Genomic DNA, 144179 nt, shown 5'->3' with positions numbered 1-144179 from the left:
ACCCCCCAACCATAAAACTATTTCCATTGCTACTTCATAACTGTAATTTTGCTACTGTTCTAAATCATGATGTAAATATCTGATATGCAGGAATGGTGGGAGTTGAAGTCCAAAACACCTGGAAGGAGGGTCCAAGTATGCCCATGCCCGCTCTATGCTATAAGAGTCAATATATGTAGGTTTTTGTTTGTGTGTTTGTCCCACAAAGGCTCCTCCATGGTTGGAGGGATCTGGACCAAACTTGGCACACAGACCCTTCATTTCCCAACTTACAAAATCCACCCCCATTTCAGGGCAAAAGTTACAAAATATATCTCGAGGACCGTATTAACACCCTTAAGGACATTCAGGAACTTGAGCTGTTCTTAGACACCACACACCACACTGTCCTAGACACGCAGCCCATATCGCACCAACATTATGGGGAGGCTCAACAGAACAGCACCTCAGTTGTGGACAACCCTCAGGCTTCGAGAAATGTCACCCTTAGAAGGACACATAGGACCCGGAAGCCTCCTCAGAATACTTCCGCTCAGCTGCAGTTACACAATAGATTCCAAATTCTCACACAACTATCACCTGACCAAGAAACACAAAATATTGGGGAAGACCAGAATGGCTTAGATACTGATCAGTGGCTCATCCTTGATCAGTGTGCAGGGGATAGCCCTGACTGGGACAACACTTCACAACATTCACACTTGCGCAATCGTGCAGGTGTACCATCCCCAACCGTAGACCAGGTGCAACAGGAACACATACAGGAGAACCATAGGCTCTTGGACGAATCTCAATGGATTGTCCTTGACGAATGCACCGGGGATGTCGAGGAGGAGGACAACACTTTTCACCTACACAATTCACACCAACAGGATCACTTTTCTGGAGACCTACACACTACAATGCACAAAAGGGGCCCTGTCATTCCCGAAAGTAAACAGGTCTTGGTAGTAGGCGACTCCCTCCTTAGAGGAACGGAAGCTGTCATTTCCAGACCAGATGGGATGGCTCGAGAAATATGCTGCCTACCGGGGGCAAAAATACACCATATCACTCAGAGGCTCACCAGGCTCCTCAAACCCTATCACCGTCCTCCCCTCATGTTGATTCATGTAGGAACCAATGACACTGCAAGGCATACGTTTCAAAAGATCACAAATGATTTTCGAGCTCTAGGAGCAAAGCTAAAAGAATGTAATGTACAGGTGGTCTTTTCATCCCTCCTCCCTGTTGTAAGACACGGACCCACAAGAGCCAGAAAAATAGTACAGGTCAATGACTGGCTTAGAAAATGGTGTCAGGAGGAACGCTTTGGCTTCCTCGACCATGGCCTGCTTTTCCAGGAGGATGGCCTACTGGCAAGGGATGGGGTGCATCTCACACAAGTAGGAAAACACCTTTTTGCTCACAGACTCGCAAACCTCATTAGACGCACTTTAAACTAGGTCCACCGGGGGAGGGGGACAACAGCCTTGCGAACACTACTTTACCCACAATATCTGGGAATCGCCAGAAGGCTAAACGGAGGGCTGCACAAACACAACAAGGACCAAGTACCCAAAGCACAATAATCCCAATTAAACAGCTCAGGGGAAGATCTCAGGGGCTCACATGTCTTTACACTAATGCACAGAGCATGGGAAATAAACAAGACGAACTCCAACTTTTAGCACAACACCACAAATATGATATCGTAGGGATCACTGAAACCTGGTGGGATGACTCCTATCGCTGGAATGTAGATATCGAGGGGTATAACCTCTTTCACAGAAACCGAACAAAGGGGAGAGGAGGCAGAGTAGCCTTATATGTCAAAAACTCTTATGCTACAGAAGAGATTCAAGACAGCAATCTGGGAAACCAGCTTGAAATCATCTGGATAAGAATCAAGGGAACTGGGACTCAAAAAGATGTCGTTGTAGGTGTCTACTACAGACCCCCAAGCCAGGAGGAAGAACTTGATGAAGTCTTCTGCCAACAGTTGACCAAACATGCACAGAGAAGAGATGTAGTAGTCATGGGCGACTTCAACTATCCCGATATTTGCTGGAAAACAAACTCGGCCAAGAGTACAAGGTCCAACAAATTCCTCGCTTGCCTTGCAGACAATTTCATGGTCCAGAAGGTAGAAGAAGCAACAAGGGGATTGGCTACTCTTGATCTCATCCTAACAAATGCGGAGGACCTGATCGATGCGGTCGAAGTGGTAGGATCCTTAGGGGCAAGTGACCATGTGCTCCTGCAATTTGAGGTACAAAGGAAGGCCGAAACTAAGACAAGTCAAACCCGCATTTTGGACTTTAGGAGAGCTGATTTCCAAAAAATGAAGGAAACGCTGAGCAGCATTCCGTGGACACAGATACTAAAAGACAAGGGAGTTACGGATGGATGGGAATTTCTCAAGAGTGAAATACTCAAGGCGCAATTGCAAACTGTGCCAACAAAGAGAAAAAATAGGACAAGTGCAAAGAAGCCAGAATGGATGTCCAAAGAACTTCTAACTGTGCTAAGACACAAAAGAGACATGCACAAGAAGTGGAAAAAGGGAGAAATCACCAAAGAAGAATTCAAACAAATAGCCAACACCTGTAGGGAAAAGGTCCGCAAGGCTAAAGCAAAAAACGAGCTCAGACTTGCCAGGGACATTAAAAACAATAAAAAGGGCTTCTATTCTTATGTCAGTAGAAAAAGGAAAAACAAGGAGGCGATAGGACCTCTTCGAGGAGAAGATGGGGCAATGCTGACAGGGGATAGGGAAAAGGCAGAACTACTTAATGCCTTCTTTGCCTCGGTCTTCTCACAAAAAGAGAGTCTTCAACCTCAGCAAGATGGAGTGGATGAGGGTTTGGAGGACATCCAACCCCAAATTGGGAAAGAAGTCGTCCAGGAATACCTGGCCGCTCTTAATGAGTTCAAGTCCCCTTTCAGGGCCAGATCAACTACACCCCAGAGTATTGAAGGAACTAGCGGAAGTCATTTCGGAACCATTGGCAACCATCTTTGAGAGTTCTTGGAGAACGGGAGAAGTTCCAGCAGATTGGAGGAGGGCCAATGTGGTCCCAATCTTCAAGAAGGGAAAAAAGGATGACCCAAACAACTACCGTCCGGTCAGCCTCACGTCGATACCGGGCAAGATTCTGGAAAAGATTGTTAAGGAAGCGGTCTGCAAACACTTAGAAACAAATGCAGTCATCGCTAATAGTCAACATGGATTTATCAAAAACAAGTCATGTCAGACTAATCTGATCTCTTTCTTCGATAGAGCTACAAGCTGGGTAGATGCAGGGAATGCCGTGGATGTAGCGTACCTGGATTTCAGTAAGGCCTTCGACAAGGTCCCCCATGACCTTCTGGCAAGGAAACTTGTCCAATGTGGGCTAGGCAAAACTATGGTGAGGTGGATCTGTAATTGGTTAAGTGGACGAACATAGAGAGTGCTCACTAATGCTTCCTCTTCATCTTGGAAAGAAGTGACAAGTGGAGTGCCGCAGGGTTCCGTCCTGGGCCCGGTCCTGTTCAACATCTTTATTAATGACTTAGATGAAGGGCTAGAAGGCATGATCATCAAGTTTGCAGACGACACCAAATTGGGAGGGATAGCCAATAGTCCAGAGGACAGGAGCAGAATTCAAAACGATCTTGACAGATTAGCGAGATGGGCCAAAACTAACAAAATGAAGTTCAACAGGGACAAATGCAAGATACTCCACTTTGGCAGAAAAAACGAAATGCAAAGATACAGAATGGGTGACGCCTGGCTCGAGAGCAGTACGTGTGAAAAAGATCTTGGAGTCCTCGTGGACAACAAGTTAAACATGAGCCAACAATGTGACGTGGCGGCAAAAAAAGCCAATGGGATTTTGGCCTGCATCAATAGGAGCCTAGTGTCTAGATCTAAGGAAGTAATGCTACCCCTCTATTCTGCTTTGGTTAGACCACACCTGGAATATTGTGTCCAATTCTGGGTGCCACAATTCAAGAGAGATATTGACAAGCTGGAATGTGTCCAGAGGAGGGCGACTAAAATGATCAAGGGTCTGGAGAACAAGCCCTATGAGGAGCGGCTTAGGGAACTGGGCATGTTTAGCCTGAAGAAGAGAAGGCTGAGAGGAGATATGATAGCCATGTATAAATATGTGAGAGGAAGCCACAGGGAGGAGGGAGCAAGCTTGTTTTCTGCTTCCTTGGAGACTAGGACGCGGAACAATGGCTTCAAACTACAAGAGAGGAGATTCCATCTGAACATTAGGAAGAACTTCCTGACTGTGAGAGCCGTTCAGCAGTGGAACTCTCTGCCCCGGAGTGTGGTGGAGGCTCCTTCTTTGGAAGCTTTTAAACAGAGGCTGGATGGCCATTTGTCAGGGGTGATTTGAATGCAATATTCCTGCTTCTTGGCAGGGGGTTGGACTGGATGGCCCATGAGGTCTCTTCCAACTCTTTGATTCTATGATTCTATGATCTACAGATAGAATTAGCAACAGGCCTGTAGATATGTATGCAGTGCTTAGGTGCAACCATTAGAGGGCAGTGTTTAGAAAGAAAGGGTTAGATGGCACTCCGCATTAGCTTGTTAGGCATTTTCTAATGGAGTGGTTCTCTACCTTCCTAATGCCTTGACCCCTTTAGACAGTTCCTCATTTTGTGGTGACCCTGAATCATAACATTATTAATTTTGCTACTGTGATAAATCATGATATAAATATCTCATATGCAGGAATGGTGGAAGTTGAAGTGCAAAACACCTGGAGGAAGGGCCCAAGTTTGCCCATGCCCACTCTATACTATAAGAGTCAATGTATGTAGGTTTTTGTTTCTGTTTGTCCCACAAATGCTCCTCCATGGCTGGAGGGATCTGGACCAAACTTGGCACACAGACCCTTCATTCCCCAACTTGGGGATTGATTTTGTCATTTGGGCGTTATAGTTGCTGGGAATTATAGTTCACCTATACATTCAAAGAGCATTCTAAATGCCACCAACAATGGAATTGAACCAATAGAACTCCCGTGACCAATGGAAAATACCGAAAGGGTTTGGTGAGCATTGACCTTGAGTTTTGGAGTTGTAGTTCACCTACATCCATAGAGTACTGTGGACTCAAACCGTGATGGATCAGGACCAAACTTGGGATGAATACTCAATATGCCGAAATGTGAACACTGGTGGAGTTTGTGGGGGGGAAGACCTTGACACTTGGGAGTTGTAGTTGCTGGGATGTATAGTTCACCTACAAAGAGCATTCAATTCCACCAATGATAGAATTGGCCAGACTTCTCCACATGAACAACAGAAAATACTGTGTTTACTGATGGTCTTTGGTGACCCCTCTGACACCCCCTCATGACACCCCCCCCCAGTTGAAAAACACTGCTCTAGGTTGTCCAGAATGACACAACGGTTAAGGTCTTTCAGTTTTTTTTAAAGGAGCAATTATTTATTCACAGGCTCCCCACCTTTGTAGCGATTCCGTCTTGAAGATGGAGGGCTACTATATAGTTTTCCTTGGTGTTTCTTTTTCAATGCTGTTTGGTTGTGAGAGGGTCAGAATGTGGTGGGTATAAATAAATAATTATTATTATTACTAGCCATCCCCTGCCACGCGTTGCTGTGGCCCAGTCTGTTGATCTGGAAAATAAAGTAATGAGAAAATTGGATGTGGAGAGTGTCTGGTTTGCCCACTCAGGAACATGCAACATATAATTGTCCTTCTTTAGGGATCCCTTTCAAATCTATGATACTGCATCTGTCACATCCATATATATGTGTGTCTGTGAATCATATATATCAATCTATATCTATGGCTGGATGGCTCTTTGTCAGGAGGGCTTTGATTATGTTTTCTTGTCCTGGTGAAGCGAGTTGGACTGGATGGCCTTAAGTATTTTCTGTTGGTCATGGGGATTCTCTGTGGGAAGTTTGCCCCATTTCTGTCATTGGTGGGATTCAGAATGCTCTTTTATTATAGGTGAACTATAAATCCCAGTAACTACAACTCCCAAATGTCAAGGTCTATTTTCCCCAAACTCCACCAGTGTTCACATTTGGGAATATTGAGTATTCGTGTAGAGTTTGGTCCTGATCCATCATGGTCAGTGCCCACCAAAACCCTTCCAGTATTTTCTGTTGGTCAGGGGAGTTCTGTGTGCCAAGTTTGGTTCAATTCCATTGTTGATGGAGTTCAGAATGGTCTTTGATTATAGGTGAACTATAAATCCCAGCAACTACAACTCCCAAATGACAAAATCAATTTTTTTTGGAGTGAAGGACATACATTGGGTTGTTAGGGGTCTTGTGTCCAAATTTGGTGTCTATTCGTCCAGTGGTTTTTGAGTTATGTTAATCCCACAAACGAACATTGTATTTTTATTTATATAGATGATGATGATGATGATGATGATGATGATGATGATAATGATTATTATTATATACATATGGCATTGCAGAAATATTCCCTGTTATAATCTGTTTTCCAGCCTTGGTGGACGGTCCATCCCAGATGGCTTCCGAAGTGGCAGATCTCCCCAACAGCCACACTTACTCCTCCGGCGACCTCTGCGCCCTGGAGCTCCAGGAGCCCTCCTTCTTTTCCGCAGACCTCTCTGCCTACACGACCCCCCTCAAAGGAGCCACAAATAGGAGTTGCTCCAGTCTGGACTACGGCATCCCTTGTGGGTTGCGCAGGACTCGTTCCCCGGACAATGAGGCCGGCAGCGGGCAGAGCCCGACGTGTACAGACAGAGCCGGCAGCAAGGAGTGTGGGCGCCGCTCTCGCAGTCGATCTTCGGATTGCTCCGCTGAGAACTTTGGCGCCGCCGAGAGGGACTGCCCCGGCTTGGTCCGCAAGGGCAAGGCCGCCAGCCCGCCCAAGCTGCGCAAGATCTGCTGTGGGGTCTTTGGGCCGACGGCTGTGCCACAGCCTCCCTGTCGCTCTGTGCCCGTCAACACGTTGCCCCGCAGCTGCCCCGAGCGGATGGCCCAGCAGCGCACCCGGAGGGCCCGGCTGTCCAACATCGTCCGATCCACTAGTGACCCTTTATCGTGTGTGTCTGCTGCAGAAAGTGAGGAGCGCTGCAGGCATTTGGGTCTATTGATTTAACTCATTTCTATTTATTCATTTATTTATTTATTTACAGTATCTATATTCCGCCCGTCTCACCCCGAAGGGGATTCAGGGTGGATCACAATGCACATAAACTGGCAAACATTCAATGCCGTTTTTAGACATACAAGACAGACAGACAGACAGAAGTATTTTGGCATTTCCCAAATTCGGTGCCTGGAGGTTGTGCTCAATTCCGGCCACAGGGGGTGCTCTCGCTTCATCCACTATGACCCTGAGTCATTTTGATTGTATTTCCTCCTTGTTCTCTGATCGCCGGCATTTTTATGGTGCTGTAAAATACTTTCCCGCTTTAAGTGGTCCCTAATTTCTCTACTCACAGCTCAGCTGTTTTTGAACTGTTTAGGTGGACAGTAAGCAAGGCATAACTGTTCTGTCACCGCTGGAGCTGAAATTAAATGCTTCTAAGAGAGGATGCAAGGCTTGCGTCCAGCGGGAAGCCCGTGGGCCCAAGAAAGAACCTTTAGAGGAATTTTCCTTATTAAACAGGCTTTAGGAGCCTGTTTAATAAAGACAACAGTCTTTATTAATGAACAAGCAGGAATGGTAAGATTTCTAAATAGTCTATTGGCTCTTGCAGTCTTGTTTACAGGAAACAGGCACTATCTTCAAGAAACTTTGTTTAACAGAAAAAATCCCCTTTAAAACTCCTCCCAGGCTGTTGTGAACTTAAACCTGACTGGTTTGAGTCTGCTACCAGCTGAACTGCGTCTCAGAAACGAACAGACGTACCACCAGGCTTGAAATCACTTAGCTGAAGATGAAGTGCTGTTATTCCCTCCGGAGGTCCTCAGGGCTGTGGGGCTGTTCCCTGGAACCCTTTGGGAATCCGTAGAGGCCTTTAATCTGTTCTCCCCCAGGAAGTCTTAAAAGACGAAGCCTTTGCACAGGAGGAGCGTCTGTATGCATCCTCTGCCTTGGCTTCCCTTGCTGTGACTAACTGAAAAATGGCCCCTTCCCTCCAAAAAGCAAAAAGGGGGCGGGACCAGGGATCCTAACTATAATTGGCAGGTGGCTTACCCTATAAATGCAAATTATAACAGAAAATCCCAAGCATGGGCTTGCACACAAACATTTAAACACAGCGAATAAATCTGGAGCTCTTGGAACAGCTGTTCCAGAACAATAACAGTCGGATGCTCAATCCGACTCGGGCTTCGAACTTGCCACCTTACGTTTATTTATTTATTTCGTATCAAAAGCCTGCATATATTAATATAAAACAGATAAAAATAAGAGCGCAGGCGGCTAAATATCTTTTGACCATGGCGCTGGGATTGAGAGCAGGGCCTCTCCAGCTGATCTTAAATTTCGTGATGGTTTGTAACAGGAGATACATTCGGACAGGTAGAGTGGGCCAGAACCGTTTAGGGTAGTGGTTCTCAACCTGTGGGTCCCCAGGTGTTTGACTCCCAGAAATCCCAGCTAGTTTATCAGCTGTTAGGATTTCTGGGAGTTGAAGGCCAAAACATCTGGGGACCCACAGGTTGAGAACCACTGGTTAAAGGTTACCTGTTTATTTATTTAATATCAAAAGCATTGCGCAGGCAGCTAAATATCTTTTGACCAAAAACAGGCAACAGCAAAGGCATTGTCTGTAGCCTCCAACAATTCTTCCTCTGTACACGAGGCAGGGCGTAGTGGACAAGCATACAGATGCGGAGTTTTCTGTTCTGCTCCACAGTCACACAAGGTATGGGATTCTTTTAGGGAGTGCCATTTTGCCGGGTTGTCTTTTGATCTGCCCACTCAGCTTCTGAGTTTGTTCAGGGACTTCTGAGTTGCCCCTGGAGGAAGACCCTCTCTCATGGCTTAAAATAATAATAATAATAATAATAATAATAATAATAATAATACTTTATTTATACCCAGCTACCGGCCTCCTCCCAGTGGCCTCATGTAACCCACCCCAAGTCCCCTTGGGGAGATGGTGGTGGGGTATAAATAAAGATGGTGATGGTGATGATGATGATGATGATGATTATACTGTTAATCATTATGTGCAGCTGCTAATGTAGGTCAGCTAGTAAATTTGAGCCACACCCAGTGGAGTATAACTACAGCTCCCTCTCTCCCTTCCCCTCCCCTCCACCCCCTTTCGTTTTTAGTTCCTGTCTCTAGTCCTCATGTGGCTGCCTCTACTTGTCAGGACGCCGGGCACCATCTCTTCCCGACTGGGAAGCCGGGGGACCCCCCGAAATCAGGACATTCTCGGAAGCCCAAGGCCTTACAGACCCTCTGCAAGGACCGGCCCCACTCTTTGGTGGACCTCCAGGCCTACAAGGACACCAAGGTCCTGGTAGCCAAGTTCCTGGAGCACTCGAACTGTAACCTTCCCCCGGAGGTGCGTCATGTGGTGAACAGCATCCGCTCGGTCATCAAGTCTGACGAGCGACACATGGAAGAAGCCATCTTCAGTGCCAACGTTATTGATCAGGTGAGCGGGCTTCCAAGGCTTCGTTGGGTGGCGGGGAGATGCCTAGAGAATGGCCTACAGTCAGGAAAGATGCAAGGATGGTGATACAGAGCCTCCAAGTTCTGAGTTTGTCCTTGCTTCTAAGATGCAGTTGGCCCTCTGGATTTGTGGATTTGGTGACACTATGTAACATGATTTTTGTTCCTGGGTTATAAATGTTATTTTCTAATAGGTTCTATCATGGTAAAGGTAAAGGTTTCCCCTGACATTAAGTCTAGTTGTGTCTGACTCCCGGGTTGTGGTGTTCATCTACGAGCCGGCATTGTCTGTAGATACCTCCAAGGTCATGTGGCCAGCATGACTGCATGGAGCACTGTTACCTTCCCTCTGAAGCAGTGCCTATTGATCTACTCACATTTGAATTTTTTCAGACTGCTAGGTTGGCAGAAGCTGGGGCTAACAACAGGAGCTCACCCCGGATTCGAACCTCCAACCTTTTGGTCAGCAAGTTGAGCAGCTCAGCGGTTTAGCCTGCTGCACCACTAGGGGGCCTATCATAAAAACATGAAAAAAAGTTTAATACTATTTGTATATTCCATCTTTCTCTTAAGTTATCTTGTTCTTTTTTGTTACATTTTTTGTTATTGCTTTTATTTTGTCCATATTAATTTTGAATCCCGCAACCTCCTCGTAATTCTTTGTTGTTCTTAACAATTTCTCCAAATTTTTATTGGGCTCTTCAATTGTCCGTATTATATCGTCGGCAAAAGCTCTAAGCGTATAATCCTGGCCTTGTATTCTTGCTCCCTTTATTTCTTTGCCCTTTCTTATTCTGGGTTAAAATGAATCTTAGGGGCGATATGGGGCATCCCTGTCTTGTTCCCTTCTGAATATTGTCTCTGTCTCCTGTCCATTCACTATTAGTTTTGCTTCCTATGTGTCGTATATTGCGCCAATTATGTTTCCAAAATAGTATCCCATGTCCATTTCTTTTATTAAAATTTTGATAAAATTCAAATTCACACATTTTGCTCTAGTTTTTCAATGAATAGTCTCATCATCAAGTCTCAGCCAATTCAACTTAGTTCATGACAGACACAAAAACATGGCCATACAGCCCAGAAAACACACAACAACCCAGTGATTCCTGCCAACAATACAATGTAATAATTAGAAAAAAAATCTGTTCCTGGTTTGAAAGTGTTATTCCTGTTTAATTATGCAGGACTTACTTTGAAAGTAGTTGTTAGACCCCAGAAACTTCGTTCTAGAAGCATTCTCTCCTGATGTTTCACCTGCATCTATGGCAGGCATCCCCAGAGGTTGTGAGGTTTGTTGGAAACTAGGAAAATTGGGTTTATATATAAGCTCCCAAAAGTCCCAGCCAGTTTACCAGCTATTAGGAATTGTGGGAGGTGAAGTCCAAAACATCTGGAGGAACCGAGTTTGAGAAATGCTGTGTCAATGGTTCTCCTCTTTTCAAGACTAACAAGACTTCAGCCTTTAGTAGTCATCAGGGTTCATTTAATCCAGTGGTTCTCAACCTGGGGTCCCCAGATGTTTTTGGCCTTCAACTCTCAGAAATCCTAACAGCTGGTAAACTGGCTGGGATTTCTGGGAGTTGTAGGCCAAAACACCTGGGGACCCACAGGTTGAGAACCACTGAATTGGTCCTCCAACTGTTTTAGGCTTCATCTGTCAAAAGCCCTAGCCAACTTGACCAGCAGTCAAGAGAATTCTTGGAGCTGAAGTCCACAACATCTGAAGACCAAAATATAGGAAACGTTGACCTAATTCCACTTAGCCAATTGTTCTCCTCTTGTCAGGACGAACAATATCTTGGTCTTTGGTGGTCATCAAGGATCATCTAAGACAGGCATGGGCAAACCTCAACTCTCCAGAGGTTTTGGACTTCAACTCCTACCATTCCAATGGGAGTTGAAGTCCAAAACACCTGGAGGGAGGGCCAAAGTTTGCCCATATCTGATCTAAGGCCATATCTGATCTAAGCATATCTGATCTAAGCTCTGATCTAAGTTGGACCACTCCTTGGATAGAAGCCCAAGAGGAGACTGGCTTGGCCATCTATCTTTCCCTGTTGTTTTTCCTCCTCTTCCAGGTGATCACAAGCTCCCAGCAGAGTGTGGATACCTCCCGAAAGCGGCTCCAGGAAGACCTCCACCTCCAGAGCTGTGGGGCACTGAGCTCCCCAGTTGCCTTCTTACGCAGGGCCCACGTCACCCGCACCTTTGAGCGGGGAAGGCCCCACAGCTTCGTCGGAGTTTGTCGGGAGACCGTCCTTTGACCCTAAGTATTACTTCTGAGGACCAGATGCCCATGGAGGAGACCGTGAAGGCCCAGAGCCACATGTGAAAGAAGGTTCAACCACAAAGAGATGGCTGGGATTGGGACAGAGGAGAGATAGAGAAAGGGCAGAAAAGGATCCAGCAACTTACCATCCGTCTCAGCAAGTCCCGGCCTGGATCTTCAGTCCCAAAAACCGCCTTGTCATGAGTGCATCTTCACACAACAACATTGGCAGAAGGAATTGGGAGTTTGAAATGAGAAAACTTTGTAAAGTCTGTGTTTTCCTCCCATGTTGAAGAAGATCCCAGCGTAACCGCTTGGGGTAGACACCACGTGGTTGCTGAGCTCCAACAACGAACGCTACAGTACAACTTAGAAGTTGTATGTTCTTCACCGTACCTCAAAAGTATTTTAACTCAATCTGAACAGTGTTTTAATAAAATAAGGATGCTCATGATCATTTAAAAAAAAATCAAAAGGTATCCCTGGACTGTGCATCTTCCAGGACTGATTTATCAATGGATGGGTCTTCTGTTGAGGCAGAAGAAGTTTGGTTATTATTCTATGTCATATCTGTTATAATTTTTTTTACATTGTCCCAACTCGAGTAAAAACATTTCAAGTTGCTCAGAATATTTTGTTTTATATCCCAATACATTTTGGCCTGTATCAGCGTTTCTCAACGTGGGGGTCGGGACCCTGAGGGGGTCACGAGGGGGTGTCAAAGGGGTCGCCAAAGACCATCGGAAAACAGTATTTTCTGTTGGTCATGAGGGTTCTGTGCAGGAGGTTTGGCCCAATTCTATTGTTGGTGGGGCTCAAAATGGTCTTTGATTGTAGGTGAACTATACATCCCAGCAACTACAACTCCCAGATGTCATCATCATCATCATCATTTAATAACTTATTAATCGCCCTCCATCTGAGAATGCTCTAGGCGATTTACAGCTAAATTACAAAAGATAAAATACATACATACAAAAATTAAAAATGAACAGAGATCGAATGCTCTAGTAAAAAGCCAAGTGTCTTAAGTGTGAGAGTAAAAGGTCCTAAGTCACGCATGGCTCTCATGTAGGGCGGCAAGGAATTCCACAAGGCAGGGGCAGAAATAGAAAAAGCCCATCTGTGTCTGGTCTATTTCAAGGTCTATTTCCCCCAAACTCCACCAGTGTTCACATTTGGACATATTGAGTATTCATGCCAAGTTTGGTCCAGATCCATCATTGTTTGAGTTTACAGCGCTTTCTGGTTTTAGGTGAACTACAACTCCCAAACTCAAGATCAATGCCCACCAAACCCTTCCAGTATCTTATGTTAGTCATGTTCTGTGTGCCAAGACTGGTTCAATTGGTGGAGTTCAGATTGCTCTTTGGTGGTAGGTGAACTATAAATCCCAGCAACTACAACTCCCAAATGACAAAAACAATCCACCCCCAACCCCACCGGTATTCAAATTTGGGTGTATCTGGTATTTATACCAAATTTGGTCCAGTGAATAAAAATACATCGTGCATCTCAGATATTTACATTATAATTCATAACAATCGCCAAATTACAATTATGAAGTAGCAACAAAAATAATGTTATGGTTGGGGGTCAGCTCAACATGAGGAACTGTATTAAGAGCATTAGGAAGTTTGAGAACACTGGCCTGTATATTGTCTTAAGTGCTGGTTTGAATCTTAACTTCCAACATTTCTGGACAAAAGATATTATTCGTCCAGTTTGAGATTTTCTGGAGCAGAAGTGTTTGGATTCAGACCAGTCCCTCTAAGAAGGCCATAACGGTCCATTCAGGCTGAAATCTGTTGAAAGCCTTCAAGAAATGAAACTATGGTGACCTCCAGTGGAAGGTAAGGATCCTAGCTGGCAAATTCTGCGGAATATTGATTTCTAGATTGGAGAATAAAGGGAAAACAGATTCGGAGGAATGGGCTTTAAGAGCCTGGAAGAGGGATCCATCCTGTTCAGCAAGTCACAGAATGCAAATTCACACAAACATAGTTCCATCAGATGACACAATTGTGGAATCTTCCACTCAGTGGTTACAATCCTATGGGGCAGATAACTATTACTAAGATACACAAAGTATTATGTAATTGTTGTTGAAACTTCAAGTATGATGTCATATGACAGGTTTATTACTTGTTGTTTATTTGTTCAGTTGCTTCCGACCCTTCGTGACCTCCTGGATCAACCCAGGCCAGAGCTCCCTGTCGGCCGTCACCATCCCCAGCTCCTTCAAGGTCAATCCAGTCACTTTAAGGCTGCCAGGGCTTTAATTGTGCTTCTTTTTTTACTTAGGTGATGGTTGGAGTTTTTATGAGTCGCCCTAGGGCTGAGAATGGCGGTTAATAAATGCAGGTTAATAAATGCAGGAAATTTATGTAGGTATCTATCTCTGTGTGTAGGTTTTCTGTAAACTGTGTGGCCCAACTGTTGATCTGGTTTGCGGATGACTAGGACATCTAGAAAAGGCAGCCTTCCTTCATTTTCCTTTTCCATGGTGAATTGGATGTTTGGGTGGATGCTGGCAGTCTCTCCTCTGGCTTCCAAACTTTATGGCTTCATGGCTTCACACTTTCCGAACATCCATCTGGGTCCAGCACGCCCCGCTCACAACTCTGCTTACTCCCGGTATCAGTCTTCGTCTGAAGACACTCACCAGCTCTCGGTGTGACAGGCTCCAGTCTCCAGTCCAAAGCACACAGCTTCAATCACAGCCTCCAACTTGGTTAGCAACTCAGCAGATTAGCAGGTCCACTAAATAATGGACTCTGGAGTCTCCAGTAAAAAGCAGGTTTCAGATTTACTTGAGCAGTTCAAAGACAAACATACACCATCAGCGGACAGACGTGAAGAACACAAAACAAAAGAGATAGACACTTAAAACAAACTGCAGATGGAAGGGAGGTTATCTCTGGCACTCCCTAAACTTGCACACAGCAAGAATTCAGGGTCACATTCTCACAGCCTTCTGTGCATCCTGGCAACATAATTCTATTAAAATTCCAATCCTACTACATAAAATTGCATTTAAACATACATCATACATAAAATATACACTGACAATTAAGATGGTCCAGCTACGGAGAAGTACTCACAAGAAAATGGAAATTGAAGGAAATGGCAACAAAAGAAGACTGGGAGAATAAACTATGGGAAGTAATGGACATGGATACACTGACCTACTTAAAATACTCAGGGTGGAAACCTCCGAAACCTACTGGCTGGACATTGTATAAGGAGTATGTGAAAGCTCAACAAAGTTCATGTTGTTCATTTGTTCAGTCGTTTTCAACTCTTTGTGACCTCATGGACCAGCCCACGCCCGAGCTCCCTGTCAGCTGTCACCATCCCCAGCTCCTTCAAGGTCAATCCAGTCCCTTCAAGGATCCCATTCATCCATTTTGCCCTTGGTCGGCCCCTCTTCCTTTTTCCTTCCATTTTCCCTAGTAACAATTCCTTCTCCAAGCTTTCCTTTCTTCTCATGGTGTAGCCAAAGTACTTCATCTTTGCCTCTAATCTCCTTCCCTCCAGTGAACAGCTGGGCTTTGTTTCCTGAAGTATGGACTGGTTGGATCTTCTGGTGGTCCAAGCCACTCTCAGAACTTTCCTCCAACACCACAGTTCAAAAGCATCTCTCTTCCTTCGCTCTGCGTTCCCTATGGTCCAGCTCTCACATCCGTAGGTGACTCTGGGGAATACCATTGCTTTGACTTCTCTTTGTCATGGATAAATGTCCATATTCATGTAGATAAACATAATCGTTCAGTCTGTCTGATGAGTCACTTGTAGAGGTTTGCTCTTAATCCTGGTAGACCTTAAATACATGTTACAGATAATAACAAGTGAAATCAAGTTTGTCATTAAGGCCCTGAGGGAACAGGGTTTGAAATTTAAAAGTCTAGAAAGCTTCCATTTGGAGAAGTAGTGTCTTCATATCTAAATGAGGTCTGGTGTGTGGTTTTTCCAATGCACAGAACCTGAAACTCTGACTTGAATGTGCCTTCTCCCTAAAGTACCTAAAATGTATTTAAGGGTTACCAGGATTAAGAGCATTTGCTCGCAACAGAATCTCCTGCAGCAGAGCCTGTGATAAAGTTAGAAACATAGAATCAAAGAGTTGGAAGAGACCTCATGGGCCATCCAGTCCAACCTCATTCTGCCAAGAAGCAGGAAAATTGCATTCAAAGCACCTCCGACAGATGGCCATCCAGCCTCTGTTTGAAACCTTCCAAAGAAGGAGCCTCCACCACACTCCAGGGCAGAGAGTTCCACTGCTGAACAGCTCTCACAGTCAGGAAGTTCTTCCTCATGTTCAGATGGAATCTCCTCTCTTGTAGTTTGAAGCCATTGTTTCGTGTCCTAGTCTCCAAGGAAGCAGAAAACAAGTTTTTATCATCATCATCATCATCATCATCATCATCATTATAAACATGCCCAGCTCTTTAAGGCTCTCCTCATAGGGCTTGTTCTGCAGACCCTTGATCATTTTAGTCGCCCTCCTCTGGACACATTCCAGCTTGTCAACATCTCCCTTCAATTGTGGTGCCCAGGATTCGACACAATATTCCAGGTGTGGTCTAAAATGTAAGTCATGTGAACATTATTTTTACTATCTTGTATTAGTTATGTATTGAGTTAATATTAACATAACAACAGGGGTGCTATAGCATAGCTATTTTATGTAAGTTATTGTTCTTTTCATACATGCAATTGTAGCACAAGAGACTTGTCTCCTGTTGAAATATTAAGAAGAATTCATTACCCGAAGAAGGCGTTTTCATCACCAACACCGAAACAAGGAACTACACCCGGGATACCTTGTTGTAACCTGGTCACTGACACAACCTCGGATGCCACAAATAGTCCTTCGAAACATCTACAAGTGACTCTTTAAATCAGGGGTCCTCATAGAATCATAGAATCAAAGAGTTGGAAGAGACCTCCTGGGCCATCCAGTCCAACCCCATTCTGCCAAGAAGCAGGAATATTGCATTCAAATCACCCCTGACAGATGGCCATCCAGCCTCTGTTTAAAAGCTTCCAAAGAAGGAGCCTCCACCACACTCCGGGGCAGAGAGTTCCACTGCTGAACGGATCTCACAGTCAGGAAGTTCTTCCTCATGTTCAGATGGAATCTCCTCTCTTGTAGTTTGAAACTTCCTCAATCTAAGGCCCTCCAAGGTCATTTACCCGGCCCTCACTCTGGGTCAACCTAAGGCTGAAATGACTTGAAAGCACACAACAACAATGGCAACAATCCTATCTCATGAGCCAAAAGCAGGCCCACACTTCCCATCCTACATGAATATGGACATTTATCCATGACAAAGAAAAATTCTTCCTCTATATTGTTTTTATAAGTAACAAACCTGTCACATGACATCATATTTGAAGTTTCAACAACAATAACATAATACTTTGTGTACAATCCCATGTGGGTCAACATAAGATTACATTCATTTGCAGAGGTCCACTAAGTTGAGCTGTAGGCCAACCCCAGGAAACTTGGACGCCATGCCAAGGCCACATTTTTCCTCATGGGACATTGCAAAAATGTCCATGTTCCTGTGTCCTAGCCATTCCCAAACTCCAGTCCTCCAGGAGGTATGGACTTCAATTCCCAGAAACCTCAATTGTCCCCACCAATGATGAGGGATTCTGGAAACCAAAGGCCAAAATACCTCCCAAACAAAGGATGCCTTCAGGCAACAGAGGCAAGGCTATCTCTGTAAGAGTGATTCTCAACCTGTGGGTTTCCAGATGTTTTGGCCTACAACTCCCAGAAATCCCAGCCAGTTTACCAGCAGAAAATCCCACAATATCTGCTTTGAACTGAGTCCACACTCAGATAATGTGGGATTTTCTGCCTTGATATTCTGAGATATAGCGTTGTGTGGAAGGGCTCTGGGTTCACACTGCCATATATCCCAGTTCAAAGCAGAATATGTGGGATTTTACTCATCAGCTATGTTACCTTCTACCTTTTATTTTTCAGTGATTGGTTTGGGGGGGGGGGGAATAACCTAGGGCCAGCCCTGGTCAGGACAACTGACATTTCTGGGAATTGAAGTCCATACCTCCTGGAGGACTGGAGTTTGGGAATGGCTGGGAACATGGACATTTTTGCAATGTCTCCACGAAGCAAAATGTGGCCTTGGCGTGGTGTCCAAGTTGAGGTTGAGAACCACTGTGTTATACAGATGCCCTCACCGATTGACTTTGTAGCCTCATGGCTACTATTCATGCCTGCTAACTGCTACATTAACACTTGCTTTAAACAGACAAGGGTTCTTTCTCCCACCCCGGACATTTCAGATATATATACACTGCACTTGCCTCATTTCCAACAGACGTCTGAAGATGCCAGCCACAGATGCAGGTGGAACGTCGCGAGAACATGTCCATACAGCCCAAAAAACTCACAGCAACCCAATGATCTGGGATTCTGGGAGCCAAGGGCCAAAATACCTAAAACAGTAGAGTTTGGGAAGCTCTGCTGTAGCCAAGACATGGCATTATTCCAACAACTGAGACCTCTAGAAGATATCATTGGCTTGGAGGTCACCACCAACAGATGTGGTCCTGGTGATAGCCATGTTGGGGTGCTTTCAGATGCCATTTAGTATGGGTATTTTGGTGGTGGTGGTGGTGTGGGGGTGGAAGCTATGGGGGGAAGAAGCAAATAGAAGTCCCACCATACTCCAAAAAGGACTAGCTCATTTGTAAGGGAATTGTAGGTCTAAATATGACCCTAAGCAGACATTTCATGGTAGTATCTCATGCTTACCTGTTGGATAATGCTTACTGTGGAGACATGATAGCAATACGTGAAAGGATGTCATAAGGAAGAGGGAGAAAGTGTCCTTTCTGCTGCCCTGGAAACTAGAACTGAGTGGAGCCATGGGTTCAAATTACAGGAGATGAGATTCCACCTGACATTAGGAAGAACTTCCTGATCGTAAAAAGAGGTGTTCAGCAGTGAAACTCTCTGTCTTGGAGTTTGGTGGAAGTTCCTTCCTTGGAAGCTTTTAAGGGTCACCAGAGGGGTCACCAAAGACCATTAGACATCACAGTATTTTCTTTTGGTCATGAGGGTTCTGTGTGCCAAATTTGGGCCAATTTTATTCTTGGTGGGGTCCAGAATGCTCTTCGATTACAGGTGAACTATAAATCCCAGCAACTACTACTCCCAAATATCAAGGTCTATTTCCCCCAAATTCCACCAGTGTTCACATTTGGGCATATTGAGTATTAGTGCCAAATTTGGTTCAGACCTATCACTGCTTGAGTCCATGGTGCTCTCTGGATGTGGGTGAACTACAGCTCCAAATCACAAGGTCGATGCCCACCTAACCCTTCCAATATTTTCCGTTGGTCATGGGAGTTCTGAGTGCCAGGTTTGGCTGAATTCCATTATTGGTGGAGTTCAGAATGCTCTTTGATTGTAGGTAAACTATTAATCCCAGCAACTACAACTCCCAAATGACAAAATCAATCTCCCCCAACCCCACCAGTATTCAAATTCGGGTATTTGTGCCAAACTTGGTCCAGGGAATGAATGGAAATACATCCTGCATATCAGATATTTAAATTATGATTCATAATAGAAGCAAAATTGTAGTGAAGAAGTTGCAACGAAAATAATTTTATGGTTAGGGGTCACCACAACATGAGGAACTGTATTAAGGCTGGGAAGGTTGAGAAAGACTCTTTTAAACAAGCTGGATGACCAATAGTAAAGTGCATTTAGAGTCCAATTCTGGGCACCACAATTCAAGAGAGATATTGACAAGCTGGAATGTGTCCAGAGGAGGGTGACTAAAATGATCAAGGGTCTGGAGAACAAGCCCTATGAGGAGCAGCTTAGGGAACTGGGCATGTTTAGCCTGAAGAAGAGGAGGTTGAGAAGAGATATGATAGCCATGTATAAATATGTGAGAGGAAGCCACAGGGAGGAGGGAGCAAACTTGTTTTCTGCTTCCCTGGAGACTAGGACGCAGAACAATGGCTTCAAACTACAAGAGAGGAGATTCCATCTGAACATTAGGAAGAACTTCCTGACTGTGAGAGCCGTTCAGCAGTGGAACTCTCTGCCCCGCAGTGTGGTGGAGGCTCCTTCTTTGGAAGCTTTTAAGCAGAGGCTGGATGGCCATTTGTCAGGGGTGATTTGAATGCAATATTCCTGCTTCTTGGCAGGGGGTTGGACTGGATGGCCCATGAGGTCTCTTCCAACTCTTTGATTCTATGATTCTATGACATATTTCCTTATTCTGGGAAGGCATGCTGGAATTTTTTTGAGGCTCCTCATAAAGACTGCTAGAGTTGGGGCATGCCTGATGACCTTGGGGGGTGAGTTCCAGAGTCGAGGGGCCACCACCGAGAAGGCCCTCTCCCTCGTCCCCACCAATCGCGCCTGCAATGGAGGTGGGAGCGTGAGCAGGGCCTTTTCAGATGATCGAAAGGGTTGTGTGGGTTCGTATACAGAAATGCGGTCATGCAGGTAGGAGTGTCCCAAACTGTTCAGGGCTTTGTAGGTAAGAACCTGCACCTTGAATTGGGACCGGAAAATGAACGGCAGCCAGTGGAGCTCCTTAAACAGGGGGGTTTACAGGAGCACCATATAATTGGTGCTCGGCACCAGTTAACAACCTGGCCACCGCCCGTTGAACCAATTGAAATTTCTGGGCCGTTTTCAAGGGCAGCCCCATGTAGAGTGCATTACAGTAATCCAATCTGGAGGTGACTAAGGCATGGACCACTCTGGCCAGATCCGCCTTCATGAGGTACAGTCGCAGTTGGGCCTCAAGCGTTGAAAAATTACCTAGGGCCACCTCTGCGTCCATCTCAAAGATTTTGTCTCTAATTACCCTCTTATTCAACTGCATTAGGATTGTTGTTGGCCCATCAAAATATTAGTGGAGCAGAGCTGACCAGTGTTGAGCCCAACCTCCTCGCTTATATTGCTCCAAAAAGCATTGTTTTGTTATACTCTCATCCTCCATTTCCAGAAGCCTCTTCCCATATGAAATGTTAAGCTTATGCATTCTGGCCTTAAGTAAGGGAAGATCCAATTCCAGCCTTAAGAAGGCAGATGGTGTTCCAAGGGGAAGAAGGGCTAAGAGGGCTCTTACAAACTTATTCTGGATCCATTCAATCTGCTTTGTGTTGCCCCGTCCCCATATTTCTGCTCCATATAACATCCTCTGCTTATACTCGAGTCATAGAATCATAGAATCAAAGAGTTGGAAGAGACCTCATGGGCCATCCAGTCCAACCCCATTCTGCCAAAAAGCAGGAATATTGCATTCAAAACACCCCTGACAAATGGCCATCCAGCCTCTGTTTAAAAGCTTCCAAAGAAGGAGCCTCCACCACACTCCGGGGCAGAGAGTTCCACTGCTGAACGGCTCTCACAGTCAGGAAGTTCTTCCTCATGTTCAGATGGAATCTCTTCTCTTGTAGTTTGAAGCCATTGCTCCATTGCGTCCTAGTCTCCTGGGAAGCAGAAAACAAGCTTGCTCCCTCCTCCCTGTGGCTTCCTCTCACATATTTATACATGGCTATCATATCCCCTCTCAGCCTTCTCTTCTTCAGGCTAAAAATGCCCAGCTCCTTAAGCCGCTCCTCATAGGGCTTGTTCTCCAGACCCTTGATCATTTTAATCACTCTCCTCTGGACACATTCCAGCTTGTCAATATCTCCCTTGAATTGTGGTGCCCAGAATTGGACACAATATTCCAGATATGGTCTAACCAAAGCGGAATAGAGCATGGGGAGCAGGACTTCCTTAGATCTAGACACTATGCTCCTATTGATGCAGGCCAAAATCCCATTGGCTTTTTTTGCCGCCACATCACATTGTTGGTTCATGTTTAAGTTGTTGTCCACAAGGACTCCAAGATCTTTTTCACACGTACGGCTCTCAAGCCAGGCATCCCCCATTCTGTATCTTTGCATTTCGTTTTTTCTGCCAAAGTGGAGTATCTTGCATTTGTCCCTGTTGAACTTCATTTTGTTAGTTTTGGCCCATCTCTCTAATCTGTCAAGATCACTTTGAATCCTGCTCCTGTCCCCTGGAGTATTGGCTATCCCTCCCAATTTGGTGTCGTCTGCAAACTTGATGATCTTGCCTTCTAGCCCTTCATCTAAGTCATTAATAAAGATGTTGAACAGGACCGGGCCCGGGACGGAACCCTGCGGCACTCCACTTGCCACTTCTTTCCAGGATGAAGAGGAAGCATTGGTGAGCACTCTCTGGGTTCGTCCATTTACCAATATGTTTTCCCAGTTTTTTGTGATAAAATTAGGTGCCTTGGCTTATATTTGAGTATATTGACAAGCTGGAATGTGTCCAGAGGAGAGCAACTAAAATGATAAAAGGTCTGGAGAACAAGCCCTATGAGGAGCGGCTTAAGGAGCTGGGCATGTTTAGCCTGAAGAAGAGAAGGCTGAGAGGAGATATGATAGCCATGTATAAATATGTGAGAGGAAGCCACAGGGAGGAGGGAGCAAGCTTGTTTTCTGCTTCCTTGGAGACTAGGGCGCAATGGAACAATGGTTTCAAACTACAAGAGAGGAGATTCCATCTGAACATGAGGAAGAACTTCCTGACTGTGAGAGCCATTCAGCAGTGGAACTCTCTGCTCCGGAGTGTGGTGGAGGCTCCTTCTTTGGAAGCTTTTAAACAGAGGCTGGATGGCCATCTGTCGGGGGTTATTTGAATGCGATATTCCTGCTTCTTGGCAGGGGGTTGGACTGGATGGCCCATGAGGTCTCTTCCAGCTCTTTGATTCTATGATTCTATATACGGTAAGTATGATTCTACATGCCTTAGACACCCATGATGAGATCACTACCTTTGCACACCATGCTAGAAAGGCCCAAACTCCATGGTGTAAGACCCACCACCAAGCATTTCAGATAAGAGGTACTCAACCTGAAACGGGAGACGGCCTTCGTTGATGCCCTACTCGGTCTCCGCGAAGCACTCTCTGCAAAAGAAACAAGAGCAGCCGGGGTGCTTTATTACTCCAAATTTATTAGTGAGTCTAGATGAAGTCTCTCTCCTAGGGTCACCTGCATGCAACAGAGGTCTACGGCGTTACTCCTTGAAGTACAGTAATCCTAAAGCGTTTTGTTACTGCATGGTAAGGCGTCTGTATAGTCACAGTGTATTGTTTGTTTGCTTGTTTGTTGTTTTGTTTGTTTGTTTCCTTCAAGGCCTTGGCCCAAAGTTGAGGAGGGGAAAAGAAAAAGGAAATCAAGACAGAAAGGTTACATCAGTTGACATTTATCTCATCATGAAACACGATTATTACTAGTACTTGGTTGTATTGTCTCCACAAAGTCTAATACTGTTGACGGCGGGTGACGTCCCCTCCCCGTTTGCAGCCGGTTTTACATTCGGTCCATACACACGCACACAAAAAAAATTGGCTCAGGAAAAGTAAAGTTATTATTAATTAATCGTAGTCATAATAAAACAGAGAGAACGACCCAAAACCGAACGAGATTTCGACACATTTATAAAAAAATTGGTTCTGTAAAGCATGGCTTTCCTGTGGTAGTAAACTCAGGTGATCGATGGAAGGTTTAGGATATCTCGGTCGCTACAAACCTTCGCTCTTCCCCCAAAAGCACCTCATCTAAATAAATAGTCGGCAATTATTTTATTACATTTTTAATTCCACCGCCCGCCTCCCCCTGCAAATCCACGCCCGCCCCACCCTTTGTTCCTGTTTCACACTTAAGTCACGGTCCATTAAAACTCACATTAATTACACTTGTCAATAAGACTACTAATGACGACGGCAGGGTTTCCCCTCGTTCTTTCGTTTAGCGTCAAACACGTTCCCCCGCTTGTTTGTCGGTTCGTCCCTCCCACCCGCTTGGCCCTTAACATTGCATACATTCTTGGTCATTTTCAGGAAAATCTGGTCCCGCAAATCGTGCGGATCAAGGGCCACCGCGATATTCAAAAGCTCTCGCTTCTTTGCAGGCTTCCTCACTCGCACATTTCCCCCATCTGCAGCGGCATTTCGCAGCCCTAAGGAAACAGATTTGCCGAGGATCTTGCCCAAAAGGTGACGTCAGTGGTCCGTAGGAACAGCTTCCTCTTTTGGCAACAATTTTTTTGAAAAACCCAAAGATGGAGAGAACGTGAAAGGAAAAGAGGGAGGAAAAGAAAAGGCAAAGAAGCTGAGATCCACTGAGATGCCAGAATATCCCGGACTCGGTTCAAACCTTTTTCCGTTCCGACGGAGTACAAAATCCCGCTTGAAGGGTTTCAGATCTTCGGCAGAATGGTCCAGTTCTTTTGATATGAGAGACAGAGAGATAAGAGCCTCGCGTTAGATGTACAGCGGCGTCTCTTGCCCAGTGAGCAACCGGAACATGGCGGCCGGCATGGTCTTCATATGGATCTGGTTAGGAGGGAATGGATGGGAATGAATTATTTATTTATTGACTAGCTGTACCCGCCATGCGTTGCTCTGGCCAACCTTCCCTCCCTCTTTCTCTCCTTCCTTCCCTCTTTCCTTCCTTTCTTCTTTTTCTTTTCCTATTTCTCTTCTTTCTTCAATTTCTACCTGTTTCTTTCCTCCCTTTCTTTGTTCTTTGGTTGCATCCTTCCTTCTCTCCTTCCTTCCTTCCCTATCTTTTGTTCCTTTTCTCCTTCCTTCCCTCTCTTTTTCCTTTCACTTTTTTATTTCCTTCTCTACTTCCTTGCTTCTCTAACTTTCTTTCTTTCTTTCCTTCCTTCCTTTCCCTCCCTCCTTCTCTCCTTCCTTCCTTCCCCCTTTCCCCCTTCATTCCTTCTCTCTTTCCCTCCTTCTCTTGTTACTTCTTGACTGTCCCTTCCATTTAGTATTGTATTTATATCTTACATAGAAAGAAGGAAAGGAAGAAGGAAGGAAGGAGGGACAGGAAGGAAGGGAAAAGAAAGGGAGGGAGGGATGGAAGGAAGGGAAGGAAGGAAAAGAAAGAAAGGAGGAACAGGAAAGAAGGAAGGAAGGAAGGAAGGGAGAAGGAAGGAAGAAGGAAGGAAAGAGGGAAAAGAAGGAGGGAGGGAAGGAAATGAAGGGGAAGGAAATAAATAAAGGGAAAGAAGGAGGAAAGGAAGGGAGGGAGGGATGAAAAGAAGGAAAGGAAGAAGGAAGGAGGGACAGGAAGGAAGGGAAGGAGGGAAAGAAGGAAAGGAAGGAGAAGGAAGGAAGAAAAGGAAAGAAAGGGAGGAAGGAAGGAGAGGGAGGAAAGAAGAGAAGGGAGTGAAGGAGAGAAGGAAGGTCCTTCACTCAAGCACCGTCGACCTTCTCCTCCTCCTCCTCCCCTTCTTCCTTGCCTGGGGGCTCCACTGCTGCCGCTGCCACTCATCCGCCCCCTCCTCTTCCAACAGGGAAAGGAGGAGGAGGAGACCGCCCTCCTGACATAGCAGGGAAAGAGAAGGGGCTCCATGCGGCAAGCCTCCACCTCCACCATGGTGCCCACTCTCGCTTGTGTGTGTGTATGTGTGTGTGTAGCCGTGGCTGGCTCCTCATGCTTTAACGGCCGGCTGTTTCCCGTGAGGAGGAGGGGGTGTGGCCATGGGTCTCTTTCCGGGTATGCAGTTTCTCCTTTGTGGACATGCAGTTTAGAAGTCCTTTCCGCTTTTTGTTTTCATTGTTTTTTTAGTGAAGGACATACATTGGGTTGTTAGGGGTATCGTGTCCAAATTTGGTGTCAATTCCCCCAGTGGTTTTTGAGTTCTGTTAATCCCACAAATGAACATTACATTTTTATTTCCTTTCCTCCTTCATTCCCTTTCTCTATTTCCTTCCCTCCCTCCTTTCTTCATCTCCCTTCTTCCTTTCCCTCCTTCCTTCTTCTTTATTTTCTTTCCCTCCTTCCCTCCCTCCCTTTCTTTTTCCTTCCTCCCTGTACCTCCTTACTTACTTCTTCCTTTCCTTCTTTCTATGTAAGATATAAATACAATATTAAATGGGACAGTCAAGAAGTAACGAGAGAAGGAGGGAAAGAGGGAAGGAATGGAGGGAAAGGAAGGAGAGAAGGAGGGAGGGAGGGGAAGGAAGGAAGGAAGGAAGGAAGGAAGGAAGGGAAGGGAAGGTAGAGAAGCAAGGAAGGAGAGAAGGAAATAAAAAAGTGAAAGGAAAAAGAGAGAGAAGGAAGGAGAGAAGAAACAAAAGATAGAGAAGGAAGGAAGGAAGGAAGGAAGGAAGGAAGGAAGGAAGGAAGGAAGGAAGGAAGGAAGGAAAGAAGGAAGGAAGGAAGGAAGGAAGGAAGTGCCATTACCTTCCCGCCGGAGTGGTGCCTATTGATCTACTCACATTTGCATGTTTTCGGACTGCTAGGATGGCTAAGTTGTATTTATAGGTGACTTGAAGAAGCATATATACACAAATGGAGCCAAGACACCCTAAAGTCACCAGGTCCTGTCTGTTCTTGGGAGCTAAGCAGGATCATCCCTTGTTAGGTATTGGGTGGGAGACCACTAATGAATACCAGGCTATATTTCAAAGGAAGGAACCGGAAAAACCACCTCTGAGGATTCCTTGTGGCATTCCTAGGGTCACCACAAGTCAAACAGCTGACTTGAAGGCAAACACACATAACAGGATTTTGGTGGCCAACTTCTGCTGGACTTGGGAAGACTCACCTCTCCGACAGAGTTGGACAAAGCTTGGACGATCTTTTCATGTGCGGTGGCCACGACGCTTTGCCCGTTGATCTCGATGATGCGGTGACCCACACGGACCCCGCCTCGCTCGGCGATCCCCCCTCTCATCAGGCTGCAGATCTGCTCCAAAAGAACAAGAGAGAGAGAGAGTTAGTTCAATGACAGAGATGTGACTTGCCCCCTGTTAGGGACAGACCCATTACACCTGGGTACATCAGTCTCTCCAAATGTGCGTTTCCATGAGCAAGAGAGCCATAATCCAATGCCCAAACCATCAGCTGGAATTGAAATAAAATCAAGTGTGTGTGTGTTAAAGAAAACCTTATCTCATCCAGGTTTTTAACATTTTATCTTATGCATCTGGGCCACCCCTTTGCATCTGATTTTCATTTTGTTATTTTACACCGATTACGATATTTTATTTTGTTATTTTCTGTATTTTGCTGTGATGTAATTTTGCTGTTGTTCTGTGTCTAATACTGTATTGTTTTTGGGCTCATGTTAGCCGTCCCGAGTCCCCTTTGGGGAGATGGGTGGCTTAAGGAGCTGGGCATGTTTAGCCTGAAGAAGAGAAGGCTGAGAGGAGATATGATAGCCGTGTATAAATATGTGAGAGGAAGCCACAGGGAGGGGGGAGCAAGCTTGTTTTCTGCTTCCTTGGAGACTAGGACGCGGAACAATGGCTTCAAACTACAAGAGAGGAGATTCCATCTGAACACGAGTAAGAACTTCCTGACTGTGAGAGCCGTTCAGCAGTGGAACTCTCTGCCCCGGAGTGTGGTGGAGGCTCCTTCTTTGGAAGCCTTTAAGCAGAGGCTGGATGGCCATCTGTCAGGGGTGATTTGAATGCAACATTCCTGCTTCTTGGCAGAATGGGGTTGGACTGGATGGCCCATGAGGTCTCTTCCAACTCTTGGATTCTCATAGGGCTTGTTCTCCAGACCCTTGATCATTTTAGTCGCCCTCCTCTGGACACATTCCAGCTTGTCAATATCTCTCTTCAATTGTGGGGCCCAGAATTGGACACAATATTCCAGGTGTTGTCTAACCAAAGCAGAATAGAGCATGGGGAGCATGACTTCCCTAGATCTAGACACTATGCTCCTCTTGATGCAGGCCAAAATCCCATTGGCTTTTTTTGCCGCCACATCACATTGTTGGCTCATGTTTAACTTCTTGTCCATGAGGACTCCAAGATCTTTTTCACACGTACTGCTCTCGAGCCAGGCATTGTCCCCCATTTTGTATCTTTGCATTTCGTTTTATGATTCTATGATTCTATAAAGTGAAGATGGAGCCGGGTTATAAATAATAATAATAATAATTCTGTTAATGATTATGTGCAGCTGCTAATGTAGGTCAGCTAGTAAATTTGAGCCACATCTGGTGGGATATAACTGTATGTGTTTTAGAATACAGTTCAGCTTTCATAGAATCCTAGAATCAAAGAGTTGGAAGAGACCTGATGGGCCATCCAGTCCAACCCCATTCTGCCAAGAAACAGGAATATTGCATTCAAATCACCCCTGACAGATGGCCATCCAGCCTCTGTTTAAAAGCTTCCACCACACTCTGGGGCAGAGAGTTCCACTGCTGAACAGCTCTCACAGTCAGGAAGTTCTTCCTCATGTTCAGATGGAATCTCCTCTCTTGTAGTTTGAAGCCATTGTTCCGTGTCCTAGTCTCCAAGGAAGCAGAAAACAAGCTTGCTCCCTCCTCCCTGTGAGTTTTGCTCTGAGGAGCTTATGCTCAACCATTTGTGCTGCTCATTTGAAGGAAGATGAAGAAGCCATGTTCTTTGCATTCTGTAGTTCTTACAAGGACTATGTGAGTTTGTTGCAGTGTTTATTTTGTATGCAACACTGCAAGTTTATGTTTTGACTCTGCCGACAAGAGTAAAGTTTTCTGTTCTTTTTCCTCAGTTATTGTGTCTTTTGTATTGGACCAGACTAAATTCCACTTAAGCGTAACAAAAGGTTATCACAAGTTTCTTATCTTGGTGGGAAAATACATGGCCCATGGTGGACTGAAACACCCATCATTTGGGTGTTATGTTCAAACTAGCTGTCCCCTGCCATGCGTTGCTGTGGCCCAGTCTGTGTACATGTGTTTTTGTATGTATATATGTGTATATGAGTGTGTATATTTGTGAATACATGTATGTTGTTGTTCATTCGTTCAGTCGTCTCCGACTCTTCGTGACCTCATGGACCAGCCCACGCCAGAGCTCCCTGTTGGCCGTCACCACCCCCAGCTCCTTCAAGGTCAGTCCAGTCACTTCAAGGATGCCATCCATCCATCTTGCCCTTGGTCGGCCCCTCTTCCTTTTGCCTTCCACTTTCCCCAGCATAATTGTCTTCTCTAGGCTTTCCTGTCTCCTCATGATGTGGCCAAAGTACTTCAACTTTGTCTCTAGTATCTTTCCCTCCAGTGAGCAGTTGGGCTTTATTTCCTGGAGGATGGACTGGTTGGATCTTCTCGCAGTCCAGGGCACTCTCAGCACTTTCCTCCAGCACCACAGCTCAAAAGCATCGATCTTCCTTCGCTCAGCCTTCCCTAAGGTCCAGCTCTCACATCCGTAGGTGACTACAGGGAATACCATGGCTTTGACTAGGCGGATCTTTGTTGCCAGTCTGATGTCTCTACTCTTTACTATTTTATCGAGACTGGACATTGCTCTCCTCCCAAGAAGTAAGCGTCTTCTGATTTCCTGGCCACAGTCTGCGTCTGCAGTCATCTTCCCACCTAGAAATACAAAGTCTGTCACGGCCTCCACGGTTTCTCCCTCTATTTTCCAGTTGTCAATCATTCTTGTTGCCATAATCTTGGTTTTTTTGATGTTTAGCTGCAACCCGGCTTTTGCGCTTTCTTCTTTCACCTTGATTAGAAGGCTCCTCAGCTCCTCCTCGCTTTCGGCCATCAGAGTGGTGTCATCTGCATATCTGAGGTTGTTAATGTTTCTTCCAGCAATTTTCACCCCAGCTTTGCATTCATCCAGCCCCGCACATCGCATGATGTGTTCTGCATACAAGTTAAAAAGGTTGGGTGAGAGTATGCAGCCTTGCCGTACGCCTTTCCCAATCTTGAACCAGTCTGTTGTTCCGTGGTCAGTTCTGACTGTTGCTACTTGGTCCTTGTACAGATTCCTCAGGAGAGAGACAAGGTGGCTTGGGATGCCCATCCCACTAAGAACTTGCCACAATTTATTATGATCCACACAGTCAAAGGCTTTAGAATAGTCAATGAAGCAGAAGTAGATGTTTTTCTGAAACTCCCTGCTTTTCTCCATTATCCAGCGGATATTGGCAATTTGGTCTCTCGTTCCTCTACCTTTTCTAAACCCAGCTTGAACATCTGGCAACTCTCGCTCCATGTATTGCTGGAGTCTTCCTTGCAGGATCTTGAGCATTACCTTACTGGCATGAGAAATAAGGGCCACTGTACGGAAGTTTGAGCAGTCTTTCGCATTTCCCTTTTTTGGTATGGGGATATAAGTTGATTTTTTCCAGTCTGATGGCCATTCTTGTGTTTTCCATATTTGCTGGCAAATGGCATGCATCACCTTGACAGCATCATCTTTTAAGATTTTAAACAGTTCAGCTGGGATCCCGTCGTCTCCTGCTGCCTTGTTGTTAGCAATGCTTCTTAAGGCCCATTCAACCTCACTCCTCAGGATGTCTGGTTCTAATTCATTCACCACACCGTCAAAACTATCCTCAATATTATTATCCTTCCTATACAGATCTTCTGTATAGTCTCGCCACCTTCTCTTGATCTCTTCAGCTTCTGTTAGGTCCCTGCCATCTTTGTTTCTTATCATGCCAATTTTTGCCTGAAATTTACCTCCAATGTTTCTAATTTTCTGGAAGAGGTCTCTTGTCCTTCCTATTCTGTTGTCTTCTTCCACTTCCATGCATTGCTTATTTAAAAATAGTTCCTTATCTCTTCTGGCTAACCTCTGGAATTGCGCATTTAACTGGGCATATCTCCCCTTATCCCTGTTTCCTTTTGCTTTCCTCCTTTCTTGGGCTACTTCCAGTGTCTCAGCAGACAACCATTTTGCCTTCTTGGTTTTCTTTTTCTTTGGGACGTACTTTGTTGCTGCCTCCTGAACAATGTCTCGGACTTCTGTCCATAGTTCTTCTGGGACTCTGTTTACTAAATCTAGTCCTTCAAATCTGTTCTTCACTTCCACTGTATATTCGCTAGGAATGTTAGTGAGATCATATCTAACTGGTCTGTGTATTTCCCCTGATCTCTTTAGTTTTATTCTAAACTGGGCAATAAGAAGTTCGTGATCTGAGCTACAGTCAGCCCCAGGTCTTGTTTTCACCGACTGGATGGATGTCCGCCACCTTTGGCTGCAAAGGATGTAGTCAATCTGATTTCGGTGTTGACCGTCTGGTGAGGTCCATGTATAAAGCCGTCTTTTAGGTTGTTGGAAGAGAGTATTTGTTATACACAGTGAGTTTTCCTGGCAAAATTCTATCAGCCTGCGTCCCGCTTCATTTTGTTCTCCCAGACCATGCTTGCCTGTGATCCCAGTTGTCATTTGACTTCCCACCTTGGCGTTCCAGTCTCCTGTAATGAAAATAATGTCTCTTTTTGGTGTATTATCCAGTAGGTCCTGCAGATCCTCATAGAACTGATCTACTTCTGCTTCTTCAGCAGCTGTGGTTGGGGCGTATATTTGGATCACTGTAATGTTGAAAGGCTTTCCTTGCACTCGGATTGAGATCATTCTGTCATTTTTTGGGTTGTATCCAAGCACCGCTTTAGCGAATTTCTTATTAATTATGAAGGCTACTCCATTTCTTCGATGTTCCTCTTGTCCGCAGTAGTAGATCTGGTGGTCATCTGATGTGAAGTGGCCCATTCCAGTCCATTTCAGTTCGCTGACCCCCAGAATGTCTATCTTTAGTCTTGACATCTCACCAATAACAACATCCAATTTGCCCTGGCTCATAGATCTTACATTCCAGGTTCCTATGGTGTGTTGATCTTTAGAGCATCGGATTCGTCGTTCACCTCCAGTACCGTCGGCCGCTAGCCTTCCTTTCGGCTTTGAGCTAGCTGCGTCATCACATCTGGGGCTAGTTGAACTTATCCTCTGCTCCTCCCCAGTAGCATTTTGGCCATCTTCCGACCTGGGAGTCCCATCTTCCAATGGCATACCGACATATCTCTGGTTGTACTGATCCATTTAGTTTTCTTGGCAAGGATACTGGAGTGGTTTGCCATTGCCTTCCCCAGGGATCACACTTGGTCTGACCTCTCTGCCACAACCGTCCCGTCTTGGGTGGCCCTTCACGGTTTCGCTCATGACATCATTGAGGTGCTCAAGCTCCAGCGCCCCGACAAGGCGGTGATCCTTTGCTGGAGGAATACATGTATATATGTGTATATATGTGGTTTTGCGCATGCGTTGCAATGCACATTTTTGTTTTTTTGGCTTTTTCAGTCCCTTCTGTTACGTTTCTCAGTGTTTTTATGAGTGATGGTCACTCGTTGGCCTGATAGGTGTCTTGTGTCCAAATTTGGTGTCAATTTGTCCAGTGGCTTTTGAGTTATGTTAATCCCACAAACGAACATTACATTTTTATTTATATAGATATAATCACGATTTCCTTTCTGCAACTGTGCTTACATCTAGCAGCCACTAGATGGCAGCAGAGTACAATTAAAGATGGCACTGATACAGAGATATGGCGGAAAACCAATACGAAAATAATCTGGAATCATAGACATATTACGAGCGAAAAATGCAGACATGGATTGGGATGTGGTTGGTAACATGAGTCAGAATGATTTAGCAGAATAGGAGCCCCCAGTGGCACAATGGGTTAAACCTTTGTGCCGGCAGGACTGCTGAGCGAAAGGTTGGCGGTTCAAATCCGGGGAGCGGGGGGAGATCCTGCCTGTCAGCTCCAGCTTCTCATGCACAAACATGAGAGAAGCTTCCCATAGGATGGCAAAACATCTGGGCATCCCGGGCAATGTCCTTGCAGACGGCCAATTCTCTCACGCCAGAAGCGACTTGCAGTTTCTCAAGTTCACTTCACTTTATTTCTTAATTAGTCGCTCTCCACCAAGGTGCTCCGAGCGACTTGCAGTCTTAAATAGCATTTACACAATATAAAAACATTCAACATAAAAACATTCAACAGTAACTATTTGGCAAATTAGATCTGATTACTTAAATGCACAACCAAACAGCAAAGTCTTGAGTGCCTTTACCAAAGGTCGCAGGTCGAAAAAGCTCTATGCCTTGTAGCTTCCAGGTGTACCTCCCTAGGGCCTGGTATATATAGGAGATTTTCCTAGGTGGATCGAGGTGACCACTGATGGGGAAAAGGAATGAGGCGGTCCCTATTGGTAGCCAATGCAGTTGTTGCAGAATTGGTGTGATATGGGATCTTATAGATAATCCCGCTAGCAGCCTGGCCGCTGCATTTTGGACCATCCAAATCTTCTGGGTTGTTGATTTCGTAAGGCCGGCATATAAGGCATTGCAATAGTCCAACCTCGTGGTGACTGTTGCGTGGATTACTGTTGTCAATGCTTCTACCGAAAGGTAGGATGCCAATTTCCTTGCCTGGCGAAGATGAAAAAAGCCAGTGATCTGGGTCTCCATCGTCAGCGATGAGTCCAACACAACCCCAAGGCTTTTAACGGTGGCAGACAGAACCAGAGCTTCCCCATCGAAATCAGGCAGAGACTGGGTTAATTCTGGCGGCTGGCCAGGCCAGAGGATCTCAGTTTTTGCAGGATTCACTTTGAGTCTGCTCGCTCGCAGCCAACTCATCACTGCTTCTAAACGCAGCCTAAAGTTCTCAGGAATCGTGGTTGTTCCAGGTTCAAGACGCAAGAGTAGCTGGGTATCATCTGCATACTGGTAGCACTCTAGGCCAAAGCTCCGCACCAGTCCAGCAAGTGGCCGGACGTAGATGTTAAATAACAGGGGTGAGAGGATAACACCCTGGGGAACTCACTCCACAGCAAAGGCAGGAGCTCTCAGAGCTTTGGCCTCACCACTCCACCCTCTGTCTCCGGTCCCGGAGGAATGAATTGAACCATTTCAGTTGCTTCTGACACAGAAACAAAGTGGTGTGAGTCTTGGATAGGCCTGGGTAACAACGCAAAAATTTGTTTCTAAAATCGATTTGTATTTGGGGGGTTTTTTTGTTTCGATATTTAAAATAATTACAAAATTTTCCTTTTAAAAAGTTCGATATTTACGAAATTTCGTAAATGGTAAAAAATTAACGAATCGATTTCCGAAACAATAACGAATCGATTCGTTAATGGCGGACGCGACCGCGAAATACGCTAAAAAACCTCCAAAAACTTCTGAAGCTTCCCTCTCCCTCTGTTCTTGACTGTTGGTGTGATATTATAATTTTTTTCACTAATTAAACCATAAAACTGGCCCAGACATACGGAAATAATAACGAAACGACCTCAGAACAATAACGAAACGAATACAATAACGAAATACGAAGCATTTACAAAACGTGTTTAAAAATTCGTTTTTTTAAATAATTGCTCCAGAATGGTTCGTTATCGTTTTGTAATTGGAAAAATTAACGAATTATTAACGAATTACGAATTAACGAAACAAAACTGCCCAGGCCTAGTCTTGGATTATGACCCTGGAGACATGAGTTCAATTTGGTCACAAAAACCTAGAAAATCCTGGGATTAGAAATCAGAGAAAACTGCATCTCCCTTGAATTCCAATTCCTTGCAGGGTTGCATACTTACGATTCCGTTCTGGACGCTGAAGCCCAGCTGGTATTTCAAGTCGGGCCGCTTGATGAGGACGGTGGTGACGGGAGGGCAGCTCACAATGTTCAGCTTCACCTGTGTCTGGTTCTTCAAGCCCTAAAGAAGGAGTTGGTTAAACAACAGGCACCACAAAGAAGGCAGAGGTGCTTCCATTGACTAAATCCCTAGTATTATTACTATTACTACTATTATTATATTTATTTATACCCCACTTTATCTGTCCCAAAGGAGACCCAAAGCAGCAGGAAGGAGACTCAAAATACATGAACACTAAAACCCACAATTAAACACTAGGCTTGGTTGATTTAAAAAATGGTTCAAAACTTGTTTCAGATGTAGGGGGCAATGGTGGTTCGATTTGGAATTGAATTCCGAATTTTTCCAGAAAAAAATTAGGAACTTTCCGAAATTTCTGAATCACTTCATTAATGGCAGAGAGAGACCTTTTGGGGCCTTGGAAGCTGATTTCACAAGTTAGGGAAGTATAGGCTTGGAGGTATGGGAATTGTAGTGCCTTTTTAGGCAAACAAAGAAAATAACAAACAGCCAGCCCTGAGAACTTTTGGGGCTTTGTAAGCTGATTTCCCCAGTTAGGTAAGGAGAGGCTTTTAAGTATGGGTTTTGTAGTGTCTTCTTCGGCAATTCACAGCAAACAAAGAAAACAACAAACAGCCCTGCCCTTTTTGCCTTGGAATCTGATTTCACAACTTTGGGAAGGAGAGTTTGTGTTCAAAGAGTGTGGAAGGCAGAGTGCTTGGCTCAACTCCAGAGTCGCAGGAAGTGGAAAGACTCTAAGCCCAACCTCCAAGTTGGAGATATTATTTTGCTAAAGGACAAAACCTTACCTCGTTTCAGGTGGCCTTTGGCCAGAGTTACAGAGACCTTGCCAAGTCCGGACGGATTGGTAAGGAAGGTAAAACTAAGAGTGTGCCAAAATGGCAATGTTTCTGTGTTACACAGACCAATTTGTGATGTTGTATTGTTGTTGAAGGGGTAATTGTTTACTGTCAAATCAGATTTGTCAATTTTTAGTGTAGATTTCTCATCATTAAGAAATCTAGGCCAGGAGTGTTCTGGAACAGCTGTTCCAGGAGCTCCAATTTTATTTCTTTGGATTAAATGTTGGTTTGGAATACCAGGCTTCGGATTTTGCAGCAGGGTGACTTCCTGTTATAATTTGCATTCATAGGACAAGCCACCTGTCAATAACAGTTAGGTTCCCTGGTCCCGCCCCTCTCTGGGTTTTCATGGAGGGAAGGGGCCATTTTTCAGTTAGTCTCAAAAAGGAAATCTATGCAGAGGATGTATACAGACGTTCTCCTGTACAAAGGCTCCGTCCCTTAAGACTTTCCGGGGAGAACAGTTTTAAGAGCCTCTTCAGATTCCCAAAGGGTTCCAGGGAAACCGCTTTACAGCCCTGAGGACTGCCGGAGGGAATAACAGCTTTGCTCATCTCCAGCTAAGTGATTACAGGCCTGTTGGTACGTCTGCTAGGTTCTGAGACGCAGTTCAGCCGGTAGTGAACTCAAGTCAGTCAGGTTTAGGTTCACAGCAGCCTGAGAGGAGCTAAAAAGGGGGGATTTTCCTTTTAACAAAGTTTTTGAAGATAGTGCCTGTTTCCTGTAAACAAGATTGCAAGATCTAATAGACTGTTAAGCCTGTTTGTTCATTAATAAAGAAATGTTATATTTCTCAAGCCTCATAAAGACTGCTTAATAAGGGAGATCCCCCTAAAGGCTTCTTTTCGGAGGCCCTGGCCTCCCACTGGATCCAAGCCATACATCCTCTCTTAAAGGCACTTCATTTCAGGTCCAGCGGTGACAGAACAGAGTGGCTTGAATTGATGGGAGATCTAGTTCATTTTAGGCAATGTGCAACACAAACCAAAAAACACTGAGGCCAGGGAGACCTGCTACAAGGCTGAGGCTTTTTAAAATGTTGGAGTGCTTTGGTTCCTCCGTGTTGCTCCTTCTACCCACGCCAGAAGTGACTTGCAGTTTCCACACACTAACCTTGCAGTTACCACCTGTCCCAAACCCCAACAGCAACAACACACAAGCGGCAAGGCAGGCAGCCAGGCTACAGCCCTTCTCCCAGCCCTTCTTCTCTGCTTGCTTGCCCGCCGTGCTCTTCTTCCAACCTCCCTTCAACACAACCTCCCTTTCCCTTTCTCTTTCCCTTTTCCCTTCTCCCTTCCCTTCCCGGCTCCAAATGAGCCTCTGAGCCATGTGCTCCCCTTTATATAGAGCAATGGCTGCCAGTGCCAAGACCCCTCCCCTCCCCAAAACTTCTCCCCAAGCTGCTTGCCTCCCAGCAGGCTAATAGAGGGCTGAAAATACACCGAATCATTTCCGACTCACTTCCTGAGTCATAACAAAAATGGCGGAAAAAGCTTTGGAAGGGCAAACTCATGTGCCCAAAACAGACAAAAAATGCCTCCCTATGTACAAACATCTCTCTCCTCCGCAACTAACCTACTTCCCTTTAAGTTATATTATCTGCTTTTAATGACACCATTCTAATTCATGTATCTCACAGTTGACAAATGCCCCCATCGTGATTAGGTTCAAAAACTGGGACAGCTGAAAGAGTGGAAAGGCAGAGGATTAATCAAGAAGGTCCCTGCAACATTGGGGCAGAAGTCTAGAATCATAGAATCACAGAATCAAAGAGTTAGAAGAGACCTCCTGGGCCATCCAGTCCAACCCCATTCTGCCAAGAAGCAGGAATGTTGCATTCAAATCACCCCTGATAGATGGCCATTCAGCCTCTGTATAAAAGCTTCCAAAGAAGGAGCCTCCACCACAGTCAGGAAGTTCTTCCTCGTGTTCAGATGGAATCTCCTCTCTTGTAGTTTGAAGCCATTGTTCCATTGCATCCTAGTCTCCAAGGAAGCAGAAAACAAGCTTGCTCCCTCCTCCCTGTGGCTTCCTCTCACATATTTATACATGGCTATCATATCTCCTCTCAGCCTTCTCTTCTTCAAGCTAAACATGCCCAGCTCCTTAAGCCGCTCCTCATAGGGCTTGTTCTCCAGACCCTTGATCATTTTAGTCGCCCTCCTCTGGACACATTCCAGCTTGTCAATATCTCTCTTGAATTGTGGTGCCCAGAATTGGACACAATATTCTCGGTGTGGTCTAACCAGAGCAGAATAGAGCATGAGTAGCATGACTTCCCTAGATCTAGACACTAGGCTCCTATTAATGCAGGTCAAAATCCCATTGGCTTTTTTTTGCCGCCACATCACATTCCTGGCTCATGTTTAACTTGTTGTCCACAAGGACTCCAAGATCTTTTTCACACGTACTGCTCTAGAGCCAGGCATTGTCCCCCATTTTGTATCTTTGCATTTCGTTTTTCCTGCCAAAGTGGAGTATTTTGCATTTGTCCCTGTTGAACTTCATTTTGTTAGTTTCGGCCCATCTCTCTAATCTGTCAAGATCGTTTTGAATCCTGCTCCTGTCCTCCAGCTTTTCTAGAGCTGGAAGGAAATCCCAAAGGTCATCTAGTCCAACTCTTTTCTACCAGACAGGAGGACACAATCCAGCCTCTGCTTCTAAACCTCTGGAGGAGGAGGAGGCTCTACCGCCTTTGCGTCAGGGATACCTTGATGATGCCTTGACACGTTGCCAGTGGGAGCCCCACCAGGCTGGTGCCGTTGATGGACATGATCTGGTCCCCGATGCTCAGCTTCCCCGACCGAGCGGCAGGCCCTCCGTTCATCATGTTGGCCAGGATCACGGTGGGCAGGATGGAGCCCCAGCCAGACTCCACGATCACCACCCCCAGGATCTCCCCCTTGTGCTTCGCCACCTGCAGCTGGAAAGCAAGGAAGGCAGGGATCGGCATCGGTAATAACACTACGCAACACAACTCTTGTTCCTGGGTTAGAAATGTCATTTCCTAATGCAGTGTTTCCCAACCTTCGTAATACTGTGACCTCTTCATACAGTTCCTCATGTTGTGGTGACCCGCCAACAAAAAAATTATTTTCCTTACTACTTCATAACTGTAATTTTGCTACTGTTATGAGTTGTAATGTAAATATCTGACCCGCAGGATGTATTTTCATTCATTTGGCACAAATTTGGCACAAATAGCAGATGCGCTCAAATTTCAATACTGGTTGGGCTAAGGAGGGATTGATTTGTCTTTTGGGAGTTGTAGTTGCTGGGATTTATAGTTCACCTACAACCAAAGACCATTCTGAACTCCACCAATTATGGAATTGTATCAGACTTGGCACACAGAACTCCCATGACCAACAGAAAATACTGGAAGGATTTGGTGGCCATTGACCTTGAATTTGGGAGTTGCAATTCACCTACATCCAGAGAGTACTGTGAACTCAAACAATATTAAATCTGGACCAAATTTGGCACAAAACCCAATATGCCCAAATGTGAAGACTGGTGGAGTTTGGGGAAAATAGACCTTGACATTTGGGAGTTGTAGTTGCTGGGATTTAGTTCACCTACAATCAAAAGAGCATTCTGAACCCCACTAACGATAGAATTAGACCAAACTTCCCACACAGAACCCCCATGACCAACAGAAAAGGTGGAAGGATGGTATCCTTGAAGGGACTGGCTTGACCTTGAAGGAGCTGGGGGTTGCCATGGCTGACAGGGAGCCCTGGCGTGGGATGGTCCGGGAGGTCACCAAGAGTTGGAAACAAATGAACAAATAAACAACAACAATATGATTCCTAAATGCAACCACGGAGCCCCCGGTGGCGCAGTGGGTTAAACCGCTGAGCTGCTGTACTTGCTAACCAAAAGGTCATAGGTTCAGATCCAGGGAGCAGTGTGAGCTCCTGCTGTTAGCCCCAGCTTCTGCCAACCTAGCAGTTCGAAAACATGCAAATGTGAGGAGATCAATAGGTACTGCTCTGGTGGGAAGGTAACGTGCTCCATGCAGTCATGCTGGCCAATGACCTTGTTGGTGTTGGCTCTTCGGCTTAGAAATGGAGATGAGCCCCAACCCCCAGAGTCAGACACAACTGAATGTCAGGAGAAAACCTTTACTATAGAAAACCAGAGGACGGGAAAAAATTGTAGTCAAATTGTGTCTCAATCAAGAGATAAAAGCATGAAAATAATAAATACAAACAATAATTAATATAATAATAATAATAATAATAATAATAATAATAACAATAATAACAATAATAACAATCACACAGACAGAGGCATAACACCATTGCTCAGATGATTCATTGGAACTTGTGCAACAAATACCATCTGCTTGTGACAAAGAACTGGTGGGATCACAAGCCAGAAAAAGTTACAGAGAATGAACACGCCAAACTCCTCTGGGACTTTCATGGAATCATAGAATCAAAGAGTTGGAAGAGACCTCATGGGCCATCCAATCCAACGCCATTCTGCCAAGAAGCAGGAAGATTGCATTCAAATCACCCCTGACAGATGGCCATCCAGCCTCTGTTTAAAAGCTTCCAAAGAAGGAGCCTCCACCACACTCCGGGGCAGAGAGTTCCACTGCTGAACGGCTCTCACAGTCAGGAAGTTCTTCCTCATGTTCAGATGGAATCTCCTCTCTTGTAGTTTGAAGCCATTTCGGATTCAGACAGACAGAGTTCTGGAGCACAACACTCCTGACCTCACAATCGTGTTAAAAAACAAAGTATGGATCATCGACGTCGCAATCCCAGGTGACAGCAGGATTGAAGAGAAACAACAGGAAAAGCTGACACAATATGAGGATTTAAAGATCGAACTGCGAAGACTCTGACACAAACCAGTAAAGGTGGTCCCAGTGGTGATTGGCACACTGGGTGCAGTGCCTAAAGATCTTGGCCTGCACTTAAACACAATCGGCACTGACAAAATTACCATCTGCCAGCTGCAAAAGGCCACCTTACTGGGATCTGCATGCATTATTCGCTGATACATCCTAGACACTTGGGAAGGGTCCGACGTGTCATCCAATACAACAGTTAGCAGAGTGTCTGCTATGGACTCATCTTGTTGTGTTTCAAATAATAATAATGATAATACTAGCAGGACTCCCTCCCAAAATGCAGTGCTCCTTGCAAGGTCACCTTCTCTCCTCCTTGACCTCTCTTTCCCTTGCATTTGCTCTTGCTTCCATTGTTCATTGCACCAATTTGAAAATAACCCTCATTATATCCTTTTGCCGACTGCTCTGGCACCTTGGCATAACAACATTAGCAGCATCGGCGGCGCCTGAACTTGTGCCGCATTGATGTATGCCTGTGTGCTTTGCCTCCCCTCTCCCTGCCTCTGAGTAGATTACCATTTATTTACACTCTCCCTCCATGTTGATTTAAAATCCAATTTCCACCCGACTTGTTGGTTTTCGGCTTCCCTTCCAGTCACCTTGGCTGCATTTCACCTCCAAAACGCCGGGCTCAGTCCAGATAAACATCTCTCCTCTCCTGATCACACCAATGACATTCCCCTTCTCATTTAGCATTTTTCTCCTCCAGGATGACTTTGCAGGATATTTTTAAATATTCAGCAAATGCAACAAAGAAACAACAAGATCTGTACATTTTATACCAACCATGGGACCCAGGCACCTTGCAATATAGACAGAATCAAAACCCAATAATTACATTTTTAAAAAGCACAATTAATTAAGCAATCCCACTAAAAGAGCTTGAAACACAGTGAAATGCAAATTGCTCTGTTAAAAGACTCATCTGCGGCATCTAGTCAACAGGAAAAGGATGAAGGATACATCTATATGGTGCAGTTAATGTGGTTTGATACCATTTTAGTTGACAGGGTTAAACCCCTCTGCCGGGGAGAGGCGGATGAGCTCCCTCTACCAGCTCCAGCTCTCATGCATACCACCCCCCTGTTGTGTCAGCTCCACTGGCTGCCGATCCAGTTCCGAGCACAATTCAAAGTGCTGGTTTTGACCTACAAAACCCTATATGGTTCCGGCCCAGCGTACCTGTCCGAACGTATCTCCTTCTACATCCCGCCTCGGAGTTTGAGATCTTCTAGGGAGGCCCTGCTCTCGGCCCAACCTCTATCACAAGTGAGATTAGTGGGGATGAGGAATAGGGCCTTCTCAGTGGTGGCCCCTCACCTGTGGAATTCACTCCCCAGGGAAATTAGGTCATCCCTCCTCTCTTTTAGAAGGAAACTAAACATGGATATGGGACCAGGCCTTTGGGTAATCTGGCAGATGGACAAAGGACAATGACGACTAGAATTGATAGGATTTGACAATGTGGAATGAACCTACGGATTCTGAGCTGGCGAACGTTGAGCATTAGATTGGTTTTATTGACTGTGATTGTTTTAATTGTTTTATAATTGCTGTTTATATGTGTTTTATCTTATTGTTTGTGTTGGCATCGAATTGTGCCTTTTGTAAACCGCCTTGAGTCCCCCCTCGGGGGTTGAGAAGGGCAGGGTACAAATGCGCGAAATAAATAAATAAATAATGCAGGGACATGAGAGAAGGATGATAGAAACATCAAATCATCCGGGCGTCCCCTGGGCAACGTCCTTGCAGACGGCCAATTCTCTCACACCAGAAGCAACTTGCAGTTTCTCAAGTCGCTCCTGACACAACAACAAAAAATTAGTTGACATGGTTTTCTACCTGGAGGTTTCATGGATAGATGTCAAATTTGAGAGCTCTTTTCATGACATTAATGAGAAATTTTAGAAATCTTGAGAATTTTTTCCGGGAAAGGAAAATTACAGAAAACAGCAGAGTTTTGAAATCCAGGGCTGACTCTACGCCAGCATTTTTCAACCTGGGGGTTTATCAACCCCTGGGGAGGGGGATTTAAGGGGGATTCAGAGGGGTTGCCAAAGACCATCAGAAAACATATTTCTGATGGTCTTAAGAACCCCTTTGGCAGAGAAGGCTGAAGATCACTCTGCCTGTCCTCCAAGGTCATGTGGCCAACATGACTGCATGGAGCGGCGTTACCTTCCTGCCGGAGCGGGACCTATTAATCTCCTCACATTTGCATGTTTTCGAACTGCTAGGTTGGCAGAAGCTGGGGCTAACAGCAGGAGCTCACACTGCTCCCTGGATCTGAACCTATGACCTTTTGGTTAGCAAGTACAGCAGCTCAGCAGTTTAACCCTCTGCGCCACCAGGGGCTCTATGGTTGCATTTAGGAATCATATTGTTGTTGTTGTTGTTGTTTATTTGTTCATTTGTTTCCAACTCTTGTTGACCTCCTGGACCATCCCAGGCCAGAGATCCCTGTCAGCCGTGGCAACCCCCAGCTCCTTCAAGGTCAAGCCAGCCCCTTCAAGGATACCATCCTTCCACATTTTCTGTTGGTCATGGGGGTTCTGTGTGGGAAATTTGGTGTAATTATATCGTTAGTGGGTTTCAGAATGCTCTTTTGATTGTAGGTGAACTAAATCCAAGCAACTACAACTCCCAAATGTCAAGATCTATTTTCCCCAAACTCCACCAATCTTCACTCACACTGCTCCCCGGGTTCGAACCTGCGACTTTTCAGTCAACCACTTTAGCAGCTCAGTGCTTTAACCCACTGCAGCACCGGGGGCTCCAAATTTGGTCCAGACCTAACATTGTTTGAGTCCACAGTGCTCTCTGGATGTAGGTGAACTGCAACTCCAAAACTCAAGGTCAATGCCCACCAAACCCATCCAGTATTGTCTGCTGTCATGTGTGCTAAGTCTGATTCAATTCCATCGCGGATGGAGTTCAGAATGCTCTTTGATTGTAGGTGAACTATAAATCCCAACAACTACAACTCCTAAATGACAAAATCAACCCCCCCGCCAACCCCACCAGTATTCAAATTTGAGCATATCAGGTTTGTGCCAAATTTCGTCCTGTGAATATATCCTGCATATCAGATATTTACATGACAATTAATAACAGTAGCAAAATTACAGTTATGAAGTAGCAACGAAAATAATTTTATGGTTGGGAGTCACAACATGAGGAACTGTATGAAGGGATTGAGAAGATTGGGAAACACTGCTCTACGCAAAATTCTCACAAAATTCTTGTGCAAATTTTACATTAAGTTTCTAGTAAGAGCCTTTCTGTACAGAAAATAGTTAATTGTTTTAGTTATTTCCTCAGTATTATAATCTGCCTCGAGCTGTGGGGAGAGGCAGGTAAGAAAATAATTATTATTTTCTGTGCAAAATAACAAAACTGCAAGTATTTTGATTGGATGAATTTATCTAATTAGGGATTCTTCACACCCATAACACTTGTTTTTCAACTATTTAAAGCTAGGTTGTTGTAGTTTTTTTCGGGCTATATGGCCATGTTCTAGAGGCATTCTCTCCTGACGTTTCGCCTGCATCTATGGCAAGCATCCTCAGAGGTAGTGAGGTCTGTTGGAACTAGGAAAATGGGTTTATATATCTGTGAAATGACCAGGGTGGGACAAAGAACTCTTGTCTGCTGGAGCTAGGTGTGAATGTTTCAACTGATCACCTTGATTAGCATATAATGTGCCTGGGGCAAACTTTTGTTGAGAGGTGATGAGATGTCCTTGTTTGTTTCCTCTCTGTTGTTGTGCTGTTGCAATTTTAGAGTTTTTTAATACTGGTGGCCAGATTTTGTTCATTTTCATAGTTTCCTCCTTTCTGTTGAAATTGTCCACATGCTTGTGCATTTCAATGGCTTCTCTGTGTAGTCTGACATGGTGGTTGTGAGAGTGGTCCAGCATTTCTGTGTTCTCAAATAATATGCTGTGTCCAGGCTGGTTCATCAGGTGCTCTGCTGTGGCTGACTTCTCTGGTTGAAGTAGTCTGCAGTGCCTTTCATGTTCCTTGAATCGTGTGTTGGGCAATGCTGCATTTGGTGGTCCCTATGTAGACTTGTCCACAGCTGCATGGTATACGGTAGTCTCCTGCAGAAGTGAGAGGATCCCTCTTGTCCTTTGCTGAACGGAGCATTTGTTGGAATTTCTTGATGGGTCTGTAGATAGTTTCATCATCATCATCATCATCATTTAATAACTTATTAATCACCCTCCATCCGAGAATGCCCCACGCGATTTACAGCTAAATTACAAAAGATAAAATACATACATACAAAAATTAAAAATCAACAGAGATCGAATGCTCTAGTAAAAAGCCAGGTCTTAAGTGCGAGAGTGAAAGGCCCTAAGTCACGCATGGCTCTCATGTAGGGCGGCAAGGAATTCCACAAGGCAGGGGCAGAAACAGAAAAAGCCCATCTGCGCCTGGTCCTTTCCAAGTGCACTTCTCTAGGACCCGGTATATGAAGTAAGTCACGTTGGGCTGGTTGTTGCAACCTCCAATGATGGGAGAAGGAGAGGTGGTCCCTAAGGTACAATGGACCCTGGCCGTAAAGAGTTTAGAAGGTCAGAACTAGCATCTTATACAGGCCACGGTACTCAGTTGGAAGCCAATGTAAATGTTGCAGCACTGGTGTTATATGGCATTTCATGGGCATTCTTGTGAGTAACCTGGCTGCTGCATTCTGAACAATACGGAGCTTTCGGGTCGTAGACATCAGAAGGCCCACATACAGGGTGTTGCAATAGTCCAGCCTAGACGTGACTGTGGTATGGATGACTGTTGCCAGAACCTCATCAGATAGGTAGGGTGCCAACTGCCTCGCTTGTCGTAGGTGGGAAAAGGCCTGTTTGCTGGCAGCAGCGATCTGAGCTTCCATTGTCAGCTGTGAATCCAGGATGACACCTAAGCTCTTAACAGTGGTCGATGGAGATAGGACTTGTATGTTGTGTTTCCTCATCAGCTTCCCTATGCGGTCAGTGGTTCCCTTGATGTATGGCAAGAACACTTTTCCTCTGGGTGGATCTTCATCTTGACTCTCATGGCTTATTCTCGGTCTTTAAAACTATTTTTTAAAAATATATTCTTTTCATTCCGATGAAGAAGGCAAAAGACCGAGTTGAAAATCCTGTTCTGGGGAGCAATCTGGAGCTTGGAAACCTTTCATCTTTCGAATAGCATCATCTGAAAAAGTAACTTCTCCAAGATCTCTGCAAATTATCCTTTGGGAGGTAGGAGCCAAGCCATGAAAAGGAAGGAAGGAAGGGAAAAACAGAAAGCGTTTGAACGAGACGGATCACCCCATATTCCTCCTTCCTCCAAAATTGCGAAGCTGCACCAACGGCAGGGCCTTTGTCGAAACAGCATGCTGTCTGCTTTTAAATGCAAGACACAGAGGATGGGAGATGCATTTTCACAGCAGGAAAAAGACCCCGCTCTGTTCGGCGCTGATTAACCCACAGCATGGGCCCTGTCTCCACATTAAATCAATCGCATTTATGAAAGGAGAGATAGACAGAGAATACGGAGCAAATTCAAAATGGGAACAACATCCCCGGGTTGAGAATGAAGGAGGAAATTTAGTTTGTTTACATCAAAGAAAAGTGGATTGTTGGTGCATGTTGGAGACTTGTCTATATTCGACTAAACTAAAATCAGGAAAAGTCAGGAGGTCCTTGCTCCACTGAAGAACACCAAACATGAAATCAGATATCAGCATATCACAAGGGTGGGTGTTCAATGGAGAAGACATAACCGCTAGGGCTGGGCGGTTTTGTTTCGTTAATTCGTAATTCGTTAATAATTCGTTAATTTTTTCAATTACAAAACGATAACGAAGCATTCTGGAGCAATTTTTTTAAAAAAACGAATTTTTAAATAGTTTTGTAAATGCTTCGTATTTCGTTATTGTATTCGTTTCGTTATTGTTTTGAGGTCGTTATTATTTTCGCATGTCTGGGGCAAGTTTTATGGTTGTTTTTTGTTTAATTAGTGAAAAAAAATTATAATATCACACCAACAGTCAACAGAGGGAGAGGGAAGCTTCAGAAGTTTTTGGAGGTTTTTTAGCGTATTTCGCGGTCGCGTCCGCCATTAACGAATCGATTCGTTATTGTTTCGGAAATCGATTCGTTAATGTTTTGTAATTTTTTTCACATTTACGAAATTTCGTAAATATCGAACCTTTTAAAAGGAAAATTTTGTAATTATTTTAAATAACGAAACGCAAAAAACCCCAAAAAACGAATCGATTTTAGAAACAAATTTTTCCGTTGTTACCCAGGCCTAGTAACCGCTATAGCTCCTTCCTATTTCGTTTGGACTTTGAGAGAGCTCTCCAAGGTGCTGAAGCTCTTTGGCAGATAGGTTTCTGAACCTTGGAGAGCTCCCTTAAAATGGAAATTAAAATACAGGAATCGTGGAAAATGGTGGAGGAGTAAAACAGTCTTTGTGGATCTGGTGCATCCTTAGGTCTCTAGTTTTGAGTTATTTGAAACTTGAGCATCACTATGGAATTGACAGTTTGGGGATTGACAGACCAAGATGGCAACTCTGTGGAGAGAAAACACCATTGTTTGTCCCATAACTTCCAACAGATCTTACTATGATTCTAGACATCCATTTCCATGATTCTACCAGTTTTAACTATGTATTTTAATCATTCCTATATGGAATCAGATTTGGAAGAGAACTTAAGGGTCTTGCATCCAGGGTTGATGGAAAACACTATCAAAGTTCTCTGCTTAAAAGCCTCCAGAGAAGGAGACTCCAGTATTATTTCAGTGTTTGTTTGCTTTGGGTTTCAATTTACATATTATATGACTTTTAGTGTTACCTGGAAGAGAATAAGCTGGATATAAATGCTTATTATAATAGAGTCTCGCTTATCCGACCTTCGCTTATCCGACATTCTGTCTTATCCGATGCTCTTATCCAACACCACTCTTTTCCTTCTGCATTTCCCCTTCAATTAAAGTTCTCCCCAACTCTTTCCACTCCCAATAAGTGAAAAAGGCTGTATAATGATTGTTGTTCTTATTATTTGCCATTTGGTCAGACTTTTTGGGAGGTTTCGTGATCTTTGGGGATTACCTGAACTAAAATTGCCAGATTTACTTATTTATTTACAACATTTGTATTCCACCCTTATTAGCCCAAAGATGACTCAGGGTGGCATACAAGTCAGCATCAATTAGATGCCATATATAAAAATACATACATCAATAAAAAGCAAAAACATTACCATACATTTAAAAACCATAAAAGAAATGAATAATAAAAATGATAAAAACTATGTCTTCTTGTTCAAATCCTCAACCGTTCCATCATCTTAATCATTCCGGGTTCATTTTCCGATTTGAGTTTTTCTGGTCATGCTGTGGTTCCAAACGTTTGCTCAAAGAGCCAGATTTTCACTCTTTATGTTGATTTTGAACCACTTTGACTGGTTTGGATGCAAAGGATTCTGCCCAAATTTTAAAAAATAATTTAAAATTTCAGGTGATTTCTGAACTTTTTGAGGCTCAGGGTTGTTGTAGGTTTTTCGGGCTGTATGCCCATGTTCTAGAAGCATTTTCTCCTGGCATTTCGCCTGCATCTGTGGCAGGCATCCTTAGAGGTTATGAGGTCAGGTTTCTGAGGATGCCTGCCACAGATGCAGGCGAAATGTCAGGAGGGAATGCTTCTAAAACATGGCTATGTTGTTGTTCATTCATTCATTCGTTTCCAACTCTTCGTGACTTCATGGACCAGCCCATGCCAGAGTTCCCTGTCGGCCGTCACCACCACCAGCTCCTTCAAGGTCAATCCAGTCCCTTCAAGGATGCCATCCATCCATCTTGCCTTTGATCGCCCCCTCTTCCTTTTTCCTTCCATTTTCCCCAGCATAATTGGGGAAATTGGGCACCACAATTCAAGAGAGATATTGACAAGCTGGAATGTGTCCAGAGGAGGGCAACTCAAATGATCAAAGATCTGGAGAACAAGACCTATGAGGAGTGGCTTAAAGAGCTGGGCATGTTTAGCCTGAAGAAGAGAAGGCTGAGAGGGGATATGATAGCCATGTATAAATATGTGAGAGGAAGCCACAGGGAGGAGGGAGCAAGCTTGTTTTCTGCTTCCTTGGAGACTAGGACACGAAACAATGGCTTCAAACTACAAGAAAGGAGATTCCATCTAAACACAAGGAAGAACTTCCTGACTGTGAGAGCCGTTCAACAGTGGAACTCTCTGCCCTGGAGTGTGGTGGGGACTCCTTCTTTGGAAGCTTTTAAGCAGAGGCTGGATGGCCATCTGTCAGGGGTGATTTGAATGCAATATTCCTGCTTCTTGGCAGAATGGTGTTGGACTGGATGGCCCATGAGGTCTCTCCCAACTCTTTGATTCTATGATTCTATGAAATGGAACATGGCTATAGAGCCCGAAAAACCTACAACAGCGTAGTGATTCTGGCCATGAAAGCCTTCAACAATACATTTTTGTAGCTCTATATGCCTTGGGGTGTTTCGAGGGCCATGTTTGCCCCACCATCCATTCCTATTTCCAGGTTTTTGGGACTGTAACTTCTATCGTTCTTTTCCGATGGCACATTTAGTCACACAGCTGGGATTTGTAGGCCAACAGCATTTAGGAGGCACCAAGCTGAGGACAGGGATGCACGTCTTCATAACAAAGGAAGCAAAATCCAGTAATTGCCATATAACAGCAGTAATAACAAAAAAAGCACCCTGAAAAGCACAGTGAGTTTAATTTGATGCTCCAGTTGGATATATGCTTTAAAATATGCTTGAAAGGAACTCTTAAAACTCCGCGTGGGTTCTCAGCATGCGCTTCACTAACAAGCAGTTGAAGGGAGAGCAGATTTTGCATTGCATGGAAGAGGAAAGGAAAACACATGCACCTCTTTGCAGTTCTCTGAGTTGGAGAAGTGGATGAGGTCGTCGTTGTACATCTCCTGGGTGTTGATGATGTCGCTGTACTCCTTCTGGCTCAGGTCCTCCGGGTTGATGCCGTTGGCGCGGAGGAACTCTTGGTAGGCCACGCTGAAGGCTTGGCCGATGGACTGAGCAATCAGCTGTGCCTGGGAGAGGGAGGGAGGAAAGAAATGAAGAAGGAAAGAAAGAAAAAGGGGATAATGTGACGGAGAGAAAGGCAATGCAGAGGGAGGCTCTCAGAGCCACCTGCCTCCAACTCCAAATGGCTCTTCTGGACTACAATCCCCCATCCTCTCTTGGATGAGAGAAGTCCCATCTAGTCTCCATGGGACCATTTGGTGGCTTCCATGAATCTACTCTTCCATGATAATAAAGGTGGCTGAGTCTTGTAATAATAGGTTATTGAATACCAAACCAAACAACCACAAGCTCGATAAGACTTGATTACACTCTATGTCAGGGGTCCTCAAACTTTTTAAACAGATGGCCAGGTCACAGTCCCTCAAACTGTTGGAGGGCCGGATTATAATTTGAAAAAAAAAACATGAATGAATTCCTATGCACACTGCCGTCAAGAATTCAATGACTGCACATTGCTTAAGTCGTATTGACTGACCGTCTGTGCAGGGTTCCATACTTCACACTTTAACAACACAACCTTTCAATTCTAAGGCTTCCCACCAAAATGGAGCTGTAGAGGAGAGTCTACTGAACAAGCCAATACATGCTGCATACCAGTACTCCCATCTGTTGAGGAGTTACAAAGGTGGAGGCATAACTTTTCATTCAATGCTCGTAGTGTAAAGCCACATCATGTGTTGGAACCAGCCCTCAAACACAAATGCCATTCCAGGTTGCCTCTGATTTAAAGGGCCTTTAAAGAGCAGTCTAAATTATTAAACATTCAAGCACTTGATGAGAAAGGTAATAATGCATGAACGTGAGCATGGGCAGAGAAGCCCAAGTGGAATAAGCAAAGAGGAAAGACTTCAAACCCTGCTCAAAAGGGACTAATCGAGCACAAGCTTCAGCCATGCACGGCCTCTGAATTATGCATCCCTCCTGTTGACTTACGTCCTCCGATTCGAAGACATGGCAGATCATCTTGTACTGCTTCTTCCCCTCCGGGGCCCCCGGGGTCGTCTCGATGCAGTCCTGGGAGGCCGACCGGGGCATCCGGCGCCTGGCCATCAAGACCACAATGTTGCCGATGTCGGCGATGTAGGAGATGGTGCGCAGGGCATGGTCCATCATGGTTTCCTGGAGGAACACAGCATCAACGAAATCCATCAGTTGTTGCGTTTTGATTTTGGAAATGCAAGGACCCTGATGGACATTATCTCAACCGATGCTTCCCAAACTCTAAGCCTTCAAGTGTTTTGGAACATCAACTCCCAGAAGCCTCAGCTGTTTTGGTCAATGATCATGGATTCTGAGAGCTAAAGTCCAAAACACTCAAAAAGGGCCTTCTCTGTGGTGGCCCCCAGCTCTGGAAGTCGCTCCCCAGAGGTATTAGACAAGCCCCCACCCTGGCAGTCTTTAAGAAGAACTTCAAAACTGTTCCAGTGTGCCTTCAATGAATGAATGAATGAATGAATGAACAATAATTCCCTGATCTGACCTCGCAAGCACTTTATTTTACTTGTTAGTGCAATCAAATCCTACTTATCCCTCGGATCCCTTGTCTAGATACATTAAACTATTGTCTCACCCAGTGTTTTAATTTTTAATTTATTGGATCTGGCCCTGCCCACTGAGATTAATTTCCTTGTCTTAAATGTCGCGATTTTATATTGTTGATGTACTATTTATAATGGTATTTTATTCTGTATATTCTATTGCTGCGTTTTGTTGTATATTGATGTACTGCATTATTGGGCTTATTATAATAATATTATAATATAATATTGTATATAACAACAACAACAATAATAACTTATTTATTTATATGTAAGCCGCCTCGAGTCCCCTTGGGGAAATGGTGGTGGGATATAAAGATTATTATTATTATTATTATTATTATTATTAATTATTATTATTATTATTCTGACACAAAAAGACAGTATGTCACAGCAAACGAGAACTCTATGCTGGATTTCGCATCACAAAATCACAAGTGGAACACATCTCAAGCGTCTAGGACTGTGTGATGTATTATTATTATTATTATTATTATTATTATTATTATTCTGACACAAAAAGACAGTATGTCACAGCAAACGAGAACTCTATGCTGGATTTCGCATCACAAAATCACAAGTGGAACACATCTCAAGCGTCTAGGACTGTGTGATGTATTATTATTATTATTATTATTATTATTATTATTATTCTGACACAAAAACACAGTATGTCACAGCAAATGAGAACTCTATGCTGGATTTCGTATCACAAAATCACAAGGCAAACAATTCCCAAGCGTCTAGGACTGTGTGATGTATTATTATTATTATTATTATTATTCTGACACAAAAACACAGTATGTCACAGCAAACGAGACATTACATGCTGGATTTCGTATCACCAAATCACAAGGCAAACACTTCCCAAGTGTCCAGGACTGTGTGATGTATTATTATTATTATTACTATTATTATTATGACACAAAAACACAGTATGTCACAGCAAATGAGATCTCTAGGCTGGATTTCGTATCACAAAATCACAAGTCGAACACTTCCCAAGCGTCTAGGACTGTGTGATGTATTATTATTATTATTATTATTATTATTATTATTATTATTATTATTATTCTGACACAAAAACACAGTATGTCACAGCAAACGAGACATTACATGCTGGATTTTGTATCACCAAATCACAAGGCGAACACTTCCCAAGCGTCCAGGACTGTGTGATGTATTATTATTATTATTACTATTATTATTATGACACAAAAACACAGTATGTCACAGCAAATGAGATCTCTAGGCTGGATTTCGTATCACAAAATCACAAGTCGAACACTTCCCAAGCGTCTAGGACTGTGTGATGTATTATTATTATTATTATTATTATTATTATTATTATTATTTGGACACAAAAACACAGTATGTCACAGCAAACGAGATCTCTATGCTGGATTTTGTATCACAAAATCACAAGTCGAACACTTCCCAATCGTCTAGGACTGTGTGATGTATTATTATTATTATTATTATTATTATTATTATTAAATTGTCAGAATTTGGAAAATATTGAGCTAGACTGTAGGACCCATTCTATTGGGGAACTGTTTGTTGGCTAGCCAACCTGATTCGCCCATTGAAAGTCCTAGGGTCCAACCACAACCAAACACAGGTATTAAGTGTTTGAGGCCAATACTAAATGAAGATAATAATACAGCATCATCTGCATACAACAGTAAGGAAACATGTGTAGAACGGAACTTGGGGCCATGACCATTCACTAAAGCCTGGAGTAAATCATACAGGAGTATACTGAACAAAGTAGGAGCCAGTATGCAGCCCCTGCTTGACCCCAAGTGTAGCACTAATTCTATAAGATATCTGGCCTTCCTCAGAGCATCTAATTCAACAAATAGTATTGGTGTACAATTGTCTTTTTAAATATATATATATTTATTGATAGTGTTAAAAACTTAAGAAAAAGAACTTTTACATCGAAAGTGGGAGAACATATTCATCTTGAATAGAAAAGTAAGCCCTAGGCTTCACTTCCCAGCCAGCAGGCTTGCTTGACTAGTACATCCAAAAACTTCCAAAGACATCCAAGCAATGGCTTTAAAAGGTTTGAAATCTGAACGTTGCAGTGGACACACGTATGCACATCAGAAACCCATTTGGATGTGCTAGAAATCCAAAAAAACTTACAACATTCGAGAGATCCACTTCCAGTGTACAACCCTAGTATGTACAGCAGGTCTGTAAGATACATACATCAGCCTTCAATCCATTGCTGGTCTTAACAAGAGTGAACCATTGATTCAACAAAACTTGTGTATGTCTTTATTTAACACAGGCATGGGCAAACTTCGGCCCTCCGGGTGTTTTGGACTTCAACTCCCACAATTCCTAACTGCCTACAGGAGGTTAGGAATTGTGGGAGTTGACATCCAAAACACTTGGAGGGCCAAAGTTTGCCCATGCCTGTGTTAACCAGTCAACCCCTCTCCAATGCCAGAAATACAGCTTAATGGTGTAATATTAGAAAATGGTGACCATTTCCGCTCCCTTGGCAGCCACCTCTCCACCAAAGTCAACATTGACACTGAAATTCAACACCACTAGAGCTCTGCAAGTGCAGCTTTTTTCCGAATGAAGCAGAGAGTATTTGAGGACTGGGACATCCATAGGGATACCAAGGTGCTTGTTTATAAAGCTATTGTCCTCCCAACCCTGCTATATGCCTGCGAAACGTGGACTGTCTACAGACATCACATGCAACTCCTGGAATGATTCCATCAGCGCTGCCTCCGGAAAATCCTGCAAATCTCTTGGGAAGACAAGCGGACAAACGTCAGCATGCTGAAAGAAGCAAAGACCACCAGCGTTGAAGCGATGGTCCTCCACTATAAACTCCGCTGGACCGGCCACGTTGTCCGGATGCCCTATCACTGTCTCCCAAAGCAGTTGCTCTACTCTGAACTCAAGAATGTAAAATGAAATGTTGGTGGGCAGAAAAGAGATTGAAAGATGGGCTCAAAGCCAACCTTAAAAACTCTGGCATAGACACTGAGAACCGGGAAGCCCTGGCCCTTGAGCAGTCCAGCTGGAGGTCAGCTGTGACCAGCAGTGCTGCAGAATTTGAAGAGGCACAAATGGAAGGTGAAAGAGAGAAACGTGCCAAGAGAAAGGAGCATCAAGCCAACCCCAACCGAGACCGCCAACCAAAACCAATGCCCTCACTGTGGGAGAAGATGCAGATCAAGAATAGGGCTCCACAGTCACCTATGGACCCACCCTGGAAGATTATCCTACTCGGACAATGAGGGATCGCCTAAGTAAGTTAACAAATTCTCACTGATTCAGTGAGTCAGCTCTATCTAGAACTAGATGGTTGTAGGCCCTGTTCCGTAAATGTTTTCAGCTTGCTGAAAGTTTTGGAGAACTCAGGGATGACTGAGAACGTAGCTATGGTACTTTGGTGGTTTCCAGGGAATTCTCTTCCCCAAATAGGTTCGAGACTTTGGACGTCACCTTAAAACTTTCAAAGGAAAGTCTCTCCGATGGCACTTACCTGCGTATCTGCATTCAGCACCTTAATCCTCTGCGTGGAGATGAACAGATCCACTTCGGTCAAAGCCTGGGAATCTCCTTCCGAGCTCTAGAAAAAAACAAAACACAAGACAACAGTAGAGGGAGATGGTTAAGCCTTTCCTGGGGAATACTCCTTTCCTCCCAACAGTGAACACGATGGAGAGCGGGGCACACAACAACCAACAGCAAGACAAGGTCGCTATTTGGAAACGCCCCTTTCCAAAATACATGCACAAACCTATCCTCTGCTAGGATCCTTGTTCAGATTGTGAGTCCTAAAGCAAGGAGGTCCAATGTGGGCCAATAAGGGGATAGTAACAGACTTTACTGGAAATAATACATGGCTCAAGGCGGAATTTCCTAAAAAATAATCATTCCATTAGAATGGTTCCCCAACAAGGGTTGCTACTTCAAAACTAATTTTGTTCCTGTTATGTAAATATCTGATATGCAGGATGTATTTTCATTCACTGGACCAAGTTTGGCACAAATACCCGATATGCCCAAATTTCAATACAAATTTGAACTCCCATGACCAACAGAACATACTGGAAGGGGTTAGTGGGCATTGTCCTAGACTTTGGGAGTTGTAGTTCACCTACATCCAGAAAGTACTATGGACCCAAACTTGGCACAAATACTCAATATTGCCAAAGGTGAACACTGGCATAGTTTGGGGGGGGGGGGGGAATACACCTTGACATTTGGGAATTATCGTTGCTGGGATTTATAGTTCACCTACAATCAAAGAGCATTCTGATCCCCACCATCGATGGAATTGAGATACAGAACTCCCTTGACCAACAGAAAATACTGGAAGAGTTTGGTGGGCATTGACTAGAATTTGGGAGTTGTAGTTCACATACATCCAGAACGAACTGTGGATCCAAACTTGGCACAAATACTCAATATGCCCAAATGTGAACATTGGCATAGTTTGGGGAGGGGGAGAATAGACCTTGACATTTGGGGGTTGTTGTTGCTGGGATTTATAGTTCACCTACAATCAAAGAGCATTATAGATAGAATTGGGCCAATAGATAGAATTGGGCCAAACTTCTCACATAGTACCCCTGTGACTAACAGAAAATACTGTGTTTTCTGATGGTCTTTGGTGACCCTCTGACACCCCCTCTTAACCCCCCTCAGGGGTCCCGACCCCCCAGGTTGAGAAACACTGATCTATGCCGATCTGTGTGTTTTGTACCACAAGCCAACAACTTGGAGGATTTTTGCTTTACTGAACGAAATGAACCCACGCGTTCACTTCGTTCATCTGGAGAGGCCCTGCTCGTGATCCCGCCTGCGTCGCAAGCGCGTTTGGTGGGGACACAAGACAGGGCCTTTTCTGTGGTGGCCCCCCGACTCTGGAACACCCTCCCCAAAGATATTAGACAGGCCCCTACATTGGCAGTCTTTAGAAAGAACTTGAAGACCTGGCTGTTCTGATGTGCCTTCCCAGAATAGGAAATCTCCAATACCAAGTCCCAGAAGCACTTTAGTAGAACTAAGATTGCTGCACACTGCACACTGCACTTGCCCCATAAGCCTTACATATTACCTGTCACATCAGCACTTTTAATTCTGTACCCTTTACTCTGGCCCGGCCCAGTTTTATTGTGTTTTGGTGTATTGTTTATTGCTTGTTGTTTTGTTGTTTAATATTGCTTTAACTGTTTTTAATTTGCTTTAGGTTGTATTGTTATGTTGTGTGTTGAGGCCTTGGCCTTTGTAAGCCGCATTGAGTCCTTCGGGAGATGCTAGCGGGGTACAAATAAAGATAATAATAATAATAATAATAATAATAATAATAATAATAATAATAATACTTTTTTTGGGAATCTAGCAATTCTCTTAGGCCATTACACTATGTCCAATCATGACTTGACAGAATTATTCATTTCTGAGTCTCATCTACATTCTCTTTGTGTTAGGAACCAGGTAAAATGTTTTCTTTTCACCGTTAGACAAAAAAGTAGAGGACAATTTGGGGAGGCTCAAGTCTTATTGGAGCCCACCTGGATAGACAGGGCCTTTTTCAGATTCCCCAGAAGGCTGCATTTTGAGGAAACCAACAAGGCTCCGTAGATGAACACACAATCATTGCAAGTTATTGTTTTTCCATGATGGTTGGTGGAGCGAGCTCTCACACACGAAATACACAGCAGTTCTCCTCCCATCTCAAAAACGGATCATTAGTCCTATCCGTGGTGATATTGTTTGTATAAATGCATTACTGCCCCAGTTGTCGTTCCTTATTCAAAATTAGTTACAACTCTGCTAATGACAAGGAATCACTTTTATTAAGGTGCCAGCCCTAAGGATTGCACCCAAACATCTCCATCAGGTTTGCAAAGCTGTTGTTGTGTGTGGCTTCTATGAAGTGTCTGCTGGAACTTAGCATGGGACTTACGTGTTTGTAAGTGGACTTATGTGTGCAGAAGCTAGCATTACGCAATTTTGCGATGTCTCTATTCAACCTTGAAACTGCCATGGCATTACATGTTCAGGCCTGTTGTCTGAGGAGAACCAATAGTGACGGAAAGGGCACCAATGAGGAATGCCCTTCAATGTGCATCAAGGCACCATGTAGGAAGTGCCTGAGCACAACAAGAGTAGCAAATGCACAACAGAAGGGTCCAACATGTGTAGCCAATGTAAAATAGACATGTGAAACACACATTAGAAGTGTCTAATGTGCATAATAAGTGTCTAAGGTACACCAGAAGTGTCCAATGGCCATTAGAAGTGCCCAATGTGTATGATAGATGACCAGTGTGCACTAGAAGTGCGCAACAAGCACCAGAAATGTCCAATGTCCATAATAAGTCTCCAATGTGTACAAGAGGTAGTATCCAATGTGTGTGGTGTAATTTATTTATTTATTTACAGTATTTATATACAGACTTTCTCACCCCTGGGGGGACTCAAAGCAGTTTTGTGCACCAGTAGTGCAAAATGCACACTAAAAGTGCCCCGTGTGAATGGTAGGTGTCCATTGTACACCAGAAATTTCAATGTCCATCAGAACACACACATTAGAAGTGTCCAATGTGCATAGTAAATGTCTAAGGTACCCTAGAAGTGTGCAATGCCCATTAGAAGTGCCCAATGTGTATGATAGATAACCAGTGTGCACTAGAAGTGTGCAAAAAGCACCAGAAATGTCCAGTGTCCGTAATAAGTCTCCAATGTGCACCAGAGGTAGTATCCAATGTCTGTGGTGTAATTTGCACCAGAAGTGCACAATGCACACTAAAAGTGCCCCATGTGAACAGTATATGTCAATTGTGCACCAGATGTTTCAATGTCCATCAGAACACACACATTAGAAGTGTCCAATGTGCATAGTAAATGTCTAAGGTACCCCAGAAGTGTGCAATGCCCATTAGAAGTGCCCAGTGTGTATGATAGATGTCCAGTGTGCACTAAAAGTGTGTAACAAGCACCAGAAATGTCCGATGTTCATAATAAGTGCCCAATGTGCACCAGAGGTGTACAATGTCCATCAATGAACAATGTACAATGAACATCCAATGTAGCATCCAATGTGTGTGGTATAAGGTGCACCAGAATTGTACAATACACCCGAATAGTGACCCATGTGAATAATAGGTGTCCATTGTGCATCAAAAGTTTCAATGTCCATCAGAAGTGTGCAATGAACATCAGTAGTACCCAATGTGTATACAGTAATGTGCACCATAAATGCGCATTGATAGTGCCCCATGTGAATGATAGGTGTCCGTTGTGCATTAGAAGTTTCAATGTCCATCAGAAGTGTGCAATGAACATCAGCAGTACCCAATCTGTGTGGTGTAATGTGCACCAGAAGTGTGAAATGCACACTAATAGTGCCCCATGTGAATGATTGGTGTCCATTGTGCATCAGAAGTTTCAATGTCCATCAGAAGTGTGCAATGAACATCAGTAGTACCCAATGTGTGTGGTGTAATGTGCACCAGAAGTGTGCAATGCACCCTAATAGTGCTCCATGTGAATGACAGATTACCATTGTGCATCAGAAGTCTCAATGGCCATCAGAAGTGTGCAATGAACATCAGTAGTACCCAATGTGTGTGGTATAATGTGCACCAGAAGTGTGAAATGCGCACTAATCGTGCCCCTTGTGAATGATAGGTGTTTGTTGTGCATCAGAAGTTTCAATGTCCATCAGAAGTGTGCAATGAACACCAGTAGTACCCAATGTGTGTGGTGTAATGTGCACCAGAAGTGTGCAATGCACAGTAAAGGTGCCCCAATGTGAATGGTAGGTGTCAGTTGTGCACCAGAAGTGTCAATGTCCATCAGAAGTGTGCAATGGGCATCAAATGTGCTGAACGTACACCACAAATGTTTGATATGCACCAGAAGCACCCAATACACACCTGACTATCCCTCTTATTATCCAGATGCACATCTTTGCAACACACTAATACGGTTCCTTTGCATTTCTGCAATAGAGCTATGGATTCATTAAATTACAAGACACAGACACCTTATCTGTGTTCAGTCACACAACCAACTAAGAGCACTATTGTGTTCCAATGTTCAGTAGCAGAGAGAAAGAAGGAGATGCCAGGCAGGAAATGAGGTGCTTTCCAACAGAAACCACGCAATGGAACCAAAAAGGATGAATATCCAGCAAGCCTCAAAAGGAGTCTTCCAAAGGAACCAACAAACCACTTTATCCACCCAGTCACACACATTTTTAAAATAATAACCACCGTCACAACAATAATAACAACACAGCTTCACAAGATCCACCACAAAAGGCACAATACTCTCGGATGCACAAGGACGGCTCAAAAAAAGGCAAGACAAAACAAACCCACACTACAGACATTAGCATTCAAGAAAAACCGTTTACACACCGCTTTTTTCTTGATTTTAGCAGCTTTTTGCATCCTCTGGGTTAGAAGCATTAAAGAAAAACAAGTCAGGAAAAAAGGTAAATAAAAGGGAGAGAGACAAAAGCAGGAAAGGAAACAAAGGCAAAATGGGGAGAGAGAAAAGTACATCGAAGGAACCCGTCAGCAGATTATCCCAGGGATTTTGTGTAAATAGAGGAAAACATTGCATGCTTCTATGTTTCATAACAGCAATAAGGGACATTGACAATGAATGCAGGATTGACCCTCGAGAGGTCAGCTAGCAACCCATTCAAATTGCATTGTTTTTGTTACCAAATCTAATTTTGCAGGGTATTTATTATGAGGGAAGCATGTGTATTATTTTTCCTCTTCCATCACAAACCTGGATTTTTGCACCTCGTCATTGTCCGGGTGCATCTACGCTGCGGAATAAGCACTGTCGAACCCCCACTTAAACTGCCATGGCTCAATGCTCTGGGATCTACATTCAAGAGTGGCTCGAGAGCAGTACGTGTGAAAAAGATCTTGGAGTCCTCATGGACAACAAGTTAAACATGAGACAACAATGTGATGCGGCGCCAAAAAAAGCCAATGGGATTTTGGCCTGCATCAATAGGAGCCTAGAGTCTAGATCTAGGGAAGTCATGCTCCCCATGATCTATTCTGCTTTGGTTAGACCACACCTGGAATACTGTGTCCAATTCAGGGCACCACAATTGAAGGGAGATGTTGATTCTAACCTGGAAGGTGTCCAGAGGAGGGCAACTCAAAGGATTAAGGGTCTGGAGAACACGCCCTATGAGGAGTGGCTGAAAGAGCTGGGCATGTTTAGCCTGCAGAAGAGAAGGCTGAGAGGAGACATGATGAGGGTCATTGATCAAGATGTGAGGGGAAGTCATAGGGAGAAGGGAGCAAGCTTGTGTTCTGCTGCCCTGGAGACTAGGACGCAATGGAGCAATAGCTTCAAACTACAGGAAAGAAAGGAGATTCCACCTGAACACAAGGAAGGCCTTCCTGACTATGAGAGAAGTTCATTGGGCTTGTCTGGAGAACAAGCCCTATGAGGAGAGGCTTAAAGTGCTGGGCATGTTTAGCCTGAAGAAGAGAAGGCTGAGCGGAGACATGATAAATATGTGAGAGGAAGCCACAGGGAGAAGGGAGCAAGCTTGTTTTCTGCTTCCCTGGAGACTAGGACGTGGAATAATGGCTTCAAATTACAGGAAAGGAGATTCCATCTGAACATTAGGAAGAATTTCCTGACTGTGAGCGCCGTTCAGCAGTGGAACTCTCTGCCCCAGAGTGTGGTGGAGGCTCCTTGTTTGGAAGCTTTTAAACAGAGGCTGGATGGCCATCTGTTGGGGATGCTTTGAATGCAATTTTCCTGCTTCTTGTCAGAATGGGGTTGGACTGGATGGCCCATGAGGTCTCTTCCAACTCTAGGATTCTATGATTCTACTAGCTGTCCCCTTCCACGCGTTGCTGCGGCCCAGTCTGTGCATATGTGTTTTGTGTGTATATATATTTGTGTAGGGTAAAGGTAAAGGTGGATACCATGGACCACCAGCCAGATACATGGATATAGAGTTGTAGATTTACTGTTGGCTGGAGATGTTGTACTGAGATATATGTGCAAACAGAATTCTGGTTACATATATATATATATATATATATATATATATATATATACACCTACACACATTACATTAAGTCAATTCGTGTCCGACTCTGGTGGGTGGTGATTTGCTTGTTTTAGAACTGCTAGGTTGCCAGAAGCTGGGGCTAGCAGCAGGAGCTCATGCCACTCCCTGGATTTGAACCTGCAACATATGTATGTTTGTGTGTGGTTTTGTGTATGAATTGTAATGTATTTTTTGGTTTTTTGCTTTTTAAGTCTCTTCTGTTGTGTTTTTCAGTGTTTTTATGAGTGATAGCCACCTAGGCCTGATAGGTGTATTGCGTCAAAATTTGGTGTCAGTTCGTCCAGTAGTTTTGGGGTTATGTTAATCCCACAAACAAACATTACGTTTTTATTTATATAGATCTGTCCTGGAATGTGGTGGAGGCTCCTCCTTTGGAAGCTTTGAAGCACAGGCTGGATGGCCATCAGTTGGAGGTGCTTTGCATGAAATTGTCCTGCTTCTTGGCAGAATGGGGTTGGACTGGATGGCCCACTAGATCTCTTCCATCTCTAGGATTCTATGATTCTATGAGTGGAACTCTCTCTCTGCCCTGGAGTGTGGTGGAGGCTCCTCCTTTGGAGGCTTTGAAGCAGAGGTTGGATGGCCATCTGTCGGAGGTGCTTTGAATGTGATTCCTGCTTCTTGGCAGAATGGGGTTGGACTGGATGATTCTATGAGTTCTATGAGTTGTGCTTTGTCACTCTTTGGTAAAGAAAGCAAAGGGTGTTGTCAAAATGATAAAGCAGTGATCATGAAACTAGAGAAATCAAAGTTAAAAATGTACCCTGCTCTGTATTTAGAAATGAGCTTCCCCTAAGGGTCTTGTAAGTTTCTATATCCCTTGATTTGCAGCAAGCTTTAACACAGGAAATTGGCTTGCAGTGAGGCACAGAAGTCTGTAGAGAACAACATGTGGTTTTGATACCAAACTTTCTGAGAACAACAGGAAGTCAGGCCAGGTGCACAGAAAGTACACAAACCTATGTTCTGATCTATTGAACTACAGATAATCAACAAATGGAGAGAGAGGGTGGTGGAAAAGAGTGAAAGGTCAAAAAACATGACCAAAAAACCCCTTGTATTACTTGAGTATAAAGCAGGGGTCCCCAAACTACGGCCCGCGGGCCGCTTCCAGCCCACCAAGGGCACTTATCCGGCCCGTGGAGGAGGAGTGCCCCCCCCCCCACACACAGTGCCCCTCCCTTGGCCGGCTCATGCTATCCGTCAGGCCCGATGGGCAGCGTGAGCCAGCCAAGGGCAGCTGCTCCACGTGGTCTACTTGCACGTAAAGCACCTCGCAAGGTGCTTTACTCGTGAATAGGCCATGTGGGGCTGCTCCTCCCTTGGCAGGCTCACGCTGCCCATCGGGCCCGATGGGCAGCGTGAGCCAGCCAAGAGAGGCTGCCCAGGCGCTCCATGCAGTCATGCCGGCCACATGACCTTGGAGGTGTCTAAGGACAACGCCGGCTCTTTGACTTAGAAATGCAGATGAGCACCACACCCCAGAGTCAGACATGACTGGACTTCATGTCAGAGGAAAACCTTTAACTAGGAAAATTGTGGAAGATCCAGGGTGGGAGAAAGAACTCTTGTCTGTTGGAGGTAGGTATGAATGTTTCAATTGGCCACCTTGATGACCATTTCATAGCCTGACAGTTTTTAGGGAGAATCCTTTGTTGAGAGGTGATTAGCTGGCCCTGATTGTTTCTTGTCTGGAGTTCCCCTGTGTTTGAGTCTTGTTCTTTATTTACAGTTATAATTTTAGAGTTTTTTTTAATACTGGTAGCCAGATTTTGTTCAGACTAGAAATAGGAAGATTTCCCATTCTCTGCTCCTGGAATTACTGCCTAAAGAGGGCTGGAAAGAACCCCCCCCCCCCCCAAGGGCCCTTCCACACAGCAAAATAAAATGTGTGCAATGTGCAGAGGAATTTTTTTATTGATTTTTTTTTAAAAAAAACTATAGTCTGGTCCTCCAACGGTCTGAGGGACAGTGAACTGGCCCCCGGTTTAAAAGGTTTGAGGACCCCTGGTATAAAGGTTTGCAAAAAGCCGAGGAAGGGGCAGCAGTCTGTGGAAGCACTTGCAGCTGTGCTGTCTGTTCGCCTCATGCTGATCAGCTTGAATAAACGGTGTCTTACCTGAACCTATTACCTGAACCTTTTCTTCGAAAAGAGACCCCACACCCTAAACCCGTGATCCCTTACAAAACGTCAACTCCCACAATCCCATAGCATTGAGTCATGGCAATCAAACTGCTTTAATTTGATAATGTAGATGCACCCAAAAACATCTACCTTACTGATCTTACAGTCCAATGGCAACACAAAATAAATACAGAGCAAGGGAGGGTTTCAGGGGAGTCCCAGGAGAAGAACATCATCAGAATCAGACATTTCCGATTCTTCCGCATAATCGAAAGAGGATTGAATGGGGATCAATGACGGCGGATCCGTGTCAGTCCTTACCTTGACGCGGCTGACAGCCTCCTGGGCCTGCATCATGCGGATGTTCTTGGAGGGGTTGCGCTCGGAGAGCAACTGCGTGGAGCCCAAGTAATTGGCGGCGAAGATGATGCCATCAATGAGGTCCTCGGGTTCGCAAGGTCCAGGAACTAAAAGGCAAAGAGGCACAGCATTGTTATTCCCTTCTGAGTCGGAGAAAGAGCAAAGGAGGCATAATGAGGAACACAACAGCACTGGCTTCCCATTATCGCCCATCTTTGTCCCTAAATGGCACAAAGGACGGCACAACAAATATTTAGAAGCCGTGTTCAAATACTGCAATCATTTTGGGTCAGGGAAGTCAGAGGCAATATTAAAATTAGAAGCATGCAGGCGAGGGAGGCGAAAGGATATTTTGGGCAGAGCTAATAATACCGGTGGAAATGGTCTTAATTATTGTGTTGTCTCTCCAGGAAACCCTGGAAACTACAAGGTGTTTCTAACATACAACAAACCAGCTTGTAAATTAGCAAGGATAAGGGGCTACATTACCAGGAGAGCTTGGACAATTCAGCCCTCGACTGCAGCATGTGCCAATATGAGGCTCATAATGTACTTCATGTTGTGGTGACCCCCAACCATAACATTATTTTCGTTGCTACTTCATAACTGTAATTTTGCTAGTTATAAATCCTAATGTAAATATCTGATATGCAGGATGGATTTTCATTCACTGGGTCAAATTTGGCACAAATACCTGATATCCTCAAATTTGAATACTGGTGGGGTTGGGGGGGGGGTTGATTTTGTCACTTGGGAGTTGTAGTTGCTGAAATTTATAGTTCACCTACAGTCAAAAAGCATTCTGAACTCCACCAACAATGGAATTGAAGCAAACTTGGCACACACAACTCCCGTGACCAGCTGAAAATACTGGAAGGGTTTGCTGGGTATTGGCCTTGAGTTTTGGAGTTGTAGTTCACCTACATCCAGACTGCACCGTGCACTCAAACAATGATCGACCTGGATCAAACTTGGCACAAATAATATGCCCAAATGTGAACACTGGTGGGGTTTGGGGGAAATAGACCTTGACATTTGGGAGTTGTAGTTGCTGGGATTTATAGTTCACCCACAGTCAAAGAATATTCTGAATTCCACCAATGATGGAATTGAAACAAACTTGGCACACAGAACTCCCATGACCAGCTGAAAATACAGGAAAATGCTGGGCATTGACCTTAAGTTTTGGAGTTGTAGTTCGCCTACATTCAGAGAGCACCGTGCACTAAAACAATGATGGATTTGGACCAAACTTGGCACAAACACTCAATACGCCCAAATGCGAACACTGGTGGAGTTTGGGGGAAATAGACCTTGACATTTGGGAGTTGTAGTTACTGGGATTTATAGTTCACCTACAGTCAAAGAGTATTCTGAACTCCACCAACAATGGAATTGAACCAAACTTGGCATACAGAACTCCCATGACCAACAGAAAATAATGGAAGGGTTTGGCAGGCATTGACCTTGAGTTTTAGAGTTGTAGTTTACCTACATCTAGAGAGCACTGTAGACTCAAACCATGATGGATCTGGACCAAACTTGGCAGAAATACTCAATATGCCCAAATGTGAACACTGGTGGAGTTTTGAGGGAAATAGAACTTGACATTTGAGAATTGTATTTGCTGGGATTTATAGTTCACCTACAATAAAAGAGCATTCTGAACACCACCAAACACATACTGTGTTTTCTGATGGTCTTTGGCGATCCCTGTGACCCCTGAAGGGCTCCTGACCCCCAGACTGAGATTATCTACCAAGGTGACCAAAGCCGCCTCCATTCCATGGCCAGGCCTGAAACCAGATTGAAATGGATCCAGATAAATACATTTCATCCAGCAATCCCCGAAGTTCCTAGGCCACCACCCACACCAGATCCTTGCCCAAAAAGGGGAGATTAGAAATGCTGCATAAAACAATATATAGTGCACTCTTTGAAAAACAAGCCCTGGAAACAGCAACAACAAAGCCCATGATATGGTTCAGATATGTGGATCACACTTTCACTATTTGGAGCCATGGAGAAGAAGAACTAAACAGGTTCCTGGACCACATCAACAGCATCCACCCAAAAATCCAATTTACCATGGAAAAAGAAAATGAAGGAAGACTGCCATTTCTAGATGTCCTAGTCATCCGCAAGCCAGATCAACAATTGGGTCACACCGTTTACAGGAAAAAAAAACCCCACACACAGAGATAGATATCTACATAAAAACTCCAACCATCACCCAAGTCAAAAAAAGAAGCCCCATTAAAGCCTTGGCAGACCGTGCAAAAAGAATCTGTGAACCCCACCTCCTCAAAGATGAACTGAACCACCTCAACTGGGCTCTCCAGGCCAATGGAGACTCCACCTCAGACATCAGAAGAGCTGCAAGACCGAGAACAAGCCACAAGAGTCAAGATGAAGATCCACCCAGAGGAAAAGTGTTCCTGCCATACATCAAGGGAACCACTGACCGCAGAGGGAAACTGATGAGGAAACACAACATACAAACTATCTACAGACCCACCAAGAAAATCCAACCAATGCTATGTTCAGCAAAAGACTCACTTCTGCAGGACTCTACCATATACCATGCAGCTGTGGACAAGTCTCTACACAGACCACCAAACGCAGCGCTCAAATACGAATCAAGGAACATGAAAGGCACGGCAGACTCCTTCAACCCGAGAAGTCAGCCATAGCAGAGCACCTGATGAACCAACCTGGACACAACATATTATTTGAGAACACAGAAATGCTGGACCACTCTCACAACCACCATGCCAGGCTACACAGAGAAGCCATTGAAATCCATAAGCATGTGGACAATTTCAACAGAAAGAAGGAAACCATGAAAATGAACAAAATCTGGCTACCAGTATTAAAAAAAACTCTAAAATTACAACAGCAAAACAGCAGAGAGGAAACAATCAGGGACATCTAATCAGCTCTCAACAAAAGATTCCCCTAGGCACTAACAAGCCACACCAGAAAACTGACAGGCCATCAAATGCTAATCAAGGTGGTCAGATGAATCATCATCATCATCATCATCATCATCATCATCATCTTTAATTACTTATTAATCGCCCTCCATCCGAGATGCTCCAGGCGATTTACATAGCAGAAATTATTCAGGATAAAACACATACATACAAATATTAAAATTAACATGGGTCAAATGCTCTAGTAAAAAGCCAGGTCCTAAGTGCTAGGATGAAATGCCCTGAGTCACGCATGGCTCTCAAATAGGGAGGCCATAAGGAATTCCATCAGGCAGGGGCAGAAACAGAGAAGGCCCTGCGGCTGGTCCTTTCCAAGTGCACTTCCCTAGGACCCGGTATATAGAGCAGATCGCGTTGGGATGGTCTCCGATGATGGGAGAAGGAGAGACGGTCTCTAAGATACAATGGACCCTGGCCATATAAAGTTTTAAAGGTCAGGACCAGCGTCTTATACAAACCATGATACTCAATTGGGAGCCAGTGTAGATGCCGCAGCACTAGTGTTCTATGGCATTTCATGGGCGTTTTTGTGAGTAACATTCACACCTAGCTCCAACAGACAAGAGTTCTTTGTCCCACCCTGGTCATTCCACAGATATATAAACCCATTTTCCTAGTTCCAACAGACCTCTGAGGATGCTTGCCATAGATGCAGGTGAAACGTCAGGAGGGAATGCTTCTAGAACATGGCCACATAGCCCGAAAAACCTGCAACAGCCCAGTGATTCCAGCCATGAAAGCCTTCGACAATACATCAATACAGGAGATTTTGGGCAAGTCCAGAGGAAGAGAATGAGTATCCGTGAGACCGAGGCTCATATATTTGGGGAGGAAATACTTTGCAATACACTGCCGACCATCCGATTTCATCGTGCAAACCAAAAACTGGGAGAAAACAGAGCCATTTGATACTGTGCTTTCCACTCTTTCCAGTTCTGGAAATTTGAAATTGCGTTTGTCTGGCTGATAATTGCTAGGAACATCCCTCCTGACTGTGCTCTAAAGGACAAGGAGATTTGGCCCAACTTTAAAGTGTGGAAGGGGCCAAGGGGGGACCTTTTGGGGTTTTACTGGAGGAGCGAAGTCCTTCTGTACTGACAGAGCTGCTGCTTAATGGGGAGGTTTGTGAACACAGTGCTGCCCTCCCCATGGATTTGGCTTCCCCTCCTTTTTCTTCTTCTTCTCTCCCTTCATCTCGCTCTTTCTCCGGAAGCCAATTTGTTCAGCCTCGGAGGGCCACCCGCAAAAAGCACGACTCCCAGGCTGTTCCTGGCCTCCGGATAAAAGAGGGCAAGCTTTGAACTCGCGACAAAGGAAGATGCAGCAGAGAACGGAGGCAGCAGATGATGGAGACAAGGCTTGGAGAAGAACTACCAGAAATAAGAAAGTCAGGGGGGGAAAGAGGGAGAAAATAGAGGGCAAAAGAATTCGTTTCTTTTCTTTCTTTCTTTTTTAATAAAATTTTTATTAGGGTTTTTTATACAGTGAATTGTGGCAAGTTCTTGGTAGTATGGGCATACCAAGCCACCTTGTCTCTCTCCTGAGGAATCTGTATAAGGACCAAGTAGCAACAGGAAGAACTGACTATGGAACAACAGGTTGGGAAAGGCATACGGCAGGGTTGTATCCTCTCCCCCAATCATAGAATCATAGAATCAAAGAGTTGGAAGAGACCTCATGGGCCATCCAGTCCAACCCCATTCTGCCAAGAAGCAGGAATATTGCATTCAAATCACCCCTGACAGATGGCCATCCAGCCTCTGTTTAAAAGCTTCCAAAGAAGGAGCCTCCACCACACTCCGGGGCAGAGAGTTCCACTGCTGAACGGCTCTCACAGTCAGGAAGTTCTTCCTCATGTTCAGATGGAATCTCCTCTCTTGTAGTTTGAAGCCATTGTTCCGCGTCCTAGTCTCCAAGGAAGCAGAAAACAAGCTTGCTCCCTCCTCCCTGTGGCTTCCTCTCACATATTTATATATGGCTATCATATCTCCTCCCAGCCTTCTCTTCTTCAGGCTAAACATGCCCAGTTCCCTAAGCCGCTCCTCATAGGGCTTGTTCTCCAGACCCTTGATCATTTTAGTCGCCCTCCTCTGGACACATTCCAGCTTGTCAATATCTCTCTTGAATTGTGGTGCCCAGAATTGGACACAATATTCCAGATGTGGTCTAACCAAAGCAGAATAGAGCATGGGTAGCATTACTTCCTTAGATCTAGACACTATGCTCCTCTTGATGCAGGCCAAAATCCCATTCGCTTTTTTTGCCGCCACATCACATTGTTGGCTCATGTTTAACTTGTTGTCCACGAGGACTCCAAGATCTTTTTCACACGTACTGCTCTCGAGCCAGGCGTCACCCATTCTGTATCTTTGCATTTCATTTTTTCTGCCAAAGTGGAGTATCTTGCATTTGTCCCTGTTGAACTTCATTTTGTTAGTTTTGGCCCATCTCTCTAATCTGTCAAGATCGTTTTGAATCCTGCTCCTGTCCTCTGGACTATTGGCTATCCCTCCCAATTTAGTGTCGTCTGCATACTTGATGATCCTACCTTCTCGCCCTTCATCTAAGTCATTAATGAAGATGTTGAACAGGACCGGGCCCAGGACGGAACCCTGCGGCACTCCGCTCGTCACTTCTTTCCAAGATGAAGAGGAAGCATTAGTGAGCACTCTCTGTGTTCGTCCATTTAACCAATTACAGATCCACCTCACCGTAGTTTTGCCTAGCCCACATTGGACTAGTTTCCTTGCCATGGGGGACCTATTCAACTGATCTTCTTCGTCTTCTTAGGCAATCCCTAGTTGGCCAAGTAGGATAGTCTTCCAGTATCAGTGTTCTGGTGGGTCCGTAGGTGACTGTGGAGCCCTATTCTTGATCTGCATCTTCTCCTGCAATGAGGGCATTGGTTTGCGTGTGCAAGTGCGATACACCTCCCACAGCCAACCCAAGAAGTACACTCACACATGATGTGGGATGAACAATGGCCACAACTCATTTATTGATAACAGGAACAAGGGTTGGCAGCCAAGCATGGGTCCTGGATCATGATCGGGCAGCCCAATACTGCCCAATCCCGCACAACCAGGGTGCCGCCGGCACAATACCGGGCAAACGCAACACGGCACCCCTGGGACCACTGGCCGTCTCCCCCAACCGCTAGGGGGGATACCAAACCAGATCCAGGGCCCATGCCCCACGCCAACAAGGAGTTGTGACAAGGAGCACAAAACAAACAAGTAACTGTCCACCAGAACCATGACAAGGTAAACACCAACAAAATTAACTGCCAATGAAAACATCAACTGCATGCAGGGTGGGTGGGATGGATCAGCTGTTGCAGGCCAAGTGCCTGCTGGGAAGCCTTCATAAGGCTGCCCACAAGGAGGGAGAGGCCAGCTCAAGCCTCACCCACGGTGGGCATGGTCAATTGACCATTGGCCCCTTAACCTGCCGGCGGGAATCCTTCCCGCCATCAGAGGGGACTTCTGAGAGGAAGAAGCCCCCCCTCAGACAAGAATGGCGGTGGGGGACGCCCTGCACCGCAACTTCTTTGGCCCGGTAAGCCGGGCCATGCTTTTTCCAGGTGGAGGGCGGTCCCAGTCGGGGTTGGCTTGATGTGCCTCCCTCTTGGCACATTTCTCTCTTTTGCCCTCCATTCGTGCCTCTTCAAATTCTGCAGCACTGCTGATCACAGCTGACCTCCAACTGGAGCGCTCAAGGGCCAGGGCTTCCCAGTTCTCAGTGTCTATGCCAGAGATTCTATGGTTGGCTTTGAGCCCATCTTTAAATCTCTTCCTGCCCACCAACATTCCATTTTCCATTCTTGAATTCAGAGTAGAGCAACTGCTTTGGGAGATGGTGGTGAGGCATTCTGACAATGTGGCCGGTCCAGCGGAGCAGATCGCAGGGGACCATCTCTTCAATGCTGGTGGTCTTTGCTTCTTCCAGCACATGACGTTTGTCCGCTTGTCTTCCCAAGAGTTTGCAGGATTTTCCGGAGGCAGAGCTGATGGAATCGTTCCAGGAGTTGCATGTGATGTCTGTAGACAGTCTACGTTTCGCAGGCGTATAGCAGGGTTGGGAGGACAATACATTTATAAACAAGCACCTTGGTATCCCTAAAGATGTCCCGGTTCTCAAACACATTGGTGGGGTTCAATGTGCTCTCTGGCTGTAGGATGAACTCCATCTCTCACTATGTTGAGCCAGTACCCACAAACTCCTCCAGTAGGTTGAGTTGGTCATTCATAGTGCACTCTGGAAGTAGGTGAACTATAACTCCTACAAATCCCTCTAAAGACCTCCAGTATTTTTTCTTGGTCATGAGGGTTTTGTGTGCCAAGTTAGTTCCAGATCCATCACTGATGGGGTTCAGAATATTCTTAGATTGAAGGTGAACTACAAATCCCAGGACCTACAACTCCTATAAATCAAGGTGAATTCCTCCCAAAACTCACCAGTATTTCTCATTGGTCATGGATTCTGATTCTACTGACGAGACGCGAATGATTTGTCATATTGATGTTTAATTGTTGTTATGCTATTGTTATTAAATGTTCCAATGGTTTTGTAATGTGTGCATTGAAATTGCTGCTGTTAACCACTTTGAGTCGCCTAAGGGCTGAGAAAAGTGGTATATAAATGAAGTAAATAAATAAATTCTGTGTGCCAAGTTAGTTCCAGGTCCATTGTTGGTGGGGTTCCGAGTGCTCTTACATTCCAGGTGAACTATAAATCCCAGGACCTACAACTCCTATAATCAAGGTGAATCCCTCCCAAACTTCTCCAGTATTTCTCACTGATCATGAGGGTTCTGTGTGCCAAGCTAGTTCCAGGTCCATTGTTGGTTAGGTTCAGAGTGCTCTTACATTCCAGGTGAACTATAAATCCCAGGCCCTACAACTCCTATAAATCAAGGTGAATTCCTCCCAACACTCACCAGTATTTCTCATTGCTCATGAGGATTCTGTGTGCCAAGTTAGTTCCAGGTCCATTGTTGGTGGGGTTCAGAGCGCTCTTACATTCCAGGTGAACTATAAATCCCAGGACCTACAATTCCTATAATCAAGGTGAATCCCTCCCAAACCTCTCCAGTATTTCTCATTGCTCATGAGGATTCTGTGTGCCAAGTTAGTTCCAGGTCCATTGTTGGTGGGGTTCAGAGCGCTCTTACATTCCAGGTGAACTATAAATCCCAGGACCTACAATTCCTATAATCAAGGTGAATCCCTCCCAAACCTCTCCAGTATTTCTCATTGATCATGAGGGTTCTGTGTGCCAAGTTAGTTCCAGGTCCATTGTTGGTGGGGTTCAGAGTGCTTTTACATTCCAGGTGAACTATAAATCCCAGGACCTACAACTCTTATAAATCAAGGTAAATTCCTCCCAAACCCTTCCACTATTTCTCATTGGACATGGGGGTTCTGTGTGCTAAATGTGGCCAAGGATCATTTTTGGTCACATTGCTCTGTCTTGATGTAGGATGAACTACTACTTCCATCATGTTGAGTCAGTCCCCCAACCCCCTCCAGTATGTTAAGTTGCTGGTCAATTCCTCTCTGTTTGCTGTGTGCCATAGGAAAGAAAAGGGTTAAGGGAGAGGCAGTGAGTGGGATCATGAAAATTTCACACCAATGGAGAGAGAAAGAAACACTGGGATGTCTGTGGTGGAGGAAAATCAGAAAATCTAGGATGAAATTGTCCCCAAATGAAAGCCTTCACTTGGGTGGTGGGCAATATTGTGCTTGCAGAGGACACTGGCAGGCTCTTGGACATGTTCATGGCGCTCACATACACACATACAGAATGATTTTCACTTTTGTTATGTGTATAGATGCTCCTCTCCAGTTTTGACACTACCAACACTATACGAAGGAGGAAAGCGTACTTACCGTCAACAAAACTTGGAAAGGTAGACACCTTCTTTGTCTGTATTGGAATAAAAACAATGAGTGATACATCTCTATGCCAAAATGCATCTCGGGCAAGAAAAGCTATTTATTTTGATACTGCAAGAAAAACACACACAGATTGTTTCTAGTTTTCTGTCGATTTTTCTAATTTTCTACATCAATATTATAGTATGTGTTTCAGAACCCACTATAAGTAAAAAGATATATAATACTGAAATCTGCTCCTGAATGTATCCAGATAATATACTGATTTCCATAGGGTTTCTTTCCTTTAAAAATGGATTGGCAGACAGATGGATAGATAATTGATGGATAGATACGTGGATAGATAGACAGATGTAGAGAGAGAGAGCAAGACAGAGACAGAGAGAGATGCGTGGACAGACTGATGGATAAATAAAGACTTTGTGGATAAATGGATAGATAGATAGATAGATAGATAGATAGATAGATAGATAGGGGATAGGCGACAGGTGACTGGATGGGTGGATGGATGGATAGGAAGGAAGGAAGGAAGGAAGGAAGGAAGGAAGGAAGGGTGGATGGATGATAGGCGAATAGATGGATAGACAGACAGATGAATAAATAAATGATGGATAGATAAATGAATAGATGGATGGAGAGGGAGGGGGAGAGAGACAGAAACAGAGAGAGAGATGAATGGATTGATATATAAATAGATAGATAGGATGATCGGTGAATAGGTGGACAGACTGACAGATGAATAGTTAAAATGGATAGATAGATAAATTAATAGATGGATGGATGGAGAGGGGGGGAGAGAGACAGAAAAAAAGAGAAAGATGAATGGATAGACTGATAGATAAATAAAGACTGGATGCATAAATGGATGGATGGATGGATGGATGGATGGATGGATGGATAGGATAATGGGTGAATAGATGGACAGACAGACAGATGAATAGTTAAAATGGATAGATCAATGAATAGATGGATGGATGGAGAGAGAGAGGGAGAGAGACAGAAACAGAGAGAGATATGAATGGATAGACTGATAGATAAAGAAAGACTGGATGGATAAATGGATAGATACGTAGGCAGACAGACAGACAGACAGACAGACAGACAGACAGATAGATAGATAGAAAAATAGATGAACAGGCAGAAAGATGAATAGTTTATAGATAGATAAATGGATAGATAGATGGATGGAGAGAGAGGGATAGAGAAAGAAACAGAGAAAGAGAAAGGGATGAATGGATTGACTGATAAAGACTGGATGGATAAATTGATAGATAGGTAGATAGATAGATAGATAGATAGATAGATGAATAGACAGTCAGACAGATGGATAGATAAATGATGGATAGATAGATAGATAGATAGAATCATAGAATCATAGAATCAAAGAGTTGGAAGAGACCTCATGGGCCATCCAGTCCAACCCCCTGCCAAGAAGCAGGAATATTGCATTCAAATCACCCCTGACAAATGGCCATCCAGATAGATAGATAGATAGATAGATAGAGATGGAGAGAGAGGGAGAGAGACAGAAACAGAGAGAGATGAATGGATAGACTGATTGATAAATAAAGACTGGATGGATAGATAGATAGATAGATAGATAGATAGATAGATAGACGGACAGATGGACAGATAAATAATGGATAGATAAATGGATAGACAGATGGATGGAAGGAGAGAGACAGAAACAGAGAGAGAGATGAATGGATAGACTGAAAGATAAATAAAAACTGGATGCATAAATGGATAGATACGTAGATAGATAGATAGATAGATAGATAGATAGATAGGCAAATAGATGGACAGACAGACAGACAGATAGATAAATGATGGATAGATAAATGGATAGATAGATGGATGGAGACAGAGGGGGAGAGAGACAGAAACAGAGAGAGAGATGAATGGATAGACTGATCAATATATAAAGACTGGATGGATAAATGGAGAGAGATAGATAGATAGATAGATAGATAGATAGATAGATAGATAGATAGATAGATGAATAGATAGACAGACAGATCACCTGACAGAAGGATAAACAAATAGAGGGATAGATGGTTGGATAGAGGGAGGGAGGGAGAGATAGATGGACAAACAGATAGAGAAACAGTTCAACTGACTAAGTCTACTTTACAGTGCTGCAATCATATACCCAACCCACATCCCCAAAGGGAACATACAATCAGTGGGAAAATGGACTATAACAAATAGATTCATAGTCAGTATTTATATGAATCAGTCATAACAACTATTATAACAGAACTCGGATAACAGGCATTTTATGTCACACATCTGATTCATAATTCATAACAGGTGTTGCAATAGCTCCATTTCTCTCCAGAATGTGGGTTTTGGAAATAAATAAACAGCAAAAGGCATGTAAGCAAACATCTTTCTTCAAACCGATGCCGGCGGTGGCTTACGGCTTCCAAGTCAGCACAGCAGGCTGCTGAAATAGTCTTCTAGCACAGTGAGGTTCTTAAATGTTTAAAGCTACCGTGAGCCACTTTAGCAGGATATAAAATCAATTAAATAATCAATCAATCAATCTGCTTCAGAATTTATTTTGAGTACTAAAAACACGTACAGTTTTAAAATTTCTGTCACTGGCTACTTTTGTGATAGACAGATGGGTGGGTGGATAGATGGGTAGATAGAAACATTGATTGATAGATGGATGGACAGATGAATAGACAGAAAGATAGCTGGACAGATAGAATGGTAGAAATAGATAGGTGGGTGAGTGGGTAGATAGACAGGTAGATAGAAAGATAGACGGATGAATAGATGAATAGACATATAGATAGAAAGATAGGTGGGTGGATAGAATGGTGGACAGATGGGTAGATCAAAAGATGGATGGATAGATACATGAATAGATGAATAGACAGATAGATAGAAACATAGGTGGTGGATAGATAAGTTGACAGAATAGTAGATAGATAGGTTGGTGGAAACACAGAAAGATAAAAAGATGGGTGGATGGATAGAATGGTAGATAGATAAGTAGTGGATAGATGGATGGATAGAAGGATAGATGATTAGATGGATAGATGGATGGATGGATAGATAGATAGGATGGAAGGATCAACAGATAGATCGGCAGGTGGGTGGGTGGATAGAATGCTGGATAGATGGGTAGATAGAAAGATAGGTCGATGGATGGATAGATGAATAGACAGATAGAAACATAGGTGGAGGGATAGGTAGGTGAGTGAGTGGATAGATAGATAGATAGATAGATAGATAGATAGATAGATAGATAGATAAGTAGATAGAATGATAGACTGGTGGATGGGTAGAGAGGTAGATAGAAAGATAGGTGGATGGATGGATAGAATGGTAGATAGATAGATAGTGGGTGGGTGGATAGAATGGTAGATAGATAGATAGTGGGTGGGTGGATAGATGGGTATGTAGAAAGATGGATATCCATCTTGAATAGACAGATAGATGAATAGACAGATAGAAAGATGGATGGATGAATAGATAAGTGGGTGGATAGATGGATAAAATGGTAAATAGATAAATAGTGTGTGGGTGGGTAGATAGAGAGAGAGATAGATAGATAGAGAGATGGATGGATGGATGGATGGATGGACAGATGGGTGGATCAACAGATAGATCGGCAGGTGGGTGGGTGATTGGATGGATAGAATGCTGGATAGATGGGTAGATTGAAAGATTGATGGATAGATAGATGAATCGACAGATAGAAAAATGGATGAATGAATGGATAAGTGGATGGATGGATAGAATGGTAAATAGATCAGTAGTGGGTGGGTGGAGAGACAAGTAGATAGAAAGATAGGTGGATGGATGGATAGAATGGTAAATAGATAGCTAGTGGGTGGGTGGACAGACGGGTATGTAAAAAGATGGATGGATAGATGAATAGAAAGATGGATAGATGAATGGATAAGTGGATGGATGGATGGAATGGTAAATAGATAAGTAGTGGGTGGGTGGATGGAATGGTAGATAGATAGGTAGTGGGTGAGTGGATAGATGGGCATATAGAAAGATAGATGGATGGATAGATGAATATAGAAAGATGGATGGATGAATAAGTGGATGGATGGATGGATAAGTGGATGGATGGATGAATAGATAGACAGACAGACAGACAGAAAGACCGACAGATATAATGGTATATATTAGGTGCATGCATGGGTGGATAGGTAGAAAGATTAGATGAATAGATAGATGAATAGACAGATAAATAGATGAATAGACAGATAGAAAGATGGATGGATGAATGCATAAGTGGATGGATGGATAAGTGGATGGATGAATAGACAGATAGACAGACATAATGGTATATATTAGGTGCATGCATGGGTGGATGGATAGGTAGAAAGATAGATGAATAGATAGATGAATAGACAGACTGATAGAAAGATTAGTGAATGGATAGGTGGGTGGGTAGATGGATCATGAATAGAATGGTAGACAGATAGGTGGGTGGGAGGGAAGTGGAAGGGATAGTTGAGTGGCTAGACCAATAGAAAGATAGACAAAAGGAAGGACAGATAGAATGATGAATGGATGGATGGACAGGTGGATGGAGAATGGTAGATAGAGTCAAACCACTGTCCCCTGTTAATTATCAGCCTGATAAGCTGAACCCGCACCCAACTTATACCCCAAACCATCTCATGGCTTAGAATATCGCCTTTAAAGTTCACACTAAAACCAGGGATGGCTTCACTTCCCCACAGATATGGAAAGTGCTTGCTTTGGGAGGGGAGACTAGTGGCAGCATGAAAAAGGGCTGAAAGAAAAAAAACAGAGCCCAGCCCAGGTTCTGAGACTTGCCTCTGGCACATTGTTGTTGTCGATGGGTCCATTGAGATCCGACCGCTGCTGCTTCCTGGGCTGCTCTAACCCATTACACACCTGCAAAGGAGAAGAACAGACGGAGACCGTAACGATCAATAACTCCAAAAGGATGCCAATCAATAAGAACATGGTTTATCGCTGCCTCCCGAACCATGATTTCTTTTCTAATTGCTCCTCCAGGAGGGAAGAAGAACTGATTCATCCTTCAGTTTGCAAGGAGAAAAGAATCGGCATTTGCACTGATCTGGAATTCGAGGAACAGAGGAGGCCGCAGAGATTGAAGCCCACTCCTAGATTTGTACTGTGGATGCAATAGGAAAGGATATTCATAAATATTCGGAAAACTCCTGGGATTCCACAGCATTGAGCCATGGTAGTTAAAGTGGTATAAAACTGTTTTAACACAACAATATAGATGCATTCAATGTTACAGATATGTAATGCAATATAATACTACTAATAATAATAATATATTATAATTATATATTTATATTACACTAGCTGTTCCCGCCATGCATTGCTGTGGCCAACCTTCTCTCCCTCTTTGTCTCCTTCCTTCTTTGGGGGGAGATGTAGTGCATGCACACACACACACACACGCATACACATGTGGGTGTGGATCAGGCATGTAGCCGGGGGGGGGGGGGGGGGCTTGAGGGGCTTCAGCCCCCCCCCCCCAAATTCTCATGGTAGTTTGTGAAAAGGCCTTACTGGTGCATTATTTAAACTGTTATGTTTATTCATATCATGATCTGATCACCATACTCAATATATCCTGCTGTTCAAGCAGGCGTTCGAATAACTAGTGCAATAATTGGTAATGAACATAGGAATGGAACAATGGATGACGAATCTGGATTATGTTTTTGATAATGAGACGACTGTGATTGGTTATCGTAGTAAGTGTTTATTGATTGGGTAATGTGTTAAGTTGTTAATTGTTGTTATATTTTGCATTGAATTATTGCTGTTTTTATTGGTTGTGAACCGCTGTGAGTTGCCTTCGGGCTGAGAACAGCAGTATATAAGTAAAGTAAAGTAAATAAATAAATAAATAATATGCATGGGGGTATTGGGGTAATGATACAAAAGGTTTGCTAGGGTAGACCCTCTTTCACTCAGACTCAGCCCCCCCCTCGAAACTCAGCCCCCCGACCCCCCTGAAAAAAACTCAGCCCCCCCCCCCCAATCGAAATCCTGGCTACGGGCCTGGTGTGGATAATATGGTAATGTCTATGTTCAGGGGCGGCTCGTCCATTATGCGAAGTAAGCGGTCGCAGAACACTTTTTTTGCCAGGGGCGCAGAGGCGCCTCTGTATATGCCCCTCAACCGCTACTTGAGCGCCCCCTCAGCTCACAACAGCCCTAGCAGTCTGGGAGGAGCTTTCTTGCCTCACTGCCAGGCGATCCTCTTCCCAAAGGGGTCGGGCCCTTGAGCCTCGCCTAGCCCCTCTCGTTCCTGCTCCACCTGGCCATCGGGTGTGCGAGCAGAGCCGGCACTCAATCATTCTCCGCATTCGATCCCTTCCCCATGAACAGCTCCCTTTCCCGATCCCCCGGCGCTCCACCTGCCTCCTCTCCTCTCCCCAATCCTCGGGTGAGCCAAGGGGCGGAGCCGCCGCACCTGGCCCTCTTTGGGTCCGGAGTCATGTCTGAAGACCCCAGGGTGCACACCAAAAGTCGCCTCTTCTCCTGACTTTCTCTTCAGCCATTGGAACCGAGAGAGAGAGAGAGCAAGAGAGCCCCTCCGACTGGAGGTATCTCCCACCTCCGCTCCCTCCTTTGTTTTTGCGCCTACCTTCAGGAAAGGTGGGCATCTCCACCTCTCTCTCTCTCTCTCTCTCTCTCTCTCGGTCCCAAGCAGTGATGGACACTCGTTGGACTGTTAGGTATATTGTGTCCAAATTTCGTGTCAATTCGTCCGGTGGTTTTTAAGTTATCTTAATCCCACAAACAAACATTACATCTTTATTTATATATATATAGATGTAATATTACTAATAATATTACAATATAATTGGTATAGTACAATGTTGTACAATATAGCAGTATTTTATACTGATATTGTACTATGCTAATAATATAATATATTGTATGTATATATACCTTGTAAGCCGCTCTGAGTCCCCTTCGGGGTGAGAAAGGCAGCATATAAATACCATAAATAAATAAATAAAATTATACATGGCATTTGTGGTTGGAAGAACTCCAGACTTCTTTGCCATTGAGTTCATCAACATATGCTGACATCATAATCATCATCCCGTTTTCCTCTCTTGATCGGGACCCAAAGCACTTTCTCCTTCTGCAATGGATACACGCCACCAATACAGATGGTTGTAATGCTGCCAAAGTGGCATGCACAATTATTTCAAGAGCGATCCGATTCAATGGGAAAGCCTTGGCACAAAAGCCGGATGTCCGCAGGCGGAGGAAGGGGTGATCCGCAAGGAGAACTGACAGCATGTTGATTGGCTCCGGGATGGAAAGGAATAGCATTAGGGCCTCTCTGACTCTTTAAAGGCTGCGTCAGGTCTGATTACGGTGGGTCTGAAGGGTATAAGACATGTGTCCAAAGCATAAGGAGACACAGAGGGAGAGCCACAAAAATAGGCATAGAATTAGTGCTGGAGCTGGGGAGCCATTCAGCATTTTGGATAGCACCCTCAATGCAGCTTGGATAGTTCCTGGAAAATTGGGGCTAAAACCCCGAGAAAATTCAGAGAGATTGGAAGGAAAGAGGGATGGAAGGAAGGCAGGCAGGCAGGCAGGCAGGCAGGAAGGAAGGAAGGAAGGAAGGAAGAAAGGAAGGAACGAAGGAAGGAAGGAAGGAAGGAAAAGAGAGAGATGCAAAACAATGGAATATAATCATTCAGAATAGTTCCTGCAATGCAGCTTGAAGAGTTCCTGGAAAATTGGGGCTAAAACCTGGAGAGAATTTGGAAATATGGGAAGGAAGGCAGGCAGGAAGGATAGATGTGTGGAAGGAAGGAAAGGAAGGGAAAGAGAGAGATGCAAAAGAAATGAATATAATCATTCAGCACTTTGGATAATTCCTTCAATGTGCCTTGGACAGTTCCTGGATAATTTGGGTAAAACCTGGATAGAATTTGAAGAGATGGGAAAGAAGGAGGGAGGGAGGGAAAGATTTGTGGAAGGAAGGAAAGTAAGGGAAAGAGGGAGATGCAAAACAAAGGAATATAATCATTCAGCTCTTTGGATAGTTTATGCAATGTGCCTTGGACAGTTCCTGAAAAAATGTAGGTAAAACCTGGAGAGAATTTAGAGGGACAGGAAAGAAGAAAGGAAGGAGGGAAAGATGTGTAGTAGGAAGGAAAGGAAGGGAAAGAAGGAGATGCAAAACAAAGGGATATAATCATTCAGCACTTTGGATACTTCCTTCAATGCACCTTGCCTAGTTTCTGCAAAATTGGGACTAAACCTGGAGAGAATTTGGAGAGATTGGAAGGAAGGAGGGAGGGATGGAGGGAGGAAAGGAGGAAGGGAAAGATGTGTAGAAGAAAGGAAAGGAAGGGAAAGAGGGAGATGCAAAACAAAGGGATATAATCATTCAGCACTTTGGATACTTCCTTCAATGCACCTTGTCTAGTTTCTGCAAAACTGGGGCTAAAACCTTAAAACCTGGAGAGAATTTGGAGAGATGGGAAGGAAGGAGGGAGGGAGTGAGTGAGAGAAAGATGTGTGGAAGGAAGGAAAGGAAGGGAAAGAGGGAGATGCAAAACAAAGGGATATATTCATTCAGCACTTTGGATAGTTCCTTCAATGCAGGATAGTTCCTGGAAAACTGGGATTAAAATCTGGAGAGAATTTGAAGAGATGGGAAAGAAGGAAGGAAGGAAGGATGGAAAGATGGGTGGAAGAAAAGAAGAAAAGGAGAGGAAAGAAGGAGATGCAAAACAAAGGGATATAATCATTCAACATGTTATATAATTCTTTTAATGCATCTTGAATAGTTCCTGTAAAATTAGTACTAAAACCTCGAGAGAATTCAGGGAGACAGGAAAGATGGAAGGGTGGGAGGAAAAGAGAGAGAAATGCAAAAGATTGGGATATAATTAGTGCTTAAATACTGGAACAACTCAGCACTTTGGATATTTCCTTTACTGCACCTTGGACAGTTCCTATAACAATGATACTAAAACCTGGAGAGATTTCAGAGAGAGAGAGATGCCAGAGCCATCAGCTGCCTCCGGTCAGAACAACGTCAGATTGATTTTTGAGCGGCTGTTTGAGACACAATCAACAAATGGGTTCCTTTCCCTGAGCGGCAATAATTCAGCATTTATGGGTTTAATCGGCAGCTGTTGGCCGCAAGGGTGAAACACAGCCGCTGCCTTTAGAAGCAATATGCCAGCCCAAGGCCAGATGCCACAAAGCAACCGCTTTGGTTTATCCTTCCTGCATCATTTGGAGAGATACCAAAACATTGAAAGCCAGAGAAGACCATTGTTCCATACTGGGAAGAATATTGGAATGTACCTATTCATGTCGGACTTTGGATTACATTGGGCCTTGGGTCGGATCTAGTAGGACTTATATAATAATAATAATAATAATAATAATAATAATAATAATAATATTTATTTAATACCCTGCCACCATCTCCCCAATGGGGACTCAGGGCAGCTTACATGAGGCCAAGCCCAACAGCATATTACAATAAAATAAAGTGTGCCTTCCCTGAATAAGGAAATAATCCCCAGCAAAATGTCCTCAGAAGCACTTTAACTATTGGTTGGGTTGCTCTCCCTTCATTTCTTTAAAAACCCTCCTACCAGATACATCCTACCTCTGTTCATGCCCAGCGTTTATTTTTTAAATTTTAAACTATTGCATTTGGCCTGGACATAGGTTTTTTAAATCCTTGCGTGTTATATGTGAGTTATATTGTATAATTGTATTGTTTTTTGCTTTATTGATGTGTTGTCGGGCTTGGCCTCATGTAAGCTGCTCCGAGTCCCCTTGGGGAGATGGTGGCGGGGTATATATAAAGTTCAATAATAATAATAATAATAAAACCAAAACACAATAACAACACAGTAAAATACATACAACATATGAGTACAAAAAAAAAAGTCTGATAAAGCAAACTCATACACAATAAAATAACAATGAGCAGGCCGCATGTGCAAGATAAAAAAAACTAAGATATTATTATTATTAACTTTATTTGTACCCCGCTAGCATCTCCCGAAGGACTCGATGCGGCTTACAAAGGCCAAGGCCTCAAACATAACATAACAATACAAACCTAAAGCAAATTAAAAACAATTAAAGCAATATTAAAACAACAAAACAACAAGCAATAAACAATACACCAAAACACAATAAAACTGGGCCGGGCCAGAGTGAAGGGTACAGGAATTAAAAGTGCTGATGTGACAGGTGATATGTAAGGATTATAGGGCAAGTGCAGTGTGCAGTGTGCGGCAATCTTAGTTCTAATACAGTGCTTCTGGGACTTGGTATTGGAGATTTCCTATTCTGGGAAGGCACATAGGAACAGCCAGGTCTTTAAGTTCTTTCTGAAGACTGCCAATGTAGGGGCCTGTCTAAGATCTTTGGGGAGGGTGTTCCAGAGTCGGGGGGCCACCACAGAAAAGGCCCTGTCTGCGATGCAGGCAGGATCACGAGCAGGGCCTCTCCAGATGAACGAAGTGAACGCATGGGTTCGTAGATGGAGATGCGGTCACGCAGGTAGGCTGGTCCCAAACCGTTCAGGGCTTTGTAGGTAAGCACCTGCACCTTAAATTGGGCTCGGAAAATAAACAGCAGCCAGTGGAGCTCCTTGAACAGGAGGGTTGACCTCTCTCTGTAAGGGCCCCCAGTTAACATCCTGGCCACTGCCCGTTGGACCAATTGAAATTTCCGAGCCATTTTCAAAGGCAGCCCCACATAGAGCACATTGCAGTAATCCAATCTAGAGGTGACCAAGGCATGGACCACCTGGGCCAGATACTAAAAATACTAAAATCAGGATGAGATAGGAATGGAGCAGATTGTTTGTGAGGGAGAAACTCATATAGGAATGAGGTCATAAATATAGACCTTCATACAGGTAGGGAAATATACTCTGGGGACAAAAAACCATTGAGGGGGAGCAACTGTGTATGATAGTATGGCTACTCTCCAAAAGCGAATCGGAAAGCCAGGTTTTGAGATCCCTCTTGAAAGTTTCTAAGGTGGAGGCCTTCCTAATCTTCCTAATCTCACCAGGCAATGACTTCCAGAGTCAGGGGGCCACATAGGAGAAGGCTCTCTCCCTTATGCTTACAAGACAAGCCTGTGATAATGGCAAGGGCGAAAGGAGAGCCTCCCCCGAGGATCTAAGAGCTCGGGCTGGTTCATGGAGAGAGATCCGGTTACGAAGGTAGGTGGGTCTCAAACTGTTTAGGGCTTTGTAGGTGATAACCTGCACCTTGAATTGGGACTGGGTGATGCCTGGCTCGAGAGCAGTACGTGTGAAAAAGATCTTGGAGTACTCGTGGACAACAAGTTAAACATGAGCCAACAATGTGATGTGGCGGCAAAAAAAGCCAATGGGATTTTGGCCTGCATCAATAGGAGCATAGTGTCTAGATCTAAGGAAGTAATGCTACCCCTCTATTCTGCTTTGGTTAGACCACATCTGGAATATTGTGTCCAATTCTGGGCACCACAATTCAATAGAGATATTGACAAGCTGGAATGTGTCCAGAGGAGGGCGACTAAAATGATCAAGGGTCTGGAGAACAAGCCCTATGAGGAGCGGCTTAGGGAACTGGGCATGTTTAGCCTGAAGAAGAGAAGGCTGAGAGGAGATATGATAGCCATGTATAAATATGTGAGAGGAAGCCACAGGGAGGAGGGAGCAAGCTTGTTTTCTGCTTCCTTGGAGACTAGGACGCAATGGAACAATGGCTTCAAACTACAAGAGAGGAGATTCTATCTGAACATTAGGAAGAACTTCCTGACTGTGACAGCTGTTCAGCAGTGGAACTCTCTGCCCCGGAGTGTGGTGGAGGCTCCTTCTTTGGAAGCTTTTAAACAGAGGCTGGATGGCCATCTGTCAGGGGTGATTTGAATGCAATATTCCTGCTTCTTGGCAGAATGGGGTTGGACTGGATGGCCCAGGAGGTCTCTTCCAACTCTTTGATTCTATGATTCTATGACTGGAAGACAAACGGAGCCAGTGAAGTTCCTTAAACAGGGGAGTTGATCTTTCCCTGTAATTCGCCCCAGTTATTAATCTGGCTGCCAACCATTGGACAAGTTGTAATTTCCGGGCCGTCTTCAAGGGTAGCCCCACGTAGAGTGCATTGCAATAGTCCAGTCCAGAGGTAACTAAGGCATGGACTTTAGTATTATTATGTAATTTCCGGGCCATACTAGTTCATAGAGAACATTTATTTTCCAGAGATGCCATGATGCCCCAGAAGCTCTGCATCTCCAAGGAGCAAAGGCAGCATTTCTTTCCCTGACTCCTTCTCTCCAATTTGGCTTTATTCTCTTTACTCGTCGTTCTTGCGCTTCCCAGGAATCTGTGGTGACTCATGGCAAGGCGCAGAGTGGAAATTTGCTGCCTCTGCTGGGCCCAGCTTCAGGCGGAAATAAACACCATCCAAATTCAATCTGAGCAGCATTTTTGCAAAAAGAAAATCAGCACGGTTTCTCACGGACAAAGAAAATGGGGATTTTAGTGCGTCGATTTGGTATGCATCGGCTAAGCTCAGCTGGACCAAATTTCCGGGGCCTACTTAATGGAGTGGATGCCCTACTGGACTCAATGGGCCTTGCTTCTGCTTTGAGTCTCATTTTAAAAGAGGAAAATCAGAAATAATAATAATAATAATCATCATCATCATCATCATCACAATCCAGAGCAGAAGCGAAAACTGGCAAAAGAAGGCTCTGCATGGACAGTTCCTGGGAAAAATTGAGGGCCAAATTGACAAAGAAAAAACATGGCTGTGGCTCACAAATGGAACTCTGAAAAAGGAGACAAAGGAGGGCCTGATTCTGGCAGCACAAGAACAAACCATTCGAACCAAGGCCATCAAAGCCAGAATTGAAAAGTTGACAACAGATCCTAAATGTAGACTCTGCAAGGAAGCAGATAAAACAATAGATCCCATCCTCAGCTGCTGCAAGAAGATCACGCAGACAGACTACAAGCAGAGGCACAACACCGTTGCTTAGATGATTCATTGGAACGTGTGCCACAAAGACCATCTGCCTGTGACAAAGAACTGGTGGGATCACAAGCTGGAAAAAGTTACAGAAAATGAACACGTCAAGCTACTCTTGGACTTCCGAATTCAGACAGACAGAGTTTTGGAGCACAAGACTCCTGATCTCACGATTGTGTTAAAAAACAAAGTATGGATTGTCAATGTTTCAATCCCATGTGACAGCAGGATTGAAGAGAAACAACTGGAAAAGATGACACGATATGAGGATTTAAAGACCGAACTGCAAAGACTCTGGCACAAACCAGTCAAGGTGGTCCCAGTGGTGATCACCACACTGGATGCAGTGCCTAAAGACCTTGGCCTGCACTTAAACAAAATCGGCGCTGACAAAATTACTATCTGCCAGCTGCAAAAGGCCACCTTACTGGGATCTACACACATTATTCACCAGTACATCACACAGTCCTAGACACTTGGGAAGTGTCCGACATGTGATCCGATAAAACAGTCAGCAGAGTCTGCTGTGGACTCATCTTGTTGTTTTTATAATAATAAAATAATAATAATAATAATAATAATAATGGGTTGTTGTAGGTTTTTCCGGGCTATATGGCCATGTTCTGGAGGCAATTTTTCTGCTGACGTTTCGCTTGCATCTATGGCAAGCATCCTCAGAGGTAATGACCTCACTACCTCTGAGGATGCTTGCCATAGATGCAGGCGAAACGTCAGGAGAAAAATTGCCTCCAGAACATGGCCATATAGCCCGGAAAAACCTACAACAACCCATGGATTCCGGCCATGAAAGCCTTCGACAATACAATAATAATAATGTCAACAATAATATTTTATTAATACCGTAATGCTATTAATCACATTTTAAATATTATATTTTATTAATATTATGAATAATAAACCATTGTTAATAACTGAGTTGCTGTGAGTTTTCTGGGCTGTATAGCCATGTTCCTGAAGCATTCTCTTCTGATGTTTTGCCTGCATCTCTGGCAGGCATCCTCAGAAGTTGTGAGGTCTGTTGAAAACTAAGAAAATGGGGTTTATATATATGTGGAATTATAATAAATCAATGATAATTCTATTGCCAAAGGCTTTCATGGCCAGAATCACTAGGTTTTTGTGTGTTTTCTGGGCTGTATGGCCATGTTCTAGAAGCATTCTCTCCTGACGTTTTGCCTGCATCTATGGCAAGCATCCTCAGAGGTTGTGAGGTCAGACCAGAAAACACACAACAACCCAATAATGTTTGAATACAACGAATCAATCTCAGTCTTAAAATCTTATGAGCTGCTTTGCATTTCAGTCAAAAGGAAAAAGCAGGAAAACCATAATAGAATACATGAATAATATGTAAATATTCAAAAACATTTAACCTTCTGATACCTCAATTAATGTAATTTTATTGGTATCTGTTTTTATTTTGAAACTGACCAGTAGCTACTGTATTTCCCACCCTATAAACTCGAGTCAATACATTTTCCCAGTTTTTGTGGTAAAATTGGGTGCCTCGGTTTATATTCAGGTTGGCTTATACTCGAATATATACGGTACATCTTGTAAGCTGCTCTGAGTCCCCTTTGGGGTGAGAAAGGCGGCATATAAATGTCGTAAATAAAATAAAATAATATAAAATAAAATAAAATAAAATAAAATAATAACCTCCTATTGTCTGCACCTTCTTCTCATCAACCCAAGAGAAGGTGGGGAAAGACCTACAAGGAGATGAGGATAGCCTTTAAAATGGATAATTGTGTCCCAGGGTCATAATCTCCATTTTGAGGTCAAAAATGGGAAAATCCGACCTTTGGAAGGTCACACGTGGGTTGGCTCTGCTCTACATTTCCAACAAAGGACAAGAACCAGTGGATTACCTGTTCCTGAGGCCAGGCCTGCCTCTCCTCGGGGGTCCTGGACTTGCTCTTGAAGCCCCTCGGAGCCTCTCCGACCTGCTTGGATGCCGGGGGGATGTTCAGGGACTTGGGCCTCCCCAGATGCCGGTTGGGGCCGTGCCCGGCCTCCCCCTTGGGACCAGTCTCTGCATAGTCGTTGGGCACGTTCTCGGTCCCGCTGTGCTCCGGGCTCATCTCCGAGGCGCTGTTGATGCTGTTCATGCTCATGCTCATCTTGATCTCCGCCACAATCTGGTCAATATCTTCCTCTTGGTCCTCCAGCTCTACCTCCTTCCCAGAGTGGTACGAGTTGCCATTGGCTTCCGGTGAGTAGTAACTTGGATAGCCTTCGTCGCCGGGATGGCAGTACTGGATGTGGTCATCTTGGATCTCCAAGCAGGCCACCTCACTTTCCAAGATCTGGACGCAGCCCTCGTGGTAGCCGGTGGCCTCCGTCACCTCCACCTGGTGGGCCATTTTCCCCTCGGCCCATTCCCCTTCCTCCACCGCTTCTTGGCACTCGTCCGTCTCCAGTTGGCGCTCTTCATGGGGGACGTACTCCTCTCCATTGCAGTCCATGCCTTCCAGGTAGCTGTCATCTTCTGGGCAATAGCGGATATAGTAAGTGATCCCTTCCTCTTCCTCGGGGAGGCCCTCGTCATAGTCTTCCTCCTCTTCGGAGGTGTTGTTGACATAATCCGAGCTTGAGTCCCCATCGCCACTGTTGTCATTCTGCTCATGCTCCGCCGGCGTCGGGCTTCCTGGTCTCACCGGCATCCCGTCCACTTCCTTCTCCGCAAAGTCTTCATCTTCTTCTGCTGGAGAGTTCAGTTCCTCACATTCCTCAACTTCTTGTCGGTGAGACGGAGTCGGACAAGCTCTCGCTCGGTGCTCCAGGAGGCCTCCTGCGGCCGAGGGGCATTTCCGGTTTGCCATGGCCGGTGGATCAGATGGTGACCATTTCTAAGCAAGGTCTGCAAGGGAAAGCAGAAGCAACACACCATTACTTTTTAACAACCTCTTAAAACCAGTTCTCCATGTTTGCCTAGGACCCCATGAAAGTGGGAAATGTTGGAAATCGCAACCTCCCAAGACTTTCACTATTTGTTAATGTATATGAATAGATGAATAGACAGATAGAGAGAAAGATAGGTGGGCGGGTGGATAGAATGGTGGATAGATGGGTAGATCTAAAGATGGATGGATAGATGAATAGACAGATAGGTAGAAACATAAGTGGGTAGGTGGGTAGATAGATAAGTTGATAGAATGGTAGATAGATAGGTGGGTGGGTGGGTAGAAAGACAGAAAGATATAAAAATAGGTGGATGGATAGGTGAATGGATGGATAGAATGGTAGATAGATAAGTAGTGGATGTGTGGGTGGATGGATGGATAGGATAGGTAGATAGATGGATGGATGGATAGATAGATAGATAGATAGATAGATAGATAGATAGATAGATAGATGAATGGATCAACAGATAGATTGGCGGGCGGGTGGGTGGTGGATGGATGGATAGAATGCTGGATAGATGGGTAGATTGAAAGATGGATGGATGGATAGATGAATCGACAGATACAAACATAGGTGGATGGATAGGTAGGTGAGTGAGTGGGTGGATAGATAAGTAGATAGAATGGTAGATAGATAAGTGGGTAGGTGGAGAGACAAGTAGATAGAAAGATAGGTGGATGGTTGGATAGAATGGTAGATAGGTAAGTAGTGGGTGTGTGGATGGATGAATAGACAGAAAGAGAGAGAGAGAGGGATAGATGGATAGATGAGTAGATGGGTAGATGGGTATATCAAAAGATGGATGGATGGATAGATGAATAGACAGATAGAAACATTGGTGGATTGATAGATAGCTGAGTGAGTGGATGGATAGATAGTAGACAGAATGGTAGAGAGATAGGTGAGTGGATAGAGAGAGGTAGATAGAAAGATAGGTGAGTGGTGGACAGATAAGATGATAGAATGGTAGACAGATTGGTAGGTGTGTGGAAAGACAGAAAGATAGAAAGATAGTGAATGGATAGATGAATGGATGGATAGAATGGTACTGTGTGGGGGTGGATGGACAGAAGGAAAGATAGACAGATAGATAGATAGATAGATAGATAGATAGATAGATAGATAGATAGAGACAGACAGACAGACAGACAGACAGACAGACAGGGGGAGGGAGGAGGGAGGGAGGGAGAGAGAGATGGATGGATGGATGGATAGATGGATAAATGATGGATAGATGATGGATAGATGATGGATAGATGGTTAGATCGAAAGATGGATGGATGGATAGATGAATATACAGATAGAAACAGGTTGATTGATAGGTAGGTGAGTGAGTGAGTGGATGGATAGATAGTAGATAGAATGGTAGATAGATAGGTGGATAGATGGATAGATGGGTAGATGGGTAGATAGATAGGTAGTGGGTGGATGGATAAATGGGTATGTAGAAAGATGGATGGATAGATGAATAGGCAGAAAGATGGATAAATGAATGGATAAGTGGATGGATGGATAGAATAGATAGATAGATAGATAGATAGATAGATAGATAGATGATAGATAGATAGATAGATAGATAGATAGACAGACATATAGATAGATAGATAGATAGATAGATAGATAGATAGATAGATGATAGATAGATAGATTCATGGATAGATCAACAGATAGATCTGCAGGTGGAGGGTGAATGGATGGATAGAATGCTGGATAGATGGGTAGATTGAAAGATGGATGGATGGATAGATTAATCGACAGATAGAAACATAGGTGGATGAATAGGTGAGTGGATGGATAGATAAGTAGATAGAATGGTAGATAGATAGGTGGGTGGGTAGAGAGACAAGCAGATAGAAAGATAGGTGGATGGATGGATAGAATGGTAGATAGATAGGTAGTAGGTGGGTGGACAGACGGGTATGTAGAAGGATGGATAGATGAATAGATAGAAAGATGGATGGATGGATGAATAAGTGGATGGATGGATAAGTGGATGGATGGACGGATTGATAGACAGACAGACAGACAGACAGATTGATAGAATGGTATATATTAGGTGCATGCATGGGTGGGTGGATAGGTAAAAAGATAGATAGATGGGTAGGTGGATCATGAATAGAATGGTAGACAGATAGGTGAGTGGAAGGGAAGTGGAAGGGATAGTTGGGTGGATAGACCAATACAAAGGTAGACAGATGGATGGATGGATAAATAGGTGGATAGATGGATAAATGGATGGATCAACAGATGGGTCGGCGGGTGGGTGGATGGATGGATGGATAGATGGGTAGATTGAAAGATGGATGGATAGATAGATGAATAGACATGGCTGGTGGAATAGACGGTGACCATTTCTAAACAAGGTTTGCTGGGGAAAGCAGAAGCAACACAACATGACTTTTTAACAACCTCTTACAACCAGCTCTCCATGTTTGTGCAGGACAACATGAAAGTAGAAAATGTTGGAAATCACAACCTCCCAAGACTTTCACTATTTATTTGTTAATGTATATATTTGCTAACCTGTATTCTATGTGTATGCTGAGTTGCCAGTTTGCCTTATCTCTTTGGTGTGGGAGGGGGTTATAGACATGTGATTCTACTGAGCATGTTCAGACTCAGGACTCCATTTTGTGTTCAGTTTGCTTCCCACCTCAGCAGAGGTGGATGGATCGATGTGTTTAGACTTCAATTAACAAGTATGCCTGAATTCAATTTCTGCATGTATGATTATGGACTTAAGTGAGATAAAGACTATGGACTGTTGATAAAGGATGTTGATATCTTGTGTACTCAACCCAAGGAAGAAACAACATTCTATTCATAACTGAACTTTAACAAGAAATGTGCTTGTATGGTGAATTAATACAAGTTGTTTATGAGCAAACAAGATATGTTATTTTTCAAAGAAGACTTTGTTTTTTTTAATCTCTGAGTGCATATTTTAATTAAGATGTTTCAAGGGAGTGTGTATCTTTTGCGTAATTACAACTGCAATGTCAACTTCAAAGAAACAACCATCTTCTGCTAACCAAATATCTTTTTGTAGTGGCATGTCTTTATCCTTGGCAGTTTAATGACATGGTTTGTCAGTTTAACAGCTGAGTTACCTGTGTGCCATTACACGAATGCTTATGTTGTTCAAAGGGTTGACTTCTAACAAGGTCATGCTTTTCAAAAGGTGGTCTCCACATGTTCATGGAGATTAACATTTGCCAGATGGATGAGACATCATTTTTACCTTTTCAATAAGGTTATGGTGCAGTACTGTAAATTTATTTATTTACAGTATTTATATTCTGCCCTTCTCACCCCGCAGGGGACTCAGGGTGAATTACAATGTACATATACATGGCAAAATTCAATGCCATAGACACACAACATTGGGTGTGATCCTGGACTCATCGCTGAGCCTGGAACCCCAGGTTTCGGCGGTGACCAGGGGAGCATTCGCACAGTTAAAACTTGTGCGCCAACTGCGACCGTACCTTGGGAAGTCTGACTTAGCCACGGTAGTCCACGCTCTGGTGACATCCCGCCTTGACTACTGCAACGCTCTCTACGTGGGGCTGCCTTTGAAGACAGCCCGGAAGCTCCAATTAGTCCAACGGGCGGCAGCCATGATACTAACAGGAGCGGGGCGCAGGGAGCATACAACTCCTCTGCTGCACCAGCTCCACTGGCTGCCGATATGCCACCGGGCTCAATTCGAAGTGCTGGCGTTGGCCTTTAAAGCCCTAAACGGTTCTGGCCCAACTTATCTATCCGAACGTATCTCAGCCTATCAGCCCACCAGGACCCTAAGATCTTCTGGAGAGTCCCTGCTCTCTATCCCGCCGGCTTCACAAGTGCGGCTGGCGGGAACGAGAGACAGGGCCTTCTCTGTGGTGGCCCCTCGGCTTTGGAACACCCTCCCTATAGAGGTACGATCAGCCTCCTCGCTGATGGTGTTTCGGAAGAGACTGAAGACATGGATGTTTAAACAAGCATTCGGTTAATCCGTTGCAACGAATTTTGATGACTAAAGGACTGGTAATCATGGACGACGAATTTTGGATTGTGATTTTAGTTACGAGATGCATGGGATTATTATTGGTGGCCCAATAATTTGTATTGTATATGTGTTTCATGTTTTAAATTGAATACTGTTTTTAATTGTTTTTAACTTTTTAGTTGTTGTAAACCGCAATGAGTCGCCGACTTAGGCTGAGATATTAGCGGTATACAAGCGCATAAATAAATAAATAAATAAATATTTAACATTCCAGCTTCTAGCCACCAGGGGAGCTGTCGCTTCACCGTCCATTTGTGACACTGATGAAGTACTTCCTCCTTCTTTGCATGCTTGCTGGAGATTTTTATGGCCTCGTAAATTAGTTAAATTAGCCTCCCCACATAAGTGGTACTTAAATTTCCTACTTGACAGATGCAACTGTTTTTTGGGCTGCAAAGGTCAATAACAAGCTACACAAATTGGTTGGAAGCTCACTCCGACCCAGGCTGGCTTCGAACTCATGACCTTCCAGTCAGTAGTGATCTTAATGCAGTTATTTCTAAGAGGTTATGGAATTTCCAATTTAAAAATAGCAAATAAATTGCTGGATTTTTAAAAACTCTATAGCAGGCATAGGCAAACTTTGGCCCTCCAGATATTTTGGTTTTCAACTCCCACAATTCCTAACAGCCAGAGTTGAAGTCCAGAACACCCGAAGAGCCAAAGTTTGCCCATGTCTGCTCAACAGTGGCATCAAACTGTATTAATCCTACACCTTAGGGTATAGGCGCACCCTAAGCAACAGTCACGATGCAATAACAGCTAATGAGAATCATCAACACTGAGTACTGATGGGTACTGAGGGCTCGTATTAAATCAAGCCATTAAAAGTGCCATTTAGAACAATATCGATTTAACATTTAGCATTTTTTTTAAAGGGGGGGGGGGTGTAAAACCGCCCTAAACAAGAAGAAGGCTAATTGGGCCGCTCAACGCTGTCACAGATAAGGCGCTTTCCAAGGCTCCCTCACTCCTTAATTGTCTCCAAGTTGACAGTCCTGGTTTCACGTAGACACCGGGAAATTAATTCTTTCGCTATTTGGCACAAGGAGGCACTTAAAAGTCAACAGAGATATTCACGGTTTGATTTCCAAAGGAATATAAAAACCAACCAAAGCACATTGGATGTCGGAATCCAGAAAAAGTAACTTTTCTAAGCCAATTGAGCCATTGATTCAGTTTTTCAATGGGGAAGAATGATAATGATGGGGTTATGGGTCCAGGGCCTCTGTGCAATGGAAAAACTCTACATCTTTATATCCTCCAGAACAATTCTATGGACGATTTCCAAAAGGATTGATCCAGAGAACCTACAAATGCTCAGAGAAGTTGTGGTTTTGCAAGGCCTTTAGCCTTCTCTGCCCAATGACAACTGGGCATTCTATCAATTTATCTATCCACCCACCTACCTATATATCCATCCACCTGTGTTTCTATCTGTCTATTCATCTATCTATCCATCCATCTTTCGATCTACCTACCTATCCACCATCCTATCCATCAATCAACGCACTAATCCATCTACCTACCTTTCTAATTATGTCAATTCATCTATCTATCTATTCATCTATCCATCCATCTACCTTTCTATCTACCCATCCATCCATCCATTCACCCACTACCTATCTATCTACCATTCTATCTATCCATCCATGTATCATGTCAATCCACCCTTCCTGCCATCCATCCATCCATTTACCTATCTTTCTACCTGTCCATCCACTCACCTATCTATCTACCATTCTATCTACTTATCTATCCATCCATCCACTCACCCACCCACCCACCTACCTACCTATCCATCCACCTACGTATCTATCTATCTGTCTATTCATCCATCTATCCACCCTACCTATCTATCTACCTAAACATCTATCCATCCATCCACCCACCCACCCACTAGCTATCTACCATTCTATCCATCTATCCATCTATCCATCTATCCATCTATCCATCTTTCCATCTATCCATCCATCCATCCATCCATCCATCTATCTATCTATCTATCTATCTATCTATCTATCTATCTATCTATCTATCCACCTATCTTTCTACCTATCCATTTACCCACCTATCTACCATTCTATCTACTTATCTATCCATCCATCCACTCACCCACCCACCTACGTACCTATCCATACACCCATGTTTCTATCTATCTATTCATCTACCCATCCAGCCACCAGCTATCTACCATTCTATCCATTTATCCACCTATACTGTCTATTCCTCCATCCATCCCTCCATCCCATCCATCCATCTCTCTATTCATCAATTCATCCACCTATCTTTCTACCTATCCATCCACCCACCTATCTACCATTCTATTTATTTATTTATCTATCCATCCATCCACTCACCCACCCACCCACCTACCTGTCCATCCATCTATCTTTCTATCTACCCATCCATCCACCCACCCACTACCTATTTATCTACCATTCTATCCATCCATCCACCCACCTATTCTGTCTATTCATCCATCCATCTATTCACCTATCTTTCCACCTATCCACCCACCCTACCTATCCATCTACCTACCTTTATATCTATCTGTTGATTCATCTATCTATCTACCTATCTATACATCTATACATCCATCTATCTTTCTATCTACCTACCCATCCACACACCCACTTCCTTATATATCTACCATTCTATCCATCTATTTATCTATCTATCTATCTATCTATCTATCTATCTATCTATCTATTCATCAGTCTATCCACCTATCTTTCTACCTATCCATCCACCCACCGAGCTATCTACCATTCTATCTAATTATCTATCCATCCACTCACCCACCCACCTACCTATCCATCCACCTATGTTTCTATCTTCATCTATCCATCCATCTTTTGATCTACTTGTTTATCCACCATTCTATCTGCCCAGTGACAACTCCCATAGCATTGAGCCACGGCATTTAAAGTGGTATTGAACTGCTTCAATTCTACAGGGCAGACTGAATGACAGCTGTAAGAAACCATTTCCATGATGCCAAATTCCACAGTTATCCCCCCCCCCCCTGCAAGAACAGATGCATGAAAAGACAACAATGTTTTCATAATGGCAAACTTTCAGAAAATAATAACAGAGATATAGACAGAGCTCTCTTTGGGCTCCTGAACAGGAAATTAAATTGGAGATGGCTTTGTGCTTGTTTGGTCTCCAAAGAAACACTGCTCTGTGAAAGGCGGGCATTTAAAGATTGGCATTGCAGGGTAAGTAAAACTAATAAGGTGGGTTCTGCAATTATGGAGATCTTCTATGGTTGTGCACAGATTTAATCATGCAAACGCAAATGCTGCACCACTGCAGGCTAACACAATGGGATCTCATTGCACACTGCCCTGGATTTCCAAAGAACTGTGTCAGCGTTCCACCTGCAGAGACATTGACCTATTCATTATATCAGGGAAACAAAATGGGTCTTTTTCCTTCCAAATGACTCACTTAATTCGTACGTTTCCTAACAAGCCCAATGCTGCAAGCAAAGGATTCTGAATCACCCAGCAAGGCCGGTGGGAAGCAAACGGCAAACAAGAGAGAAAGAGAGAGGGAAATGGAAAATAATGGCATGGAGTGCCGAAACAAAAGGGTTCCGTGTCTGTGGGTTTGCATTTTGCAGATCTAGGGCTGCATCTACACTGTAGAATGAATGCAGTTTGGCACCACATCTTCCAGCAGTCACCAGCCAATCCCTCTCAAATGCCAGAGATACAGCTTAATGGTGTAACAATAGACAATGTTGACCATTTCTGCTACCTTGGCAGCCACCTCTCAACCAAAGTCAACATTGGCATCGAAATACAATACCGCCTGAGCTCTGCAAGTGCAGCATTTTTCCGAATGAAGCAGAGAGTGTTTGAGGAACGGGACATCCATAGGGAGACCAAGGTGCTTGTCTATAAAGCTATTGTCCTCCCAACCCTGCTACATGCCTGCGGAACGTGGACTGTTTACAGATGTCACATGCAACTCCTGGAATGATTCCATCAGTGCTGCCTCCGGAAAATCCTGCAAATCTCTTGGGAAGACGGGCACACAAACGTCAGCGTGCTGGAAGAAGCAAAGACCACCGGCATTGAAGCAATGGCCCTCTGCCATCAACTCTGCTGGACCGGCCACGTTGTCCGGATGCCCGATCACCATCTCCCAAATCAGTTGCTCTACTCTGAACTCAAGAATGGAAAATGGAATGTTGGTGGACAGGGAAAGAGATTGAAAGATGGGCATAGACACTGAGAACTGGGAAGCCCTGGCCCTTGAGCGCTCCAGCTGGAGGTCTGCTGTGACCAGCAGTGCTGCAGAATTTGAAGACGCATGAATGGAGGGTGAAAGAAGCATGAATGGAGGAAGGCACGTCAAGCCAACCCCAACCGAGACCGCCTTCCACCTGGAAACCAATTTCCTCACTGCGGGAGAACATGCAGGTCAAGAATAGGGCTCCATAGTCACCTATGGACCCACCCTGGAAGATTATCCTACTCAGACAACGAGGGGTCACCTAAGTAAGTAAGTAATTAAGTAAGTAAGCACCGCATCACCTGCCTTGGCTCATTGGTATTGGATTCTGGGAAATGTAGATTTGCAAGATCTTAGGGTCCATCTACACTGTAGAATGAACGCAGTTTGGTATTGCTTTAGCTGCCATGGCACAATGCTATGGAACCTTGGGGGCTGTAGTTTCACAAGGTCTTGGGGTCCATCAACAATGTAAGACTAATGCAATTTGACCCCAACTTTAGCTGCCATGGCTCAATGGTATTGGATTCTGGGAGATGTAGTTTTCCAGGGTCTTAGGGTCCATCTACACTGTAAGATTAAAGAAGTTTGGCACCACTTTAGCTGCCATGGCTAAATAGTAATGTATTCCGTGAGTTGTAGTTTTCCAAGGGCTTAGGGTCCATCAACAATGTAAGATTAATGCAATTTGACCCCAACTTTAGCTGCCTTGGCTCATTGCTATTGGATTCTGGGAAATGTAGATTTGCAAAATCTTAGGGTCCATCTACACTGTAAGATTAAAGCAGTTTGGCACCGCTTTAGCTGCCATGGCTAAATAGTAATGTATTCTGGGAGTTGTAGTTTTACAAGGTCTTAGGGTCCATCAACAATGTAAGATCAATGCAAATTGACCCCGCTTTAGCTGCCATGGCTAAATAGTAATGTATTCTGGGAGCTGTAGTTTTACAAGGTCTTAGGGTCCATCTACACTGTAAGATCAATGCAAATTGACCCCACTTTAGCTGCCATGGCGCAATGGTATTGGATTCTCGGAGTCGTAGTTTTACAAGTTCTTAAGGTCCATCTACACTGAAGAATGAATGCAGTTTGACCCCAACTTTAGCTGCCATGGTTTGATGGTATTGGATTCTGGGAGATGTAGTTTTACAAGGTCTTGGGATCTATCTACACTGTAAGATTAATGCAGTTTGTCACTGCTTTAGCTGTCATGGCTTAATAGTAATGTATTCTGGGAGTTGTAATTTTGCAAGGTCATAGGGTCCATCTGCACTGTAAAATGGATCTTGTTCTGTTGAGGCGTCATGAATTTATAAGGAATTGATAATAATTGTTGATTTTGTTGTAATGTGTGATGTGTTTTAACTGTATATTACTGTATAACTTGCACTGTGTAAACCGCATTGAGTCGCCTAATCTAGGCTGAAAAATGCGGTATAGAAATAAAGCAAATAAATAAATAAAATGAATGTAGTTTGGCACCACTTTATCTGCAATGGCTCAATGGTATTGGATTCTGGGAGATGTAGTTTTGCAAGGTATTTAACCTTCTCTGCCAAAGTGTGCTGGTGCCTGCCCAAACTATAAATCCCACCGTTTCATACCACAGAGCCACCGCAGTTCCAAGTGGCACCAAATTGCATTAATTCCGCAGTGTAGCTGCACTCCTTTTGAGAACGTTTTGGATTTAGAGGTCAAAGGCTCGGCAGCTGTATCTGCAATTAAAATAGTTAGGTATAATGGGATGAAATTAGGGGAAATGTATCCAGCACGAACCAGGTTGCTTGCTCTAAATGCGTGGGCGAGGACGGCGCATCAATGCAGCACTGGAAGCGCACTGTTAATGGCTTCGCACTGACTAACCAAACTGTAAAATATGTTCCCTTGGCCTCTGTAATTATAGGCAGAACAGATGGTGGAAGCTTTAAATATATAAAAAACACAACACCCCTATTTAAAACGAAAAAAGCGTTTTGCATCTCTGTATCCTTCCGAAAAAATATATAATTCACTTCATTTTTGGACCTTATCTATTTTCTTGGATTCAGCATAAGAAGAAAGTCAGCAATGATGTGAGAGCCAGACTATAACCTTCAGAGAGAGATCTGAGTTTGAATCCTTGCTCAGTTACGGAAACACAATGAGTGAGAATCACACTCTCTCAGCCTCAAAGGAAGGAAAGGGGAAGCCAGAAATGAAAACACAGCAATAGGGTTCACCATATAGCAAAAATAACTCCCAAATTATCCCAAAGTGTGGGGTAATTGCAGCTTTAAGTTTCATTTAAGAAAGGAAAGAAGAAGAAGAAGAAGAAGAAGAGGAAGAAGAAGAAGAAGAAGAGGAAGAAGAAGAGGAAGAAGAAGAAGAAGAAGAAGAAGAAGAAGAAGAAGAAGAAGAAGAAGAAGAAGAAGAGGAGGAGGAGGAGGAGGAGGAGGAGGAAGAGGAAGAAGTATAAGCCGACCCAAATATAAGCCGAGGCACCTAATTTTATCCCAAAAAACTGGGAAAATGTATTGACTCAAGTATAAGCCAAGGATCCAATATGCATCCAATATGGGTCAATTTCAAAATAAAAATTGGTACCAATTTGGTTCAGGCTGTCGAGGTCCTGAACCGGTGCCTGGCCGCTGTAATGATCTGGATGAGGGCGAACAAACTGAAATTAAATCCAGACAAGACAGAGGTACTCCTGGTCAGTCGCAAGGCCGAACAGGGTATAGGGTTACAGCCTGTGCTGGACGGGGTCGCACTCCCCTTGAAGGCGCAGGTTCGCAGCTTGGGTGTGACCCTGGATTCATCGTTGAGCCTGGAGCCCCAGGTCTCAGCGGTGACCAGGGGAGCATTTGCACAGCTTAGGCTCGTGCGCCAGCTGCGCCCGTACCTTGGGAAGTCTGACTTGGCCACGGTGGTACACGCTCTGGTCACATCCCTCCTCGACTACTGCAACGCTCTCTACGTGGGGCTGCCCTTGAAGACGGCCTGGAAGCTTCAGCTAGTCCAGCGCGCGGCAGCCATGTTACTAACAGGAGCGGGACGCAGGGAGCATAAAACGCCCTTGCTGTTCCAGCTCCACTGGCTGCCGATCTGCTACCGGGCCCAATTTAAGGTGCTGGTGTTATCCTACAAAGCCCTAAACGGTTCCGGCCCAAAATACCTTGCGGACCGCATCTCGCCCTATGAGCCCACGAGGGCCTTGAGATCGTCTGGGGAGGCCCTTCTCTCGATCCCGCCTGCTTCACAGGCACGTCTGGCGGGGACGAGAGAGAGGGCCTTCTCGGTGGTGGCCCCCCGGCTGTGGAACACCCTCCCTGTTGACAGCAGACAAGCGCCCTCCCTTATGTCTTTCCGAAAGAGCCTAAAGACATGGCTATTTGAGAAGGCATTTAACTGAGTGCTACATCAATTGGTAATGACAACTGGAACGGAATATGGTTTACGAGATTGGTTATGATTCTACGATATGACAGAGCAGATCATTTAGTGTAATTATATTATTGTGTATTAGTGATATTGCTTTATTGTAAATTGTTTTTATATGTTGTACACCGCCATGAGTCGCCCTAGGGCTGAGAACGGCGGTCAACAAATGCAGCAAATAAATAAATAAATAAATAAATAAATAAATAAAATTACATTATATATATATATATATATATAGTTTTAAAATAAGTTAGGATAATAAATCATATGTGTTATTATCTTCTGCCTGGATATAGCCAGGCCTACTGTATTTATTAATAATAATAACAACAACAACAACAACAATATCCTGCTTTTCCTCTCTTAAAAGAGACTCATGAATACGTATCACTTCCATTTTGCAGATCCCAAGTGTGGCACAATGAAAGAAAGAAGCCATTTCCGCTGCTTAGTGGAGGAGAAACGCCTGGTTTGCAGGATCCCAATCACAAAAAGTAATGAGCCTTAGGAAGGCCTTAATGGTCCCCATGCTAAAGAGGCGCACTGATAAGCTAATATGCATTCACAATGATGATTTTTATGGACCTCCAGCTGATTGGAAATCCCCAAACAGGGATGTTAATATGAAGTGGAAGGAGCCGGTTCCTTTGGAAACAGCCTCCCAGCTCTCCTTGGAAACATAAAACTGTATAGGAGTGGCTTTTCTGGGATTTGAACCCAGGACTGAGAAGAGTCAATGCTAATAAATCCAAGTTTCTAATATATATTGTATCTATACATCTATATAAATAAAAATGTAATGTTCGTTTGTGGGATTAACAGAACTCAAAAACCCCTGGGTGAATTGGCACCAAATTTGGACACGATACACATAACAACCCAATGTATGTTCTCCACTCAAAAAAAACCACGAAAACAAAAAGCAGAAAGGACTTCTGAACTGCATGTCCACAAAGGAGAAACTGCATGTCTACAAAGAAACCCATGGCCACGTCCCCTCCTCCTCGCGGGGAAACAGCCGGCCGTTAAAGCTTGAGGAGCCAGGCGCGTGTGCATGCCCCCCACACACACACACACACAAGCAAGAGTGGGCACCATGGGAGTGGAAGGGGAGGCTTGCCGCATGGAGCCCCTTCTCTTTCCCTTCTATGCCAGGAGGGCGGTCTCCTCCTCCTCTACATTTCCCTGTTGGAAGAGGCCAGCGGGTGGGGGACGGACTTTCTGTAGACCAGTGGTTCTCAACCTTCTTAATGCTGTGACCCCTTAATACAGTCCCTCATGTTGTGGTGACCCCCAACCATAACATTGTTTTTGTTGCTACTTCATAACAGTCATTTTCCTACTGTTATAAATCATAATATAAATATGCAAGATGTATTTTCATTCACTGGACCAAACTGGGCACAAATACCCAATGCACCCATATGTAAATGCTAGTGGGGTTGAGGGAGGATTGATTTTGTAATTTGGGAGTTGTAGTTGCTGGGATTTATAGTTCATCTATAATCAAAGAGCATTCTGAACTCCACCAGCAATGATTTTGAACCTAATTTGCCGCACAGAACTGCCATGACCAACAGTAAAACACTGGAAGGGTTTAGTGGGCAATGGCCTTGAGTTTGGGAGTTGTAGTTCACCTATATTCAGCGAGCACTGTGGACTCATGCAATGGTGGATCTGGACCAAACTTGGCACAAATACTCAATATACGCAAATGTGAACACTGGTGGAGTCTGGGGAAAATAGACCTTGACTTTTGGGAATTGTAGTTGCTGGGATTTATAGTTCACTACAATCAAAGAACATTCTGAACTCCACCAGCAATGATTTTGAACGATTTTGAACTCCACCAACGATAAAATTGGCTCAAACTTCCCACATGGAATCCCCATGAGAAAATACTGTGTTTTCTGGTGGTCTTTGGCGACCCCTCTGACACCCCTTCGCGACCCCCTCAAGGGTCCCGACCCCCAGGTTGAGAAACATTGCTGTAGACCCTTCTTTCTTTTTTAACTCTTTCATTTCTGTTTGACCTGTTCGCCTGTCTCCGGCAACACGAGCACACATTTAACACACACACACACACACAGGAGGTAGCTGCCTCTGCCACACTCCATCCGAAAGGACTCCCTTCCCTTCTTTCCTCCCTCCCTTTCTTTCATTTTCTCCCTTCCTTTATTATTTATTATTAAACTTTATTTGTACCCCGCTAGCATCTCCCAAAGGACTCGATGCGGCTTACTAAGGCCAAGGCCTCAACACAACAACATAACAAATACAACTCAAAGCTTCCTTCCCCTTCCTTTTCTCCCCTCCTCCTTCCTTCCCGTCCCTCCCTCCTTCCTTCTCCTTCCTTTCCTTCTTTCCTTCCTTCCCTTCCTTCCTGTCCCTCTTTTCTTCTTCCTTTCCTTCTTTTCTTTCCTTCCTCCCTTTCTTTCCTTTTCTTCCTTCCTTCCTACCCCCTCCTTTCCTCCCCTCCTCCTTCCTTCCTGTCCTTCCCTCCTTCCTACTCCTTCGTTTCCTTCTTTCCCTCCTTCTCTTCCTTCCTGTCCCTCCTTTCTTCTTCCTTTCCTTCCTTTCCTCCCTCCCTCCCTTCCTTTCCTCCTTCTTTCCCTTTCTTCATTTCCTTCCCCTTCTTTTCCTTCCCTCCTTCCTTTCTTCACCCTCCTTCCTTTCCCTCAGAGACATCAGAGAAGCCTCTCACAGGATGGTAACACATCTGGGCGTCCCCTGGGCAACATCCTTGCAGACGGCCAATTCTCTCACACCAGAAGCGACTTGCAGTTTCTCAAGTCACTCCTGACACGGAAAAAAAATCATCATCATCATCATCATCACCAATTCGAATTACTAAGAGATGTTGCTTGAAATCCCTTTTGGGGAGCAGACGTTCCCACTGACTTGGCATGCAAATGAATGCGTTCGTTGGCAGATTTAAACACTCCGTCATTTTGTATTTTCGCTTGGAATCACTGTGACAAGGGCTATTTATTCTTTCCTGCAAACGCCGTCATCGCAGATATATAAATACCGACATTGTAAATGCATACAAATAACACAAGCAAAGGGTGGGATCTATTTTTGTACTCTCTCTCTCTCTATATATATACATACATACACTAGCTCGAGGACCCAGCGGTGCCTGGGTTACTTGAGAAAGGCATTGTTTGTTTTTCAAAGTTTGATAATGTTTATTAGAAAAATGCCAGTCTTTGCTTTTGTTTTTTATGAATGCTCCAAATACAAAATGCATAAGGATGTAGGTGAACTACAATTCCCAGAATCGTGGGTCAATCACTCCTCAAAACCCTGCCATTATTCAAAGCTGGCCATGTTGGGTCTGTGCGCCAAGTTTGGTCCAGATCCGATATCAGCCGAGTTCAGTGCTCTCTGGATAAGGGTGAACTGTAACTCCCAGAATCCCAGGGCAATCACGCCCAAACCCTGACAGTATGCACAGTTGGCTATGTTGGGTCCGTGTACCAAGTTTGGTCCACATCCAATATCAGCTGAGTTCAGTGCTCTCTGGATAAGGGTGAACTATAACTCCCAGATTCCCAAGGCAATCATGCCCAAAGCCTGCCAGTATGCATAGATGGCTATGTTGGGTCCGCGTGCCAAGTTTGGTCCAGATCCGTCATTGGTTGGGTTTACCGTCCTCTCTGGATGTAGGTGAACTACAACTCCTATAAATCAAGGTCAATTCCCCCAAACCTGGTCATAGGGGTTCTGCGTGCCAAATGTGGTCGAGGTCCATTATCAAAGGGGGGGGGGGGCTCAGAGTGCTCTGCCTTGATGCAGGGTGAGCTACAACTTCCATCCTGTTGAGTCAGTCTCCCAAACCCCTCCAGTCTGTTCAGATGCTGATCAATTCCTCTCTGTTTGCTGTGTGCCATAGGAAAGGGTAGGAAAGTGTTAAGGGAGGCCGTAGGCGGGGTCATGCAAATTCCACACAAGGAACCCTGGGGTGCCCGCCAAATCCACACAAGGAACCCTGGGGTGCCTGCCAAATGAAATCTAGGATGAAATTGTCCCAGAAGGAAAGCATTCCTTGGATGGTGGGTCGTAGTGTTTGGGTTGGGCTACAACAACAAAAACAACAAGCAGTAACAACAACAACAACAACAACATGTTCATGGCAATGTCAGTTGAGAGGGTGCGTTTGGAGGCTTCTCAGCACTTGGAACTATAGCCTGTTTGTAGGGGCCAGAGGCTGTCTGTCTAAGTGGACACCTCTGCCACATACACATTAAGTGTATAGATTTATTATGTGTATAGATTATACACACACACACACACACACACACACATATACACACACACCAATGAGTATATTACATGTATACGGATATAGATATAGATATAAATAGATATCAATGCTATGTGTTAAAACACAAGTGACACCAAGAAAAGTACCAACTGACTCCATTTCAGAATGCCCAACCAATCTATATATATAAAAAGCTTAAGGGCTTAATTAGGCGGTCAAAAACGGAAAAACCACCGGACGAAATCTCACCAAATTTGGCCTGCTAATACCTCTTCCCCCAAGGTATGACCAACAACCCTCCAAACACCAATATGCAACAACACAAACTCACAATACCCTAAAAACACGGAGTAGGCGCAGAGGCCTCGGGAGGAATACGATGAGGAGGAAGGACTCCATTTCCCAGCTTCCCCCGTGCCCAAGTCTTCCTCCGCATGCGCACTGCTACCTGCCTGCCTCCCTCTACCCCATCGCTCCCGCCGCTGCCTCACATACACAGAAAGATTGCGACCCCAGCCTGAGAAAGCCCACCAGGCCCATGTAAGCACTAACGGCCGGGGAGGGCATGGAACCTGCGGGGGGCCGCCGAGGCAACACAAACAACACGAGACGGGAGGCCCGCCATCTTCTCCTGAGCTGGGGGCTCGATTTCTGCCGCGGCCCCACGCCCCTCTTGCCTTCGGTGGCCTCCAAACCTGCCCAGGGGGAGGTGGGTCTCTCCAAACTGGTTCTCCTGCCCGTTGCTTTTTCACTTTGATACGAGACGGGACCTCCATCCAGAGAACACTGTGGACTCAAACAATGATGGATCTGGACCAAACTTGGCACAAGCACTCAGCATACCCAAATATGAACACAGATGGAGTTTGGGGGAAATAGACCTTGACATTTGGGAGTTGTAGTCACTGGGATTCACTGTTCACCTACAATCAAAGAGCATTCTGAACCCCGTGAATGACAGAATTGGGGCAAACTTCCCACACAGAACCCTCATGACCATCAGAAAATACTTAAGGCCATCCAGTCCAACTCCCTTCATCAGGGCAAGAAAATGTAATCAAAGTCCTCCTGACAAAGAGCCATCCAGCCATAGATAGATAGAGAAAGATAGATGGATATGATTCACACACAGAGAGATATAGTATTATAGATTTGAAAGGGACCCCTGAAGAAGGACAATTATATGTTGCATGTTCCAGAGTAGGCAAACCAGACACTCTCCACATCAACATTGACAAAGAAACAAGAAGAAATACTGTTTACCCACAAGCAGAAAGGAATTACATATATTAGAAACCAACACTTTCTCATTACTTTATTTTCCAGATCACCAGACTGGGCCACAGCAACGCCTGGCAGGGTCCGCTAGTCTTATATAAATAAAAATGTAATGTTCGTTTGTGGGATTAACAGAACTCAAAAACCACTGGGCAAATTGACACCAAATTTCGACACTATGCCCCTAACAGACCAACAAGTGACCATCACTCAAAAAATAGATTCATTCACTTCACCAAACTTGGCACAAATAATAGATTTGAATACTGGTGGGATTGGGGGGATTGATTTTGTCATTTGGGAGTTATAGTTGCTGGGATTTATAATTCACCTGCAATCAAAGAGCATTATCAACTTCACCAATGATGGAATTGTACGAAACTTGGCACACAGGACTCCCATGACCAACAGAAAACACTAGAAGGGTTTGGTGGGCATTGACCTTGAGTTTGGGAGTTGTAGTTCACCTACATCTCTGTGGATGGCTGTGGATGGCTCTGGACCGAACTTGGCATGAATATTCCATATGCCCAAATACGAACACAGATGGAGTTTGGGGGAAATAGACCTTGACATTTGGGAGTTGTAGTTACTGGTATTTATAGTTCACCTACAATCAAAGAGCATTCTGATCCCCACGAACAATAGAATTGGGGCAAACTTCCCACACAGAACCCCCATGACCAACAGAAAATACTTAAGGCCATCCAGTCCAACTCGCTTCACCAGGGCAAAAAAATGTAAAAAGAGCTCTCCTGACAAAGAGCCATCCAGCCATAGATTAGATAGATAGATGATAGATAGATAGAAAGATAGATAGATGATAGATAGATAGATAGATAGATAGATAGATAGATAGATAGATAGATAGATAGATATGATTCACACACAATATAGTATCCTAGATTGGAAAGGGTCCCCTAAAGGAGGACTATGATATGTTGCCTGTTCCAGAGTAGGCAAACCAGATAATCTCCACATCAACACTGACAAAGAAACAGTAAGAAATACTGTTTACCCACAAGCACTAAGAAATCACATATATTAGAAACCAACACTTTCTAATTACTTTATTTTCCAGATCAACAGCAACACGGGACAGCTAGTCTATATAAATAAAAATGTAATGTTCGTTTGTGGGATTAACAGAACTCAAAAACCACTGGACGAATAGACACCAAATTTGGACACAATACACCTATCAGGCCAACTGCTGAAGCAGGGAGCTTTGAGATGGTAGAACAGAAGTTCTCTGAAGCTCTAGGTGCTCTTGCTGCCTATTACAGGGAAAACCAGCTGATCCCTAATCCATCTAAAACACAGACATGTGCCTTTCATCTCAAGAACAGACAAGCATCCCGAGCTCTGAGGATCACTTGGGAAGGAATCCTACTGGCACATTGCAGCGCACCCAAATACCTGGGAGTCACTCTGGACTGTGCTCTTACCTACAAAAAGCACTGCCTGAACATCAAGCAAAAAGTCGACGCTGGAAATAATATCATACGAAAGCTGACTGGCACAACCTGGGGATCACAACCAGACACAGTGAAGACATCTGCCCTTGCGCTATGCTACTCTGCTGCTGAGTATGCATACCCAGGTGGAATACATTTCACCACGCTAAAACAGTGGATGTGGCTCTTAATGAAACATGCCACATTATCATGGGGTGTCTGCGCCCTACACCACTGGAGAAATTACACTGTTTAGCTGGTATTGCACCACCTGACATCCGCCGGGAAGTAGCAGCCAATAGTGAAAGGACCAAGGCAGAGACATCTCCAGCTCATCCCCTGTTTGGGTATCAGACAGCATATCAACAACTTAAATCAAGAAATAGTTTTCTAAGATCTACAGAGACACTCGCTGGAACACCCCAGCAAGCAAGAGTCCAAAAGTGGCAGGCTCAAACCCAGAACCTCAATCAATGGCTGATACCAAATGAGAGACTCCCCCCTGGACACACAGAGGACTGGGCAACTTGGAAGGCGCTGAACAGACTGCGCTCTGGCACCACGAGATGCAGAGACAACCTTAAGAAATAGGGCCACAAAGTGGAATCCACGACATGCGAGTGTGGAGAAGAGCAACCCACTGACCACCTGCTGCAATGCAACCTGAGCCCTGCCACATGGACAAGGGAGGGCCTTCTTACAGCAACACCAGAAGCACTCTAAGTGGCCAGATACTAGTCAAAGGACATTTAATCAACTACCAAGCCTGCAAACTTTGTGTTTTGTTTGTTTGTTTGTTAAAAATGCAATGCAACTGTTTGGTCTGCCCCTGACACGATAAATAAAATCTGGCCAACAAGTGACCATCACTCATAAAAATACAGAAAAACACAGCGGATAGGATTTAAAATCCAAAAAAGCAAAACAACGCTACAGCGCAAGTGCAAAAATGACCCCCTCTGGCAAACAAAAGACACAATAGCATATCCACACTCTCTTCCAGACTACAGCTCCCAGCATCCCCTAGACTGGGCCCTTTAGGAGAGGAGGAGGATCCAAATGCACTGCTTCCAAGGTCAAGCTTTCTTCTCCTTGGATTTCTTTGAGAGCATCCCTGTCTCTGCATATTTCCAGTTTTCTATTCCTGGACTGCATCTCCCAGCAATCCTCCAGATAGATAGGTTAGAAAGAGATAGATCTATGAGAGAGAGAGAGAGATGATAGATAGATAGATAGATAGATAGATAGATAGATAGATAGATAGATAGATAGATAGATAGATCAGGAGGACTGCTGGGAGTTGCAGTCCAAGAATAGGTAGAGAGAAGAAGAAAGGGGAGAAAGAGGAAGCGAAAGAAAAGGGTGGGAGGAAGGGAAGAATAAGAGAAGGAAGGAAAGAGTGAAAAAGGAAGGGAAAGAAAGGGGGAAGGGAGGGAAGAAGAAGTGAAGGAAGGAGAGAAAGAAAGAAAAGGGGGGGAGAAAGGAAAGCGGGAAGAAAGGAAGCAAGGAAAGAAAAAAGAGGGAGGGAAGGAAGGAGAGAAAGAAGAGAAAGGGAAGGAAGGAAAGAAGGAAGGAAGGAAGGAAGGAAGGAAGGAAGGAAGGAAGGAAGGAGAAAAACAAAGAAAGAAGAAAGAGAGAGAGGGAAGGAAGGAGAAAAAGAAAGAAAGTTGAGGAAGAGGGAGGGAAGGAAAGAAAGAAAGAAGAGAAAGAGGGAGGGAGGGAAGGAAGAGAAAAAGAAAGAAAGAAAGAAAGAAAGAAAGAAAGAAAGAAAGGGGAAGCAAGGGAAGAGGAATAGAAGGAAGGAAGAAGAGAATGAAAGAAAAAAGGGAAGGAGAGAAAGAAAGGAGGAGAGAAAGAGGGAGGGAAGGTTGGCCACAGCAACGCGTGGCGGGTACAGCTAGTCAGAAATGAAGAGTCAAATGCTTCCCAGAGCAAGACCATCTCACCTGAAAGGTCTTTTCCCTTTGGATGGCCAAACGCCAGTGTGTCTACACTACAGAGTTAATACACTTTGATCCTGCTTTAACTGCCATGGCTCAAGGCTATGGAAGCAGAGGAGCTGTCTGGTGAAGCGCCAGGCCTCTTTGGTAAAACTACAATTCCGTAGCATGGAGCCAAGGCCGTTGAAGTTGAACCAAACTGCATTAATTCCACTGTGGAGATGCGCCCACAGACAAACTTATTTTCTAAGAAGTAGAAATCCAAAGGGTTGGAGCACATCAATCATCACACGCCTCCGCAGGTTACTGGTGTTGACGCCGGGTGGGCAGGCGGACACGCTATTTCGAGGGGATGTAAGATTATACGTGGTTTTGAGAAAGTGGGTAAGGAGAAGCTTTGCTCAGCAGATGTTTCTACACTTTACTTTCAATGCAGTTTGGCATCATTTTAACTGCCAGGGTTTGGTGCGATGGAATTTGGGAGTCTGACATTTGGTGAGGAACCTACACTGCAAGCTATAGACCTTGTCCAGTCACAACTCCCAATGCCTAACTGCATTAACTCCGCAGTGTAGATGGAACCCATAGAGAGAACATTTCGCTAGGGCAGCATTTCTCAAACTGGGGGTCAGGACCCCTGGGGGGGGGTCACGAGGGGGGTGTCAGGAGGGTCACCAATAACCATCAGGAAACACAGTATTTTCAGATAGTCATGGGGGTTCTGTGTGGGAAGTTTGGCCCAATTCTATAATTGGTGCGGTTCAGAATGCTCTTTGATGGTAGGTAAACTATAAATCCCAGCAACTACAACTCACAAATGTCAAGGTCTATTTTCCCCAAACCCCACCAGTAGTCAATTTGGATAAATTGAGTATTCGTGCCAAGTTTGGTACAGATCCATCATTGTTTGAGTGCATAGTGCTCTCTTTATGTAGATGAACTACAACTCCAAAACTTAAGGTCGATGCCCAGCATTTTCCAGTATTTTCAGCTGGTCATGGGAGTTGTGTGTGCCAAGTTTGTTTCAATTCCATCGCTGGTGGAGTTCAGAATTCTCTTTGATTGTAGGTTAACTATAAATCCCAGCAACTACAACTCCGAAATGCCAAAATCAATCCCTCCTAACCCCACCAGTATTCAAATTTGGGCACCAATATTCAAATTTGGCCCAATTCTATCATTGGTGGGGTTCAGAATGCTCTTTGATTGTAGGTAAACTCTAAATCCCAGGAACTACAACTCCCAAATGCCAAGGTCTATTTTCCCCAAACTCCACCAGTGTTCACATTTGAGCATATTGAGTATTCATGCCAAGTTTAGTCCAGATACATCATTGTTTGAGTCCACAGTGCTCTCTGGATTGAGGTGAACTACAACTCTCACACTCAAGGTCAGTGCCCACCAAACCCTTCCAGTATGGTCATGGGAGTTCTGTGTGCCAAGTTTGGCTCAATTCTATCATTGGGGGAGTTCAGAATTCTTGCCCTGGTGAAGGGAGTTGGACTAGATGGCCTTAAGTACAGGGTTAGTCAAAATGCATAGGCCAATAAGCCATTCAATTGAATGGCTTATTGGCCTATGCATTTTGACTAACCCTGTATTTTCTGTTGGTCATGGGGGTTCTGCACCCAGTATGCCGATAATGACTGCGACCAGCCTGATGGGCTTGTGCCAGTCCCAGAAAGGTGGCCTTCTGCAGCTGGCAGATAGTAATTTTGTCAGCACCGATTGTGTTTAAGTGCAGGCCAAGGTCTTTAGGCACTGCACCCAGGGTGCCGATAACCACTGGGACCACCTTGACTGGCTTGTGCCAGAGCATTTGCAGTTTGATCTTTAAATCCTCATATCGTGTGAAAAAGATCTTGGAGTCCTCATGGACAACAAGTTAAACATGAGCCAACAATGTGATGTGGCGGCAAAAAAAGCCAATGGGATTTTGACCTGCATCAATAGGAGCCTAGTGTCTAGATCTAAGGAAGTAATGCTACCCCTCTATTCCGCTTTGGTTAGACCACATCTGGAATATTGTGTCCAATTCTGGGCACCACAATTCAAGAGAGATATTGACAAGCTGGAATGTGTCCAGAGGAGGGTGACTCAAATGATCAAGGATCTGGAGAACAAGCCCTATGAGGAGCAGCTTAAGGAACTGGGCATGTTTAGCCTGAGAGGAGATATGATAGCCATGTATAAATATGTGAGAGGAAGCCACAGGGAGGAGGGAGCAAGCTTGTTTTCTGCTTCCTTGGAGACTAGGACATGGAACAATGGCTTCAAACTACAAGAGAGGAGATTCCATCTGAACATGAGGAAGAACTTCCTGTGAGAGCCGTTCAGCAGTGGAACTCTCTGCCCTGGAGTGTGGTGGAGGCTCCTTCCTTGGAAGCTTTTAAGCAGAGGCTGGATGGCCATCTGTCAGGGGTGATTTGAATGCAATATTCCTGCTTCTTGGCAGAAAGGGGTTGGACTGGATGGCCCAGGAGGTCTCTTCCAACTCTTTGATTCTATGTTTCTATGACATATAATGGTAACAGAACAGAAATCAAAACTCATGATTGGAAGTTGACTTGATAAACAACAACAACAACAGTTTCCAGGACAACAACAACTGTTCCAAGACAACTTGAGGAAGCTGGACGCTGCCTGAAAAACCTAACATAGTCATCAATGCTGCTTTGCTTGCAAAATACCAGCTCTGCCAATCTGTTACTGCAAAGCAGTCAACTCACCAGCCAGCCATGCATGGCCCGCCTGTATTATGATAATTAAATCAATAATCGCGCCTCTTGTTTGCCACGGCGCGATGATAAATGAGCTTTGTACCTACCGCTATGGACAGAATACGAATGAGCGCGACAGCCTGCCGGTAAGAGCACGCCTGTGTCATGCGAGAGATTTCGGGGAGACGTTGGGACGAAAAACAAGGAAGGTGCCATGTAGATGGCATCTCCCTTTCCCAACATACAAGATGGAGCTAAAGGTGAGTGTGGAAAAGGAGACTGGAGCAACAAATCAAGTCTCAGGTGTTTCCAATTCCTTGGCTTCAGGAGGAAAGGAGAACCAGGTGCTGGATTAAAACTAAGAGAAGGAGGCCAAGAAAAGGAAACCAGCAAACTTTGGACCGGAGCTAGAAGATGCAGGATAAGATGTGGGCTGAAGTTATCTCTTTTGGACTTAGAATCATAGAATCAAAGAGTTGGAAGAGACCTCATGGGCCATCCAGTCCAACCCTATTCTGCCAAGAAGCAGGAATATTGCATTCAAATCACCCCTGACAGATGGCCATCCAGCCTCTGTTTAAAAGCTTCCAAAGAAGGAGCCTCCACCACACTCCGGGGCAGAGAGTTCCACTGCTGAATGGCTCTCACAGTCAGGAAGTTCTTCCTCATGTTCAGATGGAATCTCCTCTCTTGTAGTTTAAAGCCATTGTTCCACGTCCTAGTCTCCAAGGAAGCAGAAAACAAGCTTGCTCCCTCCTCCCTGTGGCTTCCTCTCACATATTTATACATGGCTATCATATCTCCTCTCAGCCTTCTCTTCTTCAGGCTAAACATGCCCAGTTCCCTAAGCCTCTCCTCATAGGGCTTGTTCTCCAGACCCTTGATCATTTTAGTCGCCCTCCTCTGGACACATTCCAGCTTGTCAATATCTCTCTTGAATTGTGGTGCCCAGAATTGGACACAATATTCCAGATGTGGTCTAACCAAAGCAGAATAGAGGGGTAGCATGACTTCCCTAGATCAAGACACTATGCTCCTATTGATACAGGCCAAAATCCCATTGGCTTTTTTTGCCGCCACATCACATTGTTGGCTCATGTTTAACTTGTTGTCCACGAGGACTCCAAGATCTTTTTCACACGTACTGCTCTCGAGCCAGGCGTCACCCATTCTGTATCTTTGCATTTCATTTTTTCTGCCAAAGTGGAGTATCTTGCATTTGTCACTTCCCAGGAAACATTCAAACAAATCTGTACACAAAAAGATACAGATTTGTGTTGTTGAAGGCTTTCATGTCCGGAAACACTGGGTTGCTTTGACCCTATACGGCTCCGGTCCAGCGTACCTGTCCGAACGTATCTCCTTCTACGTCCCACCTCGGAGCTTAAGATCTTCTGGGGAGGCCCTGCTCTCGTCCCTGCCTTTGTCTCAAACATGTTTGGCAGGGACGAGGGACAGGGCCTTCTCGATGGTAGCCCCCCGCCTGTGGGGAAATTAGGTCATTGTCATCCCTCCTCACCTTTAGAAAGATGGTAAAAACGTGGTTGTGGGACCAGGCCTTCGGGCAATTAGGTTAAAGGACAATGGATAATGTCTGACTATGGCTTGGAAGTGGATTTGGATAAGTTAAGCGAAGTAATCATTAGTATATGGCTGGATAAATAGCCACCAGACTGGCAATAGCTAAACGGATCGTAAGTATACTGTTTAATATTTTTTTATTAACGTTCATGTTTTTAATTGTCATATTTGCTATTTTGTATTTTATGATGTGGCATTGAATTATTGCCAATTGGAAGCCGCCCTGAGTCCCCCTAGGGGTTGAGAAGGGCGGGGCAAAAATGTTCGAAATAAATAAATAAATAAATAAATTTGCGTTTTCTGGCCATGTTCCAGAAGCATTCTCTCCTGACGTTTCGCCCACATCTATGGCAAGCATCCACAGAGGCTATGAAGTCTGTTGGAAACTAGGCAAGTGAGGTTGATATACCTGTGGAATGATGCCCAGGGTGGGAGAAGGAACTCTTGACCGAGGCAAGTGTGAATGTTGCAATCGGCCCACTTGGTTAGCATTGAATTTATTTAGTATTTATTTACAGTATTTGTATACCGTGACTCGAGGCGGTTTACAAGGCAAAATTCAATACCACCAAAAACACAGTTACAATATAAAAACTTTAACATCAATAAAATCATAACAGCTGTAATAAAACATAATTCAATAAATACTCATTAAAACAATGTCCAATCCATCTTGTAGTTGATTCCGTTCTTATGTCCGTTAGTCAGTATTCGCAAATGCCTGCTCAAATAGCCATGTCTTGCGTTTTTTCCGGAATGCTAAAAGCGAAAAAGCTGATCTAATCTCCATAGGAAGGGCGTTCCATAGCCGAGGGGCCACCACTGAGAAGGCCCTGACTCTCGTCCCCGCCAGACGTGCTTGTGATGATGGCGGGGCCGAGAGCAGGGCCTCCTCAGACGATCTTAAGGTCCTCAAAGGTTCATAAGGGGAGATGCCTGGTTGCAAGGCCAATCAGAGCCAACTAGCACCTCAGAACAAAGAAATTCCCCCAGACAAGAAGCGGCAAAAGTGAAGTCGAACATGCCCCCCCCCCCCCACAAGAAAAGATAGTAACTTATAGTTTTGCTAAGGACAAGAACATCAGACTGGATAATAAGGGTTAAGCCTTGGTCAATTTGCCAAGACACTAACAACAACAACAACAACAACAACAAGGACCCTTCCCATGTTAGGTAGTGTGTATCATTTAATCAAGGTTTTTATGCCCTATTTTCGTATATTTATAGCAGAAGGTAACAGATTTATTCCTGAAAACCATGCCACAAAAGTGTTTGACTTTTTCCATCTGAAACACACATGGGCCAGAGAGTTAAAGACTCTCCAAATATACTAAGCCATGACTGAGGCTCTCATCGATTTCTCTTTGGAACTCTGGTGGGTGGGATAAGTAGATACGTTTCCTACACTATGATTTCTATATTTTTCCCTTATGTATCTGACCCTTGCTTGACCCTTCTGTCCTATTCCCCTTCTAAAATGTATAAAAATTATGGGAAGCCACTCTCAGTTACCTTCGTAGGAGGAAATCTCCTGTTTGAAAAGAACTTTGTCAAAGGACATATTTGCATGGACAATACAATGGGCTTTGACCCAGAGCTTGGAGTCTGACCCCCCAGCAGAAGGCGCCCACTTGGCATAAGTGATCATATCTCAACAGGACAAAGGGCCTTCGGAAAGCCACAATTTGTCCTGATCTGTTCTCTCAGTTATCTTCCATCCACCGAAACTACAGCCAGGATTTCCCCATTGTCTCCATATCTCAGTTCAAGAAAAATCCAGATTCTGGCCATCTTGCCAGACATCAATGTTAATTGCCACCCCTCAAAACAATAAGCTGGTCAGCTGGAAGGCCCCTGAGACGCTGAGGCCCCTGAGACGCTGACCACATGAACACCACATATTTCCATAATCCACTCCAGTTCTCATTGTTTCTCTCTCATCCCGCCTCCTTCTCTCCTGATTGGCCAGGAGGCTGAAGTGGTGTGAGCTCACCCATTGATTAATCAGACAGTTCTGTATATGTATAAAAAGGTTTTATTTTGTATTCAATGTATGCTTGCCTGATGAAATTACACGGCTTTGCATCCTTTCCAGCTGGATCGCAATAAACAACTCAGTGGCTTTTCTTCATCTTGGTGAGACCTTTTATTGGGAAAAATCAGGAAAAAATATTGGGTGCTTCTTTCTGTCTCGCCAGGGCAACAAATTCTTACCTATCAGGGAAACCTCTGATAGGTTTCTGCCTCCTGGCAAAGACCCCTAAATTCTTGCTCGATCTCAGAAGTATGATAGCTGGGACCCTACGCTGGTTGTGCACAGCGGGTCAAAATTCATGAAGGGAACACATTATGTGAGACAGCGCAGCGAGTGAGAGCTGTGAGGAAAGGAGGAGGAGAGGTCCATAGCTCACACGACCTGCCCTCCTGGAGCCCCGGCTCCTCCACTGTCAGAAAGCAGGCGGAGGAAAGCACAAGAAGAGGGGAAGGGGGGAGATCCGGTTTCTGCCGCTCTGTTCGCACTAGGGCCTTGTAAAAACCTTTCCTGGCCACCAGGATACTTTCTGCATTTCGAAGAAAGAAGCCCAAGTAGCTGGGAGCAGTCCAAGTGGACTTCCCTTCATTAATTGCGACTTGTGTTGCACAACCAGCGTATGGGTTCCAGCTATGCGTAGTATCCCAGCTATCATACTTTTGCCCAGGAATCAGCCATTCAATGCTAATCAAGGTGGCCAATTGAAATACTCCCACTTGCCTCCAACAAACAAGAATTCTTTCTCCCACCCTGGACATTCTACAGATATATAAACCCCACTTGCCTAGTTTCCAACAGACCTCACAACTTCTGAGGATGCCTGCCCTAGATGTGAGTGAAATGTCAGGAGAGAATGCTTCTAGAACATGGCCAGACAGCCTGGAAAACTCACAACAAGCCAGTGATTCTGGCCATGAAAGCAGGCACCTCAGAGGTTGTGAGGTTTGTTGGAAAGCTATATATATCTGTGGAATAGTGTCCAGGGTGGGAGAAAGAACACTTGTCTGCTTAAGGCAAGTGTGAATGTTGCCATTAATCACCTTGATTGTCACTGAATAGCAATGGCTCCCAAAGTGACCCATTTAAGGTGGAATCAGGTATCAAACAGGGTTGTGTTATTGCCCCAACTTTATTCTCCATGTTCATCGCTATGATACTTCATCTTGTTGACGGGAAGCTTCCCACTGGAGTGGAAATCATGGCAAGCTGTTTAACCTCAGCAGACTGAAAGCCAAAACCAAGGTTACAACAACATCTGTAATAGAACTCCAATATGCTGATGACAAAGTCATCTGTGCACATTAAGAAGAAGACCTACAAGCCACTCCAAACACCTTCACAGAAGCATACGAGAAAGTCGGCCTGTCATTGAACGAGAAAACCAAAGTGCTCTTCCAGCAGTCACCAGCCAACACCTCTCCAAGGCCAGAAATATTTATTATTAATTATTTATTTAAAACTTTTATATCATGATCTTCTCTACCTCCATAGAGGGACTCAGTCCAGCTGACAGCAAAAATTCAATGCTAACACTAAAATCTAAAATATCATACATCAACATTAAAATTAACCAATACATATAGGATAAATTACCTATACAAATACAGGTTAATGGTGTAACATTAGAAAATGTTGACCATTTCCGCTCCCTTGGCAGCCACCTCTCCACCAAAGTCAACATCGACACTGAAATTCAACACCGCCTCAGCTCTGTGAGTGGAGCATTTTTCTGAATGAAGCAGAGAGTGTTTGAGGACCAGGACATCCGTAGGGATACCAAGGTGCTTGTTTATAGAGCTATTGTCCTCCCAACCCTGCTATAAGCCTGCGAAACGTGGACTGTCTACAGACGTCACATGAAACTTCTGGAACGATTCCATCAGCACTGCCTCCAGAAAATCCTGCAAATCTCTTGGGAAGACAAGTGGACAACTGTCAGCGTGAAGGAGGAAGAAGCTTGGCTTGTCACTTGACATCGAGAAAACTACAGTGCTCTTCCAGCAGTCACCAGTCAGTCCCTTTCCAATGCCAGAGATACAACTTAATGGTGTAACTTTAGAAAATGTTGATCATTTCCACTCCCTTGGCAGCCACCTCTCCACCAAAGTCAACATTGACACTGAAATACAACACAGCCTGAGCTCTGCCAGTCCAGTATTTTTCCGAATGGAGCAGAGAGTGTTTGAGGACTGGGACATCCGTAGGGATACCAAGGTGCTTGTTTGTAAAGCTGTTGTCCTCCCAACCCTGCTATACGCCTGCGAAACGTGGACTGTCTACAGATGTCACATACAACTCGTGGAACGATTCCATCAGCGCTGCCTCCAGAAAATCCTGCAAATCTCTTGGGAAGACAAGCGTACAAATGTCAGCATGCTGGAAGAAGCAAAGACCACCAGCATTGAAGTGATGGTACTCCACCATCAACTCCACTGGACTGGCCACGTTGTTCACAGTCTCCCAAAGGAGTTGCTCTACTCTGAAATCAAGAATGGAAAACGGAATGTTGGTGGGCAGGAAAAGAGATTGAAAGATGGGCTCAAAGCCAACCTTCAAAACTCTGGTATAGACATGGAGAACTGGGAAGCCCTGGCCCTTGAGCGCTCCAGCTGGAGGTCAGCTGTGACCAGCAGTGCTGTAGAATTTGAAGAGGCATGATTGGAGGGTGAAAGAGAGAAATGTGCCAAGAGGAAGGCGCATCAAGCCAACCCCAACTGGGACCACCTTCCATCTGGAAACCGATGCCCTCACTGCGGGAGAAGATGCAGGTCAAGAGTAGGGCTCCACAGTCACCTATGGACCCACTCTGGAGGGTTATCCTACTTGGACAACAAGGGATCACCTAAGTAAGTAAATAAGTGCATCTCCACTATACAATGAACGCACTGTGGGAGAAGATGCAGGTCAAGAATAGGGCTCCACAGTCACCTACGGACCCACCCTGGAAGATTATCCTACTTCAGTGATGGGCAACCTTTTGAGCTTGGTGTGTCAAAATTCGCTAAAAAACGAGCATAATTCAGGTGGGGTGCCACTTCAAGAAGAAAAAAAGACCGCTTGGAGAAGCGAGCAAGCAAACAACCCATGGCTGGGGGCGCGCCCTTCGGGATTTGGTGATATATGCAAATCCCGATGCAGCCCTATACTTCTCTGTATGCAGCCGCATGTGGCTGCGTGTCATTGAAAATAGCTATGCGTGTCAGTGCTGACACGCATGTCATAGGTTCGCCATCATGGTCCTACTTGGACAACAAGGGATCACCTAAGGTTCGCAGCTTGGATGTGATCCTGGACTCATTGCTGAGCCTGGAACCCCAGGTTTCGGCGGTGACCAGGGGAGCATTTGCACAGCTAAAGCTTGTGCGCCAGCTGCACCCGTACCTTGGGAAGTCTGACGGCCACGGTAGTCCACGCTCTGGTTACATCCCGGACTACTGCAACGCTCTCTATGTGGGGTTGCCTTTGAAGACAGCTCGGAAGCTCCAACTAGTCCAATGCTCGGCAGCCATGATTTTAACAGGAGCGGAGCGCAGGGAGCATACAACCCCCCTGTTGCGCCAACTCCACTGGCTACCGATCTGCTACCGGGCTGAATTCAAAGTGCTGGCGTTGGCCTTTAAAGCCCTAAACGGTTCCGGCCCAAGATACCTATCTGACCGCATCTCTGCCTATGAACCCACCAGGACTTTGAGATCTTCTGGGGAGGCCCTGCTCTCGATCCCGCCTGCTTCTCAAGCTCGGCTGGTGGGGACGAGAGATAGGGCCTTCTCGGTGGTGGCTCCTCGGCTGTGGAACGCCCTTCCTACGGACATTAGACTAGCACCATCTCTAATGGTATTCCGCAAAAAGGTGAAGACCTGGATGTTTGTGCAGGCGTTTGAGTAATTTAGTGCAATCTGGTAATGGAACATAGGAATGGAACAATGGACGACGAACCTGGACTACGCTTGGATGATGAGAAGATTGGGTACGGTTGTTTTTTGTAATAATTGTGCATTGTAATTGCTTATTGGTAATTTATGGATAATTTGTTAAGTCAATTGTTATATGTTGTATGGAACCACTGCTGTTTCTACTGTTTTTACTGTTTGTGAACCGCTGTGAGTCGCCTTCGGGCTTTAGATACAGCGGTATAGAAGCAAAGTAAGTAAGTAAATAAATAAATAAATAAGTACAACACCAGGAGAGTTTTCCAATAATATACAATGCATACACAACATTATTCCGGTACTATTCAACAGAATAGTGCCCTTTGTGTGTAAATCGAGCATCACAAGGCCAATCACAAGACAAGGATAATGTCCTGGGGAAAAATATGTAGAAAAGCAAGGAGGAAAAGAGAGAAAGGAACGAAATCCACTTTCTTTGTTGGCAAAATCAAATGCAAATGCAAATCCATAATGAAACTAGCGCCTCATCCATACAACACAAGTTTTGCACTTTAACTGCTTCTGATAGCATCCTATAGAAAGCTGGGATTTGTAGTTAATTGGAGGAAAAGGAAAAAAAAGAAAGGAGAAGAGAAGAAGAAGAAAGAGTAAGGAGGAGAGGGGAAAGATGAGATGAAAGCGGATTGGGAAATAGAGGAGGAGGAGAAGGAAAAGGAGAGGCAGGCACACATATTAATGCAGCATATAATAGATCCGTATTTTTTCCCTTTCAGCAGACTCTTGGAGATTAAAAATCCATGACATTGAGAGGCAGAAAAAGGTGGGGGTGGAATTATTATCAATCTCTCTGCAAAATAAAGAGGGGGGGGAATAAAAAGCTTAACCAGGGAGGAGGGGGATTTATGGAAGGACTGGTCTCTGGTGATATCAGGCAAGCAGGGCCTCGGCAAGACACTAAATCCTGCTGGATACATAATCTGACTAAACCCGAGTCTCGGAAATCCAGCACGGAAGGCATGATAGGAAAGGAATGAGATGCAGACCCAAATCACGACTCTGCATCTCATTTGTTCCCCATAGATTCCGATTTCCAAGAATCATAGAATTGGAAGGGACACCCAAAGGTCATCCAGTCCAACGCTATTCTGCCATATAAGAATAGCAAAATTATAGAGTTGGAAGGGACCCCAAAGGTCATCTAGTCCCACCCTATTCTGCCATATAGGAATTGCAGAATTATAGAGTTGGAAGGAACCCCAAAGGTCATCTAGTCCAACCCTATTTTGCCATATAGGAATTGCAGAATTATAGAGTTGGAAGGGACCCCAAAGGTCATCCAGTCCAACCATATTCTGCCATATAGGAATAGCAAAATTATAGAGTTGGAAGGAACCCCAAAGGTCATCCAGTCCCACCCTATTCTGCCATATAGGAATAGAAAAATTAAAGAGTTGGAAGGGAGCTCCAAAGGTCATCTAGTCCTGTCATATAAAATGATATAATAGAGTTGGAAGGGATCTCCAAAGGTCCAACCCCATTCTGCCATATGGGAATCATAGAATTATGGAGTTGGTCTGGATCCCCAAAGGTCATCCAGTCCTGCCATATAAAAATGATATAATAGAATTGGAAGGGATCCCTAAAGGTCATCCAGTCCAACCCCATACTGCCATATAGGAATCACAGAATAATAGAGTTGGAAGGGATCTCTAGAGGCCATCCAGTCCAACCCCATTTTGCCATATAAAAATCATAGAATAGAGTTGGAAGGGATCACTAAAGGCCATCCAGTCCAACCCCATTCTGCCATATGGGAATCATAGAATTATGGAGTTGGGAGGGAGCTCCAAAGGTCATCCAGTCCTGCCATATAAAAATGATATAATAGAATTGGAAGGGATCCCTAAAGGTCATCCAGTCCAACCCCATACTGCCATATAGGAATCATAGAATAATAGAGTTGGAAGGGATCTCTAGAGGCCATCCAGTCCAACCCCATTTTGCCATATAAAAATCATAGAATAGAGTTGGAAGGGACCTCTAAAGGCCGTCTGGTCCAACCCTATTCTGCCATATAGGAATCATAGAATTATGGAGTTGGAAGGGAGCTCCAAAGGTCATCCAGTCCTGTCATATAAAATGATATAATAGAGTTGGAAAGGATCTCTAAAGGTCATCCGGTCCAACCCCATTCTGCCATATAAGAATTATAGAATAATAGAGTTGGAAGCAACCTTTAAAGGCCATTCAGTCCAACCACATTCTGCTATATAAGAATTCCGCTATATAGAATTGGATGGTACCCTCAAAGGTTATCCAGTCCAATTATATTCTGCCATATAGGAATTATAGAATTGGAAGGGACCTCTAAAGGCCATCCAGTCCAACCTCATTCTGTCAAATAGAAACCATAGAATTTTAGAATTGGAAGGGACCCCCCCCCCCCAGGTTATCGATTCCAACCCTATTCTGCCATATAGGAATCGCAAAATTGTAAAGTTGGAAGGGACCCCCAAAGGTCATCCAGTCCCACCCTATTCTGCCATATAGGAATCGCAAAATTAAAGGGTTGGAAGGGACCCCAAAGGTCATCTAGTCCCAACCCTATTCTGCTATATAGGAATTGCAAAATTACGGAGTTGCAAGGGATACCCAAAGGTCATCCAGTCCAACCCTATTCTGCCATATAGGAACCACAAAATTATAGAGTTGGAAGGGACCCCCAAAGGTCATCCAGTCCAACCCTATTCTGCCATATAGGAATCACAAAATTATAGAGTTGGAAGGGATCCCCAAAGGTCATCCAGTCCAACCCTATTCTGCCATATAGGAATCATAGAATTAGTGTTGGAATGGCTCTCCAAGGGTCATGCAGCATGTTTCGTGGGATTTGTAGTTTGCCAATCTGTGTGCCCTTCTCTGTTGGAGGCACAACCAAGTGGGAAGACAACCTCCCTCCAGAAAAAGTGAGTGCTTTCGGCATCTCCCTCCTTGCAAATTCATTTGCACACAGCCAGGGCTTGCGGTGCCAAAATGCATCTCCGGCAGAGCGGTCCTTCCCAGGAGGAGAATCATCTTAATAGCTTTTATTTTTCGGGGGGGGGGGGGGGGGTTGAAATCATTAATTCTAATTAGATCAGCTGTTAGCGCATGGTTCCAGTTAGTCTGAAAAACAGCAAACAAAATGCACTCTTTTTCAAGATGGAGAATTTATTTACTGTAATCCCAAATAGAGGTTGAGAAATACCAGGAGTGTCTACAACAGTGGTTCTCAACCTGGGGGTTGCGACCCCTGGAGGGGTCACGCGGGAGTGTCAGAGGGATCAGTAAAGACCACCAGCAAACACAGTATTTTCTGTTGGTCATGGGGGTTCTATGTGGGAAATTTGGCCCAATTCTATTGTTGGTGGGGTTCAGAATGCTCTTTGATTACAGGTGAACACATCCGGCCCCCGGGCCTGAGTTTGCCCATACTTGCATTAAGGTAAAGGTAAAGGTTTTCCCTAGACTTTGTGGGAGTTGAAGTCCAAAACACCCGGAGGGCCGAAGTTTGCCCATTTCTGCTCAATGGGATTACTAGAACATATGCCTTTGTGTTCTCTTGCATTTCCTTTGGCTCGAAACACACAACCCTATGTCTCTCCTTGCAAAATCGGAAAAAGCAACGCAAATGAATTATTTATTCAGCTCTGCCTGGCTGACCCCTCTCTCTCGACTCTAAATCTCTTCCTGACAAATGGAGACTTTGCAGCCAGCAATGCAAATAGAAGCCTCTCCCCTTCCTATTTGCCATTCAGGATAAACCTAGTTCTGCTCCCTGGGGTCCTCATGCATCAAGCTGTCCCAGGTAATTGAAACCTGAGTGTCACGGAGCATCTACACTGCGGAACTAATGCAGTTTGACACCACTTAGACTGCCACGGCTGATTGCTATGGGGTCCTGGGAGTTGTAGTTTTGCAAAGAAGGGTAAAGACCTTGGGAAGCGACAACTCCCAGGACTGCCTGGCAGTCCAAAGCCATGCCAAACTGCATTAATTCCGCAGTGTGGATGGATGCGACCTCAACCTTTTTTGCAATCTGCAAAAAATGATTAGACTGAGCTTTAGGATTAAAAGGGGAAATAAATGGGGCCTTGACAGCGGAAGCAGAGCGTTGAGATTCCGGGCACGGATTTCACCTCTGACCAAACAGCGGCTGTAATAAAATGCCTGCCACTCGATATTAAGCATGTGAAGAAGGAGAAAACCTAGCCAATTCGGTGTTATTCGGGCTGTGCATGCAGCACTCTTCTATATAAATAAAAATGTAATGTTCGTTTGTGGGATTAACGGAACTCAAAAACCACTGGACAAATTTGACACCAAATTTGGCAGCAAGACACATTCTAATCCGATCTATGTTTTTCAAACAAAAAAACCCCGTAAAAATGAAGGGGACATAACTTAAAACTCCCCCAAAAGAAAAATGCCTTACAGAGCATGCGCGAAGGCCCCTCTCCCCATTGTGTGAGAAGAGTGAAGCACCAACCATTGTGAGGGAAGAGAAGCCTTGCCATGGAGACCCTTTCCATGGAGGAAGACAGAGTCCTTTTTCTTTTGGGGAGGGATTGAGGAAAGGAAAGAGGGAAGGAAGGAGAAGGCCTGGCCCAACGGAGGGGTGGGGACTTGGCAAGGCAAGCCCTGGCAGCAGCTGGAGCCACCACAGTGGCTCCATGAGGCCCACGTCGTCCCCCAAGGCCAGAGGATTGCAAGGCAAGCCTGACTGCAGGAGCAGCTGCACACCACCACCACCCACCCCCATTGGGTGAAGGGAGGATGCAAACCATGAGAAAGCCAACTATTCTCCCACTTGGGCTCCACATCCACCCTTTCACACATACACCCCAAAAAAACATTTTAAAAACCCTTACAAACTCTCCCGGAGGAAGGAGGGGGGAAAAAACTCCACCAATAATGGAATTGAACCAAACGTGGCACACAGCACTCCCATGACCAACAGAAAATACTGGAAGGGTTTGGTGGGCAGTGTCCTTTGGTTTTAGAGTTGTAGTTCGCCTACATCCAGAGATCACTGTGGACTCAAACAATGATGGATCTGGACCAAACTCTACACGAATACTCAATATGCCCAAATGTGAACACTGGTGGAGTTTGGGGAAAAATAGAATCCTGACACTTGGGAGTTGTAGTTGCTGGGATTTATAGTTCACCTACAATCACAGAGCATTTTGAACCCCACCAATGATAGAATTGGGCCAAACCTCCCACGCAGAACCCCCATGTGGGCCACAGCAACGTGTGGCAGGGGACGGCTAGTATATAAATAAAAATGTAATGTTCATTTGTGGGATTAACAGAACTAAAAAAACCACTGGACGAATTGACACCAAATTTGGACACAAGACACCTATCAGACCAACAAGTGACCATCACTCATAAAAACATTGGAAAACACAACAGACCAAAAGGCCAAAAAAGCAAAAAAAAAAAAAAAAAAGGCTACAGCGCATACACAAAAATGCCTCCCTTGGCAAACAAAACACACAATAGCATATCTGCACTCTCTTCCGGACTACAGCTCCCAGCATTCCCTAAACCAGGCCCATTAGGAGAGGAGGATGATCCAAATGCACTGCTTCCAAACTGCAAGCTTTCTTCTCCTTGGATTTCTTTGAGAGCATCCCAATCCCTGCATATTTCCCATTTCCTATTCCTGGTCTGCAACTCCCAGCAATCCTCCAGATAGATAGATTAGATAGAGATAGGTAGGTAGGTAGGTAGGTAGGTAGATGGATCAGGAGGACTGCTGGGAGTTGCAGTCTAAGAATAGGTAGAGAAGGAAGAACGGGGAGAAAGAGAAACGGAAAGAAAGTGAGGTGGAAGGAAGGGAAGAAGAAGAGAAGGAAGGAGAGAAAGAGGAAGGGAAAGAAAGGGGGAAGGGAGGGAAGAAGAAGAGAAGGAAGGAGAGAAAGAAAGAAAAAAGGGAAGACAGGAAAGAGGGAAGGAAGGAGAGAAAGAAAGAAGGGAAAGATGGAAGGAGAGAAGAAAGAAAGAAAGAAGAGAAAGAGGGAGGGAAGGAGAGAAAGAAAGAAGAGAAAGAAGGAAGGAGAGAAAGAAAGGAAAGAGGGAAGGAAGGAGAGAAAGAAAGGAGAGAAAGATAGAAGGAGAGAAGAAAGAAAGAAAGAAAGAAAGAAAGAAGAGAAAGAGGGAGGGGAGGGGAGAAAGAAAGAAGAGAAAGAGGGAAGGAAAGAAAGAAAAAAGAAAGAGGGAAGGAAGGAGAGAAAGAAAGAAGAGAAAGATGGAAGGAGAGAAGAAAGAAAGAAAGAAAGAAAGAAAGAAGAGAAAGAGGGAGGGAGGGAAGGAGAAAAAGAAAGAAAGAAGAGAAAGAAAGAAGAGAAAGAGGGAAGGAAGGAGAGAAAGAAAGAATAAAAAGAAGGAGGGAAGGAAGGAGAGAGAGAGAGAGAGAGAAAGAAAGAAAGAAAGAAAGAAAGAAAAGAAAGAAGGAGGGAGGGAGGGAAGGTGAGAAAGAAAAGAAAGAGGAAAGGAAGAAGAGAAAGAAAGAAGAGAAAGAGGGAGGGAAGGAGAGAGAGAAAAAGAATAGAAAGAAGGAGGGAAGGAAGGAGAAAAAGGAAGAAAGAAAAGAAAGAAGGAGGGAGGGAGGAAAGGAAAGAAAGAAAAGAAAGAGGGAAGGAAGGAGAGAAATGAAGAAGAGAAAGATGGAAGGAGAGAAGGAAGAAAGAAGAGAAAGAAGGAGGAAAGGAATAAAAGAAAGATAGAATAGAAAGGAGGGAAGGAAGGAGAAAAAGAAAGAAGAGAAAGATGTAAGGAGAGAAGAAAGAAAGAAAGAAAGAAGAGAAAGAAGAGAAAGAGGAAGGGAAAGAAAGAGAGAAAGAAAGAAAAGAAAGAGGGAACAAGGAGAGAAAGAAAGGAGAAAGAGGGAGGGAAGGAAGGAGAGAAAGAAAGAAGGGAAAGATGGAAGGAGAGAAGAAAGAAAGAAAGAAGAGAAAGAGGGAGGGAAGGAGAGAAAGAAAGAAGAGAAAGAAGGAAGGAGAGAAAGAAAGGAAAGAGGGAAGGAAGGAGAGAAAGAAAGGAGAGAAAGATAGAAGGAGAGAAGAAAGAAAGAAAGAAAGAAAGAAAGAAAGAAAGAAGAGAAAGAGGGAAGGAAGGAGAAAAAGAAAGAAGAGAAAGATGTAAGGAGAGAAGAAAGAAAGAAAGAAAGAAAGAAAGAAAGAAGAGAAAGAGGAAGGGAAAGAAAGAGAGAAAGAAAGAAAAGAAAGAGGGAACAAGGAGAGAAAGAAAGGAGAAAGAGGGAGGGAAGGAAGGAGAGAAAGAAAGAAAGAATAGAAAGGAGGTAAGGAGAAAAAGAAAGAAAGAAAAGAAAGAAGGCAGGAGGGAGGGAAAGAAAGAAGAGAAAGATGGAAGGAGAGAAGAAAGAAAGAAAGAAACGAAAGAAACGAAAGAAACGAAAAAGTGAAGGAAGGAGAGAAAGAAGGAGGGAAGGAAGGAGAAAAAGAAAGAATGAAAGAAAGAAGAGAAAGAGGGAGGGAAGGAAGGAGAGAAAGAAAGAATAGAAAGGAGGGAAGGAAGGAGAAACAGAAAGAAAGAAAGAAGGAAAAGAAAGAAGGAGGGAGGGAAGGAGAGAAAGAAAGAAAAGAAAGAGGGAACAAGGAGAGAAAGAAAGGAGAAAGAGGGAGGGAAGGAAGGAGAAAAAGAAAGAAAGAAAGAATAGAAAGGAGGGAAGGAAGGAGAAAAAGAAAGAAAGAAAAGAAAGAAGGAGGGAGGGAGGGAAAGAAAGAAGAGAAAGATGGAAGGAGAGAAGAAAGAAAAAAGAAAGAAAAAAAGAAAAGAAAGAGGGAAGGAAGGAGAGAATGAAAGAAAAGGAGGAGGTAGGGAAGGAGAAAAAGAAAGAAAGAAAGAAAGAAAGAAAGAAAGAAGAAAAGGAGGGAAGGAATGAGAGAAAGAAAGAAGAGAAAGAGGGAGGGAAGGTTGGCCACAGCAACGAGTGGCAGATACAGCTAGTATATAAGATTATCTCAGCTTGGCAGTGCCGTCTCCGGAAAGCGAACAGATGGATAGTGGAGAAGGCTCAGGTGCAAAGCCACAGGGTGCCCATGATGCCCAACCAGCTTCCACCTATTCTTTGGCACAGTTCTTCTTTGGATGGGAGATGTTTGCAGATAGGAAGCTACACACACACACACACCAAAATCTCATTCGTGTTTAGGTCCAGATTTGGGCCTTGTGCTGTTGGCTGACCTTGGCCTTTTCTCCTTATATAGTAGAAACTCAAGCAACCGGCAAATAAAATATCAAAATAATACTAATGATTATTAGTATTGATCATACTAATTCGTAATACTAATTACTAATTAACAGCGACGTGAGCTCTCGCTGTTAGCCCCAGCTCCTGCCAACCTAGCAGTTCGAAAACATACAAACATGAGTAGATCAATAGGCACCGCTTCTATGGGAAGGTAATGGCGCTCCATATTATTATTGTTATTATTATTTAAAGTATTTTTATCAAAGTATCAAATCTCTATTAAGAAGGAAAAGAGGGGGCATATAATAAATTTTGAATTTTCCGGGCTGTCTGGCCATATTTCAGAAGCATTCTCTCCTGACGTTTCTCCCACATCTGTGGCAGGCATCCTCAGAGGTTGTGACTTCTGTTGGAAACTAGACAAGTGTAGTTTATATATCTGTGGAATTTCCAGGGTGGGAGAAAAAACTCTTCTTTGTTGGAGGCAAGTGTGAATGTTGCAATTGTCCAGCTTGATTAGAGTCTGACTTGTTAAGGTAAAGGTTTCCCCTTGTCCAGTTGTGTCCAACTCTGGGGGGGGGGGGGGTGGCGCTCATCTCCATTTCTCACCTGGCATTGTCCATAGAAACCTCCAAGGTCATGTGGCCAACATGACTGCACGGAGCACCATTACCTTCCCGCCAGAGCAGAATCTATTGATCTACTCACATTTGCATGTTTTCACACTGCTAGAGTAGCAGAAGCTGGGGCTAACAGTGGGAGCTCACCCCACTCACCAGATTCAAACTGCTAATCTTTTGGTCAGTAAGTTCAGCAGCTCAGCAGTTTAACCCACTGCGCTACCAGGGACCCATTATCAAGGTACTAAGTCTCTATTAAGAGGGAAAGGGGGGCTGTAATAATAATAATAATAATTATTATTATTATTATTATTATTATTATTTATGTATATATTTATTTACAGTATTTATATTCTGCCCTTCTCACCCTGCAGGGGACTCAGGGTGGATTACAATGTACATATACATGGCAAACATTCACAGACATAAAACATATATTGACCTACACAGAGGCAATTTAACATTCCAGTTTTTCATCAGGGTATTCTGACCACCAGGGGAGCTGTTGCTTCACTGACCATTTGTGGCACTGATGAAGTACTTCCTCATTCTTTTCATGCTTGCTGGAGATTTTTATGGCCTCGTAAATTAGTTAAATTTGCCTCCCCGCATAAGCGGTACCTAAATTTCCTACTTGATAGATGCAACTGTCTTTTGGGCTGCAATGGTCAACAGCAAGCTACACAAATTCGTCGGAAGCTCACTCCAAACTGGGCTGGCTTCGAACTCATGACCTTTCGGTCAGTAGTGATCTTAATGCAACTGACTCTCAGCCAGCTGCGCTACAGTACTGGTGCTAATATAATTTCTATGATTTAAAGTATTAATATTAAAGCACTGAAATCTTTTTAAGAGAGAAAAGGGGGCATATAAATAAATATAATAACAAAAAAACCCTCCACCAATGTTCACATTTGGGCATATTGAGTATTCATGTCAAGTTTGGTCCAGATACATCATTGTTTGAGTCCACAGTTGCAACTCCAAAACACAAGGTCAGTGCCCACCAAACCCTTCCAGTATTTTCTGTTGGTCATGGGAATGTTCTGTGTGCCAAGATTGGTTCAATTCCATTGTTGATGGAGATCAGAATGCCCATTGATTTTAGGTTAACTATAAATCCCAGAAACTACAACTCCCATATGTCAAGATCTATTTCCCCCAAACTCCACCAGTGTTCAGATTTGGGCATATTGAGTTTTGGGTTGTAGGTTTTTTCGGGCTATATGGCCATGTTCTAGAGGCATTTCTCCTGACGTTTCGCCTGCATCTATGGCAAGCATCCTCAGAGGTAGTGAGGTCCTCACTACCTCTGAGGATGCTTGCCATAGATGCAGGCGAAACGTCAGGAGAAATGCCTCTAGAACATGGCCATATAGCCCGAAAAAACCTACAACAACCCAGTGATTCCGGCCATGAAAGCCTTCGACAATATATTGAGTATTCATGCCAAATTTGGTCCAGATCCATCATTGTTCAAGTCCACAGTGCTCTCTGGCTGTAGGAGAACTACAATTCCAAAACTCAAGGTCAGTGCCCACCAAACCCTTCCAGTATTTTCTGTTGGTCATGGGAGTTCTGTGTCCCAAGTCTGGTTCAATTCCATCATTGGTGGAGTTCAGAATGCTCTTTGCTTGTAGGTGAAACTACATATATCCACAATTGCTGACAAAGTGGGAGTGGATGGGTTGAAATTCAGATTTTGCGTCCATCTCTCCCATTTATATTCTCTAATGTTGAGCCCCTTCAATCTCCCTGTTCGTTCTGCGTTTTCCTTTTCGAACGCCCTGCCTCCAATGTTGCAGCCGACGTGAAGCCTTTGATCCGGCAATTTCCTCCTCTCCATTAATGAGGTCTGGAGGGAGAAGGGACTCAATTAGAAATCCTCCGCTTCGTTTGTCTTGGAGTAAACAGCGTGGCCAAGTCTCCTTTTACCTGTTTCCCAGAATGATATTTGCAAAATGTTGGCGTTGGCATCAAAGAAAGGTCAATTCCCATCCATTGGGGGGATATTGGGATGGTTGTATGGCTGGCATATGGGATGACGTGGCTTGGTGTTTCTGTGCCATCTGGATGAATTGTCCTGTGTGCCACATTTGATTCAATTCCATCATTGGTGGAGTTCAGAATGCTCTTTGATTGTAGGTGAACTCTAAATCCCAGTAACTACAAATCCCAAATGACAAAACCAATTTTATTTTAGTGATGGTCACTCCTTGGGTTAGTACAGTGCTTCTCAACCTTCCTAATGCCGTGACCCTTTAATCGAGTTCCTCCTGTTGTGGTGACCCCCAACCAGGGGTGGCTCAACCATTATGCAAAGTAAACATTTGCAGTATAGTTGATTTTGCCCAGGGGCGCTCTTGAGGCCCTCTTGGGGGGAAATAGACCTTGACATATGTGAGTTGTAGTTACTGGGATGTATAGTTCACCTACAATCAAAGAGCATTATGAACTCAACCAATGATGGAATTGAACCAAATATGGCACACAGAACTCCCACGACAAACAGAAAATATATATCAGTGGTTGGTTGGGGGGGGGGGGGCAAAATACTGTTTGCTTACCCTTGAAAATTACCTAGGGCCGCCTCTGCCCCCAACCATAACATTATTTTTGTTGCTACTTCATAAATGTCGTTCTGCTCCTGTTATGAATTGTCATGTAAATATCTGAGATGGTATTTTCATTCACTGGACCAAACTGAGCACAAATATCCAATAGACAAATTTGGATACTGGTGGGGTTTCGGAGGGGGGGGGTTGATTTTGTCATTTGGGAGTTGTACTTGCTGGGATTTATAGTTCACCTGCAATTAAAGAGTATTCCGAACTCCACCAATGATGGAATTGAACCAAACTTGGCACACAGGACTCCCATGACCAACAGAAAACCCATCCAGAGGAAGGGTTTGGTGGACATTAACCTTGAGTTTTGGAGTTGTAGTTCACCTACATCCAGAGAGCACTGTGGACTCAAACAATGATGGATCTAGGCCAAATTTGGCATAGATACTCAATATACCCAAAAGCAAACACTGGTGGAGTTTTGGGAAAATAGACCTTGACATTTGGGAGTTGAAGTTACTGGGATTTATAGTTCACCTACAATCAAAGAGCATTCTGAATCCCATCAATGATAGAATTTGGCCAAACTTCCCACACAGAACCCCCATGACCAACAGAAAATACTGTGTTTTCTGATGCTCTTTGGTGACCCCTCTGACACCCCCCTTGCAACCCCCCCCCAGGGGTCCCGACCCCCAGGTTGAGAACCACTGGGTTAGTAGGTGTCTTGTGTCCAAATTTGGCAGCAATTCGTCCAGTGGTTTTTGAGTTACGTTAATCCCACAAACAAACATTACATTTTTATTTATATAGATTCTAGCCATCCCCTGCCATGCGTTGCTGTGGCCCAGTCTGTGTATATGTGTTTTGTGTGTGTATATATTTGTGTATATGTGTGTTCAGGGGCGGCTCATCCATTAAGCAAAGTAAGCGGTCGCAGTACACTTTTTTTTTGCCAGGGGCGCAAAAGCGCCTCTGTAAATGCCCCTCGACCACCACTTGAGGAGGCCCCCTCGGCTCACAACAGCCCTAGCAGTCCGGGGGAAACCTCAGCAACCTATTACGCAAAATAAGCATTTGCAGTTTAGTTGATTGTGTTCAGGGGCACTCTTGAGGCGCTCTTGGGGGAAAATAGACCTTGACATATGTGAGTTGTAGTTACTGGGATGTATAGTTCACCTACAATCAAAGAGCATTCTGAACTCCACCAATGATGGAATTGAACCAAATATGGCACACAGAACTCCCACGACAAACAGAAAATATATATCAATAATTGGTTGGGGGAGGGGCGCCAAAATACTGTTTGCTTACCATTAAAAATTACCTAGGGCCGCCTCTGTGTGTGTTTGTGAATATATGTATGTGGCTTTGCGCATTCATTGTAATGTATTCTTTGGCTTTTTGGCTTAAGTCTCTTCTGCTGTGTTTTTCAGTGCTTTTATGAGTGATGGTCACTTGTTGGGAAGATTGCTCCAATTTTTTTCATTGGTGGGGTTGAGAATGCACTTTGATTGTAGGTGAACTATAAATCCCAGTAACTACAACACCCAAATGTCAAGGTCTATTTCCCCCAAACTCCATCTGTGTTCATATTTTGGGCATATGGAATATTTGTGCCAAGTTTGGGCCAGATCCATCATTGTTTGAGTCCACAGTGCTCTCTGGATGTTGGTGAACTACAACTCTTAAACTCAAGGTCAATGCCCACCAAACCCTTCTAAGCGTTTTCTGTTGGTCAGGGGAGTCCTGTGTACTAAGTTTGGTTCAATTCCACTGTTGGAGTTCAGAATGCTCTTTGATTATAGTTGAACTATCAATCACAGTAATTACAACTCCCAAATGACAAAATCATAATTTTGTGAGTGATGGTCACTCCTTTTGTAGTGAGACGTTTTATTGCAAAATTTGGTGTGATTTCGTTCATTGGTTCTCTTGTTTTTAAGGTACTCATTATGCACAGAGCATTTTTATATATAGTAAAGGTAAAGGTTTTCCCCTGACATTAAGTCCAGTCGTATCCGACTCTGGGGTGTGGTGCTCATCTCCATTTCTAAGCTGAAGAGCTGGCATTGTCCATAGACATCTCCAAGGTCATGTGGCCAGCATGACTGCATGAAGTGCCATTACCGTTAAAGGCTATATATATATATATATATATATATGGAGCCCCCAGTGGCGCAGTGGGTTAAAGCACTGAGCTGCTGGGCTTGTTGATCGAAAGGTTGCAGGTTCGATTCCGAGGAGCGGCGTGAGCTTCCGCTGTCAGCCCTAGCTTCTGCCAACCTAGCAGTTCGAAAACATGCAAATGTGAGTAGATCAATAGGTACCGCTCTGGCGGGAAGGTAACGGCGCTCCATGCAGTCATGCCGGCCACATGACCTTGGAGGTGTCTACGGACAACGCTGGCTCTTCGGCTTAGAAATGGAGATGAGCACCACACCCCAGAGTCAGACATGATTGGACTTAATGTCAGGGAACTACCTTTACCTTTTTATATATATATAGCCTTTAACGGTAACGGCACTTCATATATATATATATATATCCTTTAATTCATAAAGCATTCAAGGCTTTCAAGTTTCTAGTCCCCAAAGAGCTCTCTCTCTCTCTCTCTCTCTCTCACACACACACACACACACACATGCGCGCGCACACACTCACACACACACACACAATATATCTATAATCCGAAGCATCCTCCATGCCTTGCAATCACAGCGGAAGGTGCACTGCAGGAATGGCAGCCGAGGGAGGTCACCCTGGAACAAAGCCAGGCAGACTGCGGCTTTGACTGCAAGGTTGAGTCCTCACCTCTTTCCTGGACCCAAACCTATTCGTACAGCCCGAAGGATACCATTGAGTCATGTTGGAGGACCGAGGAAATGCCTAGGGATCCCACCTTGGTGGGTTAAGGAGACCCTTCCCTATGGGAAGGCAGTGAAATCTCCCTTTTCGCAGCTTCTGCGGTTTCCTCAGTAGGAGGCAGGGAAAGAAGTGGCACAATGGTGCCAGGAAGGGAAGGTCTCCAGGCTGTTTGGTCTCCTTTTCTCTCTCTCTGCATGCAAAGCATGTGAAATCTTCCCAAGACAATCCCACCCACCCGCTTTGCAGCTTTGCAGACCCCGAACCATAGCAACAGAGAGGCTGAGCCAAAAAAGAGAAGAGAGAGAAAGAAAAAAAGGGGAGAGACGGAGGGGAGGAAGAACTCCTTCTCCATCTTATTCGGAGCTGGGTATTGAAACCATGTAAACACAACACATCGGATAATTTAAGAATCCTTTCAGCTCCATCCTTTTGCAATCTTATCCAGAACTTGGTCCAAAGCAATAGGCAAATGATGCAGGAACAAACACTTCCGACAAGTTTGGTCTGCATCCCAAAACAGATGCACTGAATCCGTGGAAATATCGAGAATGACTCAAAAAAGGTCTCATTTCCTGACAGCGTTGGTCTGAATCCCAGAAAGACCCAAATATCTCAACATAAGGGTGATTTGATATGTCTAATTCCATTGCCACAACCATTCTATACATTTGTGCAAACTAAGGCATTGCATCGAAGAGATTGCAGAACCACCAAGTTGGATTTCCTTGCAATAGCCATCATATACATTCTACCTATGGATCTGTGCAAACTAAGACCCTGCAAAGGCATGGATGGCATCTAAGGCTGGGTCAGCGGAGACCCTACAATGGCATCATATGGGTCTCCGCCAGTGGTTCTCAACTTTCCTAATGTCTTATTCCATTGCCACAACCATTATATACATTTGTGCAAACTAAAGCATTGCATCAAAGAGATTGCGGAACCACCGAGTTGGATATCCGTTCAATAGCCATCATATACATTATATTTATTTATTAAATAAATAAATCTAAAATAAATAAATAAATAAATAAACATTATACCTATGGATCTGTGCAAAAGCATGGATGGCATCTAAGCCTGGATCAGTGTAGACCTATACTGAGACCTCAAACAGCATCATATGGGTCAACACTAGTGGTTCTCAATCTTCCTAATGCAGCGACCCCTTAATACAGTTCCTCATGTTGTGGTGACCCCCAACTATAACATTATTTTCATTGCTACTTCGTAAGTGTTACGAATCATAATGTAAATAGCTAATCTGCAGGATGTATTTTCATTCACTGGACCAAATTTGGCATAAATATCCAAAACACCCAAATTTGAATACTGGTGGGGTTGGGGGGGATTGATTTTGTCATTTGGGAGTTGTAGTTGCTGGGATGTATAATCCACCTACAATCAAAGAACATTCCGAACGCCACCAATGATGGAATTGAATCAAACTTGTCACACAGAACTCCCAACAGAAAATACTGGAAGGGTTTGGTGGGCATTGACCTTGAGTTTTGGAGTTATAGTTCACCTACATCCAGAGAGCACTGTGGACTCAAACAATGATGGATTTGGACCAAATTTGGCACAAATCCTCGATACGCCCAAATGTGATCACTGGTGGAGTTTGTGGAAAATAGACCTTGACATTTGGGAGTTGTAGTTGCTGGGATGTATAGTTCACCTACAATCAAAGAACATTCAGAACCCCGCCAATGAAAGAATTAGGCCGAACTTCCCACACAGAACCCCCATGACCATCAGAAAATACTGTGTTTTCTGATGGTCTTTGGTGACCCCTCTGACGCCCCCTCGTGATACTCCCAGGGGTCATGACCCCCAGGTTGAAAAACACTGCTCTACACTGACCATATAATGCAGATCCAAACAGTGTTAACTGCACTATATGGTCAGTGTATACCCATATAGTGCCATTTTACTACTCTATATGGGTCTCAGTATACAGATACAATACCTAGGATGCCTTCTATGATGGATTGCACTGTAACAGAAGATATAAACATTATCCCTATGGATATATAAGACCCTGAAATGCATATAGTGTAGACTAATATAGTGCAATATTACTACACTATATGGGTCTCACTATACAGATTTGGAATACCTAGGATGCTTTCTGTGATTGATTGACCATAACAGAAATTCTACACATTATACCTATGGATATATAAGACCCTGAAATGCATATTCTGTAGACCCATATAGTGCTGCTTTACCACACTATATGGGTCTCAGTATAGAAATTTGGAATACCTAGGATGCCTTCTGTAACAGAAATTATATACATTATACCTATGTATATATAAGACCCTGAAATGCATATAGCGTAGACCCATATAGAGCTGCTTTACCACACTGTATGGGTCTCAGTATAGAGCTTTAGAATACCTTGGATGCCTTCTGTGATAGATTGCACTGTAACAGAAATTGTATAGATTATACCTATGGGTATATAAGACCCTGAAATGCATATAGTGTAGACCCATATAGTGCTGTTTTACCCCACTATATGGGTCTCAGTATAGAGCTTTAGAATACCTAGGATGCCTTCTGTAACAGAAATTATATACATTATACCAATAGATATATAAGACCCTGAAATGCATATAGTGTAGACTCATATAGTGTCGCTTTACCACACTATATGGGTCTCGGTATGTTTAGAATACCTAGGATGCCTTCTGTGATGGATTACACTGTAACAGAAATTGTATACATCATACCTATGGAGATATATATATATATATATATATATATATATATATATATACACGACCCTGAAATGCAAGACTTAGATTGAATTGCATGGAGTCTCCTCGCCGATGCCATCAATCCTCTGGAGAAGAGGAGGTTCAATAGGGATGGGAAGGGATAAATAAATCATAATCACCGGGTTCCAATCTCAATCCAAAATACCTATTTCATCTCCTCTTTCTTTTTTGCTCCCTCCAACCATTCTCCACAAGCAGGATTTGCAAATGTGGGGCACAATCAACGAAACTCCCCCAAAACCCTACATAAAACAGAACTAAATAGCCCAAAATGTGGGGGGAAATGATTATTTTCATGTTGCTGTGGGAAACCGATGGATCACAGGCATTAGAATGGGAAAACTGGGAAAGGAACTGCATTGCATTGGGAGATTTTGGTGGGAGCAGAGGGATAAACATTAAACAAAGCAAGGAAGCATTGCATTCCTTGTAGGAAAGGGATGCTGGGAGATGGGTACATTGGACAGCTCTCCATCTCTCTCTCCAGAGGTGTTGCAAAGCCCTGGATCCTTACAGGATGCAAAGAGACATCCCTATCCAGGGAGAGCACCTTGTTGTCCTTGTTTCCAAGGCCAAAAAGGAAAGTGTTACCCACCTGCTTCAAGGCTTTGTGTCTCCTTGCCTCTTCCCCATCTATTTGGCCTCTTACCTGGGCAGTGCAGGGATGCTTTGGAGATGCACAGCCTTCCTCTCCTCCTCCTCCTCCTCCTTCTCTTCTCCTCTGTGCCAATGGAGAAGCAACCTGCCTGTCTCTTTCTCCTCCTCCTCCTCTTTCCTTGGAGGCGACCAGCCCTTGGCTCCCTTTTGTGTGTGGCTCCGGATGAAGCCGCCGCTTCGACACGCCGAGACTGCTAATTAACCCGGGAAGCTGAGTTGGGCAAAGGAGAGAAATGCACAGAGAATGAGACACACACAGAGAGAGAGAACCAGCTGCGTTCCCAAAGCCCCGGAACATGGATGGCGCAAGGACAGCAGGGCTCCAAGCTGGCATCCTTGCACAGAAGGCTGGGAAGCTTTTTTTTTGGAGTGGGAGACCAACAGAAAGGAAGTGTTTGGAGGAAGGGACTTGGCTAAAGTATCTCTGAGCATCCCTTGCCTAAGAGAAGGCTATGAGCCAACTTGGGCCCTCCAGGCATTTTGGACTTCAGCTCCCACAAATCCTAAGAGGCTTTTATTGTTGTTTATTTGTTCAGTCACTTCCAACTCTTGGCGACCTCCTGGACTTCTCTCCCCTCTTCTCTTCAACATCTACGTTAGACCCCTTGCTAGTTTGGCTCGAAGTTTCGGCCTAGACTGCTATCAATATGCGGACGACACCCAACTGCTTCTGCATTTGGAGCCTGGAGCAACATCAATACTGGACAATTTCACCTTATGTCTGGAGGCTCTTTCGAACTGGCTACGTACTAGTAGACTGAAGGTGAACCCAGCGAAGACTGAGATTCTCCAGCATGGCTGCTCGATTGGTCTGACCCATCTGCTACCTACCTTCAATGGTGCTGCCCTATCTCCTTCACCTACCATTAAGAGCTTGGGTGTCGTTTTGGATTCACAGCTGACGATGGAAGCTCAGGTCGCTGCTGCCAGCACATCCAAGGCACAAGGAACTGAAGACACAATCTCAGTTGCCCTCATATATAATCAAAAACTCATGCCTTTTCCCTTGAGAAGATGCAGTAGGCACCCTCTTCTCAATTAATCTTTGAGAGCAACGCCTCCCCTCGGCCAGATGTCTCTGTTGACAAATCTGACTTCTTATATTGAAAGAGGCATCCTCCCCTGGATCCCCAATTACAACATTCTTTTTACATAGAATCATAGAGTTGGAAGAGACCTCATGGGCCATCCATTCCAACCCCCTGCCAAGAAGCAGGAAAATTGCATTCAAAGCACCCCCGACAGATGGCCATCCAGCCTCTGTTTAAAGGCCTCCAAAGAAGGAGCCTCCACCACACTCCGGGGCAGAGAGTTCCACTGCTGAACCGCTCTCATAGTCAGGAAGTTCTTCCTCATGTTCAGATGGAATCTCCTTTCTTGTAGTTTAACTTTGGATTCGCAGCTGACAATAAAAGCTCAGGTCGCTGCTGCGAGCAAACAGGCCTTTTTCCATCTACAACAAGCGAGGCAATTGACACCCTACCTATCTGATGAGGCTCTGGCAACAGTCATCCATGCCACGGTCACATCTAGGCTGGACTATTGCAACGCCCTGTATGTTGGCCTTCCGATGTCTACGACCTGAAAGCTCTGTATTGTTCAGAACGCGACAGCCAGGCTACTCACAAGAACACCCATGAAATGCCATATAACACCAGTGCTGCAGCATTTGCATTGGCTTCCAACTGATTACCGTGGCCTATATAAGATGCTAGTTCTGAGCCACCCCCAGCTCCTTCAGAGTCAAGCCAGTCACTTCAAGGATGTAATCCATCTATTTTGCCCTTGGCCGCCCCCTCTTCCTTTTTCCTTCCTTTCCCCCCAGCATCATTGTCTGGCCAGCATGACTGCATGGAGCACCGTTACCTTCCGACTAGAGCTCTACTCACATTTGCATGCTTTCGAACTGCTAGGTTGGCAGAAGCTGGGGTTAACAGCGGGAGCTCACACCGCTCCCTGGATTTGAACCTGAGACCTTTTGGTTAGCAAGTTCAGCAGCTCAGTGGTTTAACCCACTCCACCACTGGGGGCTACATGGTGGCAAATAGGAATCATGTTGTTGTTGTTGTTGTTGTTTATTCGTTCATTGGATTCCAACTCTTGGTGACTCTTGGACCAGCCCAGGCCAGAGCTCCCTGTATGCCATGGCCACCTGCAGCTCAAGCCAGTCACTTCAAGGATGCCATCCATCCACCTTGCTCTTGGTCGGCACCTCTTCCTTTTTCCTTCCACTTTCCCCAGCATCATTCCTTTCTCTAAGCTTTCCTTTCTTCTCATGATCTGGCCAAAGGACTTCATCTTGGCCTCTAGTATCCTTCCCTCCAGTGAGCAGCCGGGCTTTCTTTACTGGAGGATGGACTGGTTGGATCTTCTCGCAGTCCAAGGCACTCTCAGCACTTTCCTCCAGCACCACAGCTCAAAAGCATCTCTCTTCCTTTGCTCAGCCTTCCCTAAGGTCCAGCTCTCACCTCCGTAGGTGACTACAGGAAATACCATGGCTTTGACTATGCGGATCTTTGTTGCCAGTGTGATATCTCTACTCTTCACAATTTGATCGAGATTGGACATTGCTCCCCTCCCAAGAAGTAAGCGTCTCCTGATTTCCTGGCTGCAGTCTGTGTCTGCAGTCATCTTTGTACCTAGAAATACAAAGTCTGCCACTGCCTCCACGTTTTCTCTCTCTATTTCCCAATTGTCAATCAGTCTGGTTGCCAGAATCTCAGTTTTTTAGATCAGTGCTTCTCAAACTGGGGGTCGTGACCCTTGTGGGGGTCGTGAGGGGGTGGCAGAGGGGTCGACAAAGACCATCAGAAAACACAGTATTTTCTGTTGGTCATGGGGATTCTGTGTAGGAAATTCGGCCCAATTCTATCATTTGATCCAGATCCATCATTGTTTGAGTTTTGCTCTTTGATTACTTTTTGATTGTAGGTGAACTATAAATCCCGGAGTCCCCAGTGGCGCAGTGGGTTAAACTGTAGAGCTGCTAAAACTTGTTGTCTGAAAGGTTGCAGGTTCGAATCTGGGGAACGGCGTGAGCTTCCACTGTCAGCCCCAGCTTCTGCCAACCTAGCAGTTCAAAAACATGCAAATGTGAGTAGATCAATAGGTACCACTCCAGCTGGAAGGTAACAGCGCTCCTTGCAGTCATGCTGGCCACATGACCTTGGAGGTGTCTATGGACAACGTCGTCTCTTTGGCTTAGAAATGGAGATGAGCACCAATCCCCAGAGTCGGACATGACTGGACTTAATGTCAGGGGAAAATCTTTACCTTTATTATAAATCCCAGCAACTACAATTCCCAAATGTCAAGGTCTATTTCCCCCCAAACCCATTGTCATTCAAGTTTGAGTGTATCTGGTATTTGTGCCAAATTTGGTCCAGTGAATGAAAATACATCCTGCATATCAGATATTTACATTACAATTCATAACTGTAGCAAAACAACAATTACAAAGTAGCAACAAAAATAATATTATGGTTGGGGGGTCACCACACCATGAGGAACTGTATCAAGGGGTCGTGGCATGAAGAAGGTTGAGGACCACTGTTTTAGATGTTGAACTGCAACCCAGCTTTTGCGCTTTCTTCTTTCACCTTGGTCATAAGGCTCCTCAGCTCCTCCTTGCCTATCTATTTACCTACCTATCTACACGCAGTACCCCAAATCTGAATGTCTAAAAAGCCAAAGTAGCCTACTTATCCATTCATTTCCAAGTCCCCTCCAGTTTGGGCTTGCTGCATCCCTTGTACATATTCTACGTCACGGGCCATGAATTATTCAGTTTTAGCTGAAGGTAAATTTATAGCAGGAATCAAAGTTTACTTTATCGCCCGCACTCTCCGCCATATGAAATGTGTGATTTTAATGCGCTCTCAATTAATTAAGGGGGCTGTTAAGGAGGTGTCTGACGCTCCTCTTACACAAAAGCCAAAGAGATGCGCTGGGATATTTCACCATGAACCTGATAGTCCATTAAAAGGCAGACGAAGTGGGTTCGGAGAGCCGCCATACACAACTTCCATGGGGCGTTTGGGCAACAAACCCCAAGCATTTGGTTCTGTGGATGCGTATTAATTATAAATAAATAAATCTATTTCAAATTCTTGTTTTCAATAATTAGTGGAATATTTTGCAAATTTAAAAACTGTATGTCAGTCTGATATTTCATGTTTTCAATAACCTTGGAGGATCTGGCATCTGGCAAGGTGAGAAGCAGATAATAAATTAAAAGAGCAAATTTCCTGAAAGAAGAATCAGGAAAATAAGACTCTGACTGTAAATAGAAGGTCAGCTGGTGTCCTCACTTTTTTGCCTTGTTTTTATTTACTTGTGTTCTGTCTACAAGCCACTCTAAACACCTTTGCAGAAGCATACAAGAAGCTCAGCTTGTCATTGAACATCGAGAAAACCAAAGTGCTCTTCCAGCTCCCTTGGCAGCCACCTCTCCACCAAAGTCAACATCAACACCGAAATACAACACCGCCTGAGCTCTGTGAGTGCAGCATTTTTCCGAATGAAGCAGAGAGTGTTTGAGGACCGGGATATCCGTAGGGATACCAAGGTGCTTGCTTATAAAGCTATTGTGCTCCCAACCCTGCTCTATGCCTGCAAAACGTGGACTGTCTGGAACGTCACATGCAACTCCTGGAATGATTCCATCAGCGTTGCCTCCAGAAAATCCTGCAAATCTCTTGGGAAGATAAGCGGACAAATGTCAGCGTGCTGGAAGAAGCAAAGACCACCAGCATTGAAGCGATGGTCCTCTGCCATCAACTCCGCTGGACCAGCCACATTGTCCGGATGCCTGACCACCGTCTCCCAAAGCAGTTGCTCTACTTCGAACTCAAGAATGGAAAACGGAATGTTGGTGGGCAGGAAAAGAGATTGAAAGATGGGCTCAAAGCCAACTTTAAAAACTCTGGCATAGACACTGAGAACTGGGAAGCCCTGGCCCTTGAGCGCTCTAATTGGAGATCAGCTGTGACCAGCAGTGCTGTCGAATTTGAAGAGGCACGAATGGAGGGCGAAACAGAGAAATGTGCCAAGAGGAAGGTGCATCAAGCCAACTCCAACCGAGACCTCCTTCCACCTGGAAAGCAATGCCCTCATTGCAGGAGAAGATGCAGATCAATAGGGCTCCACAGTCACCTACAGACTCACCAGAATACTGATCCTGGAAGACTATCCTACTTGGCCAATGAGGGATTGCCTAAGTAAAGTAAGTAAGTAAGTAAGTTTTGAAATGGTCATATGACTGGTAAAATAAATAAATATTATTATTATTAATAATAATAATAATAATAATGATAACAACAACAATACTGTTTGTTAGTTAGGCAATCCCTTGTAGCCCAAGGATGATGGTCCTCCAAGTGTAGTGTCTTGGCGGTGGGTCTGTAGGTGGCTGTGGAGCCCACCCTATTCTTGACCCACATGTTCTCCCACAGTGAGGGCATCGGTTTCCAGGTCGAAGGTGGTCCCGGTCAGAGTTGGCTTGACGCACCTTCCTCTTGGCGCGTCTCCCTTTTGCCCACCATTTGTGCCTCTTCGAATTCCACAACACTGCTGGTCACAGCTCACCTCCAGTTAGAGCGCTCAAGGGCCAGGGCTTCCCAGTTCTCTCTTGATGTCTTTGCCACAGTTTTCTAAGGTTGGCTTTAAGCCCATTTTAAATTTCTTTTCCTGTTCACCAATGTTACGTATCCCATTCTTGAGTTGGGAGTATGCTTTGGGAGACAGTGATCTTTGGGCATTCGGATAAAGTGGCCTTCAGTCCAGCGGAGTGGATGGCGTAGGAGCATTGCTTCAATGCTGGTGGTCTTGGCTTCTTCCAGCACGCTGACATTTTTCCACCTGTCTTCCCAAGGGATTTGCAGTTTTTTTCGAAGGCAACGCTGATGGAATCATTCCAGGAGTTGAGTGTGATGTCTGTAAACGGTCCACGTTTCGCATGCGTATAACTGGGTTGGGAGGACAATAGCTTTATATACAAGCACCTTGGTCTCCCTATGTATGTCCCCATCCTCAAGCACTCTCTGCTTCATTTAGAAAAATGCTGCACTCGCAGAGCTCAGGCAGAGTTCCATTTTGGTATCAAGGTTGACTTTTGTGGAGAGGTGGCTGCCAAGGGAATGGAAGTGGTCGACATTTTCTAATGCTACACCATTAAGTTGTAGATCTGACATTGCAGAGGGATTGGCTGGTGCCTGCTGGAAGAGCACTTTGGTTTTCCCAGTGTTCAATGAGAGACGAAGCTTCTCGTATACTTCTACAAAAGGGTTTAGAGTGGCTTGTAGGTCTTCTTCTGAATGTGCACAGACTGCATTATCGTTAGCGTATTGGAGTTCTATAACAGACATTGTTGGTCTTCTTCTGAATGAGCACAGACTACTTTGGAATAATAATAATAATAATAATAATAATAATAATAATAATAATAACAGAGCAATTAAAACTGATGGCAATCCACTCTTCATGACACCTGCATAGTGCTCTTGACAGACTTGACCTCCCCAGAAAATCAGGAGGCTGAAAGAGGGATTCTGCAAGGGAAACAAACGGTAGAAGAAGAGAAATATGGACTGGCATATGATGGGAAAGGCAGTCAACAACCAACGTTGATGGAAATCAATAGTAGAAAACTGCTTCATGGGCAAAAGACAAAGAGTGAATACTTTAAAAAGACAATCCAGAACAGAAGAGAAAACCGGCCAAAGAAGGCTCTCTGTGGACAGTTCCTGGGAAAAATTGAGAGCCAAATTGATAAGGAAAAAACATGGATGTGGCTCACAAATGGAAATTTGAAAAAGGAGACAAAGGAGGGCCTGATTCTGGCAGCCCAAGAACAAGCCATTCGAACCAAGGCCATCAAAAACAGAACTGAAAAGTTGATAACAGATCCCAAGTCTAGACTCTGCAAGGGAGCAGATGGAATGATAGATCCCATCCTCAGCTGCTGCAAGAAGATCGCACAGACAGACTACAAGCAGAGGCACAACACCGTTGCTCAGATGATTCATTGGAACTTGTGCCACAAAGACCATCTGCTTGCGACAAAGAACTGGTGGGATCACAAGCCGGAAAAAAGTTACAGAAAATGAACACATCAAACTACTCTGGGACTTCTGAATTCAGACTAACAGAGTTTTGGAGCACAATATTCCTGACCTCACGATCGTGGGAAAAAAACAAATATGAATCGTCAAAGTTGCAATCACAGGTGACCGCAGGATTGAAGAGAAACAACAGGAAAAGCTGACATGATACGAGGATTTAAAGATCAAACTGCAAAGACTCTGGCACAAGCCAGTCAAGGGGGTCCCAGCGGTGATCGGCACACTGGGTGCAGTGCCTGAAGACATT

At 44.3% G+C, this 144179-nt stretch overlaps 2 protein-coding genes and 1 pseudogene across 6 annotated transcripts in view; 1 reads left to right on the top strand and 2 right to left on the bottom strand.

Annotated features, from left to right (window-relative positions):
- The window catches only part of ENTREP2 (endosomal transmembrane epsin interactor 2), a 187670-nt gene extending 175194 nt beyond the window's left edge, over window positions 1-12476 (top strand). Inside the window, exons 9-11 of one of the 3 annotated variants that reach the window (XM_060755773.2) lie at window positions 6474-7058; window positions 9229-9557; window positions 11656-12476. In XM_060755773.2, the coding sequence (XP_060611756.2) occupies window positions 6474-7058; window positions 9229-9557; window positions 11656-11841 (1100 nt within the window). In that variant the 3' untranslated portion in view covers window positions 11842-12476. Of the gene's footprint in view, window positions 1-6473; window positions 7083-9228; window positions 9558-11655 lie in introns of those variants that run through there. The other 2 variants (XM_060755772.2, XM_060755775.2) reach the window with 2 other exon arrangements.
- A 10397-nt stretch (window positions 12477-22873) lies between these two features.
- Window positions 22874-137121, bottom strand: APBA2 (amyloid beta precursor protein binding family A member 2). 3 transcript variants are annotated; one of them, XM_060755777.2, is made up of 13 exons: window positions 136750-137121; window positions 87122-88113; window positions 77017-77097; window positions 72193-72229; window positions 63267-63412; window positions 59121-59156; window positions 54227-54313; window positions 50102-50287; window positions 48994-49173; window positions 37924-38136; window positions 34291-34410; window positions 26506-26646; window positions 22874-24277 (listed from the first exon to the last, which is right to left on the bottom strand). In XM_060755777.2, the coding sequence occupies exons 2-13, from the start codon at window positions 88073-88075 to the stop codon at window positions 24206-24208; spliced, it is 2253 nt and encodes a 750-aa protein (XP_060611760.1). In that variant the 5' UTR covers window positions 88076-88113; window positions 136750-137121; the 3' UTR covers window positions 22874-24205. The 3 variants fall into 3 exon arrangements, with proteins under 3 accessions (XP_060611760.1, XP_060611759.1, XP_060611761.1); XM_060755776.2 differs by having other exon boundaries at window positions 136804-137121; XM_060755778.2 differs by lacking the exon at window positions 59121-59156 and having other exon boundaries at window positions 136804-137121.
- Window positions 88240-111568, bottom strand: LOC137097619 (uncharacterized; annotated as a pseudogene).
- Window positions 137122-144179: the final 7058 nt, after the last annotated feature.

The sequence above is a fragment of the Anolis sagrei genome, chromosome 9 (assembly GCF_037176765.1).
Source record: "Anolis sagrei isolate rAnoSag1 chromosome 9, rAnoSag1.mat, whole genome shotgun sequence".
In the NCBI taxonomy this organism is placed as follows: domain Eukaryota; kingdom Metazoa; phylum Chordata; class Lepidosauria; order Squamata; family Dactyloidae; genus Anolis; species Anolis sagrei.
The sequence above is the reverse complement of the archived record's forward strand: the minus strand, read 5'-3'. Positions and strand labels throughout refer to the sequence as shown.

Bases quoted from the DNA above. Each gene is read 5' to 3' on its own strand.
- APBA2 (XM_060755777.2), bottom strand. From the start codon at position 88,075: ATGGCAAACCGGAAATGCCCCTCGGCCGCAGGAGGCCTCCTGGAGCAC. The intron at 38,137-48,993 runs GTGCATGTGTTT...CTTGCTTTCCAG, and splicing joins ACTCAGAGAACTGCAAAGAG to CTGCAGGTGGCGAAGCACAA. The intron at 26,647-34,290 runs GTAAGTATGCAA...CTTTTGGAGCAG, and splicing joins TCAGCGTCCAGAACGGAATC to ATCTGCAGCCTGATGAGAGG.